Below are 144179 nucleotides of genomic sequence, written 5' to 3'. Positions count from 1 at the left end.
CATTTGCTTCAATTCATAAACAGCATCTGTTGGGAAGTTATTCATAGATTGCTTCAGGGCCTGCTGAGCAGCAAGCCCACGGAAAAGGATGCCATTGCAAGCAAATTGGCGCAAACTGCATGGAGATGCCATTAGACATGATTCACTGACAGCCAGGGAAAATGATCAGGCACTGGGTTGTTTTATGTGTTCTTTTATCACTGGGACACAGAACTACCCTCCAGTCAAAGTCTCACACAGTTCAAATTAGACAAGCAGCCTTCTAAGTATATTAAGGCCTAATAAGTGGCTAGGGAAAGTTAGGGAAACTGCCGCACTCCAGGTGATTGAACTTGTTCATCTGCCCACACCTTAGGCACGCTTCAAATTCTGCCTGCACAACCTGGCAGATGCGAACATCCCTGGTAATACATTGTCCATCAGAAATTAAACATTAAAGAAAAAACTTTAGAGAAAGTTGAAGGTAAATCAGCGGTGCGCCCGCCCTGAAAGGAGTGAATCTGAATGCTCACCACTTACCAAAACCATGCGAAGAAGAAAAATTAGCAGGAAGCTCTTTCCAATCTGGCACTGTGGTGAAGTCATATTTCATCAAAAACTGAATTTATGGCTTCCTAGTCAAAGCCCCAAATTCAGTTAAAAAAAAATAAATACAGCGAGAGCTTTCAAATGTGAAGTGATCATGAATAAAATAGATGGGCTGATTTAGGAACTGTTTATACACATATATTGATTTATGTGTTTGTAGTTAAAAGGCATTTTTGAGACTGAGAAAGAAAATATTTATCTCAGATTTTGGGTGTTTTTTTTGTTTGTTTGTTTGTTTGTTTGTTTTGGCAATGTGAGTGTTGTCTGTTTTAGGCTGAACCCACTGTTCATTCTTGATATCACCAAAAGACGAACAACCAGGCACAATGTGTCTCCGAATATGAGGTAATAAGAAAGTTTTACGCTTCCCTATGAAGGACTCTTGTTCATGCAGACACATCACACACACACACACACACACACACACACGAGAGAGGAAAGAGAGAGAGAGATTTAGAGAGCGAGAACCTAAATTAGATCAAGCCTTTAGATCTAATTACTCCTTTATAGAAAAAAACAGGGGACAGGAGAACACATTAACGCCATGGACGTGCCATCAGCAAACTTCAGACGGTGAAAAACGACAAGATAAGTGACTTGGTTTTCCCAACAAACAAATTGCAAAGAAAATAAAAGGGGTGGGAAAAGGAAGGAGGAATCTATAGATTTAAATAGAATTAAGAGATATATCAACTAAAGGCAGTACATTAACTTTGATTGGCTCCTGATTTGAATAAACCAACTGTACATTCCTCAAAGGAATAAATAAATATAATACATACATATGTATTCAGAGAAATCTGAACACTGACTAGATACTTATGGTTTTCAAGAACTGTTAACATTTTTTGCTATATTAATTGTATTATATTTTTAAAGACTCCTTATCTTTTAGAGACACATATTAAGGTACGGGCTTCAAAATAATCTAGTTGGGGATAGAAGGAGCAGGTAGGGTACAGAGAAAAGAATTTTACTTGGTTTGATAATTCTTAAAGCTAGGTAATGGGTAGAGACAATTCTTTCTACTCTTTGAAGTCTCTATAATCCGTTTTTATTACTTCATAGTTAACCTATTCAGTGTTTTGTTGGAGTTGGCTCACACTGGCTCAGAGAGCTGACTGTCAAACTTTCGGAAATTTTATGAGCCTGTTGTTAAACCATTGGCAGCTTGAAATCAGCCATGGCAGTGTATTTATTTCATGAAAATCAGCTAATGCTGCAAATAAAGCTTGCCTTTTTTTTTCCTGAAGAATTGATTGTTAAATATGAACTAGCACACCATTGCTTCTACCCCCAATGCCAAATGCAAAGAACTACACGCACGCACACACACACACACTCGCTCACTTAGGAAAAATAGAATTAGGAAAACCTCCTCATCAGTATCAGAAAGGGCTGAGTCTTCAGCTTAGTTTCCTCTACTCTCCCTGCCCTTCACCAGTTATTGTAAGTTATCTAAGATCCCAAGCTGGGGCAATCCATGGACCCACATCCAATCATTCCTTCCTACGGCAAGTCCTTACCGTTTTTCCTCCTATCAAAATGTATCCAACCTGTGGCCCATTTGCAACAGGACATACTTTGACATAGACCAGTGTTCAAATGATCAGATTAACTGATTCTTGCCTAGGTGTGAAGAAGCCTAAATCCTTCTGAAATAATTTTCTTTGAAGGTTTCTGGGCTTTTGGAAGTCTTCATATTACTGAATAGTTCTGCATCACTAAAGCCCCTTTATACTTATTGTACTCCTCCTATCAAAAATATAAGCTAACAAGGTGGGTAAAATTATCCTCGTCTGGCAAATAAGCACATTATAAATGGAGAGAAGTGTCTTCTCTGAGGCCACTGGGCTAGTTAGGGACAAACCCAAGACCAAAGCCTAAGAATATTTTCTATCCTAATCTAAAAATCTTCCTACAAGCCACCAGTACATTTTTTTGCATAAACTTACAGAAGATTTGTATAAATATGCGGACCACAAAGGAAATAAATTTCAAAGGCATTTTTTCCCTTTCCCGCATTCATTGGTAGGAAGGCCACTAGCTAGTTAAGTCTAATTCACAAGCATTTAAGTGCCTACATAATAAATGTAGCATCTCTTAGATGCTATCAAAAAATGAAAACATCCTACTTTTTTTAAAAAAGATACTGGCTCCCTTAATTTGTAGTTGTCCCAGATTGCCAAAAGGGTGTTTTTTTGTCTGAAATACTGTGATTTGCAAAATTATGTGGTTGTCATTTCTGGTTTCATCATGCATTCCAACAGAAGCCATGCCAAGCTTTCAGGAACTGTTTAGAAGGCTGGGGCTGTTGTCCCATAAACATCTAAATTTTCTGCACTTGCTTCCTTCTGAAACTAGATGAGTAGGACAAACAGCCCCATTAGCACTCGTGGGTTCCTTCTGCTTTTCTATGACCGTTAATTCTTTTTTTTCCCCATTTATTTTATTGCATTTTAGGTTTTGGGGTACATGTGAAGAACATGCAAAATTTTTGCATAGGTACACACGTGGCAGTGTGATTTGCTGCCTTCCTCCCCATCACCTACATCTGGCATCTCTCCCCTTGCTATCCTCTCCCCAGCTCCCCACCCCCCACCATCCCTCCCCTATTTCCCCCCAACTGACCCCAGTGTGTAGTGCTCCCCTCCCTGTGTCCATATGTTCTCATTGTTCAACACCCACCTATGAGTGAGAACATGCAGTGTTTGATCTTCTGCTCTTCTGTCAGTTTGCTGAGAATGATGGTTTCTAGGTTCATCCATGTCCCTACAAAGGACCCAAACTCATCGTTTTTGATGGCTGCATAATATTCCATGGTGTATATGTGCCACATTTTCCCTATCCAGTCTATCGTCGATGGGCATTTGGGTTGGTTCCAGGTCTTTGCTATTGTAAACAGTGCTGCAATGAACATTCGTGTTCACGTGTCCTTATAGTAAAACGATTTGTAATACTTTGGATATATGCCCAGTAATGGGATTGCTGGGTCAAATGGAATTTCTATTTCTAGGTCCTTAAGGAATCGCCACACTGTCTTCCACAATGGTTGAACTAATTTACACTCCCACCAACCGTGCAAAAGTGTTCCTATTTCTCCACATCCTCTCCAGCATCTGTTGTATGACCGTTAATTCTAACTCAGATCCTGCAACTGAGAAAATGGCCAGATGTGGGGGAAAGATGAGATCTCCACACTAACACTAAATACAATGGATGTATTCTGCCCCTGTGTGCTCTTGGCAGAAATTTGAGTCAAAATTAAGTGCTCCTAATTGCTCATTAATTCCACTATCTCTTTTTATTTGTGTATTCCCGTATTTTACTGACCCCCTGCTATTTCCCAGGGACTATGATAAACACATGGGATATGAATGGCAGAGACTCTGACCCCAAGGAGCTCACAGGCAAGTTAAAGGGAGACATAAGTAAAGATGCAAGTATCTTAGAGTATGCAAATTTCTACAAAGGGGCTAAATACCAAAGGGCTCAATGGGAACACAGAGGAGCACTTACTACAGGCAAGGGTCTGTGGCCTTGGGTGAAGGGAAATATTCTTAGAGGCTGAGACATATAGGTAAAGCCTAAAACACAACGGGAAATTTTTCCAATGAAGTCATTAATCAGGGAGTAGACACTACAGACCCTGGAAACACCATATATGCCAATGTTGAGAAGATCCCACCTTGAGGTGTTTTGATTCAGTAAATTTCAAGTGAAGCCCAGGAAAGTATATTTTTAGCAAGCACCCCCAAGAGATTCTTATGCAAGTGATTAAAAACTTCAAGAAGATTGATGGCAACATGATCGTCATTTCAACTAGTTCAGAATGTGATCATCCTGGAAAATTTGTCTCAGGCATCCATGAAGCAGCTTATTTGGCAGCATTTATATTATCAACTTAAGACATGTTATACTTGTTATGTGTAAGCTTTGCGGGATAGGAATGTAGGTCAGAAGGTGGACCACATATCTACCAAGGTGGAAAGAAGTGCAGGAGGGTGGAATGCTTGAGGAATATACCACAAGGTGTATAGAATAAAAGGAGGGCTCCCTGGGCTGCAAGATGCTGAACCCGGACCTGAAGAAAGGATGGAATATGTGAGGGGAGGGCACTAGTACTTCAGGTAATAGAGATTTGCAGATTCAAGGTCTGGACTGAATCTGGGTTTGGCTCCCTCCTAGCTGTGACATTCGGCAAGCTGTATGACTTCCCTTTGCATCATTTTCTTTATGTATAAAATGGAAATAATATTTTCAACTTGGTGAGACTATTGTGAAAAGCATATAAAGTGATTCATCAAGTAAGTACTTAAGGGACCTCATACATAGTAAGTACTCACTCAAAATATATTGAATAAAAAACTAGTTATCATTACTTTGATCATTTGGAGGTCCCAGTCTTACTACAGCCTCAACAAATATTTTTCCAAGTGCTGGCTCAATATGCCATCTCAAGAAAGCATGTATGTTGGCAAAGAACCATTGCTTCCAGCTGCAAGGGACACAAGAAACAATTTCATTCCAGTTCTTTGTTTTGCAGCAGGCAGAGTACAGTGAAAGGAGCAGATATTTTGAAACTAGATTTATCTGGGATTCTGTATAACCTTGAACATGTTTTACAAACTCTCCCAGGCTTGGTTTCTTCATAATACAATAAATGTATGACTCTCAGAATTGTTAAGAGACCTTATGAATTCATTCACTCAAAAAATATGAATTAAGCATTTACAGTATGTAAGAAACTCTTCCAGGATCTGAGGATCAGCAGTGAACAAAATAAATGAGAGATCCCTGCTCTCATCTAGCTGACATAGACAAGAAAAGGTAGGTGTATTATTTCCCTAGGACTCTGCAACAAATTACTACTAACTGGGTGGCTTAAAACAACAGAGATTTGTCTTCTGGTGGCTAGAAGTCTGAAATTAATGTGTCAACACACTATGCTCCCTCCAAAGGCTCTGTAGAAGGATCCTTCATTGTCTCTCCTAGCTTTAGGCAGTTGCCAGCAATCCTGAGTATTCATTGGTTTGTAGACCCCTCACTCCAATCTATGCCTCCATTGTCATGTGGCACTCTCCCAGGGCGTCTGTGTGTCCAAATCACCCTCACCTTTTAAGGACACTAGTCATTGGATTTAGGTGACACACTGATCCAGTATCATCTAATTGACTACATCTGAGAAGACTCTGCTTCCATTTACAGGTACCAGGGGTCAGGATTTTAAAACGTCTTTTGGAGTAAACACCATTCTGCCCACAACCAAGGTAATGACCAACCTGACCAGATAATGTCTAATAGGAAGATCTTAGCTCCCAGAAGTTCCTCAGTAATGACAGGTAATAGAGGTAACATATCTTGCTCACTGTTTACATATAAGGTCATAAATCTGCCTTGCTCACCAACGATCACAAACTCAATATATTGAAAACTAAAATTCTGGTCAAATGACTTTCTACAGAGGGCTCTTTCCAAACACGAGTGTCTCCCAAAATAGGTTATTCATAGGCCTTAATGCTCCTAAAAATTTGGGGAAGTATTAAGTGGATAGGGGTATTAAGTGGATACTTTAATAATTATATATTAATTCCAATATGTGTTGGAATAACTATTACAAGCACAATAAACTCATGATTTTACAGATAACACTTATGATGGGCTTAATAGACTTTAAAATTTTTTGATTAGGTATTTAATGTAGATAAATTAATAGAAAAAGCTGAGAAAAGAGTTGGTAAGTAGCTATAGAAAAAGTGCTGCAATGATACTTGAGTAAAGCAAGTTTCAGAAATACCATACTCCTTTGTGTTAGTTCTCTGTTCATCCTGTCAAACAAACTAGCATTCACGGCTACATGTTTAACATGAATCCAATTTGCAAAATGCAATTTCAGAAATTCCCCACTTGGGACATTGAGGATTGTATGAGGTCATTCTTGCATTGCTACAAAGAAACCCTGAGGTTGGGTAATTTATAAGAAAAGAGGTTCAATTGGCTCACTGTTCTGCAAGCTTTATAGGAAGCATGGTACTGGCATCTGCTTAGCTTCTAAGGAGGCCTCGGGAAGCTTACAATTATGGTGGAAGGAAAAATGGGGGCAGGTACTTCAGATGGCAAAAATAGGAGCAAGAGAGAAAGACAGTGGTGGCAGGAGGTGCTGTACACTTTTAATGGACCAGATCTTGAGTGAACTCAGAGCAAGAGCTCCCTTATTACCAAGGAGACAGACCAAGCCTTTCTTGAGGGATCTGCTCCCTAATTCTAATACCTCCCACAAGGCTCCACCTCCAACATTGGTGATTACAACTCAACATAAGATTTGGTGGGAGTCTAAGTCTCTTTGTAGGTCTCTAAGAACTTGCTTTATGAATCTAGGTGCTCCTGTATTGGGTGCATATACATTTAGGAGAGTTAGGTCTTCTTGTTGTATTGATCCCTCTACCATTACATAATGCCCTTTTTTGTCTTTTTTGATGTTTGTTGGTTTAAAGTCTGTTGTATCAGAGACCAGGATTGCAACCTCTGTTTTTTTTTTTCTTTCTATTTGCTTGGTAAATATTCCTCCATCCCTTTAGTTTGAGCCTATGAGTGCCTTTGAACAGAAGATGGGTCTCCTGAATACAGCACACCAATGAGTCTTGACTCTTTATCCAATTTGCCAGTCTGTATCTTTTAATTGGAGCATTTAGCCCATTTACACTTAAGATTAATATTGTTATATGTGAATTTGATCCTGTCATTATGATGCTAGCTGGTTATTTTGCCCATTCATTGATACGGTTTCTTCATAGAGTCGATAGTCTTTACAATTTGGTACATTTTTGCAGTGGCTGGTACCAGTTGTTCTTTTCCATATTTAGTGCTTCCTTCAGGAGCTCTTGTAAGGCAAACCTGGTGGTGACAAAATATCTCACCATTTGCTTGTCTGTAAAGGATTTTATTTCTCCTTTGCTTATGAAGCCTAGTTTGGTTGGATATGAAATTCTGTGTTGAAAATTCTTTTCTTTAATAATATTAAATAGTGGCCCCCACTTTCTTCTGGCTTGTAGGATTTCTGCAGAGAGATCCACCATTAGTTTGATGGGCTTCCCTTTGTGGGTAAACTGACCTTTCTCTCTGACTGCCCTTAACATTTTTTCCTTCATTTCAACCTTGTTGAATCTGATAATTATGTCTTGGTGTTGGTCTTTTCAAGAAGTATCTTTGTGGTGTTCTCTGTATTTCCTGAATTTGAATATTGGCCTGTCTTGCTAGGCTGGGGAAGTTCTCCTGGATACTATCCTGAAGAGTGTTTTCCAATTTGTTTCCATTCTCCCCCTCATTTTCAGGTACACAATCAAACATAAGTTTGGTCTTTTCACATAGTCCCGTATTTCTTGGAAGCTTTGTTCCTTCCTTTTCATTCTTTTTTCTAATCTTGTCTTCATGCTTTATTTCATTAAGTTGATCTTCAGTGTCTGATATCCTTTCTTCCCCTCGAATATTTCATACTTGTTTATGCTTCATGAAGTTTTCATGCTGTGTTTTTCAGCTCCATTAGGTTGTTTATGTCCTTCTCTAAACTGCTTGTTCTAGTTAACAATTCCTTTAACCTTTTTTCAAGGTTCTTAGCTTCCTTGCATTGGGTTAGAACATGGCCCTTTAGCTCGGACGAGTTTGTTATTACCCACTCCTTGAAGCCTACTTCTGTCAATCTGTCAAACTCATTCTCTGTCCAGTTTTGTTCCCTTGCTGGCCAGGAGTTGTGATCCTTTGACGGAGAAGAGTTGTTCTGGTTTTGGGAATTTTCAGCCTTTTTTCACTGGTTTTTTCTCATCTTCACGGATTTATCTACCTTTGGTCTTTGATATTGGTGACCTTTGCATGGGCTTTCTGTATGGATGTCCTTTTTGTTGATGTTGACGCTATTCCTTTCTTTTTGTTAGTTTTCTTTCTAACAGTAAGGCCACTCTACTGAAGGTCTGCTGGAGTTTCCTGGATGTCCACTCCAGATCCTGTTTGCCTGGGTATCACCAGCGAAGGCTGCTGAACAGCAAGGATTGCTGCCTGTTCCCTCCTCTGGAAGTTTTGTCCCAGGGGCACCTACCAGATGCCAGCTGGAGTTCTTCTATATGAGTTGTCTCTCAACCCCTGCTGGGAGGTGTCTCCCAATCAGGAGGCACAGGGGTCAGGGACCACTTGAGGAGGCACTCTGTCCCTTAGCAGAGCTCAAGCACTGTGCTAGGAGATCCGCTCCTCTCTTCAGAGCCAGCAGTAACGTTTAAGTCTGCTGAAGGTGTGCCCACAGCGCCCCCTTCCCCCAGGTGCTCCATCTCATGGGGATGTATATCCAAACTATATCAAGCACAAAGACTATAATAGTTTTTCAGGTCAGTCACCTGCTAAACTAATGATCATTTTTCTCAAATCTACATTTTTTCATCGAATGGTGCTGGAACAACTGAATATTCACATGATAAAGAATAAAGCTGGACTCCACCTCATACAACAAAAAAAATTAACTCATTAATATCTAACAAGGGTATATATCTGACACGTGTGTGTGCATGTGTGGGGGGCATCTGTATTATTGCAAGTTTTTTCTTCCATTTGGGGGCTTATCTTTTTACTTTCTTGATGGTGTCCTTTGATCTATTTTTTCCTTGACTGTTGTACTTTCCTCCTAAGCATTTTATAGTTTTAGCTCTTACATTTGGGTCTTTAATTCATTTTGAGTTAATTTTCATATATGCAATTCTCTCCATTTTTGCTTTTCTTGGAATGTCTTCATTTCTCTTTTATTTTTGCAAACGGTTTTGACAGATTCGTTTGTTTACAATCTTATTCTTTGAATACATTGGCTCTATCACTCTACTGTCTTTGCCCTTCATGGTTTCTGATGGAAAATCTGTTAATATATTTGTGGGTCCCTTGTAAGTGATGAGTCACTTCACTCTTCCTAATTTTAAGATTCTCTCTTTGATTTTGGCTTTCAATTAATTATGATTTGTCTAGGTATGAATCTCTTTGAGTGTTTTTTACATGGGGTTCTCTGAGCTTCTTAGGTATGCAGAGAAATGTTTTTCAGCAGACTTGGAAGGTTTCAGCCATTATTTCTATAAACATTCATTCTACCCCTTTTTCTCTCTTTTCTCCTTCCAGAATTCCCATTATATGTGGGTTGATATACTTGAATGCCCCACAGACCTCTAAAGCTCTGTTCATCTTTCTTCCTTTTTTGTTCATTCTGTGTTTCAGACTGGATGATTTCCATTTACCTATCTTCAAGTTTAATGATTCTTTTACCTGTTCAAATTTGCTATTTAGCCCTTCTAGTGAAATTTGTTCAGTAACTATACTTTTCAACTCCAGAATTTCTATTTAGTTTTTAAAAAATAATTTCTGTATATTTTTTGGTAATCTCTATCTGGTATAAAATTGCCCTTACACTTAAAGTTTATAAGCATGTTTGTTTTAGATTTTTAAGGCAAATTTAAAATAAACAATATAAAGTCTTTGTCTACTTATTCCAACATTCAGGGTTCCTCAGGGACAGTTGCTATCAATTTATTTTTTCTTGGTATGGGCCATACATATTTATTTGTGTGTCTCATAATTTTTCTTGGAAACTGCACATTTTACATAATATAATGTGGAAACTCTGAGAGCCAGAATTTCTCCTTCTTGGGGTTTATTGTTGCTGATTGCTGTGTTGTTGTTTAGTAACTTCTCTGAACTAATTCTGTAAAAGCAGTTTTCTTCATTTTGCTTGGTCAATGAAATGTTGCTCATTAGCTTAGTGGTTGCTAATAATTGAACAGATATGTTCTTAAACACCTGAAACTAATAGCTTTTCCAGTCTTTGCTGAGCAGCTCTGCATGTATGTTGGGGCATACCTTTAACACTTAGCCAACCAGTTGACAATTTCACCTTAGCCTTTACTTCTTGCTAGCACAGAACGTCAAGGTCATACAGAGGTGAGAGCTTAGGACATTCACAGGTCTTTCCAGAGTTATGCACAGAGCCCTGGGTGTATGTGCAGATTTACGCATGTGCATGGCCTTCTAAATTCCTAACAACATGTTGGAGTTTTTCAAGGCCTTTATAGACTATCATTCTCCAGCTTTTTCTTTTAAGTTTTTTTGTTTAGCCTATTATTTGACCCAAATGTTGTCTACTGCATCAGGCAGTCACAAAGTTAAAAATTCGGCTCTAAATGTTTTTAACAAACTTTCCTAAGAAAACAGATTTCTTCACTTGGTAAGATGGAAGTCCGGTCAAATAAAGATAGTGTTGCAAGTGGGGTCTTTCCAGGAACCACCAGAAAGGTCATATAATAACAATTCTCTAGAAATGAGGCTTTGAAGAAGTGCCAACCACATTCTGGCAGTCAGTAGCCTTTCCAGTGAATTTTCACTATGATTGTGGTCTGTTGGTTTAGAATGCTACGGTGGAGCTGGAAAGAGGCAGATGGAAATAGAGCAAATTAAAATGCAACAATGTTCACCCTTCTTAAGAAGATTCATTTGTTTTTTTAGAACAAATGTTCCCCAGGTTTCTGCAAACCCTTGGTTAATTTCCAAAGTCCGAGAAAGTTGGTTCTGATCATTTTTGCCAGTTTTTTCATTGCTTTTATGGAGGAGAAAAATATCAGGGGTCCTTACCTCATCATTTTTAGTGCTGTCACATTCATCCTTCTTTCTTCATCTCTAAAGGCAGGGTTGGCTTACAACCTTACTGTGCTGAGTCTTCCCTTTTTCTCCTGTGTTTTTTTTTTTTTTCCTCTCCATTAATTTATTCCCAGAAAATGCCAAGTGTCAGAGCTGGGTAAAGATGTGAGTGTCAGGTTTTGTCAGTGTTTAGAAGATGAGAATAATTAGAGGGTAAGTTATTTTTAAATTTATTTTTGTTCCCTCTAAATGGTGATTATTCCATTAACCATGTTGATATTTATACTACAATAAAACTACCAAAGCACACACATTAAATGGCATTTGTGTCCTGACACTGAGAAGGAAATACATAATGAGACCATCACCTACCAAAGCACACACATTAAATGACATTTGTGTCCTGACATTGAGAAGGAGATATACAGTGAAACCATCACAAATGCTCAAGCTGATGAATATAAGTTAACTGCTTCCTTTTTCTTTTTCTTTTTTATTGCATTTTAGGTTTGGGGGTACATGTGAAGAACATGCAAGATCGTTGCATAGGTACTCACGTGGCAGTGTGATTTGCTGCCTTCCTCCCCCTCACCTATATCTGGCATTTCTCCCCATGACATCCCCTCACCTCCCCACCCCCTGCTGTTCCTCCCCTATTTCCCCCCAACAGACCCCAGTGCGTAGTGCTCCCCTCCCTGTGTCAATGTGTTCTCATTGTTCAACACCCGCCTATGAGTGAGAACTGCTTCCTTTTTAATCACATCAAGAAATACCTATTTTCTCTCATATATGGTCTTCCCCCACTGATAACCCAACTTTCAACTTTGACCCACATTTACCCTTATTTGGTAGTCAGTTTCCAAAAAAAAAAACGCAAAGTTGCTGTTGTTATTTTAATAAATTCACAAATGCTACTAATATAGGAAACAGGAATATCAAAGCCCCATTGAGATCTTGATGCTGGGCAGTTATCTAGGCTGACTCACTAGCAAAGTGACTTATGACTTATTCTTTCACCTTATCTTAGAACTTTGAATGCTGTTAATTGTTACAGACCATGAGATTACTAATACATAGCTTATACTGTGAGTTTTTGAATAATACGGACCAAGGCTTCTATGTAAACTTTGGAGATTTTTTTTATAGTTGCTTTCTAGAATAAAATAGCCAGTGATACCTAAGAGCAAAAGCAGCATCACCAGTTATTTTCTATGCCCTTTCCAGTCACACTTGACCTTTTCTTCAATGCTTCCCCAAATTCCAAATTATTTTCTGCCTGAGGGAAGGAAAAGCATTTCCTCCTGCCAGAGACAGCCAAGATGCTGCAGAAGCAACAGCTGGCCAGAAGTGATTTTCCCTTCCTGTGGAGTACGCCAAATCATAGAAGTAGATCATTATGTTTCTAGGTAAGAATCCCAGATTGGTAATTCTTTGGACTTTATTTAACTTCTTTTGTTTGATGAACATTACTAAGCATCTCTCTATACTCAAAGGTCTAACATTTACAAAGCATAACCAGAAATACATCTGACCAATTAGAATGATGGAAATTATTTCAATTGAGGCTACAATGACAACATTAAAACAAAACTCATGCCATAGGACCTTACAGCAATGAACTCATGAAAACAAGACACAATTCAGGGATGGTTATGGTCCTGAGGTCTCATAGGCAGTTGGGAAATGAGAGCTTATATTTCAGTATAAGAAATTATTCACTAAATGGAAATTCAGTGATCCAAGTTTGGCCAGCTTTTGGTCATATTAGGGAATTTGTTTGCCATTTATTTCCTAAATATTTTGGTTTAGGGACTTCGAGTATTTGTTTTCACATCTTGGAACTAAAATGTGATAGAATTTGTTCATTGATTTTTAAAATTATTATGTTAAGAAACAGTCCCTATCCTCTACCCCAATGGACAATAGTTCAGGCATTTCCAAACTGCTCAGTGAGGCTACTTTGATCTGCCAGACACAAGGTCACTAGCACAAATGGTGACTGTTCCACTGGACACATTTGTCTGCCTCTGAGTGTGGCCTGAAACATCTGGCTGGGACAGAAACTCACAGCCACCTTATTCACTGTTATAGACAGATCATGAATGATATCAGTCTGGGGAAGCGAACACACACAACGATGTCCTGGACACTTATTTTAATTCAAGAGGGAGATAAGGAAGTAATAACCTTGTTCTTAATGTGAATTCCAAGGAGGGAGCTAAATAAATCGCCTCTACTCTATGCACTCCATTATTAATCTATACAAATGCTGGTCAATTAAATTAGATTACACTTGAAAACTGCTTGGTATTGCAGCCTGACACATAGTAAGGCTCTTTGTAAATCTTAGCACCAATGAATAATGAGTTATTCATTGTCACTATAATAACAATATACAATAATAATAATATTCTGAACTACTTAGTGAACTTTTGCATGCATTTAACATTCCAACAGAGAAGATGACAGAGCAAAGACACCAGACAAAGTGCTCTTTGTAAACTTGTTGGGAATCGTGCAATATTTCATATGTCTGAGAGGTCAGATGTTCGGGCTTGAACATGAAAAAATGTTATGTGGGCGTGTGTTTGGGAGGAGCGATAGAATATCAGCAACTATAGATGTGAGACATTTCAGGAAACACAATTAACAAAAGTGTAATGTGAATTGTCTGACACTTACCTCCTCTGTGGACACTATGTATAGCCAGATGATCCATGGGTTAAGCAATAGCATACTACTTGGTTTCTATACCTTTGTGTAAGGACCCTCAGTTAATTTCTGCTTTGAGATTTATTTCAGGAAAATCACTATCTTTTTAGATTAATATGTCTTCCTTCTATTTTCAGAAATCACACTGCTTCACTTGGCATTTTTCTTTTGCTGCTTTAGCCACTTAAGAGTTATACCTCACTTTATCACCCAGGTGGGTAAAATCTGCTCAACCAATATGCGGAGTGCTAAAAACATCAACTCCTTCTGCCTTCTCCAGACGGTTTAGAGGTAACTAACCGTACCCAGTGTTTGAAGTTGCTTTAAGTATATAAAAGTATAAAGAATAGCATAAAATAGCATTGACAAGATAGCATTTATAAGAGAGCAATGTGGTATTATAGCACATTAAGTGTAATTCTCACTCAGAAAACTGGGGTTCAAATACTATTGCCACCAATTGCTTGCCTCTTCAGCTTCTCCATATGCCGTGGTTCTTTATTTGTCTTTGTTCCTTTGGCTTGCCTGGCCAGAATGCCTTCCTCTGTTCGCCTCTTACCTAAGCCAGATCATTAGTCAAAACCTTTCCGGTTTCACACTCTTGGCAGATCCCTTGTAGGCAACTCATGTCAATCACTATATTTGTAGCCCTCCAATGACAGTGATTGGCTCAGGAGAATGTGTGACCCCAAATAGTCTCATCAAAGCAAAGTGCTTGAGTGTATAGGAGTTGCACTGAAACCATTTGAGGAAGAGAAACTTTCTTCTTACTAAGCCTGGGGCTTGCTGGTGGCCATGTTAATACCCAAAACTAAGAAGTTGCCCGAAATTAACACCAGCACTAAGGAAAAAAGCTTCAAGAGACAGACAACATACACCTTTGAGTATTTAGATCCAGTCATGCCTGAAACCATGTACAAAGAGACCTTCCAGGTATTGAGCAACTGGTTATCTTTTATGGTTAAGCCTATTTTCATTGCATTTCCCTCACTTGCTGCTAAAAGCCTACTGACTAAGATACCTACAGAATGCACAGTACTAGGAACTCAACCGTGACCAAAGAAAATGCAGTCTCTGCCTCATCAAGTTAACTTTCTTGTGAAATGTGCTAAGATGTCAATGAATCATAATAACTGCTAATGGTGGAGACACACCAGGGGCTGTGGGAGCACTCAGAGGAGTGCCAGATCCGATGTAGGGGAGCCACTGAGGGAAGACTTCTCAGAGGAAACACCACCAGATGAATTCCCTGCCAACTCTTCCTTGGGGTTAAATTAAAGATGTTACATTTTCGGCCTCAAATTGAGTGCACAGTGAGTAATAATGTTGATGATTAGCCATAGGTACCATTATTATAACTCTAAAACTATAGCTTTACCTTAAAATTCCCACCCAGTAAGATGTCATCCCTTTATTCTATTTTAACAGCTAGACTTGCATTATTCATGGTTATTGCCTCAAAAACATAAATTATCTCAGCTGTTCAGCCATCATATATATAGTTTCCAACCCCACCACCCACTCCCTATCAGAATTTTGGCTATGGCCCCAGTTGGTACTGAGAGAGAACATATAAACGTTAAATACTATAACAATCTGTGGTAGAAGGGAAAAAAAAATCAGTAACTGACAGTGCTGCAAAATGTAACCAGGAAAACAAAAATACCTCATCCAAGTGCCCATTTTTTTAAAGTGATACACGCTGACACAGCAATTCTCTGTTAGGTTTGGTAAACCCACCAAAAAGCTGATGTAATGGACTCGACAAAATCCTTTTCATGGACCTTTTCCTAAGAAAATAGTAGAGTTGGTGAGGGCTTGAGCAGTAGATTAAATAACAGCAACTGATGAAGGACAACATGAATTTCCATGCATTATACACATGTTAATTACATGGCAGAAGTTATAAGAACTGAACATTTAACCCTTAGCTAGAAATTTCAAAGGACCAATAATATTTTATTGCTCAGTATCTGGTCTGAGGGTTTTTCTTTCCAATCCATATGCCCTTTGATAATTAGGTATAAAAGGTTTTCTGAGTAATTGCACACTAAGAGATCCAGGATGGAACGTTATCAAGCTGTTCTTCAAAATACCTCTATAAAAAGTGTGAGTTTAAATTAAAAATTACAAGAGAAAAAATACCCACTGAACTGTAAAATTATGTTGAAGCTGTCTTTGATCAAGATACTTCAAACTTGGAAGAAGTTGTGAGAAATAAATCCACAAGGGTAGGACTGATCAGATGTGGTGGCCAATGTCCAAGGCAGTCCTCAATGATTCTTGCTTCCTGATATTTATTTCCTTATGTATTTCCTTCCCACAGTGAATAGGGCTAGACTGTGAAACCAGCTGAATATTGCAAAAATGAAATGTGACTTCTGAGGTCAAAAAAAGGTGTTATGGCTTCTGACTTTCTCTTTGATCAGACACTCTGGGGAAAGCCACCTGCCATACTATGAGGACACCCAAGCAGCCCTCTAAAGAAGGCCAAGCAGGGAGGAATTAAGGATTCTCATCTACAGTGAACACCAACTTGCCCACCACGTGAGTGAGCCGCATTCGAAGCAGACCCTCCACACTCATCAGGCCTACCAACAACTGCAGCCCTGACAGACATCTTGATGATGACCTTCCAAAACACCCTGCACCAGAACTACCCAGCTAAACCACTCTAGGATTCCAGACTCACAAAAGCCATGAGATTATAAATGAGCATTGTTGTTTTAAGCCCCTGTATTAGGCTGTTCTTACATGGCTATTAAGGAATGCCTGAAGCTGAATAATCTGTAAAGAAAAAAACGTTTAATTGGCTCACAATTCTGCAGGTTGTACAAGCATGATGCCAGCATCTGCTCCGCTTCTGGAGAGACCTCAGGGAGCTTTTACTCAAGGCGAATGGTAAAGTGGGAGCAGGTACATCCCAAGGCAAAAGCAGGAGCTTGGGGAGGTGGAAGGCGCAACACTTTTAAATGACCAGATCTCACGAGAACTCACTCACTATCACAAGGACAGCACCAAGCCATGAGGGGTCCTCTCTCATGACCCGAACATCTCCCACTAGGCCCCACCTCCAACACTGGGGATTACAATTCATGTGACATTTGGCAGGGACATCTATTCAAACTATACCAGGCCCTAGATTTTTGGGTAATTTGTTATGCAAATGATAGATAATGAATTCACTAGACAGATGACCTCAATTCTTTCTCTAAACTCTAAATCATAAAGTAATTATTTATTTAATAATAGAAGGCATATTTATTGTTCTAAATATCTATCAATGGCTGATTATTACTCCATCTGCAAGGAACTGTTTGGCAGGTGATGCTTATACACATCCATTCATTTAGAATATCTCTCTGCATGTCGGTCTTCAAGTAATTGTGAAATAACAAAACTGGCAAAAGACCATGAACATTCTTAAACCCAACCTCTCTTCTACATGCTGGCTCTAACTTCCCCAAACTAAGCCTAAACTCCTTGAGTGAGAGGAACTTATTATTCATCATAATTCCATCAAAATCTCTCAAGCAAATGAACTCAAGCAAAATCTATCTCCCTGTGAATTCCAAACACTGACCTTGGACACTAAGTCTTATTCTTCTCCAGTCAGTCTTTTTAGATCACCAACGAAAATTTTACCTTCCAATTTGAGTTCTCTCTTACATAAGACAAAGTAGCCAGCACTACCTCATAAGATATCATTGAACCCAGAGATCCAACAGAAGCAGCTCTGGAGTGCAGTTCCCAGTGAGAACAATGCGGAGGGTGAGTGATCACATTTCCAAATGAGTTTTTACTGCCCACAGACCAGGAGATTCCCAGTTTGAAAGCGCCATGAGTTTCCAGCATGAAATGGCAGGAGCCATGGGTTTCCACACAAAAGCTCACACAAATCTGGGTGGCTGTTTCAACTGGCCCCTATAATGCCTGGGAGACAGAGCCACCCATTCAACTGAAAAAGGGAGCTGAACCAGGGAGCCAGGTGATCTGGCTCAGTGGGTCCCACCTCCACAAAGACCAGCAATCTGAAATGCTCTGGACTGAGAGTTTTGCAGCAAGTGCAGCTGGACCCAGGACAGTCTAGCTCAGTGGGGAGAAGGGCATCTGCCATTACGAAGGCAGTCCACCACTACTGAGGCAGTCTGCCATTACCGAGGTAGTCTGCCATTACTGAGGCAGACTGCCATTACTGAGGTAGTTCTAACTGTACCTCTGTAAACCAAACTGCAAGGAAGTTTACACAGCAGCTAGGCAGAGCCCGTGGCAGCTCAGCAATGCCTCTGCTGGCAGACTGTGACTCTTGCTGGGCAATGCATCTCTGAAAAAAGGCAGCAGCACATCAAGAACTTATAAATAAAGCCCCACCTTCCCAGGACAGAACACCTGAGAAAAGAAGTGGTTATGAGTTCCGCTACAGCAGACTTAAACATACCTACCCAGCATCTCTGAATGGAACAATGGAGCTCCCAGCACACCACTTGAGCTCCTATGAGGGAGAGACTGTCTCCTCAAGCAGCTCCCCAATCCCCGTATATCCAAAAGGCCTCATAAAAGACAGCTCAGGTTGGCATCTGGTGAGTATCCTTCTGAGATGAAGATAACAGAAGAAGAAACTGCCAGCAACTCTTACTGTTCTGCAACCCCTGCAGGTGATTCCCAGGCAAGCAGGGTCTGGAGTGGACCTCCAGCAGTCCTGCAGCAGAGGGTCCTGACTGTTAGAAGGAAAACTAAGAAACAGAAAGAATAGCTTCAACATCAACACAAAGGCTGTACACACAGAGACCCCATCTGAAAGTCACCAACTACAAAGACCACAGGTAGATAAATCCACAAATATGAGAAGAAACCAGTGCAAAAAGGATGTAAACACTAAAAACCAGAACACCTTTCCTCCTCCAAGGGATCACAACTCCTTACCAGCAAGAGAAAAAAGCTGGATGGAGAATGAATCTGATGAACTGACAAAAACAGGCTTCAGAAGGTGGATAACAACAAACTTCTCTGAGCTAAAAGAACATGTCCTAACCCAATGCAAAGAAACTTGAAAAAAGGTTAGACGAAATGCTAATGAGAATAAACAACTTAAAGAAGAACATAAAGGACTTGATGGAGCTGAAAAACACAGCACGAGAACTTCATGAAGCATACACAAGCTTCAGTAGCCGAATTGACCAAGCAGAGGAAAGGATGTAAGAGACTGAAGATCAACTTAATGAAATAAAATGGGAAGGTAAAATTAGAGAAAAAAAGAGTGAAAAGAAATGAACAAAGCCTCCAGGAAATATGGGATTATGTGAAAGACCTAATCCACGTTTGATAGCTGTACCTGAATGTGATGGAGAGAATGAATCCAAGCTGAAAAACACTCTTCAGGATATTATCCAGGAGAACTTCACCAACCTAGCAAGGCAGGCCAACATTCAAGTCCAGGAAATACAGAGAACACCACAAAGATATTCCTCAAGAAAAGCAACCCCAAGGCACATAATCATCAGATTCACCAGGGTTGAAATGAAGGAAAAAATGCTAAGGGCAGCCAGAGAGAAAGGTCGGGTTATCCACAAAGGGAAGCCCATCAGACTCACAGTGGATCCCTTGGCAGAAACCCTGCAAGCCAGAAGAGAGTGGGGGCCAATATTCAACATCCTTAAAGAAAACTTTCAATCTAGGATTTCATATCCAGCCAAACTAAGCTTCATAAGTGAAGGAGAAATAAAATCCTTTATGAACAAGCAATTGCTAAGAGATTTTGTCACCACCAGGCCTGACTTAGAAGAGCTCCTGAAAGAAGCACTAAACATGAAAAGGAACAACCAGTACCACCTACTCCAAAAACATACCCATCAACACAATGAAGAAACTGGTCAACTAATGGGCAAAACAACCAGTTAGCATCAAAATGGCAGGATCAAAATCACACATAAAAATATTAATCTTAAATGTAAATGAGCTAAATGCCCCAATCAAAAGACACAGACTGGCAAATTGGATATAAAGTCAAGACCCATTGATGTGCTGTATTCAGGAAACCCATCTCACATTCAAGGACACAGATAGCCTCAAAATAAAGGGATAGAGGAAGATTTACTAAGCAAATGGAAAGAAAAAAAAAAAAAAAAGCAGGAGTAGCAATCTTAGTCTCTGACAAAATGGACCTTAAATCAACAAAGATGAAAAGAGACAAAGAAGGGCGTTACATAATGGTAAAAGGATCAATGCGACAAGAAAAGCTAACGATCTTAAATATATATGCACCCAATATAGGAGCACCCAGATACATAAAGCAAGTTCTTAATGACCTACAAAGAAAATTAGACTCCCACACAATAATAGTGCGAGACTTTAACACTCCACTGTCAATATTAGACAGATCAATGAGACAGAAAATTAACAAGGATATCCAGAGCTTGAACTCAGATCTGGACCAAGCAAACCTAATAGACATATACAGAACTCTCCACCCCAAATCCACAGAATATACATTCTTCTCAGCACCACTTCACACCTATTCTAAAATTGACCACATAATTGGAAGCAAATCACTCCTCAGCAAATGCAAAAGAATGGAAATCATAACAAACAGTCTCTCAGACCACAGTGCAATCAAATTAGAGCTCAGGATTAAGAAACGAACTCAGAACCACACAACTTCATGGAAACTGACCAACTGGCTCTTGAATGTCCACTGGATAAACAATGAAATGAAGGCAGAAATAAAGATGTTCTTCAAAACCGATCAGAATGAAGACACAACATACCAGAATCTCTGGGATACTTTAAAATAGTGTCTAGAGGGAAATTTACAGAAATAAATGACCCCATGAGAAGTGAGGAAAGATCTAAAATTGACACCTTATCATCAAAATTGAAAGAGCTAGAGGAGCAAGATCAGAAAAACTCAAAAGCTAGCAGAAAACAAGAAATAACTAAGATCAGAGCAGAAGTGAAGGAGACAGAGACACAAAAATACCTTCAAAAAATCAATAAATCCAGGAGCTGGTTTTTTGAAAGGATCAACAAAATAGATAGACTGCTAACCAGATTAATAAAAAAGAAGAGAGAAGAATCAAATAGATGCAATAAAAAACGATAAAGGGGATATCACCACCAATTCCACAAGAATACAAACTACCATCAGAGATTACTGGAAGCAACTCTATGCACATAAACCCGTAAACCTGGAAGAAATCGATAAATTCCCGAACACTTGCACCCTCTCAAACCTAAATCAGGAAGAAGTCGAAACCCTGAACAGACCCAAAACAAGGGCTGAAGTTGAGGCAGCAATTAATAGCCAACTAACCGAAAAAAGCCCAGGTCCAAATGGGTTCACAGCCGAATTCTACCAGTTGTACAAAGAGGACCTGCTACCACTCCTTCTGTAACTATTCCAAACAATACAAAAAGAGGGAATGCTTCCCAAATCATTTTATGAGACCAACATCATCTTGATACCAAAACCCGGCAGAGACCCAACTAAAAAAGAAAACTTCCAGCCAATATCCATGATGAACATTGATGCACAAATCTTCAATAAAATACTTACAAACCAATTACAACAGCACAGCAAAAAGCTTATCCATCATGATCAAGTAGGTTTCATCCCAGGGATGAAAGGCTGGTTCAACATAAGCAAGTCTATAAACGTAATCCACCACATAAACAGAGCCAAAGACAAAAACCACATGATTATCTCAATTGATGCAGAGAAGGCCTTTGACAAAATTCAACAGCCCTTTATGCTAAAAACTCTCAATAAACTATTTATTGATGGAATGTATCTCAAAATAATAAAAGCTATTTACGACAAACCCACAGCCAATATCATAATGAATGGGCAAAAACTGGAAGCATTCCCTTTGAAATCTGGCACTAGGCAAGGATGCCCTCTCTTAGTCCTATTCAATATAGTATTGGAGTTTCTAGCCAGAGCAATCAGGCAAGAAAAAGAAATAAAGGGTATTCATTTAGGAAAGGAGGAAGTCAAATTGTCTCTATTTGCAGATGACATGATTGTATATTTAGAAGATCCCATTATCTCAGCCCAAAATCTCCTTAAACTGATAAGCAACTTCAGCAAATCTCAGGATACAAAATTAATGTGCAGAAATCACAAACATTCCTATACACCAATAACAGACTAACAGAAAGGCAAATCAAGAGTGAACTCCCATTCACAATTGCTGCAAAGAATAAAATACCTAGGAATACAAATAACAAAGGATGTAAAGGACCTCTTCAAGGAGAACTACAAACCACTGCTCAATGAAGTAAGAGAGGACACAAACAGATGGAAAAACATTCCATGCTCATGGTTAGGAAGAATCAGTAACTTGAAAATGACCATACTTCCCAAAGTAATTTATAGATTCAATGCTATCCCCATGAAGCTACCAATGACCTTCTTCACAGAACTGGAAAAACTGACCTTAAACTTTTTTTTTTTTTTTTTTTTTTTTTTGAGACGGAGTTTTGCTTGTTACTCAGGCTGGAGTGCAATGGCGCGATCTCGGCTCACCGCAACCTCCGCCTCCTGGGTTCAGGCAATTCTCCTGCCTCAGCCTCCTGAGTAGCTGGGATTACAGGCACTCGCCACCACGCCCAGCTAATTTTTTTTTTTATTTTTAGTAGAGACAGGGTTTCATCATGTTGACCAGGATGGTCTCAATCTCTTGACCTCATGATCTGCCCGCCTCCGCCTCCCAAAGTACTGGGATTACAGTCTTAAACTTCTTATGGAACCAAAAGAGAGTCCCCATAGCCAAGACAATACTAAGCAAAAAGAACAAAGCAGAGGCATCATGCTACCTGACTTCAAACTATACTACAAGGCTACAGTAATCAAAACAGCATGGTACTGGTACCAAAACAGAGATGTAGACCAATGGAACAGAACAGAGGCCTCAGAGGCAACCCCACACATCTACAACCATGTGATCTTTGACATACCTGACAAAAACAAGCAATGGAGAAATGATTCCCTGTTTAATAAATGATGTTGGGAAAACTGGCTAGCCATGTACAGGAAACAGAAACTGGACCCATTCCTGACAACTTACTCTAAAATTAACTCCAGGTGGATTAAAGACTTAAACATAAGCCCTAACACCATAAAAACCCTAGAAGAAAATCTAGGCAAAACCATTCAGGACATAGGCGTAGGTAAGGACTTCATGACTAAAACACCAAAAGCATTGGCAACAAAAGCCAAAATAGACAAATGGGATCTAATTAATCTCCAGAGCTTCTGTGCAGCAAAAGAAACAATCATTAGAGTGAACTGGCAACCAATAGCATGGGAAAAAATTTTTGCAATCTACCCATCTGACAAAGGGCTGATATCCAGAATCTACAAAGAATTAAAACAGATTTACAAGAAAAAAACAAACCCATTAAAAAGTGGGTGAAGGATATGAACTGACACTTTTCAAAAGAAGACATATATGAAGCCAACAAACATATGAAAAAATGCTCATCATCACTGGTCGTTAGAGACATGCAAATCAAAACTACATTGAGATACCATCTCATGCCAGTTAGAATGGCCATCATTTAAAAATCTGGAGACAACAGATGCTGGAGAGGATGTGGAGAAGTAGGAACACTTTTACACTGTTGGTGGGAGTGTAAATCAGTTCAACCACTGTGGAAGACAGTTGGCAATTCCTCAAAGACCTAGAAATAGAAATGCCATTTGACCCAGCAATCCCATTACTGGGTATATATCCAAAGGATTATAAATCATTCTATTATAAAGATATATGCACACATATGTTCACTGAGGCACTGTTTACAATAGCAAAGACCTAGAACCAACCCAAATGCCCATCGATGATAGACTGGACAAGGAAAATGTGGCACATATACACCATGGAATACTATGCAGCCATAAAAAACGATGAGTTTGTGTCCTTTGTAGGGACATGGATGAATCTGGAAACCATCATTCTAAGGATGCTGACACAAGAACAGAAAATCAATCACCACATGTTCTCACTTATAAGTGGGTGCTGAACAATGAGAACACATGGACACAGGGAGGGGAGCATCACACACTGGTGTCTGTTGGGGGAATAGGGGAGGGACAGCAGCATGGAGATTGGGGAGGGATAACATGGGGAGAAATGCTAGATATAGGTGATGGGGGATGGAGGCAGCAAACCACATTGCCATGTATGTACCTATGCAACAGTCCTGTATGTTCTGCACATGTACCCCAGAACCTAAAGTACAATAAAAAAAAGACATAATTGAGCCTCTGACATCCCTGATGCTCTGAACTTGCCTCAGTTTCTCTATAATCACAGCCTATTAACTAGCAGGCTACAGATTTGTGGACCTTCTCTTGTGCTTCTATTTGCTTCTTTCCAGAGATTTGAACGTTGACACTTTTTAATGCAGCATGGTGTTTCCAGTACCATAAGCCCCACAACTCTTTCCTTTTTTGTAAACCTATTCACTTCACACATTTCTTAGCTTTCTGTCCCAGGGGTCCCAGAACACAGCCTATGTTTCTGACCATTATGTTACAACTGCTGCTATTCCTGTTCGATATGCCACAGTTGGGGTTGATTCAGAAAGCTTTCTATAGGTACTGGGATGAAATAAGGCCTTCATCACCCTATTGGCCCATTCTTAGTCATGTCAACTTAATAAGTACTTTCCAAGCATCTCCTTAGCACCTCGAATCAGAAGCTGTGTTGAATCATACAGAAAACAGAAAACCCAGCCAGGTGCAGTAGGTTACACTGTAATCCCAGTGCTTCTGGAGGCCAAGGCAAGAGGATTACTTGAGACTAGGAGTTAGAGACCAGCCTGGGCAACATAGCAAGACTCTCTCTATCAACAAAAAACAAATTAAATTAGCCAGATGTGGTGGTGCATACCTATAGTCCCAGTTACTCATAAGACTGAGGCAGGAGGATCACCTAAGCCCAGGATTTTGAGGCTGCAGCGAGCTATTATCATGCCACTACATTCCCTCCTGGGTGACAGAGTGAGACCATGTCTCTTAAAAAAAAAAAAAAAGAAAAAGACAGAAAACTTGCCAATCTACATGTGAAGGACAGGAGCTGTGTCTGTCTTATTCATCCCCATTCTGCTGCATGGAACCTAGTACATAATGACTGTAGAACACACAAGGAAAGGGAGAAAGCAAAAAAACATGCTGCTGTAACTGAAAGATGGACTGAACAACCAGCAAACCTCAACTCATAAAATACAAGCAATAAATGCTTGAGAAATTTAAGCAGAGGGACAATGTCTAAACTTCATATGGTCAGAGGAGGGGACATGGAAATATATGAATTCCTTACTGGCCAACGGTGATTCTGCTCAGTCTGTAATATGAGCTCCTTGAAGAACCACCACTTTGAGTGTGTTGAATCAGTCCCCAGCAAGAGCTACCTGTGCTTTTGCTCCCTGGTGTCGGCAACCTTAAGGACTAGATTTTGTTGTTGTTGTTTACAGTGTGATTTAGTGATGATATAAATTTGGGAGAGTTAGCTCTAAAGTCCTTTTACCTTTCTATTAAGGAAAAAGTTATAGTAGACCAAAAATGTAGGCTGTGAATTGTTCTCAGTGTGGAATGTGAGGGGGAAATAAATAACTCATGGCAGACCTCAAGAGGTCTGTCTTTATTGTTTGTTTCATGGTACACACATCTGCAAGCCTCAAGTAGAATAATTACTTCTCTAAATATCAGCTGAAGGGGGGACCAAATTCAGCACACAGTGGCACTCGACTTTTAATTCCACTGACAGCTAAAACACCATTAAATTGTACTTCAAGTCCTCGAAGTACTAAAAAGTTGTTAGAAAATCGTATATGACCGCTATCCAATTTAATAGTTAATGTAGTTCTCTCTCTCTTTCTCTGTCTGTAGTTGAGAAGACATTCAAAGTACAAAGGAATGGTTCTGGAAGCCTTAAAGACCCAAAGGAAAGTACCAAGCCTTTCAGAACAAGTTAAAAGGGATGTGGAAACTATAATCTCCTCTTCCGACTTCATTGTCATTATCCAATCATACTGGATATTCTAGAGAGGCAGTAGGGATTATTGGTTAACAGCATAAGCTTTCTCTGAGGTCAGAGAGACCTCAGTTTGCCTCCTGCTCTGAATCCTACACAAAGTTTGTGTGATTCAACCATGTAGCTCCTGTGACCCTCAGTTTTTTCATCTAAAAATGCAGGTAAGAGTAGTGCTTAAATCGTCATTTAGGATTAAATGATGAGCTATGTGGTAATCATTATAATTGTAAGCCATGTATTGAGAGCTTACTATGGGCCAAACTCATAGCTAAGTGGTACATCATCTCTTTGGATCCCAACAGTTGTGCTTCTCTTTACCAATATAGAGAATAATGAAGAAAAACAAATAGGAGAGAGAATTACATTGGATTCCATTTATTTCTTTTTTTTTAATTTTTTTTTTTGAGACAGAGGTTGAAAGCAGGTAGAGAGTACAGAAAAGGTGGATAGAATACTAAATCAAAGCACCATGTACTTTCTTTTTTTCCTTTTGGAAAAAAGAAAGAAAGCAAAAGAAAAGAAAAAGAAAGAAAGAAAAAGATAAATAAAGAAAAAAAAAGAATAAAAGAAAGAAAGAGGAAGAGAAAGAGGGAGAGACAACGGGAATCTTGCTTTATTGCCCAGGCTAGAATACAGTCTAAAAATGGATATTAAAAACCTCTTTTATGCCAATAATTGTTCTTAACAATGGAGACAGGAAGGAATAAGAGAGGAAAATAACGAACAAGCAGCCAACCAATATTTCATTTAAACCTGTGAAATGCTATGTAATTACTGAGGAGTGATTTACTTCCAATTATGTAATCACATTTATTTCTTTTATTGCACTTGTGAGGAAGTGTCAACAGGCCACAGGAGAAGAAAACACAATTCCACATCTGAACAGCATCTCCAGTACCTCTAGACAAAGCCATCCCAGAATTTTTGACTTCTCTCATCTGTCAATAAAGTCCTTAAGAAAGGAGTCCATGTTCTAGATATAACCTGACTTAATGTGTATACCTATGGTCACATCATCTATTTAAGCAGCTATGTTCTGTAGACAGGACTTGCCATCTAGGGCCTCTATTTTTTCCCTTCATGAGCAGATTTTAATCCCGATTACCCTGATATCATTCTAGGATTTTTGATGCTTCTGAACTTTTATTGTTATCACAACTACACTTAATGAAATTCTCCCCTATTTGAGCTCATCCTGTTGGATTTCATTTGGATTTTGGCATTTTTCACATTAGCTTTCCCTTCTTTGATATCACCACTGTACTGTAAAGAGGTTTTCATGATGATCTTTAAGCCAAAAAAGACAAAACACAAAAAAAACCTGAAGACAAACAAACAAAATATTTTCAATGTCACTATATAAAACATGAAGCATTTCCAACATTACCTGGAGTCCAGCAAATGTGACATACCATGTCCGACTCTGTCCAAAGTGGAACAGTTGACATGCTGTCTACATCACCCTCCAGTATGCAACATTTGTATATCCATACATTTAGTACTTTAATTCTCAAGCCATGAGAAAATAATTTTACTTAAAACTGACAATTTACTACAATTAGAAAAACATGCAGTTCCATGGCAACAAGTTGACTTGAGGCACTCCCCGAATTTGGAGAGTCTAACTTAGTGCAAAGCAATGTTCAGTGACTGAAAATGGAAATTGCTAATCAAAAACACGTTTCATTATGAGGTTTATAAGTTATTCCTCTGCAAGTTAAAAAGTGTAGAATTAACTGTTCTACTTTGGATGTGACCAGACCCGTCTATGATATTAAATAGACACCTCTTTTTTTCCCCCTGTATTCTGACCCAAGAAATGAAGCAGCAGGGTTTATCAAGAACTGATTAAAAGATGCTTTTCATACATCAACAATGTTCATGTGAAACGTAAACAGCTAATAACTGTTGAGACTGAAAGAACAGTTTCCATTGTGTGTAGACTAACAAAAGTATTATGTTCATAGCTACTATATAAGGATAAAAATTATTTAAAATATGTAACCATAACTCGCTAGATATTGAGAAATAAAGCTATGAATGGGTTATAAATATGTATAGTTGTAAACATTTAATCAGTAAAATTACGTATAGAACATATTAAAGTTATTTTTAAACACAGAGCAAAACAAGTATCTAAAAGTTTGTCTACAAACTATGAATTCAGAGAAGAATGTTCTTTGTCAAGGACCATTATAGATTATATGTGTAGAAATCCACCTGGACTTCTAAATTTTGTTGTTTCATCCCTATAACAACCTGTAGAAAAGAACTGACAAATCTTGTGGCTTATTCTTTTTTTTTTTTTTTTTTTGTCTTTCTAAAAGCCACTGTTTATGACGTTTTTCTAGAGTACATCATGGACCAGATCTTGCCCATATCCTTTGGGCTAAATGGATAATAGCAAGGTTTTATATTCAGTCTCACCTAGGCTTAACTCCAAGCTCTACAGCTTCTTAACTCTGTGACCTTTGACTCATTACTAAATACTGGTTACTTATTCTCTGAGCCTTGGTTACCTAATCTGTAAAATGAGGATTGAAATGGTTTTAGAATATGAACATTCACAATGTTATAAAAGGAGAATTAACTCCTTTTTCATTTTTCTTTATGAATTCTGAAGATTAATTTTAAGAATTTCCTTTTATTTCCTGGTATGATTTAAAGTTTAAGTTTTATATTTTGAAGTCACACTTAAAACAAGTCAACTTAAACAATTTTTTTGGTTGCTAATAATTTGAGTTATGAGTTTAATGAGTCCTTCCTGTCAACTGTGAAAGAATAAGAGTAAAAATAATTGCAAAAAGAAAGAGAAGGAGAAGGGGGGGTAGCATAAAGATCAAAGTAAAGTGGAAATTCCTTAAAAAAAAAAAAAAAAAAAAAAAAAGCTCTGAGATGTTAGAATCTGATCTAGAGACAGCTGCCTTAAAAGATAAAAGATTATCCTACCCCACAAGAGCCAGCTTGCAAACTGCTGGAAGAATCACTTGGAGTGGCACCGTTCACATCTACTAAAGGGTCATGTGGGAGATGAATGATCACTCTTATCACTACCTGTTTAGCCATCACAAAAGGACAAACTTCCAGGTGATTTTCACTGGAATGTCAAAACAACAGTATATCACCTGCAAACACCCTGCAAGAGTCATACCTATTTATGAAAAACAACCTGATAGATCTCACCTGATTGGCCTAAGTGACACCGCACTAATGCACAACCTCTCAAGGAAACTGCAGACCCCTAAAATGATCATCAAACTTCTGGATGCCAATTAGGGTGAATACAGAAGTTTCCTATCTGTATTTGAGGGGTAGGTGAGGTGAGGTTAAACTAAAAAATCCCAAGACCCTCATGCTGAACCACTGATTATATATTGCATATTAACACCTGCCTCACTGAGTTCTTGGGCAGATTAATTGAAACGACTTATATCAAGAAGTTAGTACTGTGAGAATTCAAAATAGTAGCTATTTTCATCATTATTATCACAGGGTCACTGCCTTTTAATGTTATTGGTGCATTAAGAAACATGAACATGAACAGAAATAAGAAAGTGGGATAAATGGCAGGGTGTAAAACTGGCAAGAGTTAACCTCCGCATCTGGAGTTGCCAGAAGATACAGGCAATATCATGCATCATTGCAAGAAAAACTGTCTCACAATTTTACACTTTGACCTGGACATAATCTAATTCAACCATACCTTGCTATAAATATGCAAACACTTGCAAGAGTTGAAGGTTCCAAAGGCGTGTTTTCAATGAAAAATCATCTAGAAGTGATTTTTTACTTGGTGTGTGACATATACTTCTGACTGTCTTCAGACTAGGTATTAGGGCTATGCTCTCAAAAATCAATTCCACTGAAAAGTTTTAAAAAATCAAAGTGTATTAATCAATGTACTTTGGGACTGCAAGTTAACCTCCATTCAAATTAAATGTACCAAAGAATGTACTGGCCGATGCAATGGCTGGGGCAGAAGAAATGCATTGAAATAAAAGCATTGAAATGGCTGGGGCAGAAGAACTTTAGGCAAGAACGGATTCAGGTGCCTAAACATTATCATTACGACTCAGTTTCTCCCTGTTAGCTTCATTTTTGGGGTGGTTAGCTTCTCTTGGGCAGGTTTGCTTCTTTGGTTAACAGTCAGTGCAGTAGCCCTAGTTGAAAGATGACTTCTCTTTCATAACAGTTAGACCAGAAGTCGAAACATTGAATGTATTTGCCTATCTTGGGCCTTGTGTACATTACTGAGCAAAGCATTGTGACCAAGATATGGTCTGTGTTCATTGTTCTGCTGGTCCCATGGCCATTCCTAGAGATGGAAAAGCAGTAAATCATCACACAAATCAAAAAAATGAAACTGGGGATTAATTCCTCAAGACAAACTGGGAAGCTGTTAGCAGGGGGAAAAACCAAGAAAATAAATGCAGGACAAGGGAAAAAAAAACAGACGCTGATTAAAACTACTTTTATGAGAATACAGAGAATGTTAGAATAGACAAACCCCAAGTATAAATTCAAGGTTCTTCAGGATACATTATTATTGTTTTCAGAGCTGAGGCAACTGTCCAAGTCTTAAAGCACTTCCACAGAATGCATAAGGTCAGAGGTCTGCAGACTCTCGTCTCTCATCTCCCTTCATTGACTTACAAATCCTAAATCAGACATTTACAGTTAAATTGTGGTTCCCTTGCCATCTTAATGACCAGTTTTATGCAATCATATTAGTCATTTGATCGATCCTATTCAGTTGTAAAGACAACCCCAAACATCAAGTTGACCTTTTCAGTCTAGCATTTTTTTAAATCCTAGACACTGTCTCCTTCATTCTCACTTATGGTTTTCCAATCCATTTTTTTCTTCTGCTTTCTTCTTTTCCACTTTTCTCATATACACCCTCACTCATATATATGCTTTCATATCAGATCCTTGAATTCAACTTCACTTTGTTCTTTATTTTTTCTGTGTCAAATAAAGATATTGATTAAATTCTACTCTATTCCATTTATCCAAAAGTATCCAAATTCTGGGCACTGTTCCAGACACATGGGTCACAGGAACAAATAAGTAATAGAAAATGCCTGTTCTGATGGAATTCCCATTCTGATAGAGGAGACAGACAAATGTGCCACCTGCTTGTGCCTCCTTGCCTGCTGCTGTCCACCATGACCTGTGATCATTATAACTTGGGTGGTTTTTCAAAGCACATTATCTGATTTAACCTTGTCATCTCTTTCAGGGGAGTGGAGCAGGTTCAACTGACCTCATTTTACAGATATAACTGAACAGAGAGGCAAAGTGGGATCATTAATTCAATCATTCAATAAATATATACCTAGAATATGCCAGTTTTTGGAACTATATCAGTCAATAATATTGACATGGGCATTATCCTCATGAATCTAGTGAGGGACGTCAATCAATAAAATCACAACTAAAAATGCATATGAAATTAAACTGAAAGTTAGTGGTGGATGGACCCAGAATAGTTTTCAGCATTTCTAACCTAAGCCTGCTGTCCTCACATACAGTATGACTACTCCCTCCAAATGATAATTTGACAAAAATCTCTACAAGGATGAAGCACCAGCAACAAAAGCTATTCTTATCTTCATGCCTGCTCCACAGGGCAAGCCTAAAAAAGAATTTTGTAATTCCCAATCAAGACCATGCTGCTACTTCACAAGGAATTCTCCAACCCTACCTCCTCCAAACACCTCTACTGTTCAACATTGTATTGAAGGTCAGATCAATGCAATGTGATAAGATGGATAGGATAGGATAGGATAAGATAAGATAAGATAAGATAGGATGCAGCTCGGCTTCCATCTCAGGCAGGCTAGCTACAGAGACAAAGTTCCTAATCATTCTTTTATGCTGCCTCTTCCCAAAGAAGCCCTTCATAAGTGACAAGTACAATTCACACACACAAAAAAAAAAGACAGAAAAAACAAAAACATAATTTTTCCAAATCTTAAGTATTGATTTATGGATAATATAAAGTTAATAAACAGATACATATTGATATTGTAATGTACCATAAATAGGATTATTAAGTACAGTATTATAAACAGATAAGGACTGTTACAAACTAGTAAGAAAAAACCAGAGATGTGAAGAGGCAAAATAGAAACCCAACAGACAACAAACAAATGAACAAACAAAACAAACATAACTTCAATTGACAACCAAAGTACTACAAGTTAAATTAACATTTGGATAGCATTTTATACCCTTCAAATAGGGAGAACAATATCTGACTTCATAAAGTGTTGATAACAATATACATTTCTGGGAGGAATTAAGTTGCTACGATCACTTCTGAAAATAATTGTAAATATATCAATATTTTTTAAAAGAACATAATCTGCAATTCAACAATTCCATTTCTACCTATGGATTTTATAGAAACTCCTACTCTTATGTCTCAGAAGACTTCTCAAGAATGTTTACAGCAGCATTCACAAAATTGTATTATAATCAAGGTAAATATCCATAGACAGTAGAAGAGATAGGATGGAATGTAGAATTTAAAATTGAAAAGCTATACCTATATGATTCAATATGGACAGATATCAAAAATGTAATGCCATGGGGAGGAAGGCAGCAAATTACACTGCCACATGTGTACCTATGCAACAATCTTGCATGTTCTTCACATGTACCCCAAAACCTAAAATGCAATAGAATAAATAAATGAAAAAAAAAAAAAACGTAATGGCAAGTGAAAAATGTATGTTGTAGATTGTTACCTACAGCATATTATAACCTCTGGATTTTTTAACTCTCAAACAATATAATATATACGTTGTGTTGCATATATATATTACAGAAAAACCACTTCAAGAATATATAAAAATATTTTCTAGAAATAGAAAAACATGACTTGGAAGTAAACAAGCACAGCTCTGGGAAGGGTAGGAGAGGAAATGTAAATTGAGAGGCATAAAGGGAATGTCAAAATTACCTGTAGGGCTTTGTTTCTTTTAAGTTAAAAAAAACATGAAACAAGACTGACAAAAAGGCTTTATCAATGTAAATATCCCACCATTTGTTATGCACTTTTCTGTATTTTCCATTTTCTGTATTTCTCAAGATTAAAAAGACCAAACAAGACAACTCCCTGCATGCTTGCTACTTCCTATTTCCACCTTTACATCATTCATGATCTCATCATTCCAGATTGGCAGAATAGCATCATGGTTAAGAAATGGTGCTCCATATATCAAAGAATGAAATCATGTCTTTTTCAGAAACATGGATGAAGCTGAAGGTCATCCTTCAAGTGAAATAACGAAGTTATTTCTAAGTGAAATAATTTGGAAAATCAAATACTGTGTGTTCTCACCTATAAATGGGAGCTCACGATGAGTACACATAGACATACAGATGGAAATAATTGACAATGGAGAGCTCAAAAAGTGGGAGGGTGTGGGGGAATATGGGCTTAAAAATGACCTATTGGGTACAATGTTCACTATTCAGGTGATGGGCATACTAGAAGCCCAAACATCACCATATACAATATATCCATGTAAAAAAGTTACCTGCAAAAGTACCCCCTGAATCTGTAAATATTAAAATATTTTTAAATAAACAAATAAGTATATAAATAAATAAGAAATGGTGTCCTATAATGAGAAACACATTGATTCAAAAGTCAACCTTGTTGTGTATCTGGACAAGCTAGTTAGCCGTTCTCTGCTACAGTTTCCTCATATGTAAATGAGGAAAAACAGTAGTACCTACAGTGCAAGGATATCGAATGGAACTAATGAAAAGATACATGTATTAACAAAACACTTAGCACAGAGGCTGTCCCTGGTAGATCATGTCATGAAGACTAGTGGTAGGGAAAGCAGGCTGAGTGGTACTAGTCCAGGAGCCTGTGCTGAGTCAGAGTCTGTTGCCACCTGACAATGGCAAGCTGGGCTTCCAGCCCAGAAGAGAGGTCATATCCATTCATCTCTGCATCTTCCACAGTGGGTCTTCCCTATCCATAGTAGGTGATCAATCAGTATTCAACTGAATAATTACTATTCAGACAGCCGTAAGTGCAAAGCAACAAGATATCCAAAGAAAGAAATCACTGATATACACATCTTAGCATGTCTTTATTTGAATTATTTCATTCAATAAATATTCGCTGAATGCCTGTCATACATTAATGTTACTCAGATTGGGATCCATGAACCGGCAATTTCAACATGAGAGCATGTAAAAAATGCAAAACTGGAGCCCCATTCTAGGGCCACAAAATCAAAATCTGCATTTTCACAAGCTATCTAGATGATATATATTCAATGTAAAGTTTAAGCACAAGTATGTAGGCCTATGGGTGCTTATACCAAGAGCTAATTCTGATTTTTTTTTTTTAATGGGCTGCCTGGTTTAAATCCTGTCTCTGCCATTACTAATTGTGTGACTTTTGTTCAAGTCATCCAGCTTCCCTGAATCTCACTCCTCCTATTTGCAAAAGGGAATATTAAGTACCTACCTCACAGAGTTGTAAGAACTAAAATATGGTCCCACTCGTGGTGTTTAGCACAGCCATGAGGTTGTACTTTTATGTTAGCTTTGTTAGTGAGTGATGTTAGTTTTTGCTATTAATGTAAACATTTGGAAGAAATAAAAATAGGCAAATGAAGGCATGGAAGAAAGAGGGGGCAGGATCTTCATTAAAGGAAGAAATTGAACCAGAGGAAAAACGGCTCATGAAGGTGCAATGCTGAGAGAACAGGACAAGGCAGAGGAACTGAAAAAAAAGTGTGCTGCACGTTAACCCCGAAGTAGATGTACAGCTCTAGAATCTAATGCAACTGACTTTTCTTCTTCATTCCTTAAAAGCACATTTTTGGTACTGGTGATGGTGGTTTGTTTAGGAATTCCAGATTTCATGTCTTACTGTAATCATTTTTTAAATCCAACTCCTGCAGGATCTTATCATATATTTCAATGTTTCAGTCAGAAACCACATGTACAGTGCAGATTTTTTGCCCATGTTGGAGTATTCTATCTACTCCTTTTCAACACCAGAAATATGACTGAAGCACTGAGCAACGTCCTGCATCCTTTGGAGTAGTTATCTCCCCCACTGCCTTCCGTGATGTCCTGTTCATGGCATTCTCTCTCCTGGATCATCTTCTACTCATACTCTGCTGTAGTCCTACTATAAAAAGTAGCAAGCAGATGACTTTAAAATAGTAATTCTGATGTTACCACACTGCTTAAAACTCTGAATAATTAATAGTGGCCCATCGATTTTCAGATACAGGTGAAACTCCTGTCCCCATCATGAGTAGGTCTGTATTAGCTTAGCTTTCTGGTTTCATAATGCACACTTTTCTTTCTGTCTCTCTTCAGCTATAGCATCCTCTGAGTCCTTCCAACACTGTCTGGCCCCACCAACCCAGACCTGATACACAACCAATCTTCTACTAGGACTGGCAGCCCCCGGTGGCCACTGCACTCATCCAATTTATTGTTTGTTTGTTTTGAAACATTCTCGCTCTTTCACTCAGGCTGGGAGCACAGTGGTGCAATCTCAGCTCACTGCCACCTCTGCCTCCTGGGTTCAAGTGATTCTCCTGCCTCTGCCTCCCAAGTAGCTGGGATTACAGGCAAACACCACCACACTAGGCTAATTTTTGTATTTTCAGTAGAGACAGGGCTTCACCGTGTTAGCCAGGCTGGTCTTGAACCCCTGACCTCAAGTGATCTGCCCACCTTGGCCTCCCAAAGTGCTGGAACTACAGACATGAGCCCTGAACTAGGCCTATTCTTCAGAGTCACTCCAGGTACAGTGTCATCTGGGAAGCTTCCATAGCAGAGACACAGCCCACCTTAGTCCACATTCTCTGGCTTGATGCCCAAAGAACACAATTTTGCTTTTTTTTTGGAAGACTACCTTAGTTTGAGGGCTTAAAATTCACTGTCCACTGTGTTGGAATGACTCTCACACACAGTGACCTATTCTCTGTTATGTATAACCTGAGAGGATTTTTCTCACTCCACAGACAAGAAAACTTGAACTTTAGCCCACACTCCCCTCTCTGGTTTTCAGGGTTTTTTTGGGGGGGAGGGGGTCACTGAGGACTTCTCTGACTTTGGGGGCATTTAGTTCGACTTTTGAATTTTTTTTTTTTTTTTTGAGACAGAGTCTTGCTCTGTCACCCCAGCTGGAGTGCAATGGTGTCATCTTAGTTCAGTGCAGCCTTGACATTTTGCGCTCCAGGAATCCTCCCACCTCAGCCTCTCAAGTAGCTCTGACCATAGATGCACACCACCACGCCTGGTTATAAAATGTTTCTTATTATATTTTATCCAATGTTTGACATATTTTGAAACTACAGGACTTTTTGTTATCCTAGTACCTATTACCAAAAAAGTATAATTACCTAAGAATGCAAATGCACATTCTATTATTTAAGAAAGCTTGTCTATTTCAAGGCATTGGAATCTCCATGAGAAAAGGGAATGTATGTGTTTTGGTTCATCACTGACCTCAGTGTTTTGTTTCGTTTTGTTTTTCTTAATCGATGCCTGCCACAGAGTAGGCACTCAAAACATATTTCTTGAATGAATGAACAGATCAGAGCCCAAAGGGTGGGGGATTTTTCTTGGAGCACTTTGCTGAAAGCAGGCTGAATTTAACCAAAGGCAGTATGTCAAATTCCAAGATGTTCAACATTCTCCCAGGCACTTGCAGATGAAAGCCTCAGAGTCTTTGATCACCAGAAAATGTGACTCTCCCTCTAGTCTAATGTCATTAATCTTTAATGCATTTTTCACTCCATCCATCCTACACTTAAGTTTCCATATTCTTCATTAATTCTGACATCAGCAGTCTGAATTCCTCTGAGGCCCAAGGCACTAGAGCTCTGCCTTCAAACTCCAAAAGCATATTTTTTTAAAGACAGGCATAATTTTCGCCCACAAGATTTTGTGTAACAATATTACCAATTAGCCCCTTGTACCATCCAAATAAATTGCCTACTAGTCATCACTTTAAGGGATTAATTGACCATGCAAATATTGAGAGGCATAAAATTCTGCTGCCAAGCAGGGACCTAGTTAAGGCCGCTTTAAGTATTTCTCCTTGGGAGCAAACTCCTTTATATTTTAATTATATTATATGATTCAGATAAAAATTACAAAGTTCACTTAAGTTTTTAGTTCCCAAGATCATCCTCAATTTATCTGCTCTTTGCCATCTGGGATAGCCCAGCCTTTCTTCAAAGATTTCACATGAAGGAGGCAGCTGTTGGAAGGTAAATGTTAGAACTCCAGCTGGTTTTCCATCTCTTCCTTTGTGCCTAGAAGGGAACAACCATGGCAGAATTCCCTCCATGAACAAAGGAAGTCTAAGCTTATCTGAGCTATGGATAGAATCAGAATGCTGGTCATAGGCAGTTCCTTAAACATCCTCCACGTCCACGGAAATGTTAGGGAAGTGAATAAGGCAGAGTCTATGAGGTGGGGCCCCAGTGAGAAACAAATGGCACAAATAGAATAATGAGGAGTTTTGATGACAGAATTGCTGACAAAGGGTGCAAGAAAGCTATAAAAGCGGTAACAGGCTGAGTGCAGTGGCTCACGTTTGGAATCCCTGCACTTTGGGAGGCCAAAGCAGGCAGATCACGAGGTCAGGAGATCGAGACCATCCTGGTCAACATGGTGAAACTTTGTCTGTATTAAAAATACAAAAATTAGCTAGGCTTGGTGGCAGGTACCTGTAATCCCAGCTACTCAGGAGGCTGAGGCAGGAGAATTGCTTGAACCCAGGAGTGGAGGGTGCAGTGAGCAGAGATCACACCACTGCACTCCAGCCTGGTGACAGAGCAAGACTCAGTCTCAAAAAATGAAACAAAACCAAAAGCAGTAACAGTGCCGTGATGTTAGTGGCAGCAGAATTGTTCCCACTTCTTAGCTGGAAGGGGACAATGGAAGGGAACTGTTATCAGAACCCGGAAAGAGACATACAGAGAGGGCTACCTTCCTAGGAGCTGTGGTTTTTGTTTAGTGGGACAGTCAGTCCAAAGTGATCCCTTTGAGAAGGAAGCTAAGGGAATAAAATACCCCAGTCTCCCTCTCCTACCCCTAACCCCTGCCCCATGTCCTGCCAGTGTTCCCCATTGGCTGATCCTAATGGGTAGCCGGAAAGCAAGGGAGTTCTTCAAGGCATCCCAAGTGCTCAGTCTTCTGAGAATAGAGTGTAGTGGAAAAAATAAAAGTTGAGTGTACATCTGGAGGATAAAACAGAAGGCATCCAATTCAGCTGGGATCAGAATCCTGCATTCAAAGTCAGCTCTATCTTAACAAGTTGATTAATCTTAATCAAGCTATTTAATCTCTGGACCTCAGTTTCCTTATCTCAGAGTTTGAATAACAAAAACAAAAAGCCCACCTCACAATGTTTCTGGTCAATGTACCCTATTTTAAGATAAACACCATGTTTTGATTAATTAGCTAGGAAGAGCAAAGAAAGGAAGAAAAAGAGAAAAGAAAAAAGAAGAAAGCATTGAAGTTTAAATGAGCAGAAAAAAACAACATATTTAGATGTATAATGATACAAATTAAATGTCGTTTATGGAGTTACCATACTTCACCAAGTATAGAGTAGCAGCTTTCCACACATTTAATTCTCACTAAATTAATAAGTGATATTCTTAAACCCAGTGTACTGAAGACAAGACTAAGTTCAACTTATGGCCCCATTATAATAAATATGGCCTTTAAAATTGCTTACTAGCCAGTCATTAACATGGCACAGTACTGGTTTTTAGTAGGGGACTCATAAAACTACAGTATAGAGAAAGGTATGTTTTCTTAAGGCTGCTGTATTTACCAGGATTGGTGAACTTCTAGAATGTTAATTCACCAGAAAGGGTCAGTCTCATAAGTGCTTTAGAGATCTGTAAGCAAAGCTATTGATTTCTTCTTCTGCAAGACTTTATTTACAAGTTTATTAACATGATCAACATCAAAGTAACTTCTGTCTCAGGAAACATAGTTGTAACAAGAAAGCAATTTCGCATGAGATTGCATGTTTCATCACATGATTTGGAGGCCTTTCAACTCTTTTCCATTCCCAGGCTAGGTGGATTTTATCTTCAACTTGCATCACATTTGGAAAACTGGCTTCATGAGATCTAGCAGTTTGCTCTTTAATAAAGACCACTATGATGGCAAGAATGAAGGACACTTAGCTGACACATTCATGAATAGAGTAAGAAGAAAGTTCTAAAAACCAAAACCACAATGAGACATCATCTCCTGCCAGTCAGAATGGCAATTATTGAAAAGTCAAGAAACAACAGAGGCTGGTGAGTTTGTGGAGAAAAAGCAACGCTTTTACACTGTTGGTGAGAGTATAAATTAGTTCAACCATTGCAGAAGACAGTCTGGTGATTCCTCAGACCTAGAGGCAAAAATACTATTTGACCCAGCAATCCCATTACTGGGTATATAACCTAAGGACTATAAAATTATTCTATTATAAAGATGCATCCATGCCCAAGAGGTTTTGCCTCCTAATCTCAGGAAATCCACACCACAGCCACGTGAGGAGCACGCTTCTCCTGTGCCTACTAGTGACAGAGGTGAGGATTTGTCTAAGGTGGTGTCCTTAAGAGGGTCTTCTTGTTAAGAAGCAGAATGTGAGCTCCACCTTAACCTCTTCAGTCAGAATCTTGGGGCGTTGAACCAGTTTTTCAGGTGATTCCAATTGATGGCTTAAGTTGAAAAATTACTATTCCACACCGGTTTTCTTAAATTTACCTAATGAAACACCTGGAATATTCAACCAGGGCTTCTAGGTGGTCAAATTGGTACCCTCTGAAAATCCCTCCCACAGAAAGTCTGTCTCAGAGGTTCTCAGATGGTGTTACAGACTGAATTGTGTGTACAAAATTCATGTGTTGAAATCCTAATCCCCAATGCCTCAGAATATGACTACATTTGGAAACAGGAACTTTAAGGAGGTAATTAAGTTAAATGGGACTATCAGAGTATGCTTAAATTCAATACAACTGATGTTCTTATTAAACAAGATGATTAGGACACAGAGAGAGACATACCAGGGACACACAGGCAGAGAGACACATCACATGAAGAGACACATCACGTGAGAGGGCAGCTGCCTGCTAGTAGGAGAGGAAAACCTGAGAAGTAAACCAACCAGCTGATGCCTTCTTCTTGGGCTTCCAGCCTCCAGAACTGTGAGAAAATACATTCCCATTATTTAAGCCATTCAATCTGTGGTACTTTGTTATGGCAAAGTATCCACATTTTCAATGGGCACCACAGGTGGTTCTTCTATTCCAGCCAAATTAAGAAATATCCCCCCTCACCCTTGCCTTTCAGATGTGATCTTTAGAACAGCAGCTTCAACATAACAGCAACTGACTCAGAGTCTGCATTTTAACAAAATTCCCAACTGACTTATATGCAGAGTAAATTTTGAGAAGCATTGCCATGCACCACAATCTAGGGTTGTCATATTTAGCAAACAAATATTTGCAATATTTGAGACATATTCACACATACATACATCTATAAGTAGATATATTTATACTATAATATTCATTGTTTATCTGAAATTCAAATTTATCTGGGCATCCTGTATTTTACAAGGCAACCTTACCATAACAGCCTCTCTCATAGTGCAGAAGGGAACTGGACTAGTTCACCAGAATGTTGTAAGAACAAGATGGCCAAAGACTTGACTTTGGTTTCTAAAAGCATCCTTCAGTATCGTGTGTTTCTTGTTCCCAAATTGAATAATGTAACAACACTGGAAAGGACTGACATTTCCATTAGTTAAAAAAATCGCAAAACCTGATGATATTGTCTAATCTTCAGGTACTGAAATTTCTCACTGGAAACATCTATATCAATTCTCACCCATAAAGCTGCCAGCTTGTTTTCTGGAAGGCAGCCCTGAATTCAGAGCTCCTTATCACCCAAACATTCTCAGAAATATCGCGTGGTTATTTCTTGTGACGGTGCCATATCTCTCAAAGTTAAAATACCAGGTCATTTATTTTGTTACTTCTAAAAAAAAAAAAAAGAATCACAGAATGCTAGCACTTGGCTCAGCTACCTACTATCAGTGTCAACCTTGAGCAAATTACTTAAACTCTCTGAGCCTTGATTTTCTCATGGATAAAATATGGGTACAAAGAGTATCTGGCACGGAATAGTTGTGAGTGTTGAGTGAGTTAATGTGTGTGATCAGAAGGGTGCGTGTACACCTGCTACAACTGTAATTACAACTGTAATTGCTATCAAGTGTTACCTATTACTAACAAGGAGGTGGAAGTTCCCAGATAAGACTTTTTTCAAGCACAGACCCTGAATCCCTTAGGGTACCTGTAAAGAAATACCTATAATGGAAAACTACTGGGCCATTAAAATAAATGAAATCATATTTTCCTTTGCAGAAACATGAATGGAACTGGAGACCATTATTTTAAGTGAAGTAACTCAGAAATGGAAGGTCAAATGTGGCAGGCTCTCATTTATAAGTAGGAGTGAAATAATGTATATAGAAGACACAAAGTGTGGGTTGATAGACATTGGAGACTCCGAACGGTAGGGAGAGTGAATACAGGGGTCACCGCTATGCAATATATCCAGGTAACAAAAAGATACTTTACCCTCTTAATTTATACAAATTTTTTTAAAGAAATTTAAAAAGTAGATTCCTGGGTCTTATCTACTGAATCGGAATCAGGGATCTCTAGTTTTCACAAGTCTCCCTCACTGCAAAAGTGATTCAGAGGTACAAGAATGTTTGAGAGGCCTGTCATGGAGGTTATGAGACATGCCCACCTCTCAGTGGCAGTACCTTTGCTGCCCAGCAGTGTATTAAACAGACAGGTGCATGACAAATGACTCAGTGCCTTCTGCTAGAGTGCCAAATGCACTGGAAGTTTAAGTGGTTTTTCCAAGGTAACAAGTTACCCTAGTAACAGACATAACCAGGATTTCAATGCATATCTCTGAATGTAAAGGTCTGCTCTCACCCACCCAACCAGCGGGAACACAAATCTACCCAGGGAGGCTTACCTGCATCTGACGATAGAGGACAACAAAGTCTTTCAAAATTGCCTCTTCTCTGAAGAGACTTGTGCTGAACAGTGAAGCCTGACGTCCCAGTAGAAAGGGTGGGGCCTCCCAAGTGCCCTACTGGAGCCAGCCTTGACGAAAGTTCTCTGTCTAATGAGAAGGGCCTCATTTTGGAGCAGCCCACACCTGCAGGCAAAGGGCTCACACATTCTGGAAGAAGCCTGCAACCAGATTGGGCCTTTTAGTCCAAGGATTTTACATCTGAGAATTTTCTTTGAGAAACAGGAGATTTTAATGTTTAGAAGAGGAGGCAATCAACAGCTCAGTCTCTTCAGCCAGTCAGTGTTAAAGAGGAGAACAAAGGTGGAAAGGATTGCTCTTGATGGAAAGACACTTAAGAGATGCAACAATCAAACGTAATAACTAATCTTTGGTTGGATCCTAATTTGAAAAATGTTCTCACTCATAAGTGGGAGTTGAACAATGAGAATACATGGACACAGGGAGGGGAACATCCCACACTGGGGCCTATCAGGGAGGGATAGCATTTGGGGAGGGATAGCTAGGGGAGGGATAGCATTTGGAGAAATACGTACTGTAGATGACACATTGAAGGGTGCAGCAAACTACTATGGCATGTGTGTACCTATGTAACAAACCTGCACGTTCAGCACACGTATCCTAGAACTAAAGTATAATAAAAAAAAAATCTTAAAAAAAAGAAAGTCGGTGTTCAGTGTTTTTAAAAAGCTGCATTTTGGATAACTGGGAATTTTTTAAATGGACTGTGTATTCGGTATTATGGAATTGTACTTAATTTTGTTAGGTACAATAATTATATAGGAAAATGTCATCATTTTATGAGGCACATATTTATAATAGTAGGGTGAAATGTAACGATGAATATGTTTTATTTTTTAATACTTAAGAAAAACAGACACAAAGCAAATACGGCAGAATGTAATCAGGCTGAATATACTTGCCAGCTATATGTTTGTGTTATTATACTATGCTTTCTAATTTTCTGTGGGTTTGAAATGTTCATAATAAAAAAGTAAGTTTAAAATAACTGAATGAGACAGTTTGGGCCCAGTAAATCCACTTCTAGAAACTTGTCAATATTCATTTGTTTATTGAAAAAAATGTTCTAAGCAATAAGAAAATATTTAGACAACTTTTTTAGTATTGCAGGGCTATACATCACAGGTAAAACTTAAAAAAAAAAAAAAGCCTAAATGTCCCAACAATTAGAGCAGTTAAATAAACAGTCATTCACGTACACAATGAAAGGATGTGCATCTCATAGACACAATGATACAAGTGTCTATTTCCGGAGTCTTATGGGAAGATATTCAAGATAAATTTATTACGTGAAAAAAGCAGGTAGATAACAGCATGCATGCTGTTTTTGCAAATGATCCCATTTTGTGAAAATAATCATATCTGTATTTAATAGTGATTTTACAAGCTAATGTGCATTGAGAACTTATTATTTTCCAGCCCCTGTGCCACATTATAGGATTATTTTGATATCATCACAATTTTCCAGACTGGGAAGTTGAGGTACAGAGTGGTTATGCGATTTGCCCAAGAGATCATACAGCTAAAAGAGACAGAGCTGAGATTTCAACCAGGTTTGTGGGATTTTCAATTCCAAAGCCCTTATTCACTGCACTGATCTCCACCCAGGCAGATGGCATACCCAACACCAGCACATTACTATGGATTCTGATTGTGTGGTGAGATGATGGGGAATTGTTTTTCTGTTATGTTTCCCTGTAGCTTTTCCATTTTTCTATAAGATGTGTTACCTGGAGCTCTTTTCATAAGTTCAGGAACAAATCATAAAAAAAGATGGGAAAAAATGCAACAATGGGCAGAATTTTCTGGATCTGGGCCCAGATATCCATCATCATCTGGCTGTGTAATTCTGTCTGCTTACTCTGCTACTACCCTGGGAGACTGTTTCTAGTTACCTGCTCTAAATTTCTGTGTTTACTTGTGTCTGCCTTACACTGAGAGCCCAATCTGTCTCATTTTGTTGAGCCCTCTTGCCTTGATAAACTTCCCTTGTAATAATATCTTCTACTTTGTTGTAGATTGTATTTTCCAAAGATGGTGATAACAATATCTCCCATCCCACCTGCTGTGAATATATGACTTTGCCACTCTCGTATAAAGATACGGTGTCTATATCCCTTCCCCTTGAACCCAGGGGAACTTTGTGACTACTTCTATTGGTAGTATATGGCAGAAGTGATTCTATATTCAGGCTAGATCACAAAAGATAATACAGCTTCCACCTAATTTTTTTTTTGTAGGGATGCTTGCTCTTGGAACTTGGCCACCATGCTGTAAAGAAGTCCAGACCACATGGAGAAGCCATGTATAGACATTCCAGCCAATAATCCTAGCTGATGTCCTAACCAAAAGCCATCATCAACCACAAGACACACGAGTAAGACATTGGGATGACTCTAGCCTAAGCACTAACAGACTGAAACCACAAGAGATATTTGATCAAGAAGCACCAAGTTGAGCCCAGTCAACTTCCAAAACCATAAGAGATAATCATATATTGTTATTTTACATCACTAAGTTTAGAGTATTTTGTTACACCGAAATAGGTAACTGATACATATTTGGATAATACATTGTAATTAATAAAGCATTTTTACTTTCATTCTCACAACTCCTACAATCTTGTGAATGTAGCTTAGAAGATTATTTTTACAGAAGAAAAAGCTAGAGCTTTGAGAGTTAGAAATTTGGGATTACAAATATGAGAGACCTGGGCCTAAGTCCTATTTCAGGTACTTAACTATTAATAGCTACATGCTGTTGGACAGCTTACTTAAATTTTGAAAGACTGTTTCTTTATCTATGAAATGGGTATAATAATATTACCCACCTTACAGGGCTGAGCAGTGGGTTGTCTAATGCATGTGAAGTCATTAGCACCACCTCATCTGAGTAAAATGTTTCTGGTTTGGGTGCCCAATGCCTTAGAGGTGTTCTTGACCCCTTTTTTCAGCCCTCACATTAAACCCTCAGCATATTCTAGCAGCTCCAGCTTCAGAACACATGAAGAACGCCATGACTTCTCCCAATCTCCACTGGTCCAAGCCCCTATCATCCCGCCCCTTCATGAGGGCAATCGTCCCCATGGTCTTCTTGCTTTACCCTTGCTTCCACATCAGTCGGTTTTCCATACAGCTGCAAAGTGACGCTGCAATCATGGAATTGGTCTGTGTCATGCCTATGGCTCCCCATTCAGCTTATTCTAGCAGCTCCAGCTGCAGAATACATGAAGAACCACATGCCTCCTCATTCTACTCTAAGCAAAAAGTCCCAATGGGAAACAGCCAGGCCCGTGTGCATAATCCTCCCCCATTATCTCTTCCACCTTACTTCTTTCCACCTTTTCCCCTTGTTCACTCCCCTTCTCCCTTGCTGGCCTCTTTACTTCTCAAAAGGACAAGCCCTGTTCCAGTCTCAGGTCCTTTGCACTTGCTGTTCCCTGTAGCCAGGACACTTTTTCTCCAGGCACCTACCAGGCTCTTCTTTGGAGATTTTGCTCAAATGGTAGCTCTTACCGAGAGTTTCCAAGATCATCTTATTTAAAATTGTCACCTTTCATCACCCTAGAACCCCTGTCCTCCTCCCTAATTTACTGTCTCTCTAGTGCTCATCATCATCAGACATTCCATATGCTTCAACTTATTTATCTGTCTGTCTCTGCCTATACCCAATAGAGAGTAGTCTTTATGAGGCAAAAATTTCTGCCAGTTTTGTTTGTTACTTAAGTCTGAGAACCTAGAATAGTACATGGCATATAGAAGATATTCAATAAATAGTTGTTGATCACAAATGAGTGCTTGACAATTGATTTAAAATTTTCTTAAATGATAGCTATTGTCATATCATTAGGATTTAAACCTAAGTTTTCTGACTTCTACCTGTATATCCACTTAATGGGTTAAATAAGTGGCATCCTCAAAAGATATGTCCAACTCCTAAACCTCAGAACCTGTGAAAGTGACCTTATTTGGCAAAAGGGTCTTTGCAGATGCAGTTAAGGATTTTAAGATGAAATCATCCTGAATTTAGTATGAGCCTTAAATCCAATGACAGATTTCCTTATAAGAGAAAAAAGGCACAGAGACACAAGAGGACATGACCATGTACAGAGGGAGGCAGAGATTGGAGTAACGCATCTGTAAGCCAAGGAACACCGACTGTCATGCAGCCACCAAAAGCTAGGAGAGAGACATGAACTGATTCCCCCTCAGAGCCTCCAGAAGAAACCAACCCTGCCAACACCTTCATTTTGGACTTCTAGCCTCTACAAGTATGAGAGATTGCATTTCTCTTATGAGCCAAGTTTTGTTACTGCAGCTCTCAGAAACTAACACAACTGCTATACCCTGATGTCTCCTTGGACACCAAAATGGTCTCCATCTCAGCCTGGCAATCTGGACTTGAGCTTATTCTGCCATCAGGCCTCATTATAAACTGTATGTCATTTTCCCATGTGGACAAGCACCTTGTCACAGTTTCTGCTGTAGCCTGGGTACCACTTGGCCACTTCTCTCACCAGCCTAGTCTGACCTCTGATCTTGATGCTTCCCAGCTTGTCCTGACCATGACTCAGGGACATGCTGCATGTGGCTGATAAAGTTCTTTGGTCCTGCCTCTGTGCCTGTATTTCCAATTACCATCTCTAGACCTAAGTGGGCTGGACAAAATACAGCATTCAGAACCAAAACAATTGCCCTTTTGAGTCCCAGCCAACTGTCTGTGGATCATCCAGAGCTCCATACCAGCTGGTGATCTCACTGCCCCCCCTGAATCTTCTCGCCAGACTGCATTAATAAACTGCTGAAAGAACCTTGGGTTCCTGTAACTTTTTCCAGCCTGATGTCTACTGTGATGTTTAATTTATGTTGTTAAGAAATAAAAGAAGTGCTTAAAATGTTTTCATTTCCTGCTCCTTCCTGCTTAAAATGTTTACATCGGCTGAGATCTGGCACTGTTTTTCCTGTGTCATGAAGAAAGAGCATCAGGAGGAAGATTTTCTCTCCGAATCCAGAAAGGTTTAGCAACATCCTCCTCCAAACAGGTTGGAACAACATCATTTCAGATTTCCCAAAACTTCTGGATAGATGAGGACACCCTCGCACCAGCCAGTAACCAAACGTCAAAAACTCTTTCTTCTTAACCTGCAAAGAGGAATTGGCAACTAAACAGATAGATTTCAAAATATCTTCTGCTTCCTGTTAACTAAGCTGTCATGCTCCCAACCTACCCTGATTTGTCAAGACTTCCCTCGATTCAGGCAAGATGAAGCAAGGGACACCTACCTTCTTCCCACCTCCTCCACTCACCTCCTTCCTTTACTCATTCGCTGAGAGGGAAGCCTTCACTTTAAAAATAAAAAGGAAAAAAAAAAAAAAAAGAAGAGCAGAACTCTCAAGAACTCATCACAGGCAAGTCTTTATCTCTGCATAGATGAAGGATAAGAAAAACAGTTTTCTATCTAGGTTGAAGATTTTTCAATACAAAAAGAAATTCCATTTAATTGGTTCAAGATGTATTGAATATTTATGTATCTAGAATAGCATGTTTATGAAAGTCCTGCTCCCCCTAGCCGGTAAGTTCCTCAAGGGTAAGTTCCTCAGAATCTCTATGTTAACTAGAGATACTGCTTCTAATAGTCCTGGTGCATAGCAGGTGTTCAATGAATACATAAAGAATGTTGAATGAACAACGTTGAATCCTTAGGGAAGAAAGCAACTGGAGATTCTGGGAGAAACTTCAGAAGGGATCCTAAAATTCCAAAGCAGCCAGGTCTTCTGGGGATGATCTAGCTTATACCTGAATTTTTATCAGTGATAATAATAGCCAGGACTTATTATTGAGTGCCAAGCACTGAGCTGAACTCTTTAGTTTCATTTTCTTACTGAATTATCTTGCTCTCCTTCTTATTCATATGAGGAGACAGGCTATCAAGAAAGATATGTAACTAATCTTAGGTCACACAATTAGTGAATGGTCAAGCCAGGGTTCACACTCTCAAAATACCAGGTTTTTGAGGCCAGTGCCGAGACTCCAATTCTTTGGTATATTACCACTTTTTGTAGTTAAACTGAGGCCTAACAAGTGGAAGAGGCTACCCTAGTTTCACGCATCTAAACTAGCATGGAGGACTTAAACTTGGCGTTATTGGATTCCTAACCGGGTGTTTTTGCTACAACACCACATTGCCTCTTATCACTAGTAAAACCAGGAATTTTAAAATTTCAGCTCTTGTCATAAAAATGTTTTCTCATCCTGATACTCTTCCCTTTGCTACTGGGAAAGAAATCTGGTTGGTATCTTTAAAAAAGAAAATGTTTTAAAAATCAAAAAATTCTTTTGAGGAAAAGCAACATGTTTGATCACCAAAAGAAAAAAGGCTTTTATTCACATAGAAAATGTTAACCTGCTTAAAATATTAATATAGTGTTTATATACTGCCTTTCTTCCAGGAACTGAAAGAGTTTAATATAGCTCATTAATTCTTAGACTATTTCTGTGAGGGAAGAGAACAAGCATCATTATCTATATTTTAATATGAGGAAACTGAAGCATAGAACCAACTGGAGAGTTGGGAAATAGAGCACATTTGTATTCCAAGCCAAATGTGAAAGACATGATCATTAAGTCAAGCTACAGCTGGAATGTTTGTTGAATGCGGATCATTTCTGTAAAGTATATTGGTCTTTGTTGAGGTGCCTTGAGAAGCCCATGGCATGATAGCTTTAATCAGTCAGCTCTATGAATAATATAACATTTTCTTGACTTGAAGATTTTTAAAACGTGAGTCTCAAATTTGAGAATGTATCTGAATCACCAGGATGGAGAAAACACACATTGCTAAATCCCATCCCCAGAGTTTCTGATTCACTCGCTCTGAGCAGTGGCTAAGAATCTGCATTTCTGACAAGTCCCCAGGCCACACTATTGCTGCTGGTCCATGAACACACTTTGAGAACCACTCATTTACAGTGACTTACCACTGCAGATGGCCCCGCAGGAGGTCAGCACACAGACTCAGCAATGAAAGTTGAACCCTGGCTCTGCCACTTCCTAGCAAAATGACCATTGATAATTCACATGATTAGTTATTTTGTATTTCAATTTACTTCTTTTGAAAAGCATCAGGCTTATGATAATTTTACACACCATGAAGCAGATAGAAAGTGCTCAGCAATTGTTAGCTTCCCTTCTATTTTGCCATGACTCAGGCTATAGGCTTAACAACCTTCCCTGATGCTACAGAAGCCCTCACTAACAAGGTATCATAAATTAGGAAACATCCCTCCCAAGAGTTGGGCAGTCCCTAGGGAAATTAACATCAGGCAGAAATCTTAATTATGGGAATGATGAAATTTGCAAGGCCTGATACTTTGATCAACAGGGAATATTATTTTAGGACATAAACTCAAAAGTTTTCCTTTAAAAGTCCTATTAGCAAGGGTAGGGACATGAACTTTGATATATTTCCAGAGAGTTAAGTACTGTAACAAATTATCAAATTTTAATGATGCTGGTGAGGATAACTATGTTTGATGGAGGTGTATTCAGAAATACTTAGTCTGAATTCTAATGAAAGAGGTTTTCCTCCATTCCTAGGTTGCATTTGTTCCCCACTCAAAAGAAAGGATGCTGTGTATGTGCTGAATGACAATAGTATGTTAGAAATTTTACTCAAGTTTCAACAACTCTTCCAGAGAAATAGAGGATTTATTCTTCATATTTAAATCAAGTCGCCAACAGAATGTAACAGAAATGATGATGTGCCTGTCCTGTGCCTGTCTTGAGAATGTGTAGCATTGTCTGCTTTTGCACTCTGAGGGAAGCCAGCGACCATGTGAGATCTGAATATCCTAACTGCCAGGCTGTGCTAAGTCCAACCTAGTCATGTGAACTGAGCCCCCAGTCAGGAGCTCCAGTCAATCCCCCAGCCAACGGGCAGGTCTGATTTCCCTGCTATGTGACTGAGGCTGTCTTGGAAGCAGATTCTCCAGCCTTCATCAAGCTGCCTTACCTGATGCAGTTTGGGACCAAATAAATAAAATGGTTATTGTCGTAAGCCACCTAGTCCAGTGTGGCTTCATTCATGAAGCAGCAACAGATAACTGGAATAGCTAACTTAAAAAACAGCCAGTGCTATTTACCACAGGTACTCTGCATAAAATTGCATCTTGATACAGCCCTAATCATCCCACAGTGATTTCTTGGTGCTTTGTAAAACATATTGATTCCAAATAAACAATTATGCATATGTTATTTGATACCAGTTACTCATAACAATTTTCTTTTACTGTTCTGTTCACACCTTTTTGATTTTTATATCAAGGAAGAAGGCCAAGGGAAATTTTCTTTCTTCATCTTGACTCTTGACAGTCTGATGATCTCGACCTAATGTATAATTACTTCTCATGTTCATTTTTTTTACCATAAAAGCATCAGGAAAAAAAGCCAACTAGTCAAATGTACAAAGGTGATAACTTAATTGACCAGATGGTTTCATGTGTATTTAAAACTACATGCACACCAGGGCATTTGGGGGCTGATGGTAAAAAGATACTGACTGCACAGTGACACATTCCATCCTCCAGCCTTACACCGCCTGCCTTGGCAGAACCACGCATTTCTAAAGGTGACGGGGATCACTATGCACAGTCAAAATATCTAACTTTGGTCACTGCCATTCACTTTTACTGCTGGTATTTCCAAAATGAGAGAACACACATGAAATCCAAATGTATAGCTGATCAAATTGCTACTGCATAAATCTTTCATGAGATTTAATTTTGTTCTATTTTAAGCCCTGAATAAAAACTCATGCATATCCAGTTGTAACAGCCTGAGACTTCTTTTAAAAGTGTGTTAATTCTCAATGGAACCGCTTCTCCAGATTTCACATTTCCTCTAAACCTTTCTTTTTCCCGGAGAATAGCAGGTGGTTACAACAACGATTTGCTACACTAAGGAGACTAGAATATGTATCAAGTTTGTGTGTTTACTTTTGCAACCGTGGGGCTTTCCAAAACTTCTGCAAACAGGTACTTTAACCTCATGAAAGGTTTCATGAGAATTGGATATGGAGAGGCATACACCTACAAGAGAAATGAATTGTACTATTTGCATAGTACATTTGTCTTCTGCTGCCTACAGGGAAGAAGGGAGGTAAGCACTCTGGGAAGAGAATTGTGCTTAGACTGCAGTTAATTCCATGGCTTCCTGACAAGTTATTGCATGTTGGAAGCTCAATATTTCCATCTATACAAGAGAATAGAAATGCCTCCCCATGAATGAAGCAAAATAAATGAAAGGTTTAGAAAAGTGTATTGATACGAGCTCTACACAAAGAACTATCATAACGATATTATTATTACAGTTTTAATCACCTCTAAATATTAAGAATCATTATCATTGCTGGTTATCTGTTTTGCACTCTCTGAAAAATTATCTTAACTGCAGTAGCTGTATGATCTTAGACAAGTTAATTTTTCTTTCCTACGGCTCTCTTTTTTCCTCACCCAATATGGCAGAGTTGTGAAGATTACATGAAATAACCTTGGAGTGCATCGCCACCACTTTAGCACCCTATCCTGGAGCCACTGCTGATTGAAGACCCTGAGTGCTTCAGCCAGCGTTTCTCCACCACAGGAGATTCCCCCAGTTTTATTCTTCTTGCCTCTAGCTCCCAGAATGGGGTAGCTGCTGTCAGTACCCTCCTGCCTCATATCTTTTCAGCACAGCTCTGAGCTGGCCTGCCATCATCATGCCATCATCTTCCCTCTCTGTCTTTCTACTTTGCCACCTGAAGACTTTTTTTATGTCCCCAAGAAATCCACTAGCCTTTGTGCGGGGAAAAATCTCAACCAATGATGAGTGGAAGGTGGTGAATACATAGCCCTGCTTCTCACTGCAGCACTACTACCATGCTTTCTGGAAGATTTTTGAAGATTCTCAGGAAGACTGAGACCCATCTGTCTATAGCAGTAACCCACTCATTAACATTCCTTTTAACAGGCTTTGCCCTGTCCGTTCCTTCACCTTCCCCATTCCTTCACTTGAGCTTCCTGGTTGACTTCCCAAACAAATACATGAGCCAAAGACCTTGTTTCAAGGTCTGCTAGTAGGAGATCCTGTCACCAAAGTCTGGAATGGATGTGCCTGGCTTGCCAAGCCCAGCATCAGCCCTTGTCCTAACTGTACAACAGCCCTTTCCAGGATAAGTGAGTGTGTGGCATTTTCAGCTTCTACAGTGACAATAATCATATAAGTTCTGTCTCTGTGGTATCTTCATTTTCTATATTCTTCAAATATTGAAATATTTTTAGATACATACAATAAAGAAAATTATAAATGTCTGCTACTCAATATTTATTTTATCCAGAGAAGGAAGCACACCTAGCTTTTTTTCCTCTGCCATGTAATTATGTTGTAAAAATTCAAACATCATCTTTGTCTCTACTGCATGGTTCTCAAAATCTGTTTATGAACCCGAATAGTCCCTGAACTCCCCTTGAGACTTCTGGGGCTTTTTGATCTGATGTTACATTCAACCAGCAGACCCTCTCTTTGCTAATCCAAAGACTAGAAGGGAAATTCAGACGCTGTCGTTAGCTCTCAACTTGCCCACAATATAATTACGAAGACCATCATCTGCATACATAATTCTGATTTAAGATGAACTCTGGCTAATACTGCAATGCAAGTACAAAAGGAAGGACACTAGGGGAAGGAAGGATTTGTCTCCAGTGAGAGAATCAGGAAAAGATTGAGCATTTAGCCATTTACAGACTCAATGCCATCGCTCAGGCTAGAGCAATACAGCCAGCAAAAGCATAGCACTAATCTGAAAACGTGCAAAAGTTGCTTTTGGCCCTGTGAGCAAGCTGTAGCGACAAGAGTGCTCCTGTGAGTGACACTGTTTGTTATAGATTTACAGGGAGCTCCTCTAGGGAACTGTGTCTAGCAGTTATCCAAGTACGTACCTAAGTAAGTACAAGGTCAGGGCCAGGTCAAGTAGGGAAGACAGCCACGTACTTGACACAACATTGAGACTCTGGCGTGAGAGAGAATTTGTTCAGGAGATTTGCACTCATGGTCATAGCCCGTGAATTTTCTTCATATTTAGGGAGAAGCAGCTTTTTGATTGACAAAGGCAGGGCTGGTCCATGTTGGTGCAGCAAGGTTTTCTCTTTTTTAATAGCCATAGCTTATAAGCAAGATATGAGGAGCTGGTTACACATAATGCTTTGGAAACCTTTCTTGATCTTGACTCTGACAGTCTGATGATCCTGAAGCTGGGGACAGGCTCCCCTCCCCTGAAGTATTTGTTGCTGATATGGTTTGTCTATATCTCCACTCAAAACATCTTGAATTATAGCTCCCATAATTCCCATGTGTTGTGAGATGGACCCAGTGGGAGATAATTGAATCAAGGGTGTGGTTTCCCCTTGATAGTGAATAAGTCTCATGAGATCTGATGGTTTTATAACGTGAAACCCCTTTCGCTTGGTCCTCATTCTCTCTTGCCTGCCTTTCTCCTTCCACCATAACTGTGAGTCCCTCCCCAGTCACATGGAACTGTGAGTTCATTAAATTTCTTTCCTTTATAAATGATCCAGTCTCGGGTATGTCTTTATCAGCAGCATGAAAATGGACTAATACAGTTGCCACAAGGGGGAAATGTAAATACCCAGAGTAAGTCAGGAAGGAAGGAGTGAATTACAAACTACATTAGTGAAGATTAAATGGCTTAAGACAGGTAGAGCACTTGGATAATAACTTCAATATAGACAAATGCATAAATAATATTAACCGCTGTTTTTGAAATGCTAAAATTACTAACTAATCTATTTTTCTAAATAAAATTCAAGAAATGTTGGCAAACAAAAATTGGTGTCTAACCAAAAAAAAAAAAATTATGATCTCATATAAACTATTTTATAGATTTTTTTTCTTGACCTGTGATTAGGTATTATATATTTTCCAGTAGAATTTTAGTCAATCAATATGTTTTAACTTCAGCACTATGAAAGACACATGAGATATGCTACATGAGATATTAAAAGTAAAAGTATAGCTTCTTCTAGGAGCTTGGATGCCAACCCATAGCATATATACCATATCAGTGTACAATAACAACACTCAAGGAATCAATATTCAATAAGTGAAATAATATTTATATGAATATAAATATGTATATATAATATATACAATAATAGAAATATGAAACAAGTGTTTCAGTAATACAGTGTTTAAGAGCCTGGTCATGAATACTATGCATCATATGGTTTGAATTCTCGTCCTAGCATTGGCATCTGAGTGATATTGAAAAGCTTATTAATCCTTCCCTAGCTTAGTCTTATGTACCTGTATCATTGACTATAGTAAGGGTTAAATTAAATGAGCCGATGCAAATAATTGCTGTCACAGCATCTGGCACATTGTACATACTCGAAAAACATTAACTACCCTTAGAATCACCACTCTCATAATGAGTCAGGTTTATAAATTTTATTTCAGCCTTAAAGGAAGTGTACAAAGCAGAAAGGTAAAGAAAATAGGAAATAGCTGACCGTGTAATCACAAGTCAGACTTGGGGACTCAGTGAGCTGCCAGACTGAGGCAGGAGAAGAGTCCAGGTAATAACAGGTCATGTTTATACAACATCGTCTCACTGAATCCTCACCCCTTTTAAATTCAGGAAAGAAGAACAGTACCTAAGGTATTAAAAGTGCCCCATGAGTAACTGTTGAATGGGTGATGATGGAATAAAAATAAAATAGTTTATAAAATGACTCGTTTTAGTGCAAGTAAAGATGACAGCAGGGACGAGACTGGAAATGTAATCAGGTATTCTAATTCCTGATCTGTTTTTAATGCTTCCCACCATACTCACTCCCTCCATGTAAGGGAATTAAGAGACAGACACTTGGTAAAAAGCATCTCTGGAGAATGTTAGATCCGGAAGCTCAGGTGCACCCCTAATAAACAAATCCATTATGTTCTCAGAGTCAGCACAGTGTGTGGGAAAGCACACAGGTCAGGTGAAAGCCTCAGTTTTTCCACTACAGCTCTATGACCTTGAATAAATTGCTTTCCTTCTCTGTATCTCATCTCCCTCATCTATAAAAGGGTGTAAAATCCTTATTCTCATCTAGAGTTGTAAAAATTCAATGCAGCAATGCATAGCGGACCTTTTAGGACACTGCTGGTTTTTCTTTGGGTTCTCCCCACTCTATATTTGAATCTGTGCAATTCATAGCTCTGTTCTCCCCTTGTCAGAGACTTTGATGTTTGCTTTTACAGCTCTAAAAGCTAAGCATTCACAAAGAAGGGGTGACAGAGATTGCTGCTCCACTAGAACCCCTGCAGGGAGGCAATCACCTCCCTCATCACATACAGCATTCAAACTAGAGAAAATTATTTCCATGAGTCTGATGCTCAATACTGGCCTGAGTATCAATGTCCATATATTAATAATTTGTGGGGTCCAGTGCAAAATGAAAATGTGGGACTTCTTATTCCAAACCTATTAAGAATTTCAAGGTGGGAACAGCAGAGCATTAAACAAAGTATGGGACCCTTTGAGCTCATGCACGGGTTGGGTACTCAAAAGCCAGCCCTCTTATACATTAAGCGCCCTCCTTCCCATATTCCTTTAGGGTGGAGGTATATGCAATGGAGACACCATTGCTCTAACTTATATCACCTATGTAGTCGGCCCTTTGCTACTTTTTATCCCAAATGCATGACCATAAGTATTCCTCCTTCCTTTGATCTTTGCATTAAATTTGCTTTTGCATTCTGAACTCCAACTACCTGGATTCACATTTGGATTCCACCCCTAACTAGCCTGTATGACATGGGCATGGTGCCTAACTTCTCTTTACCTCTATTTAGTAAAAATCCTGAAAATTAAGGACAATAATAATAGCAACCTTATAGACCTGTGGATGAAACAAGCTAATAATTTGAAGTTTGTGAATAGCATCTAATGCAATGGGTCTCAACCATGGCTGCACATTCAAACCTCTTGGAGAACTGTTTAAAACTTCCTTATTTCTGGGTCCCCATCCACAACCAGTTGAGTCAGAGTCTTTATGAGTGAGGCCAGGATATTGGTAGTTTTAAAAAGCTCATAGGAAATTTCAGTGATTAGGAGAATGGAGGACCACTAGCCTTATACATGGCAAGTATTTAACACAGTGTTGGCTAGTTAATACACAGTGTAGCTAAACAAAGAAGTAAAATGTTCTGCATTTCAGTTCTTCCCTTGGATCTACTCTGCATCTGGCTCCTTTCTCCTACTCCCATCTGCTTTTATCCAACATGTACCTGAAAGCAATATAAATCAAATCTGAAGATGTCTTAAGGTGCTCCCACTGAGAAGAAGGTGCCTTTGAATACAGTCTCCCCATTAACCTAGAAATGAAAGGGGGAAATGTCAACTTCTCCAACAGGGGTCTTTCTTTGATATCAAGGTGGGCTGTATTCCAAAAGCTTCGCACACTGGGGGCTTTAGGGGACAAGGAGGACTTCAGTCAAGTCACTAGAGATCCTTAAATAATGCAAAGCAGAGAAGCAAGGCAGCAACTAGAATGTTCATTTCTTGAGCTCATATTTATCTCCCATCAGTGTGGATAATCATCTTTTGAAAATGTCCTTTTGTCATATTTATGATGGTGACACATCCATTATGAATACAGTAGCTCATTTGCAACATGACCTGACAAGTATTGAATGCTCTCGGCTACATTTAATTCCACGATAACTAAAATCATTTGTGTTTCTTAGTAACCAGAAAGGATTCAGGTTATATAAGGCTTAAAACAGGAAGAACTTTATGACTTCTCCTTCACAATCAATCTAACAACCAAGATGGGGCCTGGGGTTGAGATAGGAGCTGTAGGAATGAAGGCAACTTGGCCTCAAGATCAAGAGGATGTCAATTTCAGGCTGAGGTTCAGGGACACATTTTTGGAGGGAAGTTGGATGAACCAGTGACAAATCGTTTTCTAACTACAAGTCAATGACCTCTCCTCCAGCTAGGCCAAGGAATCGGTTTACAAACTCAAAGGCTTTGAAACTCAGACTATAAAATCTGACTCGGGGAAAATCTCAGGGGCCCAAATTCCAACATCCAGTTGTTGAATACTTGCTACATTTGCTGTGATTGTGGGTCTAACAGAAAGAAGGAGATCCTGCCTGAAAGTTATTTATGTTCTAGTTGGATCCCCAATTCCTAAACACCTGAGAAGGAAATTCCTAACAGGTATTACAAAATGACATAGGTTTAGACACAAAGAAAGCATCATAGGACAACGTTTTTAATGAATTTTACAATCATAGTGAGTCCTAAAGTTCACTGTGTAGGTTAAAAAAAAGATTTCTTTTTGGAAGAACACAATAGAATAAACTGAACTAGACTAGATCAGAGTGCTTTTCTTTTAGTTAAGTAAATCGTTAGGATTAAGAGCTGTTTTCTAAAAGTTTTGTTTCCTTTATATATGCTTATTTATATGCATCTTAGATTACAATGTAAAATGGAATTTTTGCTATGGTATTCAAAGTCCAAAAAGAATGAAATTAACCATTATTAAGGGACAGAATCTCCTCAGGGCCTTCAGGGCAGAATCTACAAATTGGTGGTTCACAGGATACATATAGCCTATTAGGAGTGGGTCGGTTGGGAATTTTATTATTGTTGTTTTATGGTTCACAAAATGAGGTTTGTAAAAAATAAGAGTGAATGGTCATCAGTTAAAAGCCAGGAGTTTCCATATTTTAAAAATACAGATTTTGGTCAGGCGCTGTGGCTCACGCCTATAATCATAGCCCTTTGGGAGGCTGAGGCAGGTGGATAACCTGAGGTCAGGAGTTTGAGACCAGCCTGACCAACAAGGTGAAATCCCATCTCTACTTAAAGTACAAAAATCAGCCAGGCATGGTGGTGTGTGCCTGTAGTCCCATCTACTCGTGGGGCTGAGCCTAGAGAATTGTTTGAACCCAGGAGGCGGAGGTTTCAATGAGCCGAGATCATGCCACTGCACTCCAGCCTGGGTGACAAAACAAGACTCCATCTCAAAAAAATTCTAGGTTTTCTTCAAATACCAGAACATTTGGAAATAATGAGTCCATTTACCCACAGACCAGGAGATCCCAGACAAACTTTCTTCTGAAAAAGGTAAAAGTCTGATGGGTAAATCAAGTGGATCTATTTCCACATTATTCTTTATCCCTGGATCTTTTGGCTTGACAATGATTGGGACCTGGTAGGTGCTCCTGCCCCAGCCTACATTTTTGACCTTGCTCCTCATCCACCTTCTGTTGCAGTCAAACTAGAGAGCTAAAGTGTCCAAGAATAGCTCTGGCCATCCTCTAAATATGTAGCACTCTATCTTCACCTCACACCCTCTGCTGGTTGAAATGAGTTCAAACATACAGACCTTCCAAAAAGGTTTTCTGAATCTTGTATCTCCTAGCAGTTTCCATCCCTGAATCCTCCTAGTATATTCTACCCCTCTACTGCCCTTGTAGTACTCTACAATTCTCTAAAATAAGTCATTCTTGTTTTTTATCACCTGTCTTGCTGAGTAGGCTATGAGTCCCTGAATGCAGGAACCATGTCACATTTGTCTGTACTTTTCCATCCCATTATCTAGACCAGTAAATGGCATATAGCTGATACTCAATAATTGCTTGATGAATTGCATTACAAAAGATTTCAATATAAGCTTATTTATTAAAGCATTGTTTGAAATAGTAAAAAAATAAAATAAAAAAGAAAACAATCCAACTGTCAGTTGAGTTTGAATAAATCAATTGCAGCACCTCCATACAATGGAATACTCTGAGACTAGTAAAAATAATTCAGATCATATATTTGATCATATATTATAGATCATATATATAGATCATATAGATCATATATTTGATCTATATATTTGATGATATATTATAGAAAGATGTTGTGGGCATATTACTAAGTAAAAAAGCAATTGCCAGAACGACATAGACAGCATTATCTGAAAAACCTTGTAAATAGACATTTTTATATGTAAAAAAGATCTAAAAATATATTTATTCATTCACCTCATAAATATTTCTGAAATTCCTACTGTAAGGCAGAAACTATGTTAAGAGCTGCACATATAGTATATAGCTAAGAAAAATCTCTATGAACATGGAATTAACAGTCCAGCATGGAAGGTGAAGAAAAATTATATGTAAGACAATAATGAGTGCAACAAAGAAAAATAAAGCAGAAATATTGGATAAAGAGTAACAGAACTAATATGGAGAAGATTTCTATATTAAATAAGTATTCAGAAAACACCTCTTCAATTAGGAATTATTTTTCCCAGAAACCAAAATGAAGTGAGAGAATAAGCTACATCATTATTTGGAAGAAGAGGATTCCAGGCAGAGAGAACTCCAAGTGCAGAGGTCCTGAGGCACAAGTATACTGGCTGTGGTGAGGGACACCAAGGAAAAGGGAATGCAATACAAGATGAAATCAGAAAATTAGTGTGAAATCACATTATGTAATGCCCTATAGGGGACTTTAAGTGAGTTGAGAGAGAGGCCAGGTAAGCATTAGAAGAAGAAAAAAGAGTTTGGCAATGGACTTGGTAAGTTCAAGCAACCTATTAGACCTTCAAATGGGAAGTAGATAGTTTGATACATTCTCTACCATTCAGGGGGCATGTGTAAGCTGTATTATAGATTTAGGATAACATATAAAATGGTATTTAAATCCATTTTCTAGGTTGGCAAGACTACTTCAAAAATAAATGCAGAAAGCAAAGGGGTCTGTAAACAAAAAATGAAATTATAAGCTCTCCCAACCCTCTGAATAGACCCCTCCTCTCAGCCAAGGGCATTTCAAAGTTAACCTGAAAAACTAGCTCAGGCCATAATGGGAAGTGGTGGAGGAGAAGGTAGTCAGACATGCTTCATTACCATTAACGTCAACACAAACCCTAAAACTGATAGAACAGACTCTTTAAGTCTGATAAGAAACATTTACAACCTATTGTCTCTAAACCTGCTATCTGGAGGCTTCGTCTGCATAATTAAATCTTGGTCTCCACAACCCCTTATCATAACCCAGACATTCCTTTCTTTGGATAATAACTCTTTCAATTACCTATCAGAAAATCTTTAAATCTACCTATGACCCAGAAGTACCCATTTCAAATCGTCCCACCTTTCTGAACCAAATCAGTGTACATCTTACATGTATTGATTGATGTCTCATATCTTCCTAAAATGTGTAAAATCAAACTGTACCCCAACTATCCTGGGCACATGTCATCAGGACCTCCTGTGGCTGTGTCATGAGCAGCATGTCCTTAACCTTGGCAAAGTAAATTTTCCAAATTGATTGAGACCTTTCTCAGATACTTTTTCATTCACAGGTCTGAGGACTGAGCTTTATGGCATTCCATCATTTAGGGGTCTGGGAGATAAAAGAAGCTGAACAAATATTACTTACAAGGAGGGATCTGAGAAAGGAGGATAAAGGAGAGAGCTATATTAAAGGAATCTAATGAAGAAAGTACAGTAGCAATGAATGGATGCTTACAAGTTTAACAATGGTAGCAATAGTTTTTAATTGTTTGTGAACATCTCTATTGATAAACCCCACAGAGCCCAGATGAGGATGTCAATAGTGCTATAAGGCTATCCACTTGATGGAATGCGTAGCAGATATTTCCTCCCTTGGTAAATTTTCCTAATCTTTGTGTATCACTATCTCCAGTCGTTCAACCACAGAAATTCCTTTTGTCAGGTAACTCAAGAAACTGTATCCTGTCATTGTATTTTTTAACAGAATTCAGGAGAAGAGAGTATACTAGTAGGTGGAGTCAGATAATTATACAAATCATTTACATCTGGTATTTGCATGCTACAACACTATTATGCACAGTGCCATTCTAGATTTTAATCTTATTGGGTTCTTATATGAGCCTAGCAAGTTGGGTTATGCAGGTATTATTACAATTATTATTATAGTAGAATTGCATCTTGCTTGGCAGTGGGATCTGAAGTACATAAAGAGAAAATTATATATAGTCAAAATTACCTGTGAGAATTTTTTCCTCTCAAAAACTCCATCACACTCAGTTTTCCTTCAAGTATTAGGATTCATTGCTGTTTCTTCCACTCATACCTGGTAAAGTGGATGGTTTTTCTCTGGGCTCATGCTGTTCAAAAAAATAGAGACCTATTCAGTATAGCAAGATGCACACTATTTCTTCATTTTTTTAAATCTCCTGTTCTTCTTTTCTACCTCTTTTCATAAATATTTATGGTCTCTCCTACATATCAGGCATCATCACAGGTATTGTATACACAGCCATGAAACAGAAAGACTATATTCTTGACTTCAGCAGGCTTACAGTCTAGCATACACTGTGAGAAGCACATGTGATGCAGGAACAATAGTCCACACCTTTGGCACACACGCTGTTTCCATTTATGGCTAGCAGAACTCTTGCACTAGTTAAATTACTTCTTTTCTTCTTCACAGAGTGCTTATATTTGAATTTGTCTAGGATAAACTTCCATCAGATACAATTCTGTATTGCCATAAAACAAATGAAGAAATAGGCTTAGAGAGAAAAGGTGACTTCCCAAAAGTCATTCTATCATAGCAGAATTAAACTTTATTTATTTACTTATTTATTTGTTATGTTAAATCCCATGTTCTTCTTCTTCTATCCTCCTAGATATTTCTTCTCTTCTCTGACATGGTAACTCTTTTGGGCTGAGTCTGCACCTCCCCTTATCCCCTCTAAATGGGACAGCATGGCCTTGCTCTTGTCTTTTGTTTGTCTTTTGCTCTTGACTTTTCCCTGTCCAGTTACAAATTTCTGTTACTATCCTCATCTTAGCCTCGCCTGAAGAAAACATGGCTATGAACGTCTCCATTGCTTAGTCTTTTGCTTTTAGTATCCTTGACTCTTGGTCAGAATTAGTCCAGGCATGGCTACTGAATAGGAAGGACTTGATTTCACTTTACTGACATCTCAACTTTCCAACTTCCCTGGAGATTCTATTATATTCCTATAACCCAAGTAGGAAATTGTCATTTTTACTGAGGATAAACCTATTTAGGTGAATATCCCTCTGCAGAATCGTTTATCTTCTATTCCAATTTATACTGTAGACATGGCTCTTGTCCAAAACACAGTGATTTATTAGGGTTTCTATTTAGGACTGTGTTTAAAGACACTATGCCCTACATTGTGAGACTGTTAGAGTAAGAAATTCCTGTAAAATTAAATTTCAAGCAGAACAAATTGTGTGGGGGAGGACAGACAGGATTGTCTGAAGTACATTGTCTGATGTCTTACTGGTGAGACTGTGAAACCCTTCTTATCATGTCAGGTTGACCTCACCTATTACTGTGTAAAAGTAGAAAGTTAAGGCAGTGTGACTTCATTTAGGTAAATAGATGTGCTATATTATAAAGTTTCTCTGAATGTTTTTGAACAGTTGCCACTGTAATTTTATGATATAATGACTTGGTTTAATGTCATGGCCATTTAATGTAGTTTTTACATTCACCTGAGACAAGCTATGAGAAGGAACAAGTGATTACTTGCAAACAGAGACCTTTCACAAATTGGTTTTTTAAAATGAGAAGAAGAAAATGGTGAAGTCTCCAGATCTTATCCTCACTAAAGAGCCATGGGCATGCAGTCACCTTTCTGGGCCTCAGTTTCCAACAGGGTAAGAAACGTTAGCTGCTATAAGAAGCAACCTTAAAATCTTGGTGGTTATTTGCTCACTCACTTCAGTATAAGGAGTATGTGTGGAGTGGTAGGTTCTGGCGCTTCCAAATTGTGGCTTCAGCATTTTCAGTAAGTAGTCCCAAATTAGCACCATTTGAAAGTTTTTTCATGGTTACCACCACTGACCTTATGAAAAAAACAATTTTCGACGGTCAGCTTACTCTTTGCAGCATTTTCTCCCTAACATTTTTCCAGCTCTAGGGACTGACTACAACTTTAACTTGGATAATAGTGAAAGAGTCGGCTATCTCTTTGATACCAAATAATTACATTGGAAATAAATGTTTATGTTGTGATCTACCACTAATTATGTAACATTTTAGGCTTCTTAATTACTCAAGTATGTGAAATTGTTGTATCCAAGTGAATTATAGAAGAAACGCCACGCTCTGAGTTTCAAATTAAGAGTCTTTTATTAGGGGGTGACCAAGAGATGGTTAATGCTCAAAATGCTCTCCACCCCGAGGAAGGGGCTGGATTTTCCTTTATACCTTGAATTTGGTAGGGGAGGGGGAACCTAGTTGAAGTTGAATTTTACAGCAGCAGAATGAGCAAGTTAGAGGGATATGGTTGTAGGCCAGGGTATTTCCAAACAATCACCAAGGGAGATTCAAAGAGAGTTATTCACAATAGCAGGTGTGCTTGCCAAGCAGAATGGAGTTACATTGTTTATACGGTAGGATAAGCACAGAGTCAGCGTGACACAAGCACGGCATCAGTGTGGGGCCCTGTTACGCACGCGAGAGAGACATGGCAGGGAGGGAGAGGCAAAAATGGAGTTTACAGCTAAGATGGAGTCAGGCTGGCACAAGCTAGGTTATTACAAAATAACAAATTTATTAACTTTTTAGTTCATTGATTCTGGATGTGTTCTTCACAAAACTTCAGCCATAAGAAAAGATATCTGGTTGATTCAGAAGAAAAACTTGTTTTTCCAAAAAGTATTTTCTCAAAACAATTTCTTAATGGAATTTAATGGTTTTTGATATTCAAATTATTCTCTTTTCTCCTCCTCCTCTGAGGAGAAGAAACTAAAAAACAAATAGATTTCAGATCACCAAAAAGAAGAAACTGGCAGGAGGCTTAACACTTCGTGTCTTGGTTTTTTTTTCGACTACCAAACAGTCCATGATTCTTTCTTTTATTGTATTTATTTAACTCCTTCTTCATATCTACATATGACTTATTTACACTGCTAGTTTTTCATTATTTTCAGTATTTACTATCTAAGGTTTGTGGTGGCTGGTTTTGCATTTTTTTAATTTAAAAGTTTTGTTGTTTTTGTTTTGGCTGACTATATGAGGTATATTCCTTCACTTCTCTACTTCTTAACCATTGTGTAATACCATCTAGTTATTCAAACCAAGATAATTTGAATAAATAATACTTGATTCCACCTTTGGGAAACTCACACATAGTCTTAGGTCCTACATAAATCATCTATATGTGGAGTTTCACAAGGGTAGGATTTAAAATGTGTCTTATAGGATGGAAGGGAACCTGAAGAGCAAGCCTTGCGATGGTGAATGGGGCAACAAGTTTAGAGGTAGAATGTGCAAAACACAAGGTCTCTTCTGGCAGGGTTAGAGAGCAGTTTGGGGAAAGACCCAGATAGGGATTTCTCACGTAAACACCTAGAATATTTGGACTCTAGTTTTCTTCAACATCTATTTCAGAGAGCACAATTTCCTTACTGTTTCATAAAAAGAGGGAATCATATATTTAAGATATGCTTCATATGACTTTTACCTCTATTATTAATATTGAACTTTGATTTAATGCTTACTCTTGCTCTAAACCATGGCTAAGTATATTACTTGCATTATCATTTCATTTTTACGGGAGGTAGGTACTATCATCACCAACATCATCGTCGTTGTATTTATTACTTACTGTTGTGTAGCAAATCACCCTAAAACTGACTTAAAACAATTATCAACATTATCTGTGGGTCAAGAGTTTGGCAGCATCTTGACTGGGAGTTCAGGCTCAATGTCTCCTATTTAGTTGTAGTCAAGTCATCAGCCTGAGCTGAAGTCCTCTGAGGACTTCATTGCTTAGAATGTACTTCCCAGTTGTCTTGCTCACATGGCTGCCATGTTGGTGCAGGTTGTTGGTGGAAGGCTTTTTTCTACAGAGGATTTCCAAAGGGCTCTTTGAGGGTCCTCATGACATAGCAGTTGGCTTCCTCTAGAGCAAGTTATCCAAGAGAGAGCAAGAAGGAGACACAGTGCCTTTCAAGTCTCAGCTTTGAATACAACTCTGCAACATCCTATGGGCTACACCGTTTCTGATGAGGGAAGAGACTAACAAGTGTGTGAACACAGTAGGAGAGGATAGTTGCAGGCCATTTCATAGGTCGTAATCATTATTTTGTCTTGCAGATCAGGGAAATAAAATCAGAGAGACGAAGTCATTTGATGAAGAACATAAAACATTGGGAAGGTCACTTAACCCAGACACTGATTTAGAGAAAGCAAATTTTGAAACTCTTCTATATTAATCTCCAATAGATGATTTCTTTCTTAGTGTCACACAGATATTAACCTAATAAATAGTCTGATAAATCTTTCTGTAATGAAAGTAGTTTCCAAACTTACAAGTTTATCTTTTCTTTTTCATTCCTTTTCTCCTCCCTCTTTTCTTTTTCTTCCTTCTTCTTTTCTTCCTTTTTTTCTTTCTTTCTTCCTTTTTCTTTGATTTAAATAGAATATTAACATCCTGAAGAACATGCTTTGGGAAATGTCACTGTAGGAGATAGGAATAATTAGATGATTTTAAATAAGACAAGTGAAGCAAATGATGTTAGGGTAGATTAATTTGATAACTGTGTAGGACAGATTGGTGGGAGAAGGAACCAGAGACATGCAAATGTGTTTTGTTAAGAAAACAGAAACCAAACAAACAGACAAAAAAAAGGTAAACAAAAAGCAAGGGATGATTGCACATGTGACTTGGAAAAAATCAAATGAAAGAGTGAAATAATGCAGGGTGGTGGAAATGGGGAGAGCTGTCTACAAACTGCATAAAGCAGAAGATTAGAGTGGTTAAAGGCAATGCACTGAGTCAAACGTATCAGGCTTTGTTTCTTAGCTCTGCCCTATAAGCTATGGGATATAGGAAAAGTCACTTCAAACCTCTCTGACCCCAAAATTATTCACCTGAATAGGCAGGCCAAATTATGGTACCCCCTGTTGTTGGGAGAACTAAAAATCACATGGTAAATGTTCATAAAATTTTTTTATTATCATTTTTCATATTAAACTATAATTACCTGAAGAAATGCAAAATTAAAAGTGAATTTTGATTATGAATAGGATATTAATTTTTAAAACCTTTTTCAAAACTCAGAACCCTGTCCTTCAAGGTCTTGTGATTAATGTATCATGATAAATAGGACATTGTTCTAGTTGAAAGAAGGAGCTACCTTCTTGCTCCCCCTTCCTTTTTTTATCCTGAAGTGTTAGTCAAAGAACCTATATAGAATGCCAGGAAATCTACAAGGTGCTTTTTGAAAATCATCAGATTAAAACCAAACTACCAGTGCCAATATTTGAAATAAACTGTGAGAAGATCATGGCACAAGTAGAAGAGATGTTTACCCATAGACCACATATAAATAGAAACAGATGAACATATCTTAACACAAAGCATCTGCAACCCCAAAAAGCTTAACTCCAGTGCCAGAGAAGAGAAAACGTGAATAAGCAATAAGCCTGACTACTGATATCAGAATTCAGTTTTCATTATTTCTAATAAACATTGATTTCCATAAATATTTATCATAACTTTTCAGAGCAGGTGCTGGGTCTTATTTACTGCCATATCCCCAGTATCTTGCTCAATATATACCATTTAATGTTAATTGATAAATATCAGTGGAATGAATAAGTGATGGAGTAAGGGGATAAAGGAATAAATGTTTGCATGAAAGAATTCAGTAGAGATAAGAATAAATGGATGTGAGAAACACTTAAAAAGAAGAATAAATAAAATTTCACTACAAGTTGATGCATTGAATGAAGAAAAGAAATTTCCTGACTTGTAAGAAACAAGACAGCTGAACTTTATGATTCTCTTTTGGCTTAAAAAGCCCATACTTCTAACGTTTTGTGAGTTACAAAATTCTCTACATCTTTAAGCTTGGTTTGCAGACTGCATCCATAGTACTGCATGTCATAGAAATTTGGAATTGAGGAGGAAAATCCCATTTGAGAGAGAAGATAAAAGAATGCATGTCTATTATATATCAGTTACAAAATTGAAAAAGTTTTTAAAAAAGAATTTGTGGTCTGTATTAGGGTTCTCTAGAGGGACAGAACTAAGATACGTATACATATATAATAAGATATATATAAATCTATCTTATGTATCTAATAAGATATATATCTATATATGGATATATAGATATACATAAAGGGGAGTTTATGAGTATTAACTTACACAATCACAAGGTCCCACAATAGGCTGTCTGCAAGCTGAGGAGCAAGGAGAGCCAGTCCAAGTGCCAAAACTGAAGAACTTGGAGTCCGATGTTCAAGGGCAGGAAGCATCCAGCACAGGAGAAAGATGTAAGCTAGGAAGCTAGGCCAATCTCTCCTCTTCACATTTTTCTACCTGCTTTATATTTCCTGGAAGCTGATTAGATTGTGCCCACCAGATTAAGGGTGGATTGCCTTCCCCAGCCCACTGATTCAAATGTTAATGTCTTTTGGCAACACCTACACAGACACATCCAGGATTAATACTTTGTATCCTTCAATCCAATCAAATTGACACTCAGTATTAGCCATCACAAGTCTACCCCTTGTCAGCCTGAACCCATAAACATCTCCTGAGATCATACAAAATCTTCAAATAAAGACAACAATAAGGTCATAATTATGCCTAACATAATTCAGCTATCCTTCTAACAAGTGGAAACGCACCAACCCGCAACACAAATACTATTACATAAAATTAACAATGTTTAAAGGTTGATATGAAGTCAGGAAATCTTATGTCACATGATAAAGAAAAAGGAAATAAAATGGAGATATTTTCTTAGTACAAATGTGTACATGCACAAACATGTTTTTCACAAAAGAAGAAGGAAATACTCATGATAATTATAGTCCTCATTTCTTCAGCTGGTCCTGTGGTGGTAGCTGGTATTGATGACTACCTTCTTCTACTTCCCATTCTGTATTCTCTTTGCCTTCAGCAAGCACTGCAGCAGGTCATGGTTTTTTCCTGGTGGAATGACCCAAACCTTCCTTCCTGAGGGATCTGGGCCATTTGTAGTCCTTCCTGGATTGGGCTGTTGTAGTTTCCCATTGACATTAATCATAGGGCATAATACTAAAAGGCCCCCTATGGATCTCCCATATTCCATGCATATTCTCCCTTACCTCCAGTGTGTAATAGTAGACTGATTTCATCTTGATAGTCTGGGTCATTTACCCCAGCAAACACTGTAACTCCCTTCTTAACCTGTTTACTTAAAGGTAAGAGGAACCCAAAGTGTCCAGGTGGCAATCTTAACTTCCAGTTTAATGGAATCATTGTGTCTCCTGGTGGCAGCATTCCTCCCTCTGGAACTAGGACTTCTAGGCCAGCAAAACATAATGTTTTGGGAGCAGGAAGCAAAAATTTTGCTAGTGGATCACTAGGGGATGGTGAGTGGCGCCGCTTCCACTTGACCCCTTGACTCCTGGAAACGTGAATCCTGGCTATGGGAGAAACAGTACCATATATTGGACACTGATTCAGAGCATACATGGCCTTCTGGAGAACTCTGCCCCATCCTTGCAAAGTATTGTCACCTAGTTGGCATTGTAATTCTGACTTCAGAAGGCCATTCCACCATTCTAACAATGCAGCTGCATCAGGATGATGGTGAACATGGTAAGACCAGTGAATTCCATGAGCATAAGCACACTGCCACAATTTTTTAGTCATAAAGTGAGTGCCTCTGTCAGAAGCAATGCTGTATGGAATACCATGATGGTGGGTAAGGCATTCTGTGAGTCCACGAATGGTAATCTTGGCAGAAGCATTGCGTGTAGAATAGGCAAACCCATATCTGGAGTAAGTGTCTATTCCAGTGAGGACATACCTCTGCCCTTTCCATGATGGAAGCAGTCCAATGTAATTGACCTGCCACCAGACAGCTATCTGATCACCCCGAGGAATGGTGTCATATTGAGGGCTCGATGGTGGTCTCTGCTGCTGGCAAATTGGGCACTCAGCAGTGGCTATAGCCTGGTCAGCCTTGGTGAGTGAAGTCCATGTTGCTAAGCCCAGGCGTAACCTCCGTCCCTACCACCATGACCACTTGTTCATAGGCCCATTGGGCAATGACAAGGGTAGTTGGTAAAAGAGACTGAGTGGTGTCCACAGAATGGGTCATCCTATCCACTTGATTACTAAACTCCTCCTCTGCTGAGGTCACCTATTGCTGAGTACTCATATGTGATACAAATATCTTCACTGTTTTTGACCACTCAGAAAGGTCCATCCACATACTTCTTTCCCAAATTTCTTTGTCACCAATTTTTCAATCATGCTTCTTCTACATCCCTCACCATCCAGCCAAACCATTGGCTACAGCCCATGAATCAGTATATAATTGCACATCTGGCCATTTCTCCTTCCATGCAAAGTGCACAACCAGGTGCACTGCTTGAAGTTCTGCCCACTGGAAAGATTTCCCTTCACAGCTGTCCTTCAAGGATGTCCTAGAAGGGGCTGTAGTGCTGCAGCTGTCCACTTTCTGGTGGCGCTTGCATACCATGCAGAACCATCTGTGAATGGCCCTAGTCTTCTCTTCCTCTGTCAACTGATCATAGAGAACTCTCCATGAGGCCATCATCAGTGCACGTTGGGGTTGAGAAGACAGGATGGCAGAAGTGGAGACCATGGGCTTTTGATCCTCTTCCTCATGTATCTTACTTGTGCCTTCAGGACCTGCTTGAGCCCTGTCATGTTTATACCACTTTCATTTGATGATACAATGCTGCTGCTGTGCCATGGCCCATTTTATGGCTAGATGGATCAGAAAGCACCCAGTTCATAACAGGTAGTTCAAATCACATGGTGACTTGATAACCCATGGTCAAATGTTCAATTTCCACCAAAGCTCAGTATCAGACCAAGAGCTGTCTCTCAAAAGGAGAGTAGCTATCTGCAGAAGATGGCAGGGTCATGCTCCAAAATACTAGAGGCCTCTGCTGTGATTCACCTATTCAGCCTGCCGAAGGCTCCAAGCAGCATCCCTATCTGCCACTGACATCTCAAGCACCATTGAATCTGCTGGGTCATATGGCCTAAATGACAAGAGCAGCTTGCATAGCAGCCTGGACCTGTTTGCAAAGCCTTTTCTGTTCTGGACCCCACTCAAATCTGGCAGTCTTTTAGGTCGCTCGATAAATGGGCCAGAGTAACAAACCCAAATGAGGAATGTGTTGCCTCTGAAATCCAAATAGCTCCACTAGGCATTGTCCCTCTATCTTGGTTGCAGGAGGGGCCAAAGGCAGAAACTTACCCTTCACTATAGAAAGAATATCTTGACAGGCCCCACACCACTGGACCCCTAGAAATTTTACTGAGTTAGAAATTCCCTGAATTTTAGTCAGATTTATTTCCCATCCTCTGGAATGCAAATGTCTCAACAATAAGTCCAGTGTGTTTGCAAGAATGCTCACTGGATTCAATCAGCATAATGTCCTCAATGTAATAGGCCGGTGTGAAAGTCCCTCTGAATAAGATTATGACACAAAGCTGGATGGAGAGTTGAATAGCCATGAGGTAGGACAGAAAAGGTCTATTGCTGGCCTTACTAGCTGAAAGCAAATTGCTTCTGCCAGGCCTTATGGAGAGGAATGGAGGAAAAAAAGATATTTGCCAAGTCAATGGCTGCATACCAGGAGTTCTATTAATTTGATCAGACAATAAAATTACATCTAGTACAGCAGCTGCAATTGGAGTCACCACTTGGTTAAGCTTACGATAATCCACTGTCATTCTCTAAGATCTAGCTGTCTTCTGCACAGGCCAAATGGGAGAGTTGACTAGGGATGTGGTGGGAATCACCACCCCTGAGTCTTTCAAGTCCTTGATGGTGGCACTAATTTCTGCAATACCTCCAAGGATGTGATATTGTTTTTGATTTACTATTTTTCTAGGTAGAGGCAGCTCTAATGGCTTCCATTTGGCCTTTCCCATCATGATAGCACTCACCCCAAGCGATTTTATTCAGTAAAGCAAATGATTAGAAGTCTTGGGGCCAAAACAATCTCAACATATTCTCAAACTTTAAATGTTTAAGAAGTATGGTTTGCTAGCATGGAGCCAGTCATGCAAAAACCCCACTGTTCTTCCCAAAATCTGTATTAGCCAGGCTTCTTTAGAAAGACAGAACTAATAGGATATACATAAAGGGGAGTTTATTAAGTATTAACTTACACAATCACAAGGTCCCACAATAGGTTGTCTGCAAGCTGAGGAGCAAGGAGAGCCAGTCAGAATTCCAAAACTGAAGAACTTGGAGTCTGATGTTTGAGGGCAGGAAGCATCCAGCATGGGAGAAAGATGTAGGCCAGAGTCTAGTCCTGTTGCTGCTCTTCACGTTTTCTGCCTGCTTTACATTTGCTGAAAGCTGAGTAGATTTTGCCTACCAGATTAAGGGTGGATCTGCCTTCCCTAGCCCACTGACTCAAATGTTAATCTCTTTTGGCAACACCCACACAGACACACTCAGGATTAACACTTTATATTCTTCAATCCAATGCACTCAGTATCAGCCACCACTGGGCCTATGATATTTGAGGAAAGGACATTAAGGAAGAACTATTTAGATGACAACTGGGGATATGATAGAAGACAAAATAGGTAAAAATGAAGTGCTAGCTGTGTATTTGCAGCATGCCATGACTGTGAGTCTTTATGTTAAATGCAAGGAATGAAAAGCACTGATTAATTGGTGGAATTGACAACACAGAGGTCAGCGAGTAGAGGTTCTAAAATCATAATGATAATCATTCACAATTTCTAAGCATTTACAATGTCAATGCTTTGGTATTTTCTTTTCACGTGTTATTATATTTAATTCTTCTGGCATTTCTGTGATAAAGATCAAGGATTTGTAAACTTCTTTTGTAAGAACCAGATAGCAAATATTTTAGGCTTTGTGGGCCCTATCATCCCTATTACAACTATAGCCATGCACCACATAGTGATATTTAAGTCAACGACAGACTATAATGGTCATCTCAGTTATTATAATGCAGCCAAAAAATTCTTATCATCTGGAAAATGTCTATCCCTTAGTGACAACTTCCAGTCCTGCAAGCTCCACTCATGGTAAGGGTCCTATACACATATACCATTTTTTATCCTTTATACCATATTTTTACTGTACATTTCTATGTTGAGATACACAAATACTTCCCATTGTGTTACAGTTGCCTACAGTATTCAAGACAGTAACATGTTGTACAGGTTTGTAGCCTAGAAGCAATAAGTAATGCCTTCTAGCCTAGGTGTGTAGTAGGCTATCCCACCTAAGTTTACGTAAGTACACTCCAAGATGTTCAAACAATAATAAAATTGGCTAACAATGCATTTCTCAGAAGGCAACCCAATTAAGTGATACATGACTCTACTTAATTCTGCAGTTTTAGGAGGAAGCAGTCATGTATAATATGCAAATAAATGGGTGTGGTTACATCCCAACAGTTTATTACACAAACATGCAGCAAGCCCCTGGATGTAGATCATCATTCCTACTCAGTGTCTTTTGGTCTACAGAGTGAAGACTCCAACTCAAGTCTTTCTATGCCAGTACCTCTCCTAACAACTTCATTATATCGCTTGCAATCAAGCTTCAGGAAGGTAACTTCAGCAGAGGACTGTAAGCTGAATTACAAAGGAAAAACTGGTTTCTAGAGACATGAAGTCTAGATGGAAAAATCTAAACAGTATTCACTGACATCTAAAACTAGGGAGATATATTAGTCTTTTTTCCACCCCTGCAGCAGGGGTGGAGGGCTCGTACCCTCTGAAGCCATGGATTGAGCTATACTTTGGCCTCTTTCAGCCATGGCTGGAGTGCATCAAGTGACACAGGGCACCAAGTCCCTAGACTGCATAGAGCAGGGGAACCCTGGGCCTGACCCACAAAACCATGTTTTCCTTTTAAGCCTCTGAGCCTGTGATGGGAGGGGCTGCCATGATGACCTCTGACATGCCCTGGAGACATTTTCCACATTGTCTTTGAGATTAGCATTTAGCTCCTTCTTACTTATGCACGTTTCTGCAGCCCTTGAATTTTCCTCAGAAAGTGGGATTTTCTTTTCTATTACATTGTCAGGCTGCAAATTCACCAAACTCTTATGCTCTGCTTCCCTTATAAAACTGAATGCCTTTAACAGCACCCAAGTCACATCATGAGTGCTTTGTTACTTAGAAATTTCTTCTGCCAAATAACCTAAGTCATCTCTCTCAAGTTCAAATTTCCACAAATCTCTAGGGCAGGGGCAAAATGCCACCAGTCCCTCTGCTAAAACATAACAAGAGTCACCTTTGCTTTAGTTGCCAACAAGTTCCTTATCTCCATTTGAGACCACCTCAGCCTGGGTCTTATTGTTCATATCACCATCAGCATTTTTGTCAAAGCCATTCAGCAAGTCTCTAGGAAGTTCCAAACTTTCCCACATTTCCCGTCCACATTTTCCTGTCTTTTTCTGAGCCTTCCAAACTGTTACAACCTCTGCCTTACATTTTCAGGCATCTTTTCAGCAATGCCCCACTCTACTGGTAACAATTTACTGTGTTAGTCTGTTTTTTACATTGCTGATAAAGACATACTCAAGACTGGGCAATTTACAAAAGAAACAGGCTTAACATACTTACAGTTCCACATGGCTGTGGAGGCCTCACAATCATGGTGGAAGGCAAGGAGGAGCAAGTGATGTCTCACATGGATGGCAGCAGGCAAAAGAGAGCTTGTGCAGGGAAACTCCTGTTTCTAAAACCATCAGATCTTGTGAGACTCACTCACTATCATGAGAACAGCTCAGGAAAGACCCATACCCATAATTCAATCATCATCCACTGGAGAAGTCAGCCAATCACCTCCCACTGGTAGGAATTGTGGGAGTTACAATTCAAGGTCAGATTTGGGTGGGGACACAGACAAACCATATCAGGAGGTAATAGTAGCAACAGATGAGAGAGAATGGATAAAGTTTACCATTATCACAGTAGATAGAATCTCCATGATTTTATAACTAATTGGATACCTGGTGGTGTAGTAGGACAAGGAATGCATACACAGTGTGGTACTCTCAAGGAAGCAGAAGAAATAAACTCTATCAAATTCTCCTAAGAGGTTGAAGGGAAGACTGAGAATTGACCATTGAATTTTGTGACCTGAAGGTCACTAGTCACCTAAATAAAAGCAATCTTGGAAGAATGATAAGGAACAAAAGTCAGGATAAATTAAGATCTCAAGAGAATAGGAAGGCAGGACCAAAAGGAAGTTCCTATAACCTTTCGAAGGCTTTTCAAAATTAAGAAATATCAAACCAATTGAAAGGCATTCTAGAAATCAACTGGCCTGTTCTCCACAAAAATGTCAATATTAAGAAAGATAAAGAAAGGCTGAGGATTAAAAAAGACCTACAAGACGTGACAGCTACATTTTATACATGATTGGTGACTGAACCCAGGATCATGGAAAATTATTGTAAAGAACATTGTTGAAACAATTGATAAAATTCGAATATCGGCTGTATTTTGACTAAGAGTATTATATCAATGTTTAGTCTCTCAAATTTTATCATCCAATTGTCATTATGTAATGAATGACTTTGTCCTTCAGGGATAGACCCTGAAGCATTTCAGAGAGGATTATAATAGATACAACTGTTACTCAACTGATTAGAAATATATATTTATGTGTGTGTGTGTGTGTGTGTGTACATATTTTTCTAAATCATTTACATGCATATATAAATATATATGGTATGTATGGATATATGCATGTATGTATATATAAAATAAAGTAAATAAAATGATAACATGAATAAAAATAAATAGATATACATATAAAGCATATACAGGTAGAATATTGAATATATACATATGGAATTATCGAGGGGTCTATGGGAGTTCTCTGTATTATTCTTACAGCCTTCCTATAACTATGAAATTATTTTACAATAAAACACTTTTGAAAATGTTAAGGGTAATTATTTCTGAGTAGTGAAATGAGTCTTTTCTATCTCCTTATCTCTATTTCAGTTTTCTCAACAGCAAATAAAGATCAATTGTGTAGAAACATAAGTATTTTTCAGTGATGAGAGAAAATTATATCAATTAACTTTATCAACCACTCGAAAGAGAAGTGTTGTAATGATTTGGGCAAATACTAATTTTATGAAAAATATTTACTGTATTTTTTTGAAATTATATAAAAAGATTTAGGACAGCTCTTTAATGGTGAGATTATACAGCACAGGTGATATTTTGTGGGCAAATGTTCTATGTATCAACAAAGAAGTTTATAAACTGGAACATTGCTCTAAGTATTTTCATATTTATTATAATGATAAAACACCAAGTGAACTGATAATTTTGAATTTTCTTGAACTCATTTGGCACAACTTGCTTATGGGCTTACATTTTAATCTCAATGTTCTATGTGTTGCTTTACTATTCAAAGACGAAAAGACTCCAAACACAACTAACTATACCCCTTGGTCTCCCTGAGAAATTCCTATAGGGAATCTGTGAAAGAAAGGGTAGGATTAGGGTAATCATACAAAATCACTTTAGTCAGATTCTCACCCTTGGGAAAATCTGGCTTAACACCCCTTGGCTAGAAGAACAAGTTTGTCATTATCACAGTAACAGATTTTTGGTAGAAACTCAAAAGCCACTTGTTGATTAATTGGCAGAAATGGGAGGAAAGTTTATATCAGAGACAACTTGACTTTGCAAGATCTAGCAAGGTTGCCATTAACTCTCACTGTCACAGAATGTGCAATATAAAGGCCATAGTGTTAGGAGACTGGGTAGCTTGTTTTAAGATGCAATCCATCTAACAAGAAGAATAAGCTAATGTTGTTGACCATAAATCATAGAGTACTTTGTTGACTTAATAGCCAAATTAGAAAGAAAAATGGAAAAGGAAAAAATTAGTAAAGAAAGTTGAATAACAATAATATTACTATTGAGATGTGCAATTCAATGGAAACAAGTCATTTAAATTCAGCCTTTAAAAATAATTACAGAGATATCTTTTGGAATTATTATAAATACTGGGTTTTGAAGGGGTTTAAAACTGTGTGTGTATATATGTGTACATATGTACATATGTGTATATATATACACACACACACATATATATACACATACATATATATACAGTATACACACAAAGATACGATTTCAGTTTCTGGCAGCATAGTAAACTAAATAAACTAATTGATTGATCCTCTTGACAAAAACCAAATAAAAATAAAAATAAATATCTATTTTAATGCATTGATGAACTGGCAAGAAGATAAAGATTTTTAAGATGACTAAAGTTAAGGAAGAACAAGAGCCCAACATGGTAAACAAGGATTAAAGCTTACTTTTACCCTAAGGGTATCTTCTGAGTCCAAATGACTATGGGCTTCATTTTTCATGGATTCATGGGGAATGAAGACAAGAGAAAAATCTTTCAGGCTAGTAAATCTAATAGGGGAATCTACACGTATACCTGGGGCTAAAAGAATTATACCCTCAACAGACAAACTAGAAATAAAGCTATACCTCCTAGGAGTAAAAAATAAAATTAGGTATCTATAGCTTGTTGTTGAGTGAAAGTAAGGAAAAAAAATCTAAAAATTAAAAAGAAAAGAGCATACAATATACTAAAAAAAACCCTGAATTTCCATATGATAAGCAGTTGCAATATGTAAGTTTTTTAAAAATAACATTTTAAATTGTACCAACAAATCAATTTAACCAAAGATATCCAAGACCTTAAAAACAGAAGCCTTTGAAACTTTATTGAAATACATTAATTAAGTGCTAAATAAGTACACATATTTATCATTGTTCATAGATGGGAAGAATCAATATTGTAAGGATAACAGTTCTTCCAAAACTGACCTATATATTCAATGCCCATTGGCTTTACTTTGAAGTTTGACAAAAAGATTATGTGATTTAAATAGCAGAGCAAAGACTGGTAATAGCCAAAACAGCTTATCACATGAAGTACATAGTAAGATACTTGCCTTATCAGACATCAGGAGTTTTTATAAAAACAATATTTAAGATATGGTGGTATGAGCCCAGGAATAGATGAATAGAGTGGTAGAACAGCATCTGGAATCCAGAAACATATTTATAAATATATGGATGCTTGATTCACAGATTAGTGGAAAACATGAGCTTTTCTACAAATGGTACTAAAACAATAAAATTGAACTCCCAAATAAAACAAAATCATTTCATATGCATTAAAGACTTAAGTTTGAACAGCAAAAGGGTAGCAAATTTAGAGGAAATGTTGAAAATTGGCTTCTCTATTCCATTCAAGGAATCCTTCATTTTATTCTGAAACTGACTTTAAATTAGAGAAGGACTTTTTAAATAAGATAGAAGTAAAAACCTTTTTAAGGCACAGGTAACCAAAAGAGGTTGACTGTAGAGGTTGGATGTCAATTTTCACCTAGAAGTAGCAAAATTATGCCTCCTCTTTCCCCTGTCAGAGTAGTTTCAGAGAAAGCATGCTAAGACAGAAGGTTTAAACAAGATTCACAGACTCACAAAATAAACAAAGCTACCCAGATTTCAAAAATTTATGGACTCACCATCCAGAAACTAAGAAGGTCTCAAAATGAATTAAGAAAAAGAAAATCAATAGATGTCAACACCAAGATGACAAAGACATTAGAATTATTATCTGGCAAAGATTTTTAAGACAACCCATTATAAAAATGCTTCAGCAAACAATTACAAACATGCTTGAAACAAATGAAAACATAGAGCTCTTAGGAACTAAATTAAAAAAATCAAATCAAAGATATTTTAAAGCTAAAAGCAAATCTTAGAGCTCCCAAAATATAATACAGAAAATAAAAAGCTCAATGAATGAGCTGAACATCAGAATGGAAGGGGCAGAAGAGAAATCAGTAAAGGTAAAACAACAAAAGATATCCAATCTAAACAAAAGAGTGAAAAAGGATTAAAACCAAAACGAACACATTCTCAGGGCCTTCTGGAACGATCACAAAAAATCTGACATTGATTTCATTGGAAGGAGAGGTAAAGAAAGAGCAAGAATAAATAAGCACTCAGAGAAATAACAGCTGAAAATTTGCTAAAATTAGCAACAGACAAACCTCTACAGATTCAAGGAGCTGAGCAAACCTTAAACAAGATAAACTAAAAATAAATTGAAAATCTATGCCAGAACACATTATAATCAATCATCTTAAAATTAAAAAAAATAATAAATCTTGGAAACCACTTGAGAAAAATGACACATTATCTACAGAAGAAAACCATTAGAATGACAGAATTCTTATCAGAACAGGAAGCCAGGAGGAATTGGTGCAACACTTGCAAGTGCTGAAAGAAAAGGATTGCTAATCTAGAATCATATATACAGTGAAACTATCTCTTAGCAATGAAGGAAAAATCAAGGTATTCTCAAATTAAGGAAAACTAAGATTATTTAGAAACAGCATACCTACTCTAAAAGAATGGCTAAAATAAGCTCTAAACCAAAAGAAAACAATAAACAAGGAAACTTGGAATATCAAGAACGAAGAAAGAAAAAGGCAAGCAAAAATATAGGTAATTACAATAGGCTTTCCATCTCCTGTGGTGTTTTCTAAATTATGTTTGATAATTGAAGCAAAAAGTATAATAGTGTCTGATATAGTTCTAAAGTATATAGAGGAAAAAATTAGAAAAGTATTGTCATGTGTCACTTAATGATATGGATACATTCTAAGAAATATATCATTAGGCAATTTTATTATTGCACAAGCATGACATAGTGACTTACATAAATTTAGATGGTATAGGCTCCTCCACATATAGGCATGTAGTAGATAGCCTGTTGGTCCTTGGCTACAAACCTACACAGCATGTTACTGGACTAACTACTTTAGACATTTGTAAAACTATGGGAAATATTTGTGACCAACATGATGAAACCCCACCTCTACTAAAACTACAAAATTACCCAGACGTGGTGGCACATGCCTGTAATCCCAGCTACTTGGGAGGCTGAGGCAGGAGAATCACTTGAACCAGGGAGGTAAAGGCTATAGTGAGCCAAGATCATGGCATTGCACTCCAGCCTGGACAATGAGAAAAACTCCATCTCAAAGAAAAAAGAAATCTAAATATAGAAAGGGTATATTAAAAATATGATATGAAGGATAAAAAAAAATGGTACACTGGATAGGGCATTTCCCATGAATGAAGCTTGAAGCCATGGAAGTTGCTCTGGATAAGTTAATGAGTGAGTCATGAGTGAATGAGAAATCCTAGGACATTACCATATGCTACTGTAGGCCTTAAAAAACCCTATATACATTCATTATCACTATCATTATTATGAACTACATAATTTTATGTCCTATACTTTTATATGACTGGCAATGCAATAGGTTTGTTTATACCAGGGTCACCACAAAAACATGAGTAACAAGTATTTTGTGCTACAAATTATTATGGCTACAAATTTACTAGATGATAGAAAATTTTAAGCTCCATTATATGGGACTGTCATATATGAGGTCTATCGTTGACCATAACATCATTTTATGGCTCATGACTATATATTATAAATGGAAGAGTTTAAAGGGGCATAAAAGGAGGTTGGGTTTTTATACATCATTTGAACTGATAAAATGAAGATATAGCAGAAAAAATAAATTCTCAAAACATCAACAAAATAAAAGTTGAAGTGGCTATCTTAATATTAATAACAGAGTAGACTGCAGAGAAAATTACCAGCAACATAGAGAGACATAATGATAAAACAGATAATAATAATACATAATATATAATAATGTATAAAATACAATGATAATGATATATTTATTGATAAAAGGTCTATATACATAATATATAATGATAAAATATATATGATTAAAAGGTCAATATATAATGATAAGAAAGGTCAATCAAACAAGAAGACATAGCAATCCTAAATGTGTATGCATCAAACAACAAAGCTACCAAATACAATATAGATGAAAAGAAAAACAGACATATACAGTTAGAGCTGGTGATTTCAACATCCCTCTCTCAACAACTGACAGACAATTAGACAAAAAATTAGCAAGTGTAAAGAACACAACAATATCGTCAACCAATAGGATACAATCAACATTTATAAGTAGAATACACAGTATTTAATGGCTAACTTAATGTCACTCTAACATTAGTCTAACTTGTCAGAAAGTTCAACTGGCATAAGCATTAAAATTCTGTAGTGATACCATTGCTAAGATATGAGCCCTTTGCTCTTGATCTGTCTTTTACATTCGCTCATGTCTGTACCATGTTTTATGTTGCAGATGGGGTAAACCAGTATATACTTTTTATTGTGCTGTTGTATAGTGTCAAGCAAACATAACTGGGGAGAAGTGCTATGAGGACCCAAAAAAAAAAATGGTTACATTTTTGCTGATTGCACGAAGAGAACCTAACATGAGAAGGAAAGTGCTGATTCTGATGCAGTTGGGAAGGGAAAAGATTTCTGAAGCTAGGGACTTAACGTTTACATCATGTGAAATCAATGGTGCATTATCTTCTCTAAGTATTCTGAAGGAGGGCAAAACCCCAACTTTCTCTATTTGTTTGATAAAATAAAAAATAGTTTGTCCAAGCAACAACAGCACACGGCAAAAGTTCCTCCCTGCAAAATGGCAAAATGCTTTCCAAGAGCACAGAAGCAGCGGGCTTTTGGTTTAATTCAGCAATACTCTATCCATTGGCAGAAATAACAGCATATATCCTGCAGATTAAATTTGAAGTTTCTCTCAGAAAAAAATCTTGGGTTTTGTATATGCATATTCATAAAATGAAAATAACTTGATTTGCTGGCACTCTGGTCCTGAAGGCAGAGGGGTAGAGGGGGAGAGAAATATTTTTAGGAATTCAAGTAAAAGAGCAGGACCAGAGAGAGCAAGCAAGTGAAGTAAAAACAAAGGTCAAGTCTCCAGAAAGAGCAGAAATTGTGCAGATGTTAACAGTGCAGATGTGCTTGGGAAAGAAAGTGGCTTTTCTACTCAGGATCCTACAGCTTGAGCTTGAAAATGCTGGTTGCCTGACTCAGATGGCGGAGAGTCTCACGTTTGCCAGTGCAAAGCCGAAGGTGTGTCTGGATGCAAACTGGCTGGGGGATTCCAGCCAGGGAGACAGCAGTGAAGCTCAGAATGAGAGGGAAGCATCTGATCTTTTCTAACAGAGGTGCCCTTCAGAACAAGGCTCATGTCTGCTTTGGTGGCAGCAGCTTGTAGAAAGCGAAGGAAATAATCAAAATATTCTTTGTTTGCACCTCCAGTTCCATTTTCTACTTTGTCTCTTCCTTCTTTCCTTTTTTCCTCCCTTCCTTCCTCCCTTCCTCTATCTTTCTCTTTTCCTTCCTTCCTTCTTTCCTTCCTTCCTTCTTCCTTCTTCTTTCCTTCCTTGCTTCCTTCCTCCCCTCCCTCCCTCCTTCTTTCCCTCCTTCCTTCCTTCCTTCTTTCCTTCCTTTCTTTCTTTCATATATGGTAGGGACATCACAGTTTTGATTCCTAGCTACTTCCCAGCCAAGCTGTCAGGCTGCAGTGGCTGACTTTTTCAAGAGCACAGCTGCTGTTTAGGTGGCAGGAAATGTTCCCTGCTGTCACTAGCCGGGAGTCCTACACCATTGTTTGTAGGTTTCTCTTAACACTGCCCATACCTATGTAATGTCTCCTTCATAAAACTTTATTATCTAATTTGAATATTTTATCTGCTTCCTGCTGGGACACTAACCTAGCCAGTGAATTGGTCCTGGATGGTAAATGAGTTCCAGAAAGGTGATTTGAAGTGGAGGAAGGAGAACAGTAGTGACGATGGGAGAGAAACCTCCAAGACAACATGCTGCTATGGTCCTTGGCTGTCCTCTAGAAAGCAGCACTACTCCCTAAGCCATCTGTTTTAGGTTACAGTGTTGCAGAAATTAAGAAAATGACATTGGGTGTCATTGGGAGCTTGGAAATGACAGGCAGTATGAAGTTAATGGAGTTACGGAATTAATCGAGGATTGAGAGTCACACAAACCTGGGTCTGTTACTTAATATCTGTGTGGCCCAGAAAACGTGACTTAAATCTTTGAGCCTCGCTTTTTTCATGTAGTCAAAAAGATAATAGTATTCACTTCTTGGAGATTTTGTGTGATGGCTAATTATTAAGATAACAAAATGCATCTAGGACAGGGTCCAGAGCTTTCCAGTTTTGTGGTCAGTGTTAGCTCCTTTCTTCCTTCTCTGCTTCCAAGTAATGGAACAAGTCATGGGATGCCAAGGCCTGGGAAAGTTTATGCTCCTAGACCAGAAAGGTGTTTAGTGGCAATGATGGTGCTGCACTATTGCTTTACTAATAAGCAGCTATGGCGCACAATGGAAAGTACCCTGCACTGGCATCAGAACTAGATTAAAGATTTAGACAGTCCACAAAGCCAACTGATTTTTTGCAACACACTTGTCTTCTCTGAGCCCCAGTATCCCATAAGTAAAGTGAAGCATTTGGGCCACATCAGCTCTTCCTAAAGTATGAGTCTCAATCGAACTGAGAGGGAGACAAGGGCATAAGGAGAGGAGTATGTTCCCCCTCAACTTCCAGAATGAAAAAGATAGAATGCAATAGAAATGACAGCAGTGCATTTAATTATCTGTAGCAGAAATAATGTGCTGGTAGGTCATAAGCTGGATACATTTGCAGATTTGTTTTGTTTGACCTGCATATTGGTGTTTCAATATTTTGCATTATTTGACAACCTTTAAAAGTCAGAAGGCATGATATGAAAATTGAGATTGGCAGCTTCTCTCAAAAGTCTAGTCATACTCCCTCCCCTGCTACACAAATTTCTACAGAGTAGTAGTGGCCGGAGATGAGAGCATGCTGCCACCTGCAGAAAGAACCTGAGCCTTCCCATAGGTCAGTCTTCATCTAGCCTACTTCTGCAGTGTGTATGTTACCTGGCAGACTCTTGAGGACATTAGAGTGCCCGATGCTTAATAAATTATGAAGTGTAGGTTGCAATGTGAATGGTTCTGATGTATTAAAATTTGTCTTTTATCTTCACTAAAATAGAAAATAATAATAAGCACCAAGGACACACTGGTGTAATGCAACTTGATACAAATCAACTAATAGCAATGAATGGGCCTCTATTGGAACTTAATAAAGCAAACTGTAAAAATCGAAAATAAACCATGAGGCACTCAGAGAAATTTTAATACTGAGTTAATATTTATGGCATTTGGGAACTACTCATATATTTGATGGTGTAACAAGGGCACTGCTACTTTGGCTTTTTTATTGTTAATAAATTTTGGTTTTAGATCAGTTTTAGGTTCACTTGAAATTGAGCAGAAAGTGCAGTGAGTTCCCATCTACCTCCTGCTTCCCACCTGCCCTACACATATAACATACCCTACTATCTACATCTGAAATTAGAGTGTACTTTTAATGCAACCAATAAACCTACATTGACACATCATTTTCACCCAAAGTCCATAGTTTACATTAAGGATCACTTAATGTCGGACATTATGTGGGTTTGGAAAAATGTATAGTGACATGTATTCACATTAATAATATCATGCAGAATAATTTCACTGCCCTAAACATCCTCTATGCTCTCTGTCTACTCAACTTTCCCTCTCACCTAACCCCTGTCAACCACTATGCTTTTTACTGTCTCATTTTGTTCTTCTCCTTTGACACTGAGTTGGCTATTCTGGGTCTTTTGCCTCTCCATAGAAACTTTAAAATCAGTTTGTTGATATCCACACTTGATCATGGTACTTATTTTATACATTGTTGGATTGAATTTGCTGACATTTTATTAAAGATTTTTACAACTATATATGTGACAGATATTACTCTATAGGTTTTCTCCATGTAATATCTTTGTCTGATTTTTGTATTGAAGTAGTGCTGGTCTCTCAGACTGAGTTAGAAACTATTCCCACTGTTTTAATCTTCTGGAAGAGATTGTAAAGAATTGGTATGCTTTTTTCCTTAAATGTTTGGTGTAATTTAGCAGTGAACCTGTCTGGGTCTGGTATTTTTATTTTGAAAGGTTATTTGTTATTGAATCAATCTTTAATAGATATTGGCTTATGATTGCCTTTTTCTTCTTGTGTATGGTTTGACAAGTTGTATTCTTCAATAAATTAGTCAGTTTCATCTAGGTTATCAAGTTGTGAGCAAAGAACTGTTCATAATATCCTTTTAGTATCATTTTAACATCAATGAGTTCTGTAGTAATATCCTCTCTTTAATGTATGATATTAGTAATTTGTGTCATATGTCTTTCTTAATTAGCCCAGCTACAGGCTTTATTGATATTTTCAAAAAAAAAAAAAAGTTTTTCATTTTATCTATTTTCTTTATTGACTTTGTGTTTTTTAGTTTTATTGATGTCTGTTCTAGCTTTTATTATTTCTTTTCTTCTGCTTACTTCAGATTTAATTTGCCCTTCCTTTTCTACCTTCCTAAGCTGAAGGCTTAAATTATTGATTTGAGATTTTTCTTTTCCAATATGTGCAATACATTGAGTGATGGTGCTGTTGAGTTTAACCATGCCCTCTGCCTTTTGGATCAGTCCCCTTCTAATAGAGGAGTGTTGGAGTCTCCAACTATGAGTAGATTCTCCTGTTTCTCCTGGCAATTCTATCAGTTTCTGTTTCAAGTATTTTGACACTCTGTCATTAGGCATACACACCTTAAAGACTGTTATGTCTTCTTGGAGTGTTGACACCTCTATCATTATGTAACACCCAGTCTTTATTCCTGATAATTTTCCTTGATCCGAGGTCTGCTGTGTCTGAAATTTGTATAGCTACGTTCACTTCTTTTGATCGATGTTAGCGTGGTGATATGGTTTGGCTGTATCCCCACCCAAATCTCATCTTGGATCATAGCTCCCACAATTCTTTCATGTTGTGGGTGGGACCCAGTGGGAGACAATTGAATCATGGGGGCAGTTTTCGCCATGCTGTTCTTGTGGTAGTGAATAAGTCTCACAAGATCTGATGGTTTTATAAAGAGGAGCTCCTCTGCACAACCTCTCCCTTTGCCTGCTGTCATCCATGTAAGATGTGACTTGCTCCTCCTTGGGTTTTGCCATGATTATGAGGCCTTCCCAGTCATATGAAACTGTAAGTCCATTAAAACTCTTCCTTTTGTAAATTTCCCAGTCTCCGGTATGTCTCTATCAGCAGCATGAGAACAGAGTAATACACATGATATATCTTTCTCTACTGTTTTATTTTTAATCTATATGTGTCTTTATATTTAAAGTAGGTTTTTTATAGACAACATATAGTTGAGTCTTGTTTTTTGATCCATTTTGACAATATCAGTCTTTTAATTGGTGTATTTAGACTATTGAGATTTAGAGTGATTATCGATGTAGTTTGATTCATTTATGCCACATTTGTTAGTTTTTTATCCATTGCCATTGTTATTTATCCCTAGTTGTGTCTTCTACTCTTTTTCTGCCATTTGTGGCAGAAAAATAGAATGTTTTTCTGAAAAAGAATAGAAATTGAATGTATTCTAATTGTTTCTTTTCTCCTTTTTAGCATATTATACATTTTTTTACATTTTTAGTAGTTGCCCTAGAGTTTTCAATATACATTTACAACTAATCTAAGTTAATTTTCAAATAACACTGTAGTGCTTCACAGGTAGTGCAAGTACCTATAATAACAAGCTGTTCCTAATCCTTCCCTGCCATCCCTGTATTATTGCTGTCATTCATTTTACTCATACATAGCATATATGTAATGAAATACATTGTTCTATTATGATTTTGAGCAAATTGTTATCAGTTAAAATTAAGAATAATAATAGTTGTTTCTTTTACCTTTGCTTGTTCATTCTCATATTATTCTTCTTTATATGAATTCCTGACTTATATCATATCCCTCCTCTCTAAAGTCCTTCTTTTAACATTTCTTGCAAGGTAGGTCTACTGGCAACAAATTCTCTCAATTTTGTTCTGGGAATATATTTATTTCTCCTTCACCTTTGAAGGATAATTTTGCATAGAACAGAATTCTGGGTTGGTGGTTTTTTTCTCAACATATTTCTTTCAAAATTATAAATATGTCACTCTCTTTTTGTTTGCATGGTTTCTGAGGAGAATTCAGATACAATTCTTACTGTTGCTATTCTATAGGCAAGGTGTATTTTTCCTCTGGATCCTTTCAACATTTTTAACTATATCTTTGATTTTTGGAAGTTTGAATATGATATGTCTAGGTGTAGGTTTCTGGGGTGATTTTTCTGGCATTTATCCTGCTTGGTGTTCTCTGAGCTTTTGGACCTGAGTGTTAGTGTCTAACATTCATTTGGGGAAATTCTCAGTTATTATGGCCTGAAATATTTCTTTTGTTTCTTTCCCTTTCTTCTCCTTCCGGTATTTCCATTATGTGTATGTTACACCTTTTTTAGTTGTCTCACAGTCCTTGGATATTCTATTTTATTTTTTCAGTCTTTATTCTCTTTGCTTTTCAGTTTTGGAAGTTTCTATTGAGCTATTCTCAAGCCCAAGATTCTTCCCTCAGCTGTCCTGTCTACTGAGTGTATCAAAGGTTTCATTTCTGTTACAGTGCTCTTGATCTTTAACATTTCTTTCTAACTCTTTCTCAGAATTTTCATTCTTCTGCTTGCATTGCTTGCACTATTTGTTCTTGCATGCTCTCTCTTCTACTTTTTCCATTAAAGAACTTAACATCTGAATCAAAGATTTTTTTAAAAAAAAAAATTCCTGGTCTGATATTGTCAACATTTCTGCCCTATCTGACTCAAGTTCTGATGCTTGTTCTGTTTCTTCAAACTGTATTTTTGCCTTTTAGTATGCCTTGTAATTTTTTGGATATGATATAACAGAGGAAACAGAGTATGGTGAATTGGCCTTCAGTGATGTAGTGATAAGGTGGGGGTAAGAGGAGGATTTCTATGGTTCTATGATTAGGTTTCTGTCTTTTGATAAGCCTATGACCCTGGACTGTGAACTTCACCAGTGCTTCTCAGTCTCCACTTTATAATTGCCTTCCTTCACATATGGAAATAAAATTCCAGCACATTGGGCTCTAGTAAAAACAGTTTCTCCTGAGGGAAGGCCTTGTTAAGAACAGAGTATTTTGGTGTATTTCAAATTGTCCCTATTTTCTTCTCCTCACCGGAAACATAGAAGGATTTTTCTCCAATATTTCCCCCTCAAGACTGGGTCCCCTGGAGATCCTATTTCTCAGACGTGTCCACATTGAGCCTCCAGCTATTTGTCAATTACAGTTAAAATCTTCTTACCCTGGCAATGGTTCCCACAGAAGGTTTTGCTTGTGGATTTCTGCTTCACTATATCGTGATTTTCTATATCCACCTCTCTGTCTCTCCAATTTTGGGGACAGTAGTCTTCCCTGTGACCTCATTTCTCTGATGGACCTCAGTAGAGCTGGAAATTGTTCAGTTTGTTCAGTGCTTGTTAGAACAGAATGGCAACTTCTATGTTTCTTACATGCCAGATAAGCAACTGCAAATCTCTGTTTTTTTAAAAAAAGTTAACTTTCTAAGATGACTGCTGAGATATATACAGACAAAATATGATATCTGGGATTTGCTTCAAAATAATCTGGAAAGATGAAAGGAAATGGATGGGATGCAAATGAAACAAGATTGATCGTGACTTGATCTGAGAACCCAGCAAAACCCATTGCTGAATTTGGGTGATGGTTATGTTGGTGTTCATGGCATCATTCTCTAAATATTTGTATTTGTTTTTTTTTCAAAATATAGTTTTGAATGTTTCTCTTTTTTTCTATTAGATGAACTTTGAATAACTATAGCTCTCTAATAGGCTAGGTCCATTTTCTGTCTTCCTCCCCTCTGTCCTCCCTCCCTTTTCTCCAAATACTTCAGAAAAGACAGACAAGTCTCACCAACGTCTTAAAAGGAGGAAAAATAACTCTACACTCGCAGTATTTCCCATGCTTCAGTCCTTCAGTTTCTTCATGCATATCTTGCATACCTTGTAGTATGTTCTCTGTAATTGCCTTTAACTTTGTTTCAAATTAAGCCCTTTTTTTCATGATGTCCTGAGAATTTTATCCATGAAACCAAAGAGTTAAGGTTCTAGCAATATCTTAATACATATAAAAATGAATCTCTAACCACTAAATAAAGTACACTGTTTCATGTACTTTATTTAATCAACTCGTATTTTACCAGCCGATATGTGTGCCACACTGTGGGAGGTACTGCATTAGCTAAGTCATGGTCACAATCATGGAGAGAGGTGCATAGATTCCCAGTCCCCTGAAAAACTTAAGTCATGGTGTACTTCCTCTTTCCTGGCCTAATATTCAGAAGATGATTAAGTGGCAGAATTAGAATCTCTTATTTCTGTAATGTAGCAGCTTGTCAGATACCTGAATTTTCAGTAGAAACTACCTATATTTTACTGTGCAGATTCCCAAAAGTGTCAGAGAATTCAACTGTTGTCCTAAGCTAACCGTCAAATGAGGGAGGAATAAATCCATGTTTGCTTCTTGAGAGAGGTTAGATCGCTAACCAAAAGGGGATCTGCTGCTATGGATTCACTTTGGTTTTAACTGAAGGGAAATTGTATAAATTGATTACAGAGGATGGTATTTTATTTCTGAATGCAGTCATGTAAAAATCAATGTACATACAAACGTGGCAGTCCATTTCAACTGTGTCTTGGAATCTTGGTTTTTCTTTTACCTCCTAGATTGAGTTTTCTTTCATTAGATCAGCGCTTTGGAAATATTGAGGGGAAAAAAAAAGAAAGGAGTGAAAGTTTGAACTCTGATTAAATATGGAACTTGAAAAATGACAAGTCTTTCTTTCTTTGATCATTGCAATGCAACAGGAGCAGCAGCTGAGTGATTATAAGAAAATAAATGCATCAATAAATTGGTCAGGTACTACCACCATCATTAAAACCGGAGCATTTATTCTGAGAACCCCACAAAATCCATGAAATCCATGTAAGAAAATGCTTCTGAAAAGTGAATGGCTATTGACCACTGAAACTTTACAAAAAGCAACCTGGGAAACTTCTGTAAATGTACAAGGCTTTTAAATTCGCTCTAAAATAATGAACATCAATTTTCAACCTTTTTAGACTATTTTATATCAAAAAAATGTGACGAATATTGCAATATCACTTTTTATTCTGGTAAAAAAAAATATTATTCTCTGTAGACATTACAACATAAAACAAAAATGCTTTTATTACCAGTAGCAATGATGTGACAAGCTTGATAAATGCAAGTTTAAGACTCCTTTGCGTTTTGGCATCCCCTCACACTTATTTTCAAGTCACTAATAGATTCTGTAGGTTTGACTAACCATCATTTAAGAGTGTCATTTAGTCTGAAATGACAAAAAGTAAAATGTTCTTAAAGGTCTAATTTTTCTCTTTTCCCTGAATGAGTTGCTAATGACAAAGAGTAATATCTTTTATTCATGTTGTCTGAGTGAAGAAATGGTCATTGCCAAATGATGAATATCAAACAGAGATGTTTTCACTTAACACTCATGAAAAAACTGTAACAGAAGCCTGGCAACCCTGTTTTGTTTTGTTTTGTGTTGTATTTTTAAGAGATTTGGATCGGCAGGTAAATTTTTCCAATTAAATAGACCTTAAATATCCCCCATGTAAAACCTGGATGAGTTAAATTAAGCCAACTACAAATGGGTTGGTTTATAGGCTAATTAGTGCATTGAAGACCAAAGAGTAGCTCTAATGTTATTTCTTCAACTAGGGAGGTTTCTGAAATAGTGACAGTTGTGAAACTAGATATAAATAATTAATGACAAAACAACTCATGGCTTTCCAAGCAGAATTTTCTTTGAAAGCTATGTGATCATATTTGAAACACCGCATAATAGCCACATTAGGGATCCCTAGGCTGGTTGTAGTGAATTTTGAAATGTAAATAACCAGCTCAGATCCCTCTGGGTGTCTCAGTTTGAAATTTAACTCTTAGTTTGCCAATTGGCGAAACATGACTTTTTGTTTGTCTTTATAAATATAAAAAGAATCATTAGGCATCTCGAAGATTGTATAAAGTAATCCTTACTATTGTTGAAATTTTTCATTTCCCCATTTAATTCATTTTCAAAAAAAATTTTTGTTTCCATTGTATGCTAACTATGATGCTCCACATGGGGAATAATGGTAAACAAGACAGGTTGCTTTTCCTAGAGATACTATGCCAAAGGGGATTTAAATTACAAAAAATAAACAAGGCAGATTCACATAGTGAGAGACTGGATGAAAAGGATGGGAGGATAGGATGTTACTTTGGATAGGAAGTTGAGCAAAGGAATTTATGTCTGTGAGCTGTGATACTCAAAGTGTGTTCCCCGTACCAGTAGCATCTGCATCACCTGAGATCATGATGGAAATACATATTTTTGAGTCCTACCTGTGACATACTGAATTAGCAACTCTAGAGGGAGGCCAGCTGTCTGGTTTTAACATGCAACTCCTTCCCCCACACACAAACGTAACTGTGATGCACTCTTGAGGTTTGGGTAGACCTAACAATCTCATTTGAACAAACCTTCTCTAGGTAAGTCTGATATATCATTGTACTCTGAAGTTCTGGTGAGGCTACCATTTTTATTCTACCTTCTTTTGACGACATGCCTCTTTCCCACACCACCCCTAATTGCCCATTTCTTTGTTCTTCTTTACAGCAAAATCCTCAAAGAGTTTAATTTCTTTTCATATAATCTCTCTTAATCCTTCTTCAGTTAAGTTTACACCTATACTACTACATCAAAACTGCTCATGCCAAAGTCACAATTGACCTCACCTTGCTAAATTCAAAAGATTTCAGCCTTCATTTTACTTGAGTTATTCACAGTGTTTGAACAAATTGACCTACCTTACTTCTTGAAGCACTTTCTTTCTTGGTTTTCCCGTTCTTTCCTAAAGTATCCATCCTGTTAGTTACTTTTCTCTTCTCCACCTGTAAACATTGCCACACTTCAGAGATTAGACCTTGAGCCTCTCAGCTACTCGGTCTATACTAAGTGGTTGCACTTAGTTTCACGGGTTTAGCTACCATCTATATGCTTTCAATCTCCAGACTTAGATCTCCACCATTGACTTTTCCCAAAACTTCATATTCCCACTTGTCTGTGGATGTTTAACTGGCATCTTAAACTTAACAAGACCATAATAGAACTTCTGATTCCTTCCCTGCAACCTGCTTCCTCATCTCAATAAATGACAACTCTACCTTTTCTGAACAAGTCTGGCCCCAAATCTTGGAGTCATCCTTGACTCTTTCTTATTTTTCACTCAAAGTCTAATCTTTCATTATATCCTCCCTATTGACATTGCCTTTAAAATATATCTAGAATTTAGGTCAGGCATAGTGGCTCATGCCTGCAATCCGAGAACTTTGGGAATCTGAGGTGGGCAGATGACCTGAGGTCAGGAGTTTGAGACCAGCCTGGACAACATGGTGAAACCCTATCTCTACCAAAAAAATACAAAAATTAGCCAGGAGTGGTAGCACACTCCTGTAATCTCAGCTACTCAGGAGGCTGAGGCATGAGAATCGCTTGAATCCGGAAGGCAGAAGTTGCATTGAGCTAAGATCTTGCCATGGCACTGGGTGACAGAGCAGAATTCTGTCAAAATAAAATAAAATAACATATCTAGAATCCAAATAGTTACCACCACTACTACCATTCTAATCCAAGGCACAACACTGTCTCACATGGATGATTGCTCTAGCATCCTAATGCACATTCCTGATCCCACATTCCTCCCTACAGTCTATTTTTTACCACCAGGTATTATCATCCATCTTACTCAAACAAAAAGCTACTGTTTTCACCATAAACCACAAAGGCCCACATAGCCTAGACCCTTTTACCTCTCTGAGCTTCTCTTCTGGTACCCTCTCCCTCATTCCCCTCACTCCACTCACGTTGGCATCCTAGCTTTCCTCAAACAGGCATGCTGCTGCCTCGGGACCTTTGTATTTGCTTTTCCAACTGCCTAGAGTACGTCCCCCCAGATAGTTTCATGACTTATCTATGACTCCCTTCGATGTCAGCCCAAATGTCGTCCCAGCCCTGGCATAGGCCCTGCTTCACTTTTCTCCATAAAATATATTACCCTCTATAACCCTCTGTATTTACTTAGACGTTCACTTATCTGTATCTCCTCACTAAAGTTATGAGCACAGACTGTCTTATTCCCTGCATTATCTTTAGTTCCTAGAATAGTGCCTGGCTCATAATAGGTTTTTAAATAAATATTTGTTAAAAAAAAGTTAATGTAATACTTCAGGTTCTGAGATCAAATATCTACCACATCCGGGTAAATCAACTCATCCAAAACACCCTTCCACACCCCTACTCTCTAGCCTATCACAGTGTTTATTTCTGTATTGCAATTGTGAGGAAATGTGCTATCTTCTTTAGTGTTTTATTTATGTATTCATATTGTGTCCCTCCCAAAGACACTAGGTTATATGCCCCATGGGGTTAAGACCTCATCTATCCTCCTAGTGCTTGGCATAGCACCTAACGCAGTGGTGAATTTCAAATGTTTTCTAGTACAAGTGTGTAAAGAAATGAGGTACTTCTCCATGGTCTCTTGATATTATCTTATTAAATCTTCATATTCAATCTTTGAGGGCAATGGTGTCATCTCTCTTCTATTTATGAGAATACCAGAGCTCAGCAAAGCTACTATCTTGTGCAAAGTCACTTAGAGAGCAAATTACAAAACCCAAGTCAAACGCTAAGTCCACTCTCATTCCATTGCATTGATTTATAGGGAAACCACCAGAAAGTTTCCTTTGACATAATATTCTAATTTGATGAAAAAGATATTTGGACGAATATGTCAATCATCAATAATATTTTTATGGCCACCCCTCTCTATTACTTTACTGCTACTTTAAAAGATGAATTTAATATTTTAACCCAAATGAATAATAAAGAAATTTAGACTTACAGAAGAAAAATGTTTGGAGAAATGAAACCTTTATTTTTTTTTAATGGCTTCAAAGTCCTGGCTGATTTTTTGTACCACATCTAGAGAATGACGGTGTAGTGGAAGGACTATTCAGAATCCAGGTCTGTCACAAATCACACTTCAGAAGAGTGTAATCACCTCTCTGAGTGACCATTTTCTCACTTAAAAAGTGAAAATAATGCCTATTTCAGAGAACTGCAGAAATAAGAGCAATTGCAATAAGTGTGCCAAACTGTTGTCACCTCAACGTCCTTGTCATCCCCTTGCAAAGAAGTCAGAACCATAATTTCCAGAATTTTCTTCATGGAACATCTCCAGGTTCGATTCTGCCAGAAAGAAGTACTTGTATAAGATTTTGAAAGTAGAAGGGAGAATTAAGCCATTATCATAAAGAGTCATCACAGCACAGGGAAGCTTGGCAGTGGTTCTGGGGGCATCTATATGTATCCCCCACTTCAGTGCTGTGGACACCTGCGGTGGTGGGAGGTGTCTACTGGAGACTTCTTCCCTTAGAAGGCAGGCTGAACAACTCAGTAGAGATTCCTGCAACATCCTGGAGTTCTTGAGATTAACAGCAGCTTTCAGTGGGAGTCTAGACCCAGCCAGTTCAAGGCTCCTGACTGAGATGATTAGAAATAACTTTCCTGACCATTGACCTTTGCTACCACATCCTCCCCCAAACTGCATAAGCTTCTATTTCCCTAAATTAAGTCTTTATACTTGGAACACTTTAAGTGGCTTCTGTGTATTTGATGAAACCCAAATCATAAATAATGGTAACAACTTATACATATTGAATACTGCCAATTGGCCGGGCATAGTGCACCTTCTTATTGAATTGCCCTGTGAATAATACATATTATTAGCTCCATTTAGTTGATGAGGAAAAAGAGGCTTATAGAGGTACTTGCTCTCAGTCACACAATTTATAAGCACCAAATAGGGATTATATAAGAAAGTACACCATGGACTATTATGCAGCCATCAAAAACGATGAGTTAGGGTCCTTTGTACGGACATGGATGAACCTGGAAACCATCATTCTCAGCAAACTGACAGAAGAGCAGAAGATCAAACACCGCATGTTCTCACTCATAGGCGGATGTTGAACAATGAGAACACATGGACACAGGGAGGGGAGCACTACACACTGGGGTCAGTTGGGGGGAAATAGGGGAGGGAGGGTGCGGGGTGGGAAGCTGGGGAGAGACAGCAAGGGGAGAAATGCCAGATGTAGGTGATGGGGAGGAGGGCAGCAAATCACACTGCCACGTGTGTTCCTATGCAACAATTATGCATGTTCTTCACATGTACCCCAAAACCTAAAATGCAATAAAATAAATAAATGGGAAAAAAAAAAAAAAGTACACTAGAAACTGAAAAGCTTGATACTGATAGAAGATATGCAGCTATATATTCTTTCCTGGTAGAATTTCCCACAAGAATGAAAATAATTCTCTCTTTTTTCAGTGACGGAGTCCTCAATGTTCTCTATTCTAACACTTCTCAATATGGCACCATTAACATTTTGGGCCTGGTTCATTCTTTGCTGTGTGGGGAGTAGGTAGGGGTGGGGTAGGGGCAGTGGCTGCCCTGTACATGGTAAAATGGTGAGCAGAATCCCTGGGCTCTACCCATGAAATACCAGAAACAGCCCCCACAGGTATGACAACAAAGTGCCTCTGGCACTGCCAAATGTTCTCGGGGTGTGGGGTGGCAAAATATCCCCCAACTCTGCCCCCATGAGAATCACTGAGTTGTAATCTTCCTGCTTGGGGTCTAGGCTTGGAAGGGCCACAGATCCAGACTCCCCTGAGACACCTTATCCTAGGTTTGAGGGCTCTGTAGCAGTAAACAGTTCTTGCAGGGAAGCACATGCTTTTGCAAAACCTAAAAAGAAAAAAAGATGCAAATTTTTCTGTTTAATATGATATCATTTGGTTTAAAATATATTAAAACCTACCTACAGCAAAAGATATAAAAATATTCATACCAACCTGTTCGTGTTTGTTACCTCAAGGATGTGGGCAGTACAAAAGAGGATGAGCTTTTTTTGTGTTTCTGCTGTGGTTTAACTTATTAGAATGAACAGAATTTACTTTTTAAAATATTTTTATCCATGACAATTAAATATGCAATAAATATTAGAGCATCTAGTATGTGCAGATCCTTAGCTAGACACAGTAAAAGGTCAAAATGAAGCACTTAAAGTCCCTTCAAAAACCACCAATCCTTTCTGTAAAGCTCAGGAGGTTTGAAAATCTGAGTCGTTGGGTATTTCAGGAACAGGCACCCGATGTTATGGCCCTAAAGTAAAGCATCAAGCAAGAAACTAATTCTGGGTGCATCATTTCCTTGCATCCCAGTCACCCCCAATCAACGCCTTTCTTGATTACCTTGTACCCCACCCTGACAGTTACTGAGTGCTAAATCACAGTCAACAGGACCTTCATTCTCCACCTCCAAAGAGCAGACAATTTCCTCTCCTCACTTACTCCAGCCATCTTCTCCATTCCACAAAGAGCAGGATAAGTTCTGCCCCAATAGAAAGCAAAAGGAAATATAAATATGTATGGTCCCTCATTGAATTGACAACATCAGGCATTAGGGTTGTAAATTCTTTGTATTAATATTACTCAATTCCAGAAGCTTGTAGACACCCAGTAGTACAATGTCTCTCAAACTAATTGAATAAAAATCACCTGAGATCCACACCAGACAAACTAAATCTGAATATGGGAGTGGGGGTCAGTGGTGGTATAGAAATCTGATTTTTAACAACTTCTCAGGGAGATATTTTTTGCACAGAAAGTATAATATCGTCTATACAGTATGCAATCAATAAATATTTTTTAGTCATTTTGAATTGATTCAGATGAAAAGCCAGTGAATCTTTCTTCGAATGCTAAAGTATAAAGAGATGTTGAGAAGAAAAACTCCAAGTTTTCAAGCTAGGTATTTTCCTTTTACAAACCTCTCTGATTTGGGTAAAAGCAGAGTAGCTTTAAAATTAAAGAGTAGTTTAAAAATTCTTTAGAAATGGATATAACTTGCATCAAGGCAAATGGCCCCACACTCTCGTAGACTTTGGAATTTAAGTCTAACATCTGTGCAAACTATTAGTCAACTCTATTCCTCTGAGAAGTGTTTGAGAGCAAATGATTATTAAAAACATCACCAGAAGGTCATTTTATCACCTTCCTAATTTCATTTTAGAGGATCTAAATTTCCTTCCACCGGGATGTTTGCCTGGAGCAATCAAATCATCTCCGTGCCAGCCAGGTGAAAGAGACTGATACACGAACATACTTCTAAGAGCATCTGAGCTTTCAAGTTTTAAGTCACTGAAGGTTTCAAGCCATTTCTAACTCGAAAGGGATGTGCTACAAATTATGACATGCAAAGGAGAAACAGGAGTATATCTTTAAACAAGCTCGAAAAGGAAGATAGCTATAACAAATGAAAAGGATATTTTACCAAACAACAAACAGGAGGAAATAGTTTTAAAATGGTAAATAAACATTAATTAGTCTTTATAAGAAAGTTGTTAAATTAAATTCATACCAAAAGGATGAAATTTGGAGGAAAGGGTACACTAAAGGCTTAATTTTAAATTATAAATTTTCATCTAAAGAACGAATTGTCTTAAAGTCTCCATTTTATTACTCAGCACTGTTTTTACTTTATGGAATATTTTGCATTATATTTTAATTAAAGTTATAATTACAGAACTAAATATAATTAGCTTCTTTCTTCAAAAGAAATTGGAAGTGAACTTACTTTATTAAATTTTCAATTTGTTTCTTGCAGTGTTACATAGTTTATTCTAATTAATTGAAGGAGAGCTCATAAATATTTTATCAACTTGGGGATGTGATTAAAAACTCTAGAATTTTTCCCTTACTTTTTAATTTTATGTCCCCTAATTTTGGGCTCATGTTCAAATGTATACAGGTGATGTAGAAGGTGGAAGCCCCTCATGGTGTTCTCTCTTAACCTGATGCTTTGCCTCCAGGTTGGTTGAAACATTTATTCCTTCAGTTTCTTTCTTTTTGGGTTAGCATTTTGCAGTCTTCCCAGGGAAGAAAGGTAATCATCAGGCTTTATACATCTTTCCAGAATGGATACAAAAATGGACACCATATGCTCCTACCTGATACATTTCTGCTTATCTCGTTGCCTTCTTCCCAACCTCAGTGCTCCACAAGGACAAGTACTTTATGTGTGTCATTGGCTCTCCATGCACAACACCACAAACAGCATGCAGAACACAGTAGGTGTTCAATGCATGTTTGTTGAGTTAATGAATGGACACAACATTTCCAAAATTTGTCCCCCCAAAGACTAGTTCTGAGTGATATTTATAGTAAATATTCATTCAAAAAATTCCTTGTCAGGGGGTTTAAGATGATAACTGACTACAGACACTGGACATCCGTTCTCCGTAGAAAGAACAAAAATAATGAATAATCATACCTCAAGTAGAATATCAAGGAGAGAACACTAGTACCCAATGGAGGGCCCACTGGAAAAACCTGAAGCACAGAAAAGGAAGAGAGAGGCCAACTCAGTCATGATCAGCTAGAAGTCTGGAGGGACTCAGTATTGGAGGTTAAAGTAAGTGGAAGTGCTTTGGTAGCCCTCATCCCTGCAGCAGACTTCTGGGATCAGAGCTATGAGAGAGCTCCTCTGTCCTCCTGACTGTACTAGTATGGGTGGTAATTTGGAAAATGCTTGACAGCATTGCACCAGGCTGCAAACTCACACTGGGTCACTCACCCTACACCCAGACTCAGTGGCTGCTGCACTTTGCCACTGTGGCAGCACTATTGTCAGGGACTGTATCCTGCCCTGGGAACCTCAACTCTGGTATCTTCATATCCCTGGAGCTCCTTCTGACATTCCCCTCTGCCCAGCAGGAAAGTTACAGCAACACTGTTAGCTGGAACTAAAGGAGCTGCAGGGCTCCCAGCACTGTAGCCCTCAGGGAGTGCTACTTCTGGGAGAAAAAGGAGTACTGCACACCGAAAGGGCAGCCCTGGGATAAAGAAAACCAATGGACTTTCTAGAACCCAAGAACTCCCTGCATGGGGCTGGAAAGTGACCCCACTGCCAGCAGGGGCACAAACTCTGTGCTCAGTTCTGCAAAGAGTGAAATTTCCTCCCGCCAGCTGAGCAGCCTCTGTGCTACAGCCCAGGCATGGAGAAGAAGACCCCCGTTTCTCCACCACACAACACTCCAGTCACACCCACTGCTACAGCCACAGGAAGGTGGCACAAGCTAGCCAGAAGGTTACCTCTCTCAGGCTGTGAGCAATGACTGCAACCCCATTGATGGAATAGTCTCTTAGCCTGGACTTAAGGAAAGGAAAGGCCCCCTGCCCCACTAGGCAGTCCACTAGGCGGTCATCTAGTGCTGCTGCCCCAAAGAGCAGGAAAGCCTGAGAGCTCCCTGTTTGGGGCAGTGAAAAATGTCTCTGCCTTTAGCAGTCATGCAAATTCTATGCTGGGCTTTGCAGGTGAAAAGTGAAGTCTCCCACCGCTGACCAAGCAGTGTCTGCTCACTCTGCCTCATTAGTAGAGAATAAGATCCCTCCTCCTGCTCTGCACACTTCTGCAGGAACAGCCACTACTGCTGCTCAAGGAGGCTGGGGTGGATGAGCTAGAGCATGGTCTATCCGGGACTCTGAGGGACAACTATGATCCCACTGGCAGCCTGGCCTCAGCCCAGGATTGCACAAGGGCAGTGTTTTTCCCTCCTTCTGCACAGAGATGCAGCATTGCTGCCCTATGGAGTAACAGAGCCTGAAAACTCTCTCTCTCCTCTCTCCTTTCTTTCTCTCTCCTCTCTCCTGTCTCCTCTCTTATCTCTCTCTCTCTTTCTCTCTTCCTCTCCTCTCTCTCTCTCTGACAGAGACATTTGCTCCTTTTGGAAAGTCTATGGCAGTGTGATAAAATAGGACACCTTCTGGCTTCCTTACCTCCGGGCTATTTTCTCACTCTGTTCTAGAACTTTCTTTTATATCATGTGTTTAATGATACCTTACAACTCTACAGAATAACTATGCTTTTCAAATATTTTCACATATACTATCTAATATCATCTATAACTATTCTGTGAACATATATACACATTATCATGCCACCTTGACCGTCAAAGAACAAGGACAGGGAAGCATCAAATCCAATGTAGGGAGGAGCAAGAATTAGAACACACAGTACTTTTCTCTATACTGTGCCTCACCCAACTGACAGCATATGACATCATGAAGTTAGAGAATAATGGCAAATGTATCCCTAGCCCATGCCTTGTAGGGGCTTCTGGCAAGTTTTTAAATAACAGCATGGGGCTTGTTTTGAGCTTATGATCTATTCCAATACCTGTGTTGTTTTCTGCTGTGACTACACATAGCCTGGCATGCCCAGTCTTGGAATCGTATCTTTTGCATTTGTCCATATTGACTTCACTTCCATATGAAATATTTACACATGTTTATTACTTTGTCATCATTTCGAGTGGCATCTGTTTGCCAAAAATGAGTCACAGCAGCTGGTTGGATCGGAGTGAGCATCTCTGAAGGAAAAGAGAAATTGCCTTTTGATCGGCTCCCTTAAAATTGAGTTACTTTATTAATTATTACCTGACATTGCATTATCTTTTGCTTTCAAATATGTTTTGCATGTTTTTCTTCATGTTAGACTTATAACAACCTGTGGGACATGTTAAACAGCTTTTATTATCCTATGTATTGCTGTTGGAAGGTGAAATTTCTTGAAAAATGACACAGAGCTAAGAGCATGATGACCCAGATCTCCTGCTTCTCAGGCCTGTGGTCTTTTTATTAAATATGCTTAGTAAAGAAAACACTACTAAAGTCACCTTAGTAAAGAAAATACTAAAAAACAACGAATTTTCAAACATTCCGGAAACTAATTTTGTGGTTAAACTAAGAGCTACCACTTGGTGAGTGTCTAGGTTTTAATTTAGACCTATAAAATCATATTAAAATGTTTTCTGTTGATTCTGGAAACCAGTTGAAGTCCCAAAGTCCTGAGATGCTGTAGAAAACCCCACATTTAAAAGAGAATGTGGCCAAATTGGTCCTTTTACCCACACCCCCATCATCTCATTCAGCTCATGTGGGCAGAAGACTAGAGCTAAGAGAGATTGGTTGAATCAGGATAATTGTTGGCTGGCAAACCAAGTTAGGGCATTTTCATGAAGTGAATGCAGGCTGATTATCAGATGGGCAGACTAAGGTCTCATTCCCTGGCAGGCTGCTTGCAAGTGGACAAAAAAATGTTAGTGTTCCCCCACCTAGCCCCATTACCCAACACACAACTCAGTGACAAAATTCTTGAAGGAGTTTTACATGTATTTCTTAACTATGGGAGCATATGCAAAACAAGAAGCTGCTATTATACTTCCTGAGGTTTTCTGAAGGTGGTAAACTAGCTGCCGCCAACCCCAACAAGAGAGAGAAGAGAGGACAACAGTGGAAACCGTCTACACAGCAAGCATGACAAGTGTCCCATGTACCAAGAATCTTCGCCTGTCTCAGACCAACCTGATGGGGCCACACCCAATATCACTCCATGAAGGGAGCAAAGGGCTCCCATCAGAAATAAGCTGTGGTGTGGGCCACGAAGACAGCTCTGGTCAGTGCCTTCGAACCCTCAAGCAGTGGGAGATGAGCGTGGTTGAATAATTACCCTGGCTTATGTCAAGTTCCCTAGAAGCGTAGATCGAGACAGAAATTCAGATGCATGAGTTTTAGTGATGGAGATGCCTTGGGAGAAACCTGTAAAAGGAGGGAATAAAACAGAAGAGGGAAGGAAAAAGAGCCACGCTAGTGTGAGACCACTGGTCTGTCTAGACCGATTAATGGGTAGAAAGGGGCTCTGTAGCTTAAACTACCCAGCAGAATAGTCTCCTGTTGAGGCAAAGGGCCAGCCTCTGTGTGTCTGTCATTCATCGGCTCTTGACAACTGGAGTGTGAGGGTGGGCCCTTCTCAGAAGAAGGAGCAGGGGGCAGCAGTGAGCCATTCAATGCTCAGAGAGACAGGGATGTGTGCACTAGAGCAGCCAAGAAGATCCATTTGTGGAACCAACAGCACTCGTACACCCCCTTCTTTCAAAGAGAATGTTCCAAGATACCTTCCATGTGGTATTTCAGAGAGATGGAGCCCCAGTTACTCATGGTAATGACCTGCTCTGAGCTTTTATTGGTTTTTATGTTTTTCCTGTCTCTTTTCCATTTTTCTTCACTTTTACTACCTGGACCCACTTCCCAGGTAGACTAACTGTATCCATATTCTTCTCTCGAGATCATTTCTAGGAAAATCCAAATTAAGACAACTATCAGAGTGAAATTATTTTTGTCCCTGAAGGTTCCCAACAGCGATGGGCTCCAATTAGCCTAAAGGAGCAAGAAATTAAAGATCGTGTTTGGGGGGAAAAATAAAATAAAGCTCTTTCCTGCTTGCACCATTATGAAATTTACATTGGTTAGCAAATTGATACCCATTTATTATCTCATTTAATCCTCACAGCAACTTTCTGAAGTAGGTGTAATTATCTCCACTTTATATGAAAAAAAAAAACAGAGGTTCAAGGAAGGTAAGTGTGTTGCCCATAGTTTCCCAGCTGAGATTTAAGTTCATGAAATCTAATTCTAAAGCCAGCAAACATTCTTGTTCATTAATTCATGCATCTGCTCATTTCTAAAATTAAATATAAGGCTCCTAGAACAACTCTTAAGACAATTGTGGTAAGAAGTATATCTTTTATGTGATGAAGGGGCACATTTTTCTTTCTCTAATATAGCCGGGAAGATGAAAAGGGCAGATGGTATGTTCTGTTGTTAAACTGACAACATTATTGATATTTTTCAAATATTACAAGAAAGACCCAGCGTTCGCATGTTTTATTTAAGGCAGTTTCTGCATTGTTTGGACATTACATTATTTATGTCAAAAACAGTATTTTGGGTGAACATATATTGGGTGAACATTCACCCGATAACATTTATTAGTTACAACCAAGCAGTTTTAAGACCAGGATAAAAGATTGGAAAAAGGAGGGTAAGGGGAATAAACCAGTGTCTTATTTCTCTGGGACTCCCCCTGACATGTAGATATTTTGTTCAAGTTATAAACTAAATTCCCAATGTTTGCTCTATAGGGTTGACACAAATCCCAAGGTAGCAGGCTGTTAAGAAGTACTACTAAATCAGCCAGGTAAATGGGAAGATGTCAACCATAGTTTCTGTTCAGAAGGCCATGCTGTATGGTGATTAGCATGATAAAAACCTCAGTATTAGACGACCTTTGATTTAAACTAGGCCAGGACACCTAGCTACACAATCTTAGGCTAACTACTTGTAACTCTCAATTATCCAAAATGCAAAAGCAAGAAAATAATAGACGCTAACCATATTCATCTGTTTTCACATTGCTACAAAGATAGTACCTGAGACTGGGTAATTTATAAACAAAAGAGATTTAATTGACTCACAGTTCTGCTGGGCTGGGGAGGCCTCAGGAAACATAATCACAGCAGAAGGTGGAGGAGAAGCAAGCATCTTCTTCATGGGGCGGGGCGGCAGGAGAGAGAGAGAACAAAGGGTGTAAATGTGAAAAACTTTTAAAGCATCTGATTCCAAGAGAACTCACACACTATCGTGAGAACAGCATGGGGAAAACTGCCCCTATCATCCAATAACCTCCCACCAGGTCCCTCCCCCAACACTTAGGGATTACAATTTGAGATGAGATTTGGGCAGGAAGACAAAGCCAAACCACATCACTAACTGATAGAGTTTAGGAAGGATTGCCGGGTGCGGTGGCTCAAGCCTGTAATCCCAGCACTTTGGGAGGCTGAGGCGGGTGGATCACGAGGTCAAGAGATCGAGACCATCCTGGTCAACATCGTGAAACCCCGTCTCTACTAAAAATACAAAACGTTAGCTGGGCATGGTGGCATGTGCCTGTAATCCCAGCTACTCAGGAGGTTGAGGCAGGAGAATTGCCTGAACCCAGGAGGCGGAGGTTGCGGTGAGCCAAGATCATGCCATTGCACTCCAGCCTGGGTAACAAGAGCGAAACTCCGTCTCAAAAAAAAAAAAAAAAAAGGAAGGATTAAATGGGATCAAGTTACAAGGTATCTGACAGTAGAGTGAGCACTCACTAGATTTTATCTATATTCAATAAAATATTTATTTTTCTGATTAGAATAGGATGTAAGAAAGATACTTAGTGAAAATGAATACAGTTAATTTTGCAAAGTTTGATCTATGTTGTTCCAGCCTTAGCCACACCCTAATCTCCTGGAGGCCATCAGTATCATGTCCAAGAGTAGGTTTGACTTGCACAAATTCATTGGGTGACACACATTGGGGTGACTGCATGACTGACACTGTTTACCTGGAATAATGCTGCCTATAACATCTCCCTATGTGGTGCCTTTTGAAAATTAGCCCTCCCCCCTAGGAAAGCAGCAGGAGTAGAGAAGGTTGCACACACCGTGGAGAGAGAATATATGTCAATATGGAGTGCTGTAAACTTACATTACTGTGTATCTGGGATGACAGCATAAGTCACAAGAAGGAAAGCATTAAATGAATTACACAGGCCTTTTCCAAGAAGTCACAATAAAAGAGTGGAGTATCTTTCGCTATCCCGTATTTCATTTATGCCACATAAATTCAACTCAAGAATCTTATATTAATTCTTTCCCATTTTTAGCCTCCTCTAATTCCCCCTGTCATATGACTCAGAATTATTCTTTCATTTCTATAGAAGTCCCTATAGGGCATTATCAAGCTATAAGTGCAAGCTACAGTGCTTGTCTGCATGGATATCTCACCAAATTAACTTATTTTCCTGATATAAAAGACAGATAATAGAGAGCCAGGTAAAAAATAACTGTGTATTAAACTTCAGATGTAATCACTCTCTAGCTAAAACCATGATTTTGTGTAAATTAAGAGCAAATGTCAACCGATTATGTGGTTGTGCTTCTGAAAATGTTAATACCATGACAAAGAAGGACACTGAAAATCAACTCATTAATTTGCTGAAAATACAAGGTTGATTCCTTGTGGGTATGGATGCAGTATAATTATTTTTAAAAAAATTAGGTGATCAAGTTTTCCAGGTTATTCTGACCACCCATTATTTTCCTGATTGAGGGATGGCAGAAATGCAGCACATGGTTCACACTCTCCCCTGCCCCTGGCAACACACACATGCACATATATACACATGTGGATAACTGATCATGGGACTTTTCCCTACTGAATGTTGATATTGCCTCAAAATCTTTCTCAACACAGCACTCCAGGAAATGCCCTTCATTGTCAATGTGGGCACCTGTAATTGATTCTACTAAGGATATAACAATCCTTAGAGTTGATGACAAGATTTTGTGTACTTTTTAACAAACTAATTCCTTCAACTTCTTAAAGTTATGTACTTTATTAGTTACAACCAAGCAGTTGAATATGCATGCTATCCACAGTGAAGGAAGAAGAAGAAGAAGGAGTAGAAGGAAGAAGAAGAAGGAGAAACACTTTAATGCCTTGAGTTGAGAAAGTTTGGATTTAAACTCATGATTTCAAGTCATTTTAAAATATTGCATTATTTCTATATTCCACAAAGGTCTCTATCATGTTCATTTTTTTTCCAGGTTCACCCAGGAACTAGAATAAAAGATGAAGCAACCATTGTTTATAAAAGGTGTTACTCGTATCAACCAGTCCTCTCCCTGTCATGCTGTAGAGGTGAAACGCTCTATCCTAATATCGAATCCCAGGTTCTGATTCTGAGCCTACATCTTCAAAATCCACATAACATTTCCTGCAATTTCCAGAACTAACTCAGTGAACAAAAATATTTTCTATTTAAGATAGAGAGTCCTTGCTCATTTATCTAAAAGGAAACTCTTATTCATCTTTCAAAATTCAGGTTAGGTGTCATTCCCTGTGGAAAGTCACCTCTGCCCATCTCTTCTGATGATCTTTCTTCATTTCTTGTGCAGGTTTCTCTAGCTGCCCTTATCATACTCCATTGTGTCCTCTAGCAAATAGGAAACTCCTTAAAAGTCAGGTGATGTGTTAGTCATTTCCTTGCCCTGAGCACTTATCAGAGTTCCCTGCTTAAAGGCTAATTTACTAATTGTTGTTAAACTGAGCTAAACAGAATGCTCAATTTTAAACACAGGGAATCAGCTTTTAAGTCAGATATTCTTGAAAGTTGCTCTTGGCTACAGTGAAAACATTAAAGAGAAACTGATACCAAGAAGGTAAGTACTGTGGAAGGGAACAGTCTAATATTTCATTCATTCATCATTCAAATATTTAATAAGTGTCTACTATGAAGAAAAGATAAAGTGAGAGACAGTATAGAGCTCCTATATGATACATACTGGGAATTATGTGCCACCAGCTACAAGTAAATGAGTCTTTATCCACCAGTCACAAAGAAATTTTGTAGTAAATGGTAGAAAGGGGAATGATTGAGGCTGAGGAGGGACTGATGAACATGAAAAAAAAAATCAGGTCAATGAGCCTACTGTACTGGTCCTATTCTTCTGTGTTCTGTTAGCTATTGAAGACAGCTACTCAAAGTTTTGCATCAGACTTCACAGTCACAAAAACTGGGCAACAGGCAGAGGTTAGAAATGTTTTGAGAGCTCAAAAGAAGACAGAAAATTGTGATAAAGTTTGGAACTCTCTGGAGACTTGTTGGATGACTTTGACCAAAATGTTGATAATGATATGGACAATGATATCCAGGCTGAGGTGGCCTAAGATGGAAATGAGGAACTTGTTGGGAACCGGAGCAAAGGGGACCCTTGTTATGTTTTAGCAAACAGACTGGTGGCATTTTGCCCCTGCCCTAGAGATTTGTGGAACATTGAACTTGTGAGAGATGATTTAGGGTACCTGGCAGAAGAAATTTCTAAGCAGCAAAGCATTCAAGAGGTGACCTGTGTGCTGTTAAAGGCATTCAGTTATGTAAGGGAAGCAGAGCTTAAGAGTTTGGAAAGTTTGTAGCCAGACAATGCAATAGAAAGGAAAATCCTATTTTCTAAGGAGAAATTCAAGCTGACTGCTGAAATTTGCATAAGTTACAAGGAGCCAAATGTTAATCCCCAAGACAATGGCAAAATGTCTTTCATGAGTATCTTTTCAGCAGTGCCCCACTCTACTTGTATCGATTTACCATATTAGTTCCTTTTCATGCTGTTGATAAAGACATATCCAAAATTAAGAAGAAAAATAGGTTTAATGAACTTACAGTTCCACATGGCTGGGGAGACCACACAATCATGGCAAGAGGCAAGGAGAAGTAAGTCACATCTTACATGGATGACAGCAGGCAAAGAAAGAGCTTGTGCAGGAAAACTACCATTTTAAAAACCATCAGATCTCATGAGACTTATTCACTATCATGAGAACAACATGGGAAAGACCCACCTCCATGATTCAATTATCTCCTACCAGGCCCACCCCATAACAGTTGGGATTATGGGAGCTGCAAGATGAGATTGGGGTGGGGACACAAAGCCAAACCATATCACCAAGAATCTTAATTTATCTAATAACAAGTTTTTGTGTGCATGTGTGAGCATGGGTGTGGGTGCTGGTGTGTGTTTTCCATTGATATACAGGTATAGAGATAGGCAAACAGACAGATAGAACAAGAATTTTAAAGTCAGGTAGATCACTGGTTGAATCTTAGAATTATTTCTCTCCAGGTGTGTGACTTTACAAAAAATCACTTCACCTTTCCAAGCCTGTTTCCTCATGTATTTATAAGACTGCTTTACACACGAATAGCATATATCCTATTAGATTATTGTTGGAAATCAAGACCTTATATATCAAACTTAGCAGAAAACTCAGCATGTAGCAGAAACTCAATAAATAATGGCATACTCAAAATATTATAATTATGATTATTATATTTGCATACTCTAAGCCACTCTACCTCTACTACCCATCCGCCTAATTCTTCCCCTGTCCCCAACAGTCAGTAATGAATCACTATGGATTGAGAAGTCATAGGTGAAGCTGGGCATTTAGAGTCCCTTAGCATGGAAATTAATAAAACCTTTTGAATTTGTTTCATAGTAGTCTAATGAATATACCTGATTAACCTTGATGACCTAAGCTCCCTCATTTATAAATTAGAGATTTAAAAAAATACTTTCTTTGTAGGCTCATTTTGAAAATTGTATATAATGTATGTAATTTAGCATACATCCTGGCACATAATAGAAACTCAAAATGTGGCTATAACTATAAATATAATTAATGACATGTACATATTATTCTCAAAATGAAAATAATTAAAATTTATCTTTAATTCCAAAGAGTCCTGGCAGGATGTAAAGAAGGTGTCAGTATTCTCTCCTCTCCTTGCAGCCCATGACACTCTGTGCACATTGGTGCTGCTAGGACATCAAATCAGGTCTGGGATAGCTAAAACCTTCAAGGAGCCCATCCAGCAACTCTAGATGGAATGTGCTGTAGGCAGCTGGAAGTTCACAAGAATCCAGGCACAAAGCAGGCAGTGCAACTCACTGTGAATTAGATCTTTGATTGTTTATATTTTCCCTTTAATCCCCATGGCTTTGGTTTTAAGTAGCACTGGATCAGGTGGAATTTTAACAAAGGCTTCTCTGAAAATCCAAAAGAACGATACTCTCTATGCTATTGTGTATCCTCTTTTATGACCTTATTATATAGACAGGTTTAGTTGAACAGAATTTTCTATTCTTCAAATTAGTATAGAATATACTTTATTTTTTGTGGCAAGATCTTGGCAAGATTTCTAAAATCCGTCCCACACTGGGATTCATTTAGCCCAGCTAGAATTTCACAAACAGAAGATAAACTACGATATTTAAAAAGACAGACAGGGAATGTAAACTGGTCCAGCCATTATGGAAAACAGCTTGGCAATTTCTTAAAAGAAAAACAAAACAAAAACTAAACATACAACCACAATAACACCCAGCAGTTGCACTCCTGGAGAAACTTCCCAGAGAAACGAAAATTTATGTTTATATAAAAAAAATCCCACACACGAATATTCATAGCAGTTTTATCTGCAATAGATAAAAGCTGGATCAGCCCAGATGTTCTTCAACACATGAATGATTAAACAAACTGTGATACATACATGCCATGGAATATTACTCACTAATGAAAGAGGCCAACTATGGATACAAGCAAGAACTTATGCTTTCAGAAAATTACGTTGAGTCAAAAAAGCTAATCCCAAAAGACTACATAGTACTGTTAATTTCGTTTATTTAACATTTTGAAATATGAAAAGCAATTTAGATAAAGGTAGAGGCGCAGTTGGCAGGAATTAGGTTACTGGGAGTGGGGTTTGGACAGGGAGGGTGGCAAGCAGGAGGTGAGTGTGGATTTAAAAAGGTAACAAGGGGATCCTTGTGGTATTGGAACTGTTAGCATCTTTACTGTGACCGTGTATACAAGAACCTGCATGTAATAAAATGGCATAAAATTTAATACATACAAATATACACACACATGAGTATAAATAAAACTTGGAAAATCTGAATAAGATTGCTGAATTTTATCATGGTCAATATCCTAGTTCTTATAATTTTGCAAAGTGTCACCATCAGGAGAAAATGAGCAAAATATAACTAGGAGCTTTCTGTATTATTTGTGATAGCTGTACCTTATCTACAGTATCAAAGATTTTTTTCAAATAAAAAATAAACTAAAAATGAAGCCATTGGAAGAAGCAATGCTTTCAATGTTACCATTGAAAAAAATTATAAAATTCAAACCCCTAGAAAATTATTGAATTATTATATAGTGATTGCTTAAACTCTCTTCAGATGAACAAAGAGAGAATTTACCTCTTGAAAGAAAGGCTGGGCATAGTGGCTCATACCTATAACCCCAGCACGTTAGGAGGCTGAGGCAGGCAGATCACTTGAAGTCAGGAGTTTGAGATAAGCCTGGCCTGACCAACATTGTGAAACCCCATCTCTACTAAAAATATAACTATTGGCTGGGTGTGCTGGTGGGCTCCTGTAATCCCATAATCCCAGTTATTAAGGACACTGAGGCAGGAAACTCACTTGAACCTGGGAGGCAGAGGTCGCAGTGAGCTGAGCAACAAAGAGAGAGACTCCATACAAAAAACAAAAGTAAAAAACAAAACAAAACAAAAACCTCCTGAAATAATTAATAATCGTTTTCCTTAATCTGAAAAGCTATTTCTAACGCTGAAATGGAATCCATTTAAAAACACTGTATCTTTCAGTTTTACAGAAGAATTCTAAGTCCTCAGACATATGGGAGCCCTTCAAAACCTTAGAGAGCTATATATTTTACCCTGAGCTTGAATTTTATTGTGATAAATACTGTATTCTTGGTTATTTTTCTTCATATGTCATACTTTTGTACTTCTCCCTGATTCTAAATAGTTCTTCTCTAAATACATTTCGACGTCACCAATTTTTTCTTAAAGTGATTGTAGCGTTCTAAATGTGAAATAAACAACAGAGAGGCTATAGTTGTCAAAGGTTAAGGGCAAGAAGTGGAGAAAGGGAAGTAGATGTGATAGAGGCATTAGGCAGACAGGGGCAGGTCCCTAGTGAAACTCTGCCTTCATGGCAAATAGCCTGAAACCCCCAGCCCAAAGTAAGAGCTATTCCTGCTTGCCACTCTCTCCCAGTTGGTTCTTTCTGAATAATGTCTTTTTGTCAGTCCAATGTTGCCTTTTCCAAAACCACCTCATCCCCGATTCAGTGCCTATAAAGACCTGAGATTCAGATGGTAGAGGAGACAGAGGTGGCTTGACTGGACAGAGGCAACTTAACTTGTGGGCAACAGCTGGGCTTCAGAGGGGAGAGGCAACTGGACTTCAGAGAGACAGCCTGACTTCAGAGAAGACACAACCTGACATCTGGGAAGAGATGGCTGGATATCGGAAAAAGACTACCTGACTGTTCCACCCCCTTTTCAGCTCCCCTCTCCACTGAGAGTCATTTCCACTGCTAAATAAAATTCTCTACCTTTGCCATCCTTCAAGTATCCACATGATCTCATTCTTCTTGGATGCTGGGCAAGAGCTCAGAACCCACTGAATTCCGGTACTCAAAAAAGACTGTCATATCGGTCCTTTGCCCTCACCAGTGGAGGGCAGCCACCCCATGCGATGAGGCAAAGGGTCCACTGAGCTGATAACACACCACCATCTATGGACAGTGGAACTAAGAGCATTGTAACAGGCACCCTTACCTGGGCCCCACTTCAGGCCCCACCTGGAACTTGCTTCTGCTGGCGTCCGAAGTGGACAGCCTTGCTTGCTTGCTCACATGCTCCCTCCCACAAGGAGTTTAGCTCAGCAGACTGAGTAAACAGAGCCTGCTCCTGCCACCCCTCCCCCCAGAGTGGCGACTGGCTGGATCCTGCACTTGCGTGCTCATGTGCTTCCTCCCAAAAGGGGTTGAGCGTGGTCAGCCCAGTAAACAAGACACCCCTGTCACAAGTGCAGCGAAGGGGTTGAAAAAAATCCTGCATCAGGTGCAGCTATAAAAGGACAGCTAAAACTAGAGATCATTGTGGCTATGGAATTATTTTGTAACTTGTGTCAATGTCAATATCCTGATTGTAATATTTTACTCTAACTTTGCAAGATGTTACCACCACTGAAAGAAACTGAGTAAGGGGTACACAGAATATCTCTGTAGCGCTTCTTATAACTACTTGTAAATCTACATTTATCCAAAACAAAAAGTTTAATTAAAATGACAGAGAGACAGAGACAGAATGTCAAAGCCTGCCTCAACTAAGCTGTCATGAAAGTTTGAGTACTTGTAAAAACAAAACAAAGCAAACCAAAAACACCCATATTCCAGCCAATTCTACATGGGTCAGTACTGAATGTGTGTAAATAACCTGAAGTGGTGTGTGCCTTGACTCCAAACTGCATACCAAAGAAAACTTAGTATGTGAACTCCAGTATCTGAATATTTAAAGAAGTGTAAATGTTTATTGATTACACTGTCTTCGTACACTCGCTCTTCAAAATTATATTCAACCACAACAAAAACCTTGGTGTCCTTTTTTTCTTTCTTTTATACCACATTTGTAATCTGTCATCAAATTCTGTTGTCTCTACCTTCAAAATATACCCAGAATCTAGCCACTTTTTCATTAATTTCATTGCTTACCACCATCTCTTAGCTGGATCATTCAAATATCTTCATAAATGGTTTCTACAATCTTCCTATTCCTGTACAGTTTATTTTCAACAAGGCAGCCAGAATGATCCTTTAAAGCATAAGTGAGACCATAATATTCTCCTAAGAACCCTTCAATGGCTTCCAAGCATAAACACAATCATGATAGAAATAAAAATTCTTGCCAGCATTTTGCAAGTCCTAAATGATTTGACTGCCTTCCACCCCTCAACCTTGTGTCTTCTACTATGCCCTCTCTTTATCCTTCAGCTTCAGCCTCATTGGTCTCTCTAGCATTGTTCAAATATGCCAGCCAGATTCCTGCCTCTGTGCCTTTGCACACGCTTTTTCCTTTACCTTGCTGCCTTTCCCTAAGATACCCACATGACTAACTCCCACATCACTTCTAGGTGTTTGCTTGAATGTCAACTTCCCACAAACTCCCTGTTCCTTTCCCTGCTCACTTTCTGTAGAACTTCACACAATTCACATATTATTTATTTATCTCATTTTTTAGTCTCACCATTAAATCGATACTTTGTTCATGAGCACCAAGAACATTGTCTGGCACAAAGAAGGCACTCTGTAACTATTGAAAACAATAGATGAATAAGTAATCGAGATGAATGGCTAAGACAGCTTAATAATAGGAAACATTAGTTAGAAATTCTGATGAAATTCTTTTTCTTCAAGTCCAACCCACAGATCCTCTCTGTTCCTTTCCATAATGAACAACTCCCTACTTCTCATGATGTACAGTTCCACAATTTCCACAATATGTAACTCCTTCAGCAATTTTATAAATTCCTCTATATCACACATTACTTCATTTTTTGTTCTAAATATTTTATGGGTGACTTGTCTTCTCAACTAAATTTGAAGCTCAAGAGTAAGAACCATATTCTAGCCCTTTTTAAGCCTCCATTATTTCTGTTAATGTACTACACACAGTTTATCATTTCTACTCATGGATTTCATGACCCTTCCTATATTGTTCTCATTTTGATACATTTCTTATAATTTATTTTAATCTTATGTTGATCATGTCTCTTTTCCTAATGTAATTGAGTGTCAACAGCACTCTGGCTGCTCAAGATCCTCTGCTGAATTGATTGAATATAACCTTTCACCACCCAACCCACTAACATTCCCCAACAGTAGAATTTGTCACCACGTTCTTGCCCTTAGTTAACCTGGAAGGTAAGGACTGTCGCCATGAATATGTAAGTCACAAATGAAAGAGAATTCACAGGAAAGTTCATCATCAGGAAAGGAGAAACTATTCTGTAGCTTACAGAAGCAAGGAAAGGCTTGGATTAAATTCTCCTGGTGTTGGAGCCTTTACCTTGCCATGCATAATGACTGAAGCACCATTTCTGCCAGACTTCAGAAATGCAGATTCAGAGAATTCATTTTAGAGCAAATCAGAAACTTATCTTTTTATCTGGCTGTTTCTATCCTTAAATGTCACTCTGAGTTTAAAGCCCTTGAATATTGTTTTATGCAGAGTCCTTAGAGATAACTTTATATATTGCAAATTTGGTTTGTGTAGCACTGAGTTTGAAGAAAAGGACTAAGGCGGTAAGAAAAACTATAGGAAATGAAAATTCATAAAGGGACTCTACTGATATAAAAAGGAGCAGACAGAAAAAAAAACACATTTTTGTAAAAGATAATAAAATACAATAAGTGCTGGAGGGGAAACCCCAAAACTCATTTCTTTCAGGCTCTTCATGTTATGCAGGTAAGAACTTCTTCCCAAAATGTGAAGTAAATTGTTCAAGGTCACAGAGTAGATAAAGACTAGGATACTCATTAGCAGCATAATAATAACAACCTCCTCTACAGGACTTCATAAATCATTGAAAATAACCATTCTAATTTATATTACCATTTTCCTTAAATCTATTACACATTACTATTTAACTTGGAGGCTCATTCAAATCAGATGGAAAATTTCTGCCTCCAGTGCCCTATTTCTTAGTATGGTTATTATTATTATTGTTGTTGTTCTAAGAACATAAGTCACACAATGCAATGCTGTTAACTACAGTTACAGGGTCATACAGCAGATCTCTAGAACTTATTCATCTTGCATAACTGAAACTTTATACCTGTTGAATAGCATCTCCGCATTTTCTCCTTCCCCCAACCCCTGGCAACCACTATTCTACTCCCTGCTGTTACGTATTTGACTATTTTAGAAACCTCATATAAGTGAAATCAAGCCATATTTTTCTCTCTGTGACGGGCTTATCTCATTTAGCATAATGTCTTAACTGCCATTGCAAAATTATGACTGAGACAGTGAAAGAGACTTGACCTTACGAACTCCATCTTTCTTCTAATCTCTAAGCTGTACTTGTTCATTCCTGGGAGTAGGCTGAACTAACTTTGGGAGAAACTTAGTTTATAGTTTAAATCAAAGGTGAGGCTGGGCGTGATGGCTCACACCTATAATCCCCGCACTTTGGGAGGCCGAGGCAGGAGGCTCACTTGAAGTCAGGAGTTCGAGACCAGCCTGGCTACCATGGTGAAACTGTCCCTACTAAAAATACAACAATTAGCAGGCTTGGTGCTGTGCACCTGTAGTCCCAGCTAATCCGGAGGCTGAGGCAGGAGAACCATTTGAACCTGGAGGTGGAGACTGCAATAAGCTGAGATCGCACCATTGCACTCCAGCCTGAATGACATGAGACTCCATTTCAAAAAAAACAAAGGTGATAACGGCCTTTTCCCAAAACAAACTTCCTTCTTGCCTGGGACTAGACTGCCTTAGTAGGACTAACAAATTAGCCACAAGATTAGAAACTATGGTTGAGGAGTCATGCGGCTGAAGACAGCAATATTCTGACCCTCCCCAAATTGCTCCTGGGGATAAAATCACTATTGTGAAAACCTAAGACCAGTGTTTGAGATATTTTACAGACCCTGTACTTAATGGATCAGCTGGCACCACTCAAATTGATAAACTGGCACATCTGATCTTGTTGCCCCCATCCAAGAACTGACTCAGTGCAAGACATCTTCGACTCCCTAAGATTTCCTCTGACCTGACCAATCAACTAATCAACACTGATGATTCACTGGCTTCCCCCAACCACAAAGTTGTCCTTAAAAACTCTGATCCGAGAATGCTAGAGACTGATTTGTATAATAATAAAACTCCGGTCTCCCACACAGCCGGCTCTTTGTGAATTTCTTTTTCTCTATTGCAATTCCCTGTCTTGATAAATCAGTTCTGTCTATGCAGCAGGCAAGGTGACCCATTGGGCAGTTTCTTATATACCATATTTTCTTTAATCCATTTACCTACTGATGGACATTTAGGTTGTTTCCATGCCTTAACTGTCGACAATAATGCTGCAATAGGCATGGGAATACACACACCTCTTTGATGTACTGATTTCATTTCCTTTGGATATATAACCAGAAGTGAGATTGTGGGATCATATGGTAGTTCTATTTTTAATTTTTTGAGAAACATTCATAATGTTTTTCATAACAGTTTTATAGTTTTATATTCCCACCAACAGTGTATACAGGTTCCAATTCCTCTACATCTTTACCAACACTTGCGATCTTTTGGGTTTGGGTTTTACTGTATGTTTGTTTGTTTTTGACATTTCCTAACATCTCATTAAGGTTTTGATTTGCATTTTACTGATGACTGGTAATGTTGAAAATCTTTTCATATGCCTGTTGGCCATTTGTTTGCCCAGCCAGAGCAATTAGACAGGGGGAAGATATGAAAGAAAGAAAAAGGATCAGAAAAAAGAAGTAAGTAATTCCTCTTTGCAGATGGCATGATCTTATATATAGAAAGACTCCACGAAAAACTATTAGAACTAATAAACAAATAAACAATAAAGTTGCAGGATACAAAATTAACATACAAAAATCTTGCATTTCTATACACAAACAATAAACTATTCCAAAACGAAATTAAGAAAATAACTTCAGCCAGGCGCGGTGGCTCAGGCCTGTATTCCCAGCACTTTGAGAGGCCGAGGTGGGTGGATCACGAGGTCAAGAGATCAGACCATCCTGGCCAACATGGTGAAACCCCGTCTCACTAAAAATACAAAAAAATTAGCCAGGCGGGGTGGCACGTGCCTGTGGTACCAGCTACTCGGGAGGCTGAGGTGGAAGAATTGCTTGAACCCAGGAGGCAGAGGTTGCAGTGAGCCAAGATTGCGCCACTGCACTCCAGCTTGGTGACAGAGCAAGACTCCATCTAAAAAAAAAAAAAAAGAAAAGAAGAGACAAAGAAAATAACTTCATTTTAAAAATTATCCCAAAAAAAAAAAAATCCTTGGGGATAAACTTAACTAAGGAGGACTTGTACCCTGAAAATCACCAAACATTGTTGAGATAAATTAAAGCAGACACAAGGAGGTTGCAGTGAGCCAAGACTGCACCACTGTACTCCAGCCTGGTGACAGAGCAAGACTCCATCTAAAAAAAAAAAAAAAAGAAAAGAAAAGAAAAAGAAAATAACTTCATTTATATCATCAAAAAATAATAATAAATCCTTAGGGATAAACTTAACTAAGGAGGACTTGTACCCTGAAAAATCACCAAACATTGTTGAGATAAATTAAAGCAGACACAAATAAATGGAAAACAAGGCCGTTTTCCATTTATTTTCTCTATCCATTTACTTTCTTTATGGATTGGAAGACATAATATTCATGGATTGGAATATTTTCCAATCCATGATTGGAAGGTGTTCATGGGTGTTCATGGATTGGGAGATAAAAGGTTGTTAAAATGGCCATACCACCAGAAGCAGCCTACAGATTTAATGCAATTCCTATCAAAATCTCAATAACATTTTTTACGGAAAAAGAAGAAAAAATCCTAAAATCCATTTAGCCTGAGTGTTATTATTCTTAATCAGGCCTGCCTGTAACATTGGCAGAGTCCAGAGTAAGATTTCAAATAGACATTTAAATCTCATAGAGCACATTGACTATAAAATAAATGTATTCTCTTTTTCTATGTGGACAAATATATCCTCATAAAAACCTGGGATGTCAGGTTTGAATTCTGAATTCACAAAGTCTGTAGAGTCCTGAAACAGAAAGTGATAGCATGGGGAGAATCATCTTCCATCCTTCAACGCCTGTGCTGCCCACCTTCTTCCACATACAAACATCTCCATTTCACTTCAAATAACCGCCCCTTTAATACTTTTTGGATCTGGGGGTTTCCATACTGGCAGTATGATCTTGGAAGGAGAGACTCAAAAGAGTTTATTTTTATTTTCTTAATAATTAAGTTTAGGCCAGACACAGTGTGGTTCACGCCTGTATTCCCAGCACTTTGGGAGGCCGAGCAGGGTGGATCACGAGGTCAAGAGATCAGACCATCCTGGCCAACATGGTGAAACCCTATCCCTACTAAAAAATACAAAAATTAGCTGGGCGTGGTGGCGAGTGACTGTAGTTCCAGCTACTCGGGAGGCTAAGGCAGGAGAATTGCTTTAACCCAGGAAGTGGAGGTTGCAATGAGCCGAGATCTTGCCACTGCACTCCAGCCTGGCGACAGAGCAAGACTCCATCTCAAAAAAAAATTGAGTTAAAAAGTGTCTTGCATATACAGCAGAAGAACTTACTCAAGGCTTTCTTCCCTCACTAAAGGTTGTTATTCTACTCCCTTCATTTCATCTTCGCTTGCTTATTCAAGAAAAAGGAAGTATGACTCCAAACATCACTTTAATGTTTAACTGATATCATTCCCTATTTACAACTGAGTGGAAACTAATTTGTGTTACAGAAGCACATGCAGTAGTAGAACAGACTCTCTAACCGATTTGCCTATGAATGAGTCCACTGATAATGACTGAAAGAATGAAATGTAGTCTGCCACCCAATTGAGAAATGTGGATTCCTGGTATGCAAAATATACACCACGCTAATTCCTACTCCTTGTTCAAGATCCCATTCAAATGTCACCTTCTCTTGTGTGCTTTTTTTTCTGTTACAAGTTTAAAGTGATCTTAAAGTTTTAAAGTCTGCTCCTGCAAACATTTTACAGCTTAGCCCTACATGGTCTTTAAGTTATGTGTACGTTGTATCATTTCCTTGAGGGCAAATTTAGGTTGCATTTATCTTTCCATAGGCCACTCTACCTCATCCAGAGCTTGGTTATGAGAGCTATTCACTAAATGCTTAAGCAAATATGTGAAATCTGCAATCTGGAAGCCACAAGTCTCACTGAAACAGTCTTGAATGATAAAAATTAAATGGTGATTCTTGTCTTGATTATCCACCAACTCTATGACTGCCCCTGAGAGGTTGAATGAAGCTACAGGAAAACAGACAATAAGACACACAACAAAAATAGTTACAGCATTTTTAGAATACCAGGCATGAAGCTAACTGCATCATGTACATTAGCTTACTCAATGGCCAGTCTAGAAGTAAATGGCAGTATACACTGTTATATAAATGAAGAAATTGATGCTCAGAGACGTTAAATAATTTTTCCAAGATGGCATCATCGGTGGAGGTGATGATTCTCACTAGTATCTCCTCTGAATCTTGGTTTTCTCATCTATAAAATCAAGGCAAATATTTTTCCTGAAGACCTCACAGAACTACTGTGAGCTTAGAGAGTGCTTCAAAAAAGCCCAAGACAATATTAATTTCTTACATTTGCAAAAAACATTAGAGGGTTTTTAAGTGCTTTCATATGTATCAAGTATTTTAAAAACCCCTAAGGTTCTGTGTAAATGTAAATTATTATTAATCTCTTATGCTGTTTTTAATCCTTACATGTTGTAGGCACTACAAGATAATAATAGTATCAACAGCTAATATTAAAATATGCTAAGCTTGGTGCCAAGAGTTTTACACTGATTGTCTTAATTTATATTAAAAGAAAAGCAGAAATGAGTATTCTTAATCATCCACTTTAAAGATAAGAAAAATACTTAGAAATTAAGCAATTTACATAATTCACTTTTAATGCATTAACAGGTCAGGATTTAAATTTATATCACTACTTTAAAAATAGTAATTTATTTTATAACAGATTCAGTGTACATATAATTGTCTGAATTACATGTATACTGAATCTGTTATAAAATAAATTGTTTTTATTTTATAACAGATTCAGTATACATGTAACTGATTATGATAACCTACAAGGACGAATAGATATATAAACTTTGAATAAATTGAGTCCTGTAAACATCATATACACAAAAAAATCCATAGCTGAATTCTCTTGAAAAAATTCCATGTCAGTCATTTTCATTCAGGAATGCCTCAATTGGCCCCACAGTTATAATACTGTAGAATTATATAATTTTTAAAAATGTATAAATAAAATCACATTGTGGATGTGCTAACTGGGACAATTCACTTTTAAAGGAGCCCTAAAATTAATGATTTCATAAAATAAAAAGGAAAACGTAAATTACCCTTAAAAGCTATACCATAAACCAATACTTTTATGTATCAAATTTTCTCAATGATAATACATTACATTCTATATTAACAAATTTTATTTTTAAAAGCAATTTTAGATTTACAGGAAAGTTGAGCAGCTAGTACTGAGAGTTTTAATAATATCTCTACCCAGTCTTTGCACGCAGTTACCCCAATGATTCATTTTTCATTAGTATGGTACATTTGTCATCATTAATAAAGCAATATTAATACATTATTATTAACTTATTTCATTCCTTATTCAGATTTCCTGGGTTGTTACCTAATATCCTTTTTTCTGTTCCAGGATTCCATCCAGTCTAGGATATTAAATTTAGTTGGCCTGTCTCTTTATGCTCCTCTTGGCTAAGACATTGTCTCAAACGTTAATGACCTTAACACTTTTAAAGAGCATGGTCAGGTATTTTGTAGAGTATTCCTCTATCAGACTTTGATTTCTTTTTCATAATTATATTGAGATAATGAGCTTGGGAAGACAGACCATAGAAGTGAAGAGCTATTTCCATTACACCATACCAAGTGTACAAAGTGTCCGCATAATTTGTGACTGTTGATGTCGACCTTGATAACCTGGCTGAAGTAGTATGTGTCAGATTTTTTTTTAATTACTTTTCCATACTGTAAGTTTTGGAAGGAAGTCACTATGAATACTTAAGAATGGGAATTTATTTAGGATGTCTTATCTACAAAATTTATTTCAAATTCTTTTGCATATAATTTATTTATTCTCCCTCTCTCTCCCAGTTTTTAAATTATTCAATTCTTTATATCAGTAGAGACGTATGGATGTTTACTTTATATTTTGGTTTGTAATTCAAAGCTAATTCCCTTTCTTGCTCTGCTTGTTCCATCTTTGGCCTTTGGGAGATCTTTCAGTAGACTCCTTTGTTCTTTGACATATTGTTACCAATGTGACTTTTTTTAAATGCACTTGTTTACTTTCTGGCCCTACAAGTTGTTCCAAGATTATCTTGTGTATTTTCTACTCCTGGTTTAGAATCAGCTGTTTCTCCAAGGAGTCCTTGTTCCTTTTATTATAAAATGATGTTAAAAATCAACAGTTGGCATGGCGTGATGACTCATGCCTGTAATTCTAGCACTGTGGGAGGCAGAGGTGAGTGAATCTCTGGAGGTTAGGAGGTCGAGACCAGCCTGGCCAATATGGTAAAACCCAATCTCTACTAAAAATACAAATATTAGCCAGGCATGGTGTTGGGCGCCTATAGTTCCAGCTACTCAGGGGGCTTAGGCAGGAGAATTACTTCAACTGGGAAGTGGATGTTGTAGTGAGCCGAGATCGCACCATTGCACTCCAGCCTGGGCAATAAGAGAGAAACTCTGTCTTGGAAAAAAAAAAAAAAAAAATCAGCCAAATAGGAACAGCTCCAGTCTGCAGCTCCCAGTGAAATCAGTGCAGAAGGCTTGTGATTTCTGTATTTCCAACTGAGGTACATGACTCATCTCATTGGGACTGGTTAGACAGTGGGTTCAGCCACGGAAGGCGAACAGAGGTAGGGTGGGGTGTTGCCTCACTTAGAAAGCGCAATAAGCCAGGGAACTCTCTCCCCTAGCCAAGGGAAGCCATTAGGGACTGTGCCTTAATTAACGGTGCACTCCAGCCCAGAAACTACACTTTTCCCATGGTCTTCACAACTCATAGACCAGGAGATTCCCTTGGGTGCCTATGCCACCAGGACCCTAGGTTTCAAGCATAAAACTGGGCAGCAATTTGGGCAGACACTGAGCTAGCTGCAGTTTTTTTCTATATCCCAGTGGTGCCTGGAACACCAGGGAGACAGAACTATTCACTCTCCTGGAAATGGGGCTGAAACCAAGAAGCCAAGTGGTCTAGCTCAGTGGCTCCCACCCCAGCAAGCTAAGATCCACTGGCTTGAAATTCTTGCTGCCACCACAACAGTCTGAAGACAACCAGGATGCTGGAGCTTGGTGGGGGGAGTGGGTCCGCCATTACTGAGGCCTGAGTAGGTGGTTTCCTCTCACAGTGTAAACAAAACCCCCAGGAAGTTTGAATTGGACGCAGCCTACCATGGCTCAGTAAAGCAGCTGTAGTCAGACTGCCCCTCTAGATTCCTCCTCTCTAGGCAGGGCATCTCTGAAAGAAGGGCATCTCTAGAAGAAATGGATAAATTCCTGGACACATACTCCTTCCAAAGTCTGAACCAGGAAGAAGTCAAATCCCTGAATAGACCAATAACAAGTTCTGAAACTGAGGCAATTAACAGCCTACCAACAAAAAAAAGTCCAGGACTAGATGGATTCACAACTGAATTCTACCAGAGGTACAAAGACCTGGTACCATTTCCTCTGAAACTATTCCAAACAACAGAAAAAGAGGGACTCCTCCCTAACTCATTTTATGAGGCCAGCATCAACCTGATACCAAAACCTGGCAGAGATACAACAAAAAAAGAAAATTTCAGGCCAATATCCCTGATGAGTATTGATTGGAAAATCCTCAGTAAAATACTGGCAATCTGAATCCAGCAGCATATCAAAAATCTTATCCTCCATGATCAAGTCGGTTTCATCCTTGGGATGCAAGGCTGGTTCAACATATGCAAATCAATAAACATAATCCATCAGATAAACAGAACCAATGACAAAAACCACATAATTATCTCAATAGTTGCAGAAAAGGCCTTCTATAAAATTCAACACCCCTTCATGCCAAAAACTCTCAATAAACTAGGTATTGGTGGAACGTATCTCAAAATAATAAGAGCTGTTTACAACAAACCCACAGCCAATATCATACTGAATGGGCAAAAGCTGGAAGCATGCCCTTTAAAGAGCAGCACAAGACAAGGATGCCCTCTCTCACCATTCCTATTCAACAGAGTTTTGGAAATTTTGACCAGGGTAATTAGGCAAGAGAAAGAAATTTTTTGCATATATATGTACAATTTTTTGATGATTATTTGTTGAAAAGATTGTCTTTTCTCAATTGAATTTCTTTTACATTTTGTCAAGAAATCAGTTGGCCGTATTTCAGAGGGTCTATGTCTGGGTTCTCTCCTCTTTTCTATTAATCCATTTGTCTATACTTTTACAAATACCTTACTGTCTTCATTACTATAGCTCTATAGTACTACTTGAAATTGGGTAGTGTCAGTCCTACAACTTAGTCCTTGTTTGCTAGTATTGTGTAGACTATGCTGGGTCTCTTGCATTTCCATATAAATTTTTAAATTATCCTTTGGGATGAAGCTAAAAAATAGAATGAACTTGTCAATAACTGCAAAATAGCTTGCTGAGAATTTATTAGATTTGCATTCAATCTATACATCAATTTATGAAAAATATATATCTCAACATTACTGAGTCTACCTTTCCATGAAAATGATACATGTCTCCATTTATTTAGACCTTGCTTTATTTCTTTCATCAGGCTTAAAATTTTCCATATACATAGTATATGTCCTATACATATTTTGTTGTTCATATTTCCTTTTTTTCTGGAGGAAGGAACGTAAACTGTATTTTGTTTTCTACTTTAATTTTCAGTTGTTCACTGGTGGTACATGGCAAGACAATTGACTTCTATTAACCTTGCATCCTGCAACCTTGCTATAATTACATATTGTTCCAAGAGTCAATTCTTTTAGTTTCACTAAATAATTATGTCATCTGTGAACAAAGATAGTTTTCTTTTTTCTTCCGAATCTCTCTCTATATATTTTTTTCTTGCCTTATTGCACGAGCTAGGATATCCTGTAAGAGTAAGAGCAGCAAAAAGAAACAACCTTGTCTTGTTCCCAGTAATAAAAGAAAAGCATATCATTTCTCACCATGAAATATCATGGTGGCCTATTTTTTAGATATTCCAGATTTAGTTGAGGATGTTTTTTATTCCTAGTTTTCTAAGGCTTTTTCTCATAAATAGATGTTGGATTTTGTCAAATGTTTTTTCTGTATCAATTGACACTCATAAAATAGTTCCTTAGCCAGTTAATATAATGTACTACATTAATTGATTTTTATTTTTAAATGTCAGATCAGTGTTGCAGGCCTAAAATAAATTACACTTATTGTGATGTATTTTTATACATTTTTTGATTCAATTAGCTAATATTTTATTGAAAAATTTTACATCTATGCTCGTGAACTTATTGAGCTGTAGTTTTCATTTCTTGTAGTCTCTTTTTCTGCTTTTGGTATTAGAATAATGCCTGCCTCATCAAATGAGTTAGGAGGTATACCTCTTATATCGATTCTCTGGAAGTGATTATAGAGAACTGATATCATTTGTTCCTTAAAGGTTCAGTGAAATTCATCAGTGAAAGAATATGGGCCAGATGCTTTCTTTTTTGAAAGATTATTAATGATTTATCAATTTTTAAAATAAATATAGATCTATTTACATGATGTATTTTTTTTCCATAAGTTTTGATGGTTTATGTCTTTCAAGGAATTGATGCATTTCATCTAAATTACTAAATGTGTCAAATTTCTAAATTTGTTTTTAATACTCTTGTATTATCTTTTTAATGTCTATGGAAGCAATATTAGTAATTGTGCCTTCTCCCTTTTCACTTGGTTAGCCTGGCTATGGATTTATCAATTTTAGTGATCCTTTAAAGGCATTGCCTTTTGGGTTTATTGACTTGCTCTGTTGACTTCCTGAAATCTTCCTTTGTAGATTTCTGCTCACAGTTTTGTCTTTTCTTCTGCTTATTTGAGGCTTAAATTGCTTTTCTCTCTTTACTTTCCTAAGGTATGTTTCTGTTATTGATTTTAGATGTTTTTTCTTTTCTAATATATGCAACTGCTGCTATAAGTTTACCTGTAAGCACTGCTTTTACAGCATTCCATACATTAAAAAAATAAAAATAGGATTTGTAATATAAAGTACATCTGCAATCTCAGATTTTATGAATATTGTAAGATTTGAGACACATTTATCTAAAGATACAAGAGATGAACTATTAGAAGACAGAAAACTGTGGGTGAAAAGAATTATCCTTCTTTTTTTCTCATCTTTTATTTGAAATTCCAGGGTACAGGTGCAAGATATGCAGGTTTGTTACGTAGATAAATGTGTGCCATGGTGGTTTGCTGCACGGATCAACCCATCACTTATGTATAAAGCCAAGCATCTGCTAGCTATTCTTCTTCAGCATCCCATAAGTTTTGATGTACATTTCATTTGTTTAGTTCAAAATATTTTTAAATTTCCCTTGAGATGTCTTTTTTGACCTATATGTTATATAAAAGTGTGTTATTTAATCTCAAACTGTTTGGGGATTTTGGAGTTTTTTCTGATACCAATTTTTAGTCAAATTTCATTATAGCCTAAGAACAAATATAGTAAGGTTTCTGTTCTTTTTACTTTGTGAGGGTATGTTTTTCAGCACAGGATGTGGTATATTTTGGATAAAGATCCATGTAAAATTTAGAAGACTGTGTATCTACTGCTACTTGATTAATTATTCTGCTGTTACTTAAACAGTTAGATCCTGCTCCTTGTTAGTGTTATTCAGTTGAACTTTCTCCTGATTTCTGAGTGTTGGAATTAACTGTTATTAACAGAGGGATGTTGAGATCTCCAAAAATAATAGTATATTTGATCATTTCTTCTTTGTTTTATAAATTTTTTCCTCATGTATTTAAATGCTCTGTTGCTACCTGCCTAACTTGTTGAGAATTATTATGTATTTTTGGATAATTGCCCCTTTCTCATTATTTAATGCCAATTTTTACCCTTAATAACTTTTTTTCCTTTTTTTTTTTTTTTCCTTTTTTGAGACAGGATCTCATTTTATTGCCCAGGCTGGAGTACAGTGGCACAATCAAGGCACACTACAACCTTGACTTCCTGGGCTCAAGTGATTCTTCCACTTCAGGTCCCCTCCACCCAACAGTGTCCCTCACCACACACCTCCCACCACCCCGAGTAGCTGGAACTATGGGCATGTGTCACCAACCTTGATAATTTTTTGTATTTTTCATGGCTTTACCATGTTTCTCAGGCTGGTCTTAAACTCCTGAGTTCAAGCAGTCCACCTGCCTTAGCTTTGCAAAGTGCTGGGATTACAGGCATGAGCCACCATGCCCAGTCTCTCCTTCATTTTAAATGATAATGTCAATGGATATGGAATACTAAGTTGGTGGGATTTTATTTCTTTAAATATTTGACTTCGTTCTCTACTTGCTTACATGGTTTCTGACAAAAAAAGTTTAATATAATTCTTATCCTCATCCCTCTAATCACTCCTTTGCCACCAGGGCTTCTTTCAACATTATTTATCCTGGGTTTTCTCCAGTTAAAATATGGTATGTTTAGGTGTAGATTTTTGGTTTTTATTCCAGTTGGTTTTCTCTAAGGTTCCTGGGTTTGTGGTTTGGTGTCTATCATTAATTTTGGGAACATCTTGACTATGATTACTTCAAATACAATAGTTCCCCCTTATCCATGGTTTTGCTTTCCACACTTTCAGTTACCCATGAGTCACTGTGGTCTGAAAATATTGAATGAAAAATTCCAGAAATAAACAATTCATAAGTTTTCTGTTGTGCTTGATTCTTAGTATTGTTTTAATTGTTCTATTTTATTTTTAATTATTATTGTTAATCTCTTCCTATGCCTAATTTATAAGTTAAACTTTATCATAAATATGTACATATAGGAAAAAACATCATATGCACATGTAGGGTCAGGTACTATCTGTATTTTCAGGCATCCACTGGGGATCTTGGAATGTATCTGCCATGGATAAGGTGGACCTACTGAACTTCCTCTGTACTTCCTCTGCTCCTTTCTCTCTTTTTCTTCTAGTACTTCAATTATGCACATTATATTTTTGTAATAGTTCTTGGATATTTAAATGAAAGTTGTAGTCCTTTTTCTCTTTGTATTTCAATTTGCAATGTCTCCTTTGATATATATTTAAATTCATTAACTTTTTTTCTTGATTATCTTCAGTCTAGTAATGAGCTTATCAAAGGCATTCTTCATTTCTATTGCAGTGTTTTTCATTCCTATCATTTTCTTCAGATTCTTTCTTAGAGTTTTCATTATTCTGCTTACATTATTCATTTGCTCTTGCATACTTATACTTTTTCCATTACAGTCCTTTATTAACTAATCATAGTTATTTTTAATTCTCTATTTGATTATTCCAAACTTTGTTTCATATCAAAGTCTAGTTCAGATGCTTACTTTGTCTCTTCTGACTGTGTTTTTCCTTTTCTTTTTGTGTAGCCTTATGATTTTTTTTTGTTAAAAGTTAAGCACAATGTATTAGGTAATGAGAACTGAGGAAAATAGGACTTTAGTATGAGGTTTTATGTCAGTCTGTCTAGAAGGTGGGTTGTGCTTGATGTTTTCCATAGCTATAGATGCCAGAGACTTTAGTTTCCTCAGTGCCTTTGTTTTCTCCACATTGGATTTCCCTAAGAATTCCTTCTTAAATAGGATCTGTGTTTTGTGGCTCTTTCCATTGCAACCCATTGTGATTATTCTGGAGCTATGGTGATGTGGTGGTAAGGTGTGAAGGAGGGTAAGCATTCTATGTCAGTCTTTCAGTGGGCTCAAATTCCTGAGTTGTGGACTTCAGAAGTATTTCTTAGCCTTTTTTTTTTCTTCCATTAGGTAATACAGCAAGTCTAGAGAGGGATGTAGGTGGCTAACTGCCCTTCTCCATGGTCAAATAAGACTCTGGTAAAGTTGTTTCCCTTAAGGAGTAAGTCTTGGCTATGAAAAATGCTCTAGGATTATTTGAAAATGGTACTTTCCCCCAACTGACCAAGAAATGAGAGATATTTTCTAAAATCATCACCATGAAAATTGATGGGCTTCCTGAAGGTAAACTCCAAGAAAGTTTGAGGGCCCTCATTCAGACTGGGCCTCCTCAAATTTTTTACTCTCAAGCCAGTTCATAGTCAGCCTGCAGAAATTTATCTTACCAGTTTATGGCTTCAGTGGCATCTGCTCAAGGTAAGTTTATCTAGGTTATGATCTAACATTCCACTCATGAGATTTCTCCATGATGTTGTGTGTAGATTTAGATTAATTATTGTTTCTGCCATATAATTTTCAATTGTGTGAATATTAACACAACTTATTTATCCTACTCACATTTGATTAACGTTTCCAGTTTTTATATCTCATGACTAGTGATACCATGAACATTCTTGAACATGTTTTCTGGTGAACATACACCCACATTTCTGTTGGGTATACACTTGAGAGTAAAAATTCTAGGTTACAGGGAATGCATATATTGGGCTTTATTAGACACTGCCAAGTTGTTTTCCTAAGTAGATGTTTCTAGAATGATGTAGAAGAGTTCCAGTTAACCCAGTTCCTCATCAGCAGTGAGTATTTTCTAACTTACTCATTTTTGTTATTCTGGTAGGGGTGGTATAATATTGCACAGTAGTTTTAATCTGCGCTTCCCACATGATCCAGAAAGAAAGAAAATAAATCAGAGAAGTGACTTTTACACATTTAGTATGGGAACCCAGTTCAACTCTCCTTCTCAATATGTTGCCATTAAGTCTTAAGATCAACTAAAGTGAGTTTTGGCAAATGATCTGACAGGTATTTTGAAGGAAGTGAGGTTCAAAGGATTTAGAAATAGATATTCATTTTTTCTTATCCATACTGCCCAACAGCCAGATAGTAAATAATTACATAAATCTCTTAAAATGTTTTTGAAGGCTGACACATCCTATGGAGATCAACATTACTCATGTGGTGATACTCCATCAGGTATGGTGAAGCACCTTGCCTTTACCTTGGTAAGAAGAAAACAAGATGATAAGATTGCAAAACCCATCAACTTTGACATTTGATCTTGTTTAGACAGTGGATGTCCCTTCCTTTTAAGGAGAGTAGCCAACTGGTTTGCATCAATAATTTGATATTAGGGCATTTTTAAGATTCCACACTCTCCTGTTATCCCTTACTATACCAAACATCTATCTTTCTACTTTCTTTATGACTTGGTAGCTCAGTTGGCTTAGTTAAGCTTAGTTTAATGAAAGTTTCTCAAGATAAGGAACCAAGAGGACTCACCAGGTTACTACTGTCTGTGAACTAATTAGAAAATTGTTAAAATTTTAAGTCTCTAAAATAGTTACACAATGTGGATTTGTTGTAATAGCGTTTGAAAACGTTGTGTTGTCTAAACTTGAATACTAGTTTTTCAAAATCTGACCTAATTAAAATTTATAATAGGTGGATTCAAGATAGTATAGTCAACACTTTTTGAGAAAACAAGGTGAAGCTGCAAAGAGCAATGAATGAGTCAGAGATCTATGACACCAACAAAAATGGTGGTAATATTGTCACATATACATTTATATAAACTTCATTTTATATCAGTTATAGTGATAGATTAACTGATTAAAATTGGGAAATAGTATTATACCCATTATAAAAAAGGATGCATTAGATGATTGAAGTGGATCCTTCTTAACAACAAAGCTAGGTCTAGATTCAGAGTCTCTAACACCTTGGCCTATGTATATAGCAATGAAAACATATCAAAGCAAAAACAAAACCTCCAGAGAATTCAGACTGACTTTTGGAAACAAAGTTATGTTTTTATTTCCAATGAATTTGTAATAACACCATTTCGAGTTACTGTTTGTTTCCTTTTACTCCATGCACTATTCTAGTCAATTCACTTAAAATGTACAACAATCCTATGAAGTAGAAATTATCATTTCCATGTTTAAAATTTGCCAAAAGTTACATCTAGTAATCACTAGAGGAATCATTATCAACATCATATCAACAAACATATAAACTAACAAAAATATTCCTAAAGAACCTAGTGACAAGAACTTGATTATTAATTCCATTCTACAATGAAAAAGAGCAAGGGCTCCTTGAAGAAATGGTTGAATTTCTTGCCTGGGGCTGGATATAGGATGAAACTGGAGCATCTTGTAGTGCCCAAAATTAAAGAAATATCCGCAAAAAAGGAAAAAGAAATCCCACAATGATAGAGGTATGTCAAAACTACATGGGGATCAAACAGAAGACCTTCAAATGGCTAAAATTGAAATAATTTAACAACAAAATAATATAATATTGAATTATAACCTGAGGATAAAACAAATGTCCATGAGTTCATACTGCCATAAATAAATGATTGTCAGGTGCAAGGGTGCACGCCTACAGTTCCAGCTGCTCAGGAGGCTGAGACAGGAGGATTACTTGAGCTCAGGGATTTGAGACCCATGTAAGCAACATAGCAAGGTCTCATATCTAAAATAATAATAATAAATAATTGAATAAATAAATTGGAAAAAAATAGATAACTCTCCTAGGCAGAAATATTTCAAGTATTTAATGTAGTTACAGTGCCCTCAAGGAGATGGAGCTCTCTTTAAGTATGGGCTATGCATAGTGACTTCCTACAAACAAGTATAGTATGGAAAGTGGGGAAAAGTAACTTTACAGTGGAGAATTCAGACAAATGCTATCTCAGTTAAGTGGTCAATGTCAACATCATCAGTAATAAGTCATGTTGATGGCATGGTACCCTTGATGTGATGTGATAAAAAAGGGCTCTTTACATCACTGATCTTTCTTCTAAAGACCCATAATCCCAATTCAGTCATGAACAATTCATCGGTCAAAGTTCAGTAGAGGGACATCCTAATAAATACCTGTTTAGCACTGCTCTAAACACTCAAGGTCCTTAAAAGTTTGGCCCTGAAACGGTCCCCACAAAGATGAGTCTTAGGAAGAACAATATGAAATGTGATTTCTGGGATGGGATCCTGGAACTGAGAAAGGGCATTAGGTGAAAACTAAGGAAATCTGCATAAACTACAGAATTTAGTTAATTATAACATATCATCAATAGTTCATTAATTGTGACAAATGTATCATACTAATGTCAGAAGTCAATAATAGGGAAAGGCAACTTTCCCTATCTTTGCAACTTTTATGTAAATATAAAGCAATTCAAAAGTGAAAATGTTTATTTTTTAAAAAACTGTATAACTTTGGAACAAAGTTTAAAGTAATTTTTTTAGTTTGGAAGTAAATTCATTTAATCAATACATCAGCTAATTAGTTCATTTGTTCATTAATTGATACCTTTTATCATTCAACGAATACTCCTTTGTGTCTACTTTACGTCAGCAGAGCACTATAGCATAAGGACTCCACAGCTCTATAATGGGCGTTTCTCTATCTGGTGGCTTGTATATCCTCAAGAAGATGTTGTTTACTACATTGGGGAGTTTGAAATTCCACTGTAGTGCAGTAGACTAGTACCATTTGGTGAAATCCTGAAAAGAAACAAGAGAAGTACTGAAGGGCAGGTGCTACTCAAAGATTACTGTGGATGAAGAATTTCGCACAATTGGATTTTGATGATAGATTATATTGCACGGATTGGTCTATTGAAAATGACTTTGATTATTTTTTGACTATGTGGTCTTTGAATGCACTGCAATGTTAATCAGAGCTTGCAATAACTACCTGTTAATGGTTGACCTGTGACATTACCATGTTCTGATAGTGGCAATGAAAGACAGTCTTTGAGTACTATACTGGGATTTACTAAAAGTATTTAGAATACTAAAGTATTTCCAAAGACAAATCTTGGGTGTGACAGATGTCAAATACCCAGAAGTTGAAGGGTTTTACTTACAAAAGTGTTCTGTTGCAGCTTTAACAAGAGTTCTGGGTGTCACTTTAGGAAGCTCACCTCTTTTGTACTGCAAATAACTTTTTTTGCCAATATTTTAATATTTAAATTTGATTTAAATATTAAATTGATTTTGAACATGATCTGATTTCATATTCAAAATCCCATAATCTAAAAGAAATGATTGAATGATTCTCATGGTCATTTTGCCTCCTGTAGGATTAGACTTTGATCAGCAAACTCATTTTCCACTGCAAAATATATTGAACACAAAAACTAAAGTTCTCGAAGCATTTAGATGCCCAGTTTTTCACAGTGACCACTGCAATGTGGATGAAGGCTGACTAGAAATATACCTTTAACTTAATGATCTAATGGCTGTCCCCCAAGCCCGCAGAAATAGCACATAGTATAAATCTGTGTTTTCTGAAAATATCACATTGTGTTCTTGAGGTCATCAGCATGGAAATGATCTCCAGTGTAAAATCTATATGAGATATATGGGACTCTCTACAAGGAATGTTGGATTATTGCCCTCTGTAGCTTTGAAAACCGTCTTTCATGGATGACAGCAGAAAGCTTCAATATACTTGCATGAATTATAAATGACACTCAGTACTCTTGTTGAAGCAGCTACAGAATGCTTTTCTAAGAAAGACCCTTCAGCTTGTGGATGTTATTTCACATCTGTCACACCAAATATTTGCCTTTGGAAATACTTTAGTATTCTAGATATTTTTAGTAAATTGAACATAGTACTCAAAGACTGGTTTTCTTTTCTTTGCTTTGCTTTTTTTCTTAATTCTCAGAATGGTACAGACATGTATTTAACTTGAAAATGAAGTCAAGGCTTTTAAACAATTAGCCCCAAAGAGGCATTAATTTAAAAAAAAAAAAAAAAAAAAAAAGCCTGTCTGTGAAAGGGTGAGAGACAAAACTAACATTGATTTTGGAGTATAGCTGCTTAATAGTTCAGACTTTTAGGTGCCTTTGAGCATCTTTACTATCAGTAGAGAAATGGGGTAACATACAGATCAGAGGCTCCAAATCAACACTCTCCTTTTCAAAGATGCACTGCTGGCTTAATTCACATTGTTTTATGTATCATTTTTATATTCTTTCTAAACACTCCACACATTTTCAGACTGGGCACTTATACCATGGGCTCTTACTGTGTCAGCAATTTTCTTTAGTGACAACCTAAGTAAGTAAGTAAATAAATAAATAAATACTCATTTGAATTTTAAGGATGTACCTGTCATTGAAATCAGACTCCTTCAATATTCAAAGTAAAGATTATTCAACAACAAAAAAAGATATTTTAAACTCTTCATACATTTCCACTTTTACTCCAGCAAGAAGTATCTTTTTAATACCTTTAAATGATTTTTAATGTATTATAAGTTGGCAGACTCTCTGGAATCTACAAAGGAGAACAAATAATGTGTATGCTATTGAATTATGTAGATTTATAATTTTTCCCCAGCAAGGTAACAGAAAGTACACTAGGTTCACAGTCCTTCCGTGTTTTAAAAGAAAATTATAGAGTGAAATTAGACCTTGGAAAGATGCAGAGGCAAGATCACTGGGCAATGTGTCCAGAGGACCAGAGCAATTTGGGTCTTTTCTCTGGGGTTAGTTAGTTGTGTGATTGAGGGTGAGTTACTCAGTTTATTGAACTCCAAAGTTGTCATTTGTTATAAATTTCTCATAGACTCCTGAATGATTGGAATTTAGAATAATGGGTCACTTGTAGTGGCTCACATCTATAATCCTAGTATTTTGAGAGGCTAAGACAGGAGTCTCACTTGAAGTCAGGAGTTTGAGGCCAGCCTGGGCAACATAGTAAGACCCCATTTCTTTTTGTTGTTGTTGTTGTTATACTTTAAGTTCTGGAGTACATGTGCAAATCATGCAGGATTGTTACATAGGTATACACATGAGATGGTGGTTTGCTGCATCTATCCCCCCATCCCCTGATAGCCCTCTCTTAGCCTCCCACCCTCCAACAGGCCCCAGTATGTGACGTCCCCTCCCTGTGTCCTTGTGCTCTCATTGTTTAACACCAACTTATGAGTGAAAACATGTGGTGTTTGGTTTTCTGTCCTTGTGTCAGTTTGCTGAGAATAATAGTTTCCAGCTTCATCCATGCCCCTGCAAAGGACATATCCAGTTCATAGAACAGAAAAATTAACATTGTTAAAATGATTATACACCCAAAACAGATTCTACATATTCAATGCAATTCCTATCAAAATATCAATGATATTCTTTACAGAAATTTTAAAAAACTGTTCCAAAATTTGTATGAAACCACAAAAGACCTTGAGCACCCAAAGTTATGCTAAGCAAAAAGAATAAGCTGGAAGTACCACACCACCTGACTTCAAAATATACTACAAAGATACAGTAAACAAAACAGCACAGTATTAATATACAAACAGATACATAGACCAGTGGAACATAACACAGAACCTAGAAATAAATCCATGTGTTTACAGCCAACTAATTTTTGACAAAGGAAGCCAAAATACATGCTGGAGAAAGGACAACCTCTTCAAAAACAGATAATAGAAAAACTGGATATCCACATGTAGAAGAATGAAACAACCCCTGTCTGTCACCATATGCAAAAATAAACTCAAAATGATTTGAAGACCTAAATGTAATACCTGAAACTATAAAATAACTAGAAGAAAACATAGGGAAAATACTTCAGGATATGAGTCTAGGCAAAAATTTTATGGCTAAGACTTCAAAAGCACAGGCAACAAAAACAAAAACAAAAAGACAAATGGGATTATGTCAAACTAAAAAGCTTCTGTATAGCAAAGGAAGCAATCAACATGATGGAAAGACAATGTGTTGAATGAGAAAAAAAAATTGTAAACTATTCATCTGACAAGGAACTAATATCCAGAATATACAAGGAACAAGGAACTCAACTCAACAGCAAGAAAAAGAAAATGATTTAAAAATGGGCAAAGGATTTGAAAAGAGACTCCCTAAAAGAAGATATACAAATGGCCAAGAAGTACATGAAAAAAATGCTCAATATCACCAATGATCAGGAAAATGTAAATCAAAACCACAATGAGCTATCATCTATTCCCATTAGAATGGTTATTATCAAAAAGACAAAAAATAACAAAGGCAGAAGAGGATGCAGAGAAAAGCCATCTCTGACACAAACATATGTCTGCACCCCCATGTTTATTGCAGCATTATTCACAATAGCCAAGCTATGGGATCAACCAAAATGTTCATCACCAAATGAATAGATAAAGAAAATGTGGTGCATATACAGAATAGAATCTATTCAGCCATTAAAAAGAATAAAATCCTATCATCTGTGGCAACATGAAAAAATCTGGAAGATATTACGTTAAGTGAAATAAGTCATCACAGAAAAAGAAATACTACATGTTCTCACACATATGTGGGAGTTAAAGGACTGAAATTATAGAAGCAGAGAGTAAAAATGTGGTTATAGAGACTGGGTTGAGTAGGAGGCAGGGAAGGATAGAGAGAGGTTACAAGATACAAAATTACAGCTAGATAGGAAGAATAAGTTCTTTTGTTCTATGGCACTGTAGGGCAAATACACTTAACGATAATTTATCATATATTTTCACAAAGCTAGAAGAGAGGATTTTGAATGTTCACAACACCAAGAAATGATAAACATTTGAGGTGATGGATATGCTAATTACTCTGATTTGGTCATTACACACTTTACACACATATTAAAATATTACTCTGTATCCTATAAATATGTACAATTATTATGTGTCAACTAAAAATAAAAGAAAAAAATAAGCCAGATGCAAGAGTGTGTACTGTATGATTTCATTGGTACAAGCACAAAAAGTAAAACAACTAATATATGCTGTGAAAGCTAGTGTTTATCTTTGGAGAAAAGCTGAAAAGAGGCAAGAGAGTGTTGGAAGAGTGGTAAACTTTTGTATCTTAACCTGGGTTGTGGCTACATGGTTGTGCTCAGTTTGTCAAAATCATCAACCTATACACTTATGATTTATGAATATATATATTACCATAATGAAAAGTTTAAACAATTGGCTCCTATAACTGAAATATACAGGGTTAGTGTTCAGGAACAACTCTGTAATGATACCCAAATAATGCCTTCAGAAACTATCTCTCTAGCTCTCTGCTTATCTGCCCTGCTTTCTTCTTTGTTAGTTATTCTCTTGGACAGCCTCTTCCCAGGTGGTATCAAAATGTCCATGAGCAGCCTCAGGCTGTCCAGTTAGAAATATGGCAAAAAGAGTTCCTCCACTGTTGCTCAAGATCAAGGACCTGCATCTCATTGGCTCAAACTGAGGCACATGTCCCTTCCTGTACAAGTAGTATAGGCAGGGAGTTAAAGTGTACTGACAGGTGAGGTCTAGATCATGTGCCCATCCCAAAGCCATTATATCATCATTATCATGGTCATCATCTGCCACATTTCTGCGGGTTGACTGCACCAGCTAAGCTGTTCTCACTGGGGGTGGGGGGGTGTCTCACAGTGTAGTTGCATCCAGATGGTGGTTAAAGTGGACTCATCTTGAAGGCTTCCTTCTCACACACCTGCAAGGGAAGATGGTTTAGATGCTGGGACTTCTTGGACATCTCTCTATTTCTGTGTATTCTTTCCTCAAAACCTCTATAGCATGGTGGCTTCAGGGTGAAATAAATTTTCATCAGAAAATAGCCAAGGTTGTTTGTATATTATCTTTGGCTATTACATGCTACAATAGCAGAGCTGTGTAGTTGTGACAGAGGCCCTATGGGTATGGCCTGTGAAGCTGTTTATATTTACAACGTAGGCCTTTGCAGAAAAAAATGCACTGACCTCTAACCTAGGCTCAAATGTCAGACAGTGTCATTTCTGCTGCATTCTATTTATTAAAAGTAAATCACTAAGGCCAGTTCATATCCAAGGGGAGAATTTGTGGGTATACTCTAAACCAGGAGCCCCGAACCCCCCGGCCATGGACCGGTATCAATCTGTGGCCTGTTAGGACCTGGACTGCATGGCAGGAGGTGAGTGAGCATTACCACCTGTGCTCTACTGTCAGATCAGCAGGTCATTAGATTCTCATAGGAGCATAAACCCTATTGTGAACTGCACATGCAAGGGATCTAGGTTGCACACTCCTTATGATAATCTAATGCTTGATGATCTAAGGGAGAACAGTTTCATCCCAAAACTATCCCCCACCCCCACCCCACCCATCTATGGAAAAATTGTTTTCCATGAAACCAGTCTCTGGTGCCAAAAAGGTTGGGGACTCCTGTCCTAAACCACCACAGAGGTGGAGTCACCTAACATATGTGCATTGAGAGGAAAAGGAGAGCGCTGTTGGCTACAGAAGGTGCAAAGATGTTGAAAAGACCAAAACAGGAAAACCACTCTAGGTAAGACGGCATGTTTTTAGTTCTCTTAGCAGGCTAACAGAGTTGAGTTAGAGATGGTGCATTTTCTTCTCCAAGCAAGTTATCACCACTTTCCATACCAGGAAGGTAACAGCAGAACTTGCCACCCCCCTCCAAAATTATCCCTATTGCTCAGGGGCACTTATGTTAAAGTCATTATGACAACTTTTACAGTGCTCTAATTGAACTGTTTGGGCACAGAAGAATTGCTTTTTGCTAAAGGAAAATAGCTGGAAGAATTACAAAAATGGCATATCAGAAAAAATGAACATATTCTTGGGCTTTTGAAATGTCAGACTTCTGGGCGACAATTTATCTGACTTACATTACAGTGCTACAAACAGTCAGCAACTCTTATTTGGCCATTTTTCACAATAAAAATACATTTCTAAGTGCTGTTTTAGTTCAATAATGATTGTACACATCTACTTATTTTTCATTTATGTGTGTGTGTGTGTGCGTGTGTGTGTGTTGAGAGGAGTGAGTGGTTCCCTAAGTAATACCTTGCCCTTGGCAATATTTGGCAACAAACGAGAATATATTATATTAATCAGATTGGACCACTTGCTCAGTGGAAGATGGTAATCTGGATTTTAACAACATACAAAGCATTTAAAATCCACATGGAAAATTAAGTAGTCACTAAGTTCTTACAGGAATATGTCACTGACATCATCTCTTCAGCTCTAGCATAATGGAGGAGGCTGAAGGCCATTATTATAATCAGGAAGAGATTCATTGTGATTGTATGATTCCCAGAGAGGTAGCTGAAATGTGGATTGGAAATGGCGGGGAGAAGGGTGGTAGTGGTATGCAACCAATGCAGGAGAATAGCAGGCTTCTTTTGATTGGCCATACTTCTCACATTAGTAGATGCATAGCATCTTAAGAGAGAAATACTGGCCAGCAAGGACGTTAAGAAACACAGGCTAGATGTTGATGGAAATAATGTTTTCATCTGTATTTCAACTGTTGGAGTGGAGAGGAAATTTTTTAAGGGGAAGGGAGGGGGCCTTTACTCTGCAAGCTGATCACCTAATGAGTGAGTTGGGCACATATCCAACTTATAATGCAAGGTATAATGTAAAGAGGACCCGTCACGAGGTAGGAATTTAACCAATACAAGTGGGTGAGAGCTAGCATTTATTTAGGGTTTGTACATAGCAGACAATATGGTAAATGATTTACATACATTCAACCCTCACAGTCACTTTATTAATTGTATAATATTATTAAACTTATTTTAGATACAAGAAAATTAAGGCTTCATGAAGCCAAGTAATTTGATCAAGGTTACATCAATTTTGTTTTGGAATCTGAATTTTGAACTAAGAAAATCTGGTTCCAGACCTTGCCCTTTTAATTACCATGTACTATAGCCAATGAATGGGTGGGTGGATAGATGAAAGGAAGGAAGTGTAGATGGATAGATGGAAGGAAAGAGAGATGATATAACCACAATGTTGTGAAAATGTAGGGGAAGGACTAAGTAAATCTGACTAGCTATTAGATAAGGTTAAATAGAAAGGGTTACATTTAACCTGAGTCTTGGATAAGACAGATGTGTCCAAGCAGAGGAGCTGGAGATGGACTTCCCAAGCTGGCAGCAAAGTCTAAGCAAAGACCCCTGACACCCAAGCCTCCATTAATCTAAAGGATGACAAGACTGGACACAGGACAACCAGGGCAGCATCCCAGAGAAGAGGCTCTGAGTAATACAACATGGTGAAGGGTCTAGTATGTCATGTTGACAAGGATAGGCTTTCTTCTGTAGGCAGTAGAGAGCCTTCAAATATTTTTTAATGGTACATAACATTTATTGAAGACTTAATTTGTGCTAGGTACAAAAATCCTCACAAGAACTTTATTGAGCCAGGTGCTGTGAATCACTTGCCCAAAGTCATATAGTCCAGAACTCTTTGAATCATAATTTGAACCCAGGTAGCCCTCTAGAGCTACAGAGCTAAACAGAGCAAGAGAACGGCATGATCTATCTGTATTTAAAGAGCTAGTCATAGCAGCAGCATGGATAAGGATGAAACTAAAGCTAAAGAAACTGATTAGAAGGCTATTTATGTTCAGACAACAGAGGCTGAAGAAATGAGCTAAAGCAGCATTCTCAACCTTGTTGCTACTGACATTTTGAGCTGCATAATTCTTTGCTGCAGGGGCTGTCCTGAACATTGTAGAGTGTTTAGCAATATCCTTGGTCCCTACCCAATAGATATTAGTAGCATCTGCTATCAAGCTGTGACAAACAGAAGTGTCTCCAGGCATCCCCAAATGTCCCCAGAAGGGCAAAATGGCCCTGCTTGAGAACCAATGAGTTAAGGTACTGATGGGGAATTGGGGAACAGGAGATATTTACCAGTAGGATAAATAGGACCAAGTGATCAAATGGTGAAAGGGCTTCAAAGACCTGTCCAGATGTATACCATAAACATGGAAGGCAGCAATATTCCCAGAGGTCCATATGTCTAGATTCAGTAAACCTGGCACTCAGGGTCTAGATTCAGCAAACCTGGGTTCAAAATTCAGCACTCTTATCTGTCACTATGTGAATTTGGGCAAATTTCTCACACTCTCTAGTTCATAAAAGGAAGATTCTAATGGCACCTACTTCAAAAGTTGTAGATTAAACCCAGACATTATAAGCAAGTGCTTAGAAAAGTTTCTATCATGTAGTGAGCGTTCAATAAATGTCACCACTGGCCAGTAAATGAAACACAGAGGAGCTTTCTTCAACCCTAGTTTCTGGAGCTCATGGTTTTAAAGTTTTGTAGTAAGTGGGCATAGTAAACTTTATAAAGAGTTTTCGTTTGATAGACTGTTTTTCAACTCATTAAGGTTAAACTGAAAAAAGGAGTATACAGCTTAATATTTGGTTTGATACTGATATAGTTTGGCTCTGTGTCCCCACCCAAATCTTATATTGAATTGTAATCCCCACATGTGAAGGAAGGGACCTAATGGGAGGTGACTGGATCATGGAGGCAGTTTCCCCCATGCTGTTCTCATGATAGTGAGTGAGTTCTCATGAGATCTGATGATTTGAAAGTGTTTGCCAGTTCTCCCCTTGCTCTCTCTCTTTCTCTTCTGCCACCATAGAAGACAATCCTTGCTTCCCTTCTGCCTTCCACCATGGTTGTTAAGTTTCCTGAGGCCTACCCAGCCATGTGAACTGTGTATCAATCAAACCTCCTTTCTTTATAAATTACTCAGTCTCAGCTGGTTCATTACAGCAGTGTGAAAATGAACTAATACAGATACCAATTGTGAGTGTTAGGGGTGTGTGTGTGTGTGTGTGTGTGTGTGTGTGTGTGTGTTTCTAGAAATACTTGTATGTATGCATGTATACAGATATAAATTAGATTATTGGAATCACACCAAAAGACTAATAATATTATTACTGGATGGTAAGATTACAGGTAAACTTAATTTCCTTCTCTATTTTTCCATTCTCCTTTATATTTTTCTAAAATGAGTATTGCTTTTATAAATACAGGACAAAAGCAAATGTTCTCCAATGTCTTTCTTTAAGATATATTGGTTAACAACCTACTATGTGCTAGGAAGTATGCTAGAAACTAAGAATACAATATGAGACACCCATCCTCCACACACACATATCCACACACACATACATCCATACACAGAGCAACAACAAAAGCAACAAAACCACAATAAATAATGTGTACATAACAGATAATTAGAAGTTGGAGAATCAAGTTCAAATTTAATACAGATACCCTAAAATCAAGGAATCTGGCTGGTTTTGGTGCTGCCATCTTAATTAGTCATGCATATAAGTCTAGCAGAATATTCAAAGAATTTTCTTTGCACAAATGGTTCAGTAGAAAACATCATCATCTTCTCATTTTAGGGATTTTGCTTCTCTCATTTAGTAATTTTTATCCCAAAGGAAAAATCATACAATTGTATAATGTCTTAATCAAATCTGAGTCTGATTAGTAGGAATAGCTCACCTGAAAAGTATAATTTTCCTTATTTCAGTAACAAGGCCTTTCCTCAGACAGTATGCAAGAGGTTTTCCATTTCAAAATAAAAATCTTTGCCTCCATGCAGGCACATTTAGGAAAATTTAAACAGTATGTGTTTTTCTGAGCTTCCACAGACTCATGAAAACAGTAAGTTGGGCCTTAGGAAAGTTCTCCAACATCCTGACTGTGTGTTTAAGCAAGGAAGAAGTGACTACGTGGGGCTTGCTACAACACTGTGATTCTGACACAAAATTTTCACTCTCATTTCAATTGGTGTCTCTGTGTAGAGTGTAATGGAGATGATACACTGCAGATGCTCACTCCATCCTCTGTATCTTTTTAAAATTAAGTACACAGTGAAATGAAGGAAAGTATGCAGGTGATGGACTAGGCATTCTGTGTCTGCCCCTTGTCATTCTTTCTCACTGCTGTATTTCTAGAATTAGGCTTCATGTTCTGTCATCTCAAATATTTTAATACTTTACTGATCTCCAACATGTTTAGCCATAGGAGGATAGCAGTAAAATAAAATTTTATAGCCAACAAAATCCTTTATACCTAAAGTTTATCGCATATTTTATATTTTGTTTAACAACACATTGTTCCTGGAGACTCTGAAATTCAAACAATTTCCTCAAATTGCAGTGTGCTCATGTTTTTTTCCTTATTAAGGGTTGATTTCATTGTCAAGGTAGAAAGAATTCCTGATAATTGGCCAGGGTGGCTGAAATTCTACCGGGAAAGCACTTATTTCTGCAAAAGTGTGGAGACAACCTTAAAGCTCTTCTGTATTAGAAAAATACCCTCACTTTAACCTTGGCTTCCAAAATACATGCATTTTCCATTCAAAGTGACCATTTTCCATGAACTCCCAAATTTTCCTCAATATAATCAAGATTTAATTCCATTTCAACCAGCAAGTCAGGGAATTCAATTGATATAATATGAAGGATTCCAATGGGATCTTCATATAGATGATGTTTTCTGGTAACAGCTTTCCTGTTGCTTGGCTAGGGTTTGTAAAGATATTGTTTCAGAGTAGACACCAAGTTATTGTTTTCTGTAATGATGATTTTTAAGAATAATGAGCACCATCTTTATATTGCTCTTTTGTTCAGAAAGTTGCCATGGTGGTATCGAATTGATGGAAAAATTTTAACCTGGTAATACAAGACATTAAAGTAGTTGCCATTTTTCACAGACTGAGAGAAAAAGCTTTCTTTTTACATTTTTTGCTATAGGGTTAAAAAATAACCACAAAATTCTAGCTTTTTCCATAAGGTAAGTCGCAGAGAGAACTGCCATCCTAGAAGAGTTTAACGGAATGGAAACACCGTCACAGAGGTTTGAATTTGCAGCACTCACACTATTATCCAGATGGTAAATGATTCAGTTGCTCCATCAGTAAAAACTAAATGAATAATAATAATTAGATTTGATTTCTGAGGTCCTTTCCAGCTCAAATATTCTAAAGATCTAAACAAAATATATTAACTTGATTTCATCCCAATTACACCATTGTCAAAGAGTCACTGGATCCCATTCATACCTTCTACTAAGACTTATTACACAATCAGCATTCACTAAGATCTCAATATCCTGCATTTGTCTTCACCATTAACATTTCCTTACAGGATATATTTCAAGATATTCTTGTGAGAAAGGGTTAAAAAGAACACAAACTGCCATACAGAAATAAATCACTGATCTTGTTCTTACTGAGCTCTTGACCTATTTTCTTGCCTGAATTGCCACAAAGGAAATTCAAAAGCCTTTAACCCTCCTCATACTTAGAATCTAAAAATATACAGGTCACATAGGAGTTTCTCATCACTCTTATTATCTCCAAGGATGAAATCACTGAGTCTTAGAATGGGAGGGGTGTTAGAGGGGTCATTGTTTCAGGATGTTAACCTCAGATCTGCAAACTCTTGGGCCATTGCTGTCAAATACTGAGTCTTCTATAAAGCCATGTTAAGAATTGAAATGTATCAAAAAGAGCGGAGCGTAGCTGTTGGATTTTTTAATGACTTCTTTCCCCTGATATTCTCATGGTCAGGAAGTTCATTCAATCGTCTACCTTCTTTGGCTTCAATATAAATGTATTTTGTGTTCAGTCTGTCTTCTACTGAGATGGAAATAATGTCTCATATTTCTCTTTGAACATCCCTTCTTACTTTTGAATGTGGTTGTCAAGGTGTCCTTCAGCTCTCATTACTGTAAGCCCTGTATCTTTTGCAATAAACATAATTAAAAACTGCTCCAGGGTCTTCTTAAAGTAACGTGAAATTTTTCCCTTTTTATACCTGGTATGGGTATATTAAAGCAAATAGCACTGGGATGGAAAGGTAGAAAATATATCAAAAGATACCCTCCATCCTTAATGCTCTCTTGATGGAAGTGACAGCCTTATTTGTTTTGTTAACCAGTGCATAATTAAAAGTCAATATTCAAGATCATAATAAAAATCTGTATAACTACTCATGTTGTAATTCTGTGGTTTGGAAGGAAAATCCATTAAAACACAGCCATGTATAATTTACAAGAAATTGGCAATAAAATGTTTGCTCTCAACGTTGTCTGCCAAATGGTCTGTATATTACCAGAATAAATCCATATTACTTGGAGCCTGTAGATAAACATCCATAGGCAAAGTTCACATTGAGGTTATCTGCCTCCTGCTCTGAACTGGGGAGTGCGATTTAGAGGTGAAAAATTGTAGTTTACTTCTCCAAGTCCCAAGTACATCATGCAGAAATGAGTTTAGTTCCTGAGAGGATATCTGTCATACCCAAATAGGACAGCATGCAATTACACGGTTGTACCCATTTAAAAAAGAATATAGCTTTGTCCTCACTGGGAAACAAAAGGAAAATTCTTAACAATTAAAAGTCCTGGATGCACCTTCCATTCACAAAAAAAAAAAAAAAGAGAGAGAGAGAGATTTAATGACTGATAAAACACTTATTCACTGGCAGTATGATGATATTTGAAGTCACTGGTGAATTCACAGCTCATGTATGTGGAAGTATTTATGTGGCTATACTTTGGTTTTCAAAGGTATTAAATTTTTATTAGTTTTTTAATATATAGGAAAAAATCTAATAGTAATAGGGTGGGACACTGAACCACCCTGACAGAGAAGTTTAAGACCATGTCTCCCTAACAAGCCCAAAATGTTTTAGAAGAAAAGAAAAGGCTGTTAGATGGATATTCTCTCATTAGGTGAGGTACTGTCATTTCTTCACCCATTCCACCAATACTCTCATTAGATGCCTCCTAGGTTTTAGAAGTGCAAAAACGGATAAGACAAGGATATTTTTTTCAAGAAGTGTGTATTGTCTGGGGACATCTGGGAATCAGGGAAGAAAGGCATCTCGGAGATGCAAGGGCTAAAGACAAATGGGAGTTACCACTCCCTGTCTTATATATATATATATATATATATATATATATATATATTTTCTTGTAGAACTCTTTTTTTTATTGCATTTTAGGTTTTAGGGTACATTGAAGAACATGCAAGACTGTTGCATAGGTACACACATGGCAGTGTGATGTTCTGCCTTCCTCCCCTTCACCTGTATCTGGCATTTCTCCCCATACTGACAAAGGATGTAAAGGACCTCTCCAAGGAGAACTACAAACCACTGCTCAACAAAATAAGAGAGGACACAAACAGATGGAGGAACATTCCATGTTCATGGTTAGGAAGAATCAATATCGTGAAAATGGCCATGCTGCCCAAAGTAATTTACAGATTCAACAGTATCCCCAACAAGCTACCAATGACCTTCTTCACAGAACTGGAAAAAACCACCTTAAACTTCATATGGAACCAAAAGAGAGCCCGCATAGCCAAGTCAATTCTGAGCAAATAAAACAAAGTGGGAGGCATCACACTACCAGATTTCAAACTACACTATAAGGCTACAGTAATAAAAACAGCATAGTACTGGTACCAAAACAGAGATATAGACCAATGGAACAGAACAGAGGCCTCGGAGGCAACACCACACATCTACAACCATCCAGTCTTTGAAAAATCTCATAAAAACAAGCAATGGGGAAAGGAGTCCCTGTTTAATAAATGGTGTTGGGAAAACTGGCTAGCCATTTGCAGAAAGCAGAAACTGGACCCTTCCTGACACCTTACACTAAAA

Source organism: Sapajus apella, unplaced genomic scaffold (genome assembly GCF_009761245.1).
Source record: "Sapajus apella isolate SASKATOON/1434 unplaced genomic scaffold, GSC_monkey_1.0 scaffold23, whole genome shotgun sequence".
NCBI classification, from domain to species: Eukaryota; Metazoa; Chordata; class Mammalia; order Primates; family Cebidae; genus Sapajus; species Sapajus apella.
Note: the sequence above shows the minus strand (reverse complement) of the source record.